This window comes from Orcinus orca, chromosome 11, assembly GCF_937001465.1.
Source record: "Orcinus orca chromosome 11, mOrcOrc1.1, whole genome shotgun sequence".
NCBI lineage: Eukaryota > Metazoa > Chordata > Mammalia > Artiodactyla > Delphinidae > Orcinus > Orcinus orca.
In genome coordinates, this window is record NC_064569.1 from 84,650,842 (window position 1) to 84,765,964 (window position 115,123).

Sequence of the window (115,123 nt, forward strand, 5' to 3'; positions counted from 1 at the left end):
TGTAAAAAGAAACTTAAGTTTTGAGTTTGTTTGCAGGCTAGAGAGGAGGTGCTGGCTAGCATCTTCTGTACTTTAGAATGAACTGACATCAAACAGCACAAAGTTCATTTTTCAAACACCTAAGCAGAGGATGTTAGTTATCACTGAATATTTTTTTTTTTTTGCGGTACGCGGGCCTCTCACCGCTGCGGCCTCTCCCGCCGCGGGGCACAGGCTCCGGACGCGCAGGCTCAGCGGCCCTGGCTCACGGTACCAGCCGCTCCGCGGCACGCGGGATCCTCCCGGACCGGGGCACGAACCCGCGTCCCCTGCATCGGCAGGCGGACTCTCAACCACTGCACCACCAGGGAAGCCCTATCACTGAATTTTTTGTCAAGATAATTGTATTGCTCACCTTGTTTCTATGACTAAATAGCAGGGGTCTAATTTATATAATAGAAAAAAAGAACAAAACCTGAAAGAGGAAACTGATACTTTACTGGACCCCCAACTCTGCTGGATGTTTCCGCATTCATACTCTTAGTCAATAGCCACGAACCTTAACCACCACTTCATAAGCCTCACATTCGCTCCACTCTGCAGATACGGGAAACCAACAAACTCTGGAGTTTAGGTATTTTTCCCAAAACAATCCTGCTGGTGGTGCAGAGTTGGGATTAAAACAGTAAGGACTGCAGTAAATGAAAGAGCACAGGCTCCGTTGAATCCTTAACCATGCCAGAAATCTGGATTTCTAAGTGAAATCTCCTGATTTTTTTTTAATTGGCAATAATTCAAAAACTTTCAAAACCCTATGCGGGTAAAACAAAACACACCTGTAATCAAATGCTGATGTCCATTTGAAACCTCTGCTCTGCAATGTTTTGCTCAGCTGAATTACCCAACTGAATTAGGGAGACAGGTACCATAAAGACTACTAAGGCAGCATAAGAAGTCATGTTGACTCCTAGAGGAAAACATAGGCAGAACACTCTTTGACATAAATTGTACCAATATTTTTTTGGATCTGTCTCATAAAGCAAAGGAAATAAAAGTAAAAATAAACAAATGGAACCTAATTCAACTTAAAATTTTTTGCACAGCAAAGGAAACCATCAACAAAATAAAAAGAAAACCTACTGTATGGGAGAAAATATTTGCAAATGATATGACTGATAAGGGGTTAATATCCAAAATATATAAACAGTTCATACAACTCAACATCAAAAAAAACAAACAACCCAATTAAAAAATGGGCAGAAGACTTTAATAGACATTTTTCCAAAGAGGATATGCCGATGGCCAACAGGCACATGAAAAGATGCTCAACATCGCTGATCATCAGGGGAATGCAAATCAAAAGCACAATGAGATATTACCACACACCGGTCAGAATGGCTATCAACAAAAAGAACACAAATACAATTGTTGGCAAGGATGTGGAGAAAAGGGAACACTCATAAACTGTTGGTGGGAATGTAAATTGGTGCAACCACAGTGGAAAACAAAAAACTAAATAAAAAACTAAAAATAGAACTGCTGTATGATCCAGTAATTCCATTCCTGGGTATATAGCCAAAGAAAAAAACCCAAAAACACTAATTTGAAAAGATACATGTACCCCAATATTCATAGCAGCACTATTCACAATTGCAAAGACATGGAAGCAACCTAAGTGTCCATCAACAGACGAATGGATAAAGAAGATGTGGTATGTATGTATGTGTGTGTGTATATATATATATATATATATATATATATACACACACACACACACATATACATACACACACACACACACACACACACACAATGGAATACTACTCAGCCATAAAAAAGAATGAAATAATGGCATTTGCAGCAATATGGATGGACCTGCAGTTTATCATACTAAGTAAACCAGACCGAGAAAGACAAATATCACATGACATCGCTTATATGTGGTTTCTAAAAAAAGGTACAAATGAACTTATTTACAAAACAGAAATACACTCACAGACATAGAAGGCAAACTTATAGTTACCAAAGGGGAAATGGGGTGGGGGAGGGGGGAGGGATAAATTAGGAGTTTGGGATGAACATATACACACTATTATATATAAAATCAATAACCAACAAGGTCCTACAAATTTAGCACTCAATATTTTGTAATAACCTATGAGGGAAAAGAATCTGAAAAAGAATATATATATATAAATATATATATGTATTTTATATATATATTTGTGTGTGTGTGTGTGTGTGTGTATGTATAACTGAATCACTGTACTGTACACCTCAAACAAAAAGAAATTTTTTTAAGACCTACCTTTCGTGCTCTCCTAGGAGTCTTTGGTTCTTTTCCTTCTCATCGGCACCACCCTGGTCTGCCCTTTCCTCTGCTCCTACCAACACTGTCTGAGAAGTTTCATCTCTCTCCCACTCGTCCCCTTAAGGTGTGAGATTCCTCTTCTACTTTCATTGATTTTCCTCTTAATAACAGACCCTGTTTTGTCCTCTTTTATCCTTTTCTCTCCTTAGAGAGAAGAAGAAGAAAGATGTGAACCTACACGTTAATTTTTATCCTGTCAAGCTCAGAATAAGTATCTATGAGTTAAACTGGAGACACTTAAAGCATCTGCTTGTACAATATTCCTTTTTACTTTATCCACGCTAACTTCACTTACTAAAAATCCAAGACCTACAGATTCTTCTTTGTCTACTTGATGTTGGTGTCAGTGATGTTTCTAGTACAGACCCCCTTTGAATATGAAGGCTTTTGACATTTATAGGACATTTGCTGGCAACAAAAGGGGTTTTTCAAACCTTGTCAAAGGTCAGTCAAAGACCTTTCATCCCTGCCTTAGTTCACTAATGTTTGGACTCAAAACTCCACAGTTTTAGAACTGTCATGTTCACTGGACCAGGAAAAGTAGACTTTTAACTCAATAACCACCATTCTTGTTATGCAAATAACAGAAACATAGCACACATGAGAAAAGAACAAAGAGCAAAACATAAAGTAAGCGTTTGGAAATTGAACATTAATATGTCCTCTGATGTCCGCTTGGGTACACGGTACTGCATGCATTTCCATAAAAATCAGTTCTTGCTTAAAGGTGGAGGTTTATCAGTAGACCTTTGAAATTTGGTTGTAGTCTCCCTCTTCAACCTGAACCCACCCGCATTCCTTCTTTTAGAAATTCCTCACAGATTCAAGGCTGTTTCTTATGTATTACTTTATCAAATAAATTAACAATCCAGGAAAATCCTTTATGCAGTCATTTGTTATTTATGTTTTCTTTAATTTCTAAAGTAATTAATCTGCTATGAAAAGTTCATCAGGATGATGAAAAGACTTCTCAGAGGAAGAGATTATCTGGTCCGAGTGCTGTCCTGAAAACGCGATTTCTAAGAAGCCTAAATAGTCCACACATAACACAGAGAGAAAGAACACCTGAGCCTGATGTTTCCTCTCCCTTTGGTGGTCTTTCCTCAGTTAACTTGGTCACCAATATGTACTGAAGGAACTACGATGCTCACAGAATTTCAACCTGGTGGCTTTAAGTCACTGGAAACTTTTATTTATTGATTGATATTTTCTACTTTGAACCTACTGCCTCTGATGAGAAGGGGATGATTCTGGGAGTTTGCAGTTCTAAACGAATTGTGTGGATGAGACCAAATCTCTGGATCATTTTCCCTCCAAAAAAGTCACTTTTAATATAGTTAAGAAAAGAAGCCACTGGCAGGGGGCATCCTGTCTTTCTCTGAGGAAACTCACTTTTCTCTTTTCTGTGTTTGTGCCCTGGAAATGGTTAGTCTGCTCCTCCCTCTGTGGTTTAAAGTGCAGAAAAGAGGAAGCTAACGGTACCATTGTACTTGTTTAGCAGGGGGGCTGTAAGCCTCATGCAGCTGACCATCTCCCTGAAGGCAGTGAGAAAACAACAGTCATGGTGCCGAGGCTGCTCTCCCCGCTGAAGCTGTCGCTCCTTAACTACGTTCTTTTGTGTAATCGCTCCAGTTGTCACAGCAATGTCTTACTTCGGTGTCAGCCAGGTCAGCTGAATGGGGATCTACATGTGTCTGTTTTTAAAATATTTTTAGTTCCCATACTTACAAAACATCTAGTTAAGTTGCCTAAATAGCTTGGTCTTTCAGGCTTTTAAATCGGTTGCCATGGTAACAGATGTTCCAGACAGGGACCTACAATTTTATATTAAACTACGTTTTCCTCGACTTGCCACAAGATTCACATTGACATGCTCTGTCTTGGAGAGGGGCAGTGGTATGGGGTGGTAAATGTACGAATAAAATTCAATCTTTGTTCCCCCTTTGTAGTACATTTTTTTAAATAAAAACATATTGCACTCATAAATTTGGCTATCACATAATGCTATCTCATACCACTCTTGGTGTTTAACAAGACCTGAAAATATTGAAATAATAGTCATAGTAACTGAGAAGGAGAAAGAGAAAAAAAGCCTTAGGCTCCGTGGCCAGTTCTCCAAGTACACTTCAGATAAAATTAAAACTACACAACTCCATTGACTGGTCATCTTGAAACAAAGAACAAAAGCTTAATCGCATATCTAGACAGGGCAATTAAAGTCAAGACCACAGAAATCTAATTCTCCAAGCATATCCATGCATAATAACCACTTTGGGAAACGGGGTCCATACTGAAAAGCCTCTGTGTCTGCAGAGAATCCGTAGTTTTTAATTATGAGACATTTCACAAAAAGAAGACATGTGGGTGGAGATGACGAATCCAAGAAACCATGGAGGGAGGCCTTTCCTTCTCCACAGACTCTGAAACTGGTAGATTTCTAGCATCAGCTTGTAAGAAAAAACCAGGCAGTACTTTTCCAAAAATTCCCTGCAAAAACACTCTCTGAAAAGGCATGCGGCCAAGTAGAAAGAATATGACGGGTTATGGAACAGAGAAGATCTGGGTTCAAATACCAGCTCTGCCTCTTTACCAGAACCTCACCCCACCTTTGGGATAAAAATATCTATTTGAAGTGGATTTGTACTTAATAATCTAATGAGATCCCATATGGAAAACATTCAGCCTAGCATTGTCTTAGTGAATCCTTTAGTTCATCCTTTCTTATTTTCCCATCTCCATCAGGAATCCCTGAGTTTAAAATCCCTGAGTTTAAATTATCTTTCTTAGTGGCTTTTGCAACTTGATTGTCTCATTTCTTGGGTGGGCCACAGGGGTCTCTGTAACCATACCTTACCCAAGATTCCATGTGCAGCTCAAGGGCAAAGCTCATGGTCTATAATGGAATCTCACCTAGTCAAGGAACTAAAGAGGTAATCACAGATCCCTTGCATTTTAAGAGAATCAGTCTTTCCACTCCCAACAGAAAGATTAGAATGATTTCTGGATTAAGTTCAGATGCTCTGAGTAGGGAACACCACAACAGATTAAACATGTAAGAAATTTATCAAAGGAAATACCTGTGGAAAAAATGGGGAGGGACGAGTCTGACCCTGAGGGAAGGTGAGAGGAAAGGAAGGAAGGAAGTTTGGGTGGAAGCTTCCTAGACTGCTATCCAATCAAGGAAAGTGCATCTAGAACTTCAGGGAGTCCTCAAGCCAAAGTCACCATCAGAGGAGTCTCTTGTCCCCCAGGATGGGCCTCGGTATCCCTGCCATGCTTGGGCTTATGACATATCTGAGAGGGGAAATCTAACGGCTTCCACAGCTTCCTAATTAGGTTTCACATTTTCTCCAGCTGTAGACACAGCCTTAAATTAAAACCTGGATGTTTCAAAAAGGATCACTTAGATATATAAAGCCAACCTCCCAATTAATAAGGTTTTTACATGAAGCAAGCTACGCACAGCAGAGCTGCTGATGACATTGTCTTTGTATTGCATGGAGCACTTGTGACAACTAGAAGACATTCTTTCATAGCTGAGCCAACACCCACTATTGAGGTCCCTCACCCCCCTGCCCTTCTCCATAACTCTGCTGTAAGAAGCCTTCCTCCTCAGCTACCTTGAGAGCTCCCTATACCCTGAGCCTCCTCCCTGGCTGCCTTCCCCTCTTCCTGAAAAGTTTAGACCAAAGTGGCTTAACTCCAAGGACACAAGACACAAGGAGTATAAGTTAATACTTGCTGCTACGACAGATAAATACCCTAAGCTCAGTGGTTTCACACAGTTGAAATATATTTTTTGTATATCCAACAGTCCATGCAGGTACGTGGCAGGCAGCCTTCAACACAATGAGTCAGGGACCTCTGCTTGGTCCACCCCCTAGGGATTGGGGATATTCTCTTCCAACCAGTGGACAGAAAATAATAGAATGTAGGAATCTCTGGGGGAGATTTTCATGGACAAAGCCCGGACACAGAATCTATCACTTCCTTAAATACTTGTTGACAAGAAAAAATTCCATGGCCACATCCAACTGCAAGGGAGGCTGGGAATTGTGGTCCAGCTGTAGCCTCCAGAGCAAGAATAACAAGATTTGGTTAGCATCTAGCCATCTCTGCTAAGAAAGGTCTAGAGTTGGGGCCTGAGAACTGAGCTCTCAGCCAACTGAGTTACTATCTATCTGTGCAATGGGACCGTTTTGAAAGGTTTTGCTTTAAAAGGTTTCTGAGGTTCGTTTCAGAACCTAACCACAAGACCGTAAGCTGCTTGAGGGCTCAGCCTTGAACACTCAGTAAATGTTTTCAGGTGGAAAATTCCTATGAGAAGATGGATTTGGGGTCATAAACAACCTATCTGTAAACAGACTTCAATAAGAAAGTGTATCTGTAAATTAGGAGCTAAATGTATATGTGTCAGGCTAAGTATCTATTGAATGGGAATGGGAATGTCAGGCACTTGGTTCCCATCCTCTAACAAGCATGAATTCTTATCATAAGATAAGTGGATCAGAGACACGTTAGGAATTGACTATCCATGGTCATTTGGCGATTTTCTCATGCAACATACAAGCTGTTGAAAACACCATGACATTGATCTTCACCTCTGTGGTCTTTGTGACAGCAGATTAACTAAAAAATGCTGTCTTCCATTAATCTCCAATGAAGCAGCTTGTTTTATGAGAATAAAATTTTTGGACCCCATTTATGGCATTATGGTGAAATTTTATTTTATATTCTTACACATATGAAAATATGCCATTTCGAACATATGTTTGGAGAGAAAGCAAAAGACTGCTGGCAATCTAGCCACTTAGCACAGACAACAAACAAAAGTATCTGTTTTTAAAGGTGCATCAGAGCTTCCTTTTACTTTGAAGATGAAAAACAGCTCTTCCTAATCCCCTAACAACATAATCCTGCATTGCATTGTCCATTTTAGAGGACAGACAATATCGTGTGCTTACAAATTAAAGTCAGGAAATTTTAGGTCTGCTAAGAAGTTGAACAATACATTCCTGATTAGAGAAATATGCAAAGACTGCTTTTCAGATGCACTTTGCATTTACAAAATATTTCCGTAACACTTATAGACACATGGAATAAATGATATCATATTTGGCATGTCTGGATTTATTCTCATGAAATTGGATCAGTGATTATCAGAGTGTGGTAGAAAGAGCTCTGATGTAGGAGTCCAGACACTTGAATTCATGACTCAGCTCTGCATTTACTAGCTGAGTAACTCTGAATAAGTCACCTAACTTCTCTGGGCTTTGGTTCTCTCCTTTGTAAAACTTATATTTTGGTTAAATGACTTCCCCTGCATCCATTATTCTATATATATGGTATCTTCAACCTTTCTGAGTCTCCATTTCCACATATAGAAAACTGTTTATAAAACTATATACCCTTTTTCCATCCTAGGGTTCTCTCAAGCACAAAAGAAAAAATATACGGAAAAGAGCTTTGGAAATTGCAAAGTGATAGGCAAATACAGGATGATTTAAAGAAAATAATCATATTCATAATGTCCAAATCTCTTGCGTATTTATTTAGTCTGGACCCAGGGGTAGATACAGTGGAATTTAAGATTCAGCTATGCTGATCCATCTAAACATCATTTAGAAAATTGAGAGTTATTTCCATTTTTGACAAGCTGTGAAAGATAGCCTGAAGTCCAGACAAAGAAATCAAAGAGGAAATTTAAAAATGCCTTAAGACAAATTAAAATGGAAACACCCTGATCCAAAAATCTATGAGATGCAGCAAAAGCAGTTCTAAGAGGGAAATTTATAATGAAATAGGCCTACCTCGGGAAACAAGAAAAATATTAATTAAATAATCTAACCTTACACCTAAAGAAACTAGAAGAAGAAAAACAAAACCCAAAGTTAGTACAAGAAAGGAAATAATAAAGATCAGAGCAGAAATTAATAAAATGGAGACTAAAAAAATATGAAAGATCAATGAAGCTAAAAGCTGATTCTTTGAAAAGACAAACAAAATTGACAAACCTCTAGCCAGACCTCATTAAGAAAAAAAGAGAGAGGGCCCAAATAAATAAAACCAGATGTGCAACAGGAGAAGTTACAACCTACACCACAGAAATACAAAGGATCCTAAAAGATTATTATAAGCAAGTATATGCCACAAATTGGACAATGCCAAAGAAAGGGATAAATTCCTAGAAATGTACAGTCTTCTAAGATTGAAACTGAAAATATGTAAAAACAAATACTCATAATGAAATTGAATAAGTAATCAAAAACTCCCAACAAACAAAAGTCCAGGACCAGAAGGCTTCACAAGTTAATTCTATCAAACATTTAAGGAAGAGTTAATACCTATCTTCTTGAATTATTCCAAAAACACTGAAGAGGAAGGAATACTTGAAAACTCATTCTATGAAGCCAGCATCACTCTGATTCCAAAACCAGATAATGACACCACAAAAAAGGAAAATTACAGGCCAATATCACTGATGAACATACACATAAAAATCCTCAACAAATTATTAACAAAAGAAATTCAACAATATATTAAAAGGATCATTTATCATGATCAAGAGGGATGTACCCCAGGGATGCAAGGATGGTTCAATGTCTGCAAATCAGTCAATGTGATACATCTCCTTAACAAAATGAAGAATAAAAGTCATATAATCATCTCAATAGATGCAGGAAACACTTTTGACAAAATTCAACATCTATTTATGATAAAAATTCTCAACAAAGTGGGTATAGAAGGAACATACCTCAACATAATAAAGGCCATATATGACAAACCCACAGCCAGCATCATACTCCATGGTGAAAAGGTAAAAGCATTTCCTCTAAGATCAGAAACAAGACAAGGATGCCCACTCTCATCACTTTTACTCAACAAAGTATTGGAAGTCGTAGCCAGAGCAATCAGACAAGCAAAAGAATAAAAGGAACCCAAATCGGAAAGGAAGAAGTAAACTGTCACTGTTTGCAGATGACATGACACTATATACAGAAAACCCTAAAGACTCCACCAAAAAACTGTTAGAACTAGTAAATGAATTCAGTAAAGTTGCAGGATACAAAATTAATATACAGAAATCAGTTGCATTTCTATACACTAATAACAAACTATCAAAAAGAAAAATTAAGGAAATAATCCCATTTACAATTGCATCAAAAAGAATTAAATACCTAGGAATAAACCTAACCAAGGAGGTGAAAGACTTGTACTCTGAAAACTATAAGGTGTTGATGAAAGAAACTGAAGATGACACAAACAGGTGGAAAGATATACTGTGCTCATGAATTGGAAGACTTGACGTTGTTAAAATGGCCATACTACTCAAGTCAATCTACAGATTCAATGCAATCCTTATCAAAATACCAATGGTATTTTTCACAGAACTAGAACAGAGAATCCTAAAGTTGGTAGTGAATCACAAAAGACCCCAAATATCCAAAATAATCTTAAGAAAAAAGAACAAACCTGGAGGTAACACACTCTCTGATTTCAAACTATACTACAAAGCTACAGTAATCAAAAAAGTATGTTACCAGCACAAAAACAGACACATAGATCAATGGATTAGAATGGAGAGCCCAGAAAGAAACCCATGCTTATATGGTCAATTAAGTTACAACAATGGAGGCAAGAATATACAGTGGGGAAAAGACAGCCTTTTCAATAAATGGTAGTGGGAAAACTGTAGAGCTACGTGCAAAAAAAAAAAAAAAAGAAAGAAAGAAACTGGACTACTGTCTCACACTGTACACAAAACAAACTCAAAATGGATTAAAGACTTAAATGGAAGACCTTTTTTATGATTTTTAAAATCATAAAACTTATAGAAGAAAACATAGGCAGTAGGCTCTTTGACATCAGCCTTAGCAATATATTTTTGGATCTACCTCATTAGGCAAGGGAAACAAAAGCAGAAGTAAACAAATGGAACTACATCAAACTAAAAAACTTTTGCACAGTGAAGAAAGCTATCAACAAAACAAAAAGGCAGCCTATTGAATGACAGAAGATATTTGCAAGCAACGTATCCTATAAAGGATTAATATCCATAGGGAGGGGGAAGGGTAAGCTGTGACAAAGTGAGAGAGTGGCATGGACATATATACACTACCAGATGTAAAATAGATAGCTAGTGGGAAACAGCCACATAGCACAGGGAGATCAGCTCCGTGCTTTGTGACCACCTAGATGGGTGGGATACGGAGGGTGGGAGGGAGGGAGACGCAAGAGGGAAGAGATATGGGAACATATGTATATGTATAACTGATTCACTTTGTTATAAAGCAGAAACTAACACACCATTGTAAAGCAATTATACTCCAATAAAGATGTTAAAAATAAATAAATAAATAAAATAAAGATGCTATGATGGGGCTTCCCTGGTGGCACAGTGGTTGAGAGTCTGCCTGCCGATGCAGGGGACATGGGTTCGTGCCCCGGTCCGGGAAGATCCGACATGCCACGGAGCGGCTGGGCCCATGAGCCATGGCCGCTGGACCTGCGCATCTGGAGCATGTGCTCCGCAACAGGAGAGGCCACAACAGTGAAAGGCCCGTGTACCGCAAAAAAAAAAAAAAAAAAAAAAAAAAAGATGCTATGATGATCCATGTACAAAAAATATATATATATTTCTCTGCATCATACTTTGAACAGCTGCATACTATTTCCTTGAATAAAGTATTTTACTTTAAAAAAAAGGATTAATATCCAAAATATACAAAGAACTCATATAACTCAATGTCAAAAAAACAAACAATCCGATTAAAAAATGGGTAGAGGACCTGACCAGATATTTTTCCAAAGAAGACATACAGATGGCCAACAGACACATGTAAAGGTGCTCAACATCACTAATAATCAGGGAGATGAAATCAAAACCACAGTGAGATATCATCTCACACCTGTCAGAATGGCTATAACAAATAACCAGTGCTTTTGAGGATGTAGAGAAAGGGGAACCCTCAATGCGCTGTTGGTGAGATTGTAAATGGGTGCAATCACTATGGAAAACAGTACGGAGTTTCCTCAAATAAATTAAAAATAGACCTACCATATAATCCAGCAATTCTACTTCTGGGTATTTACCTGAAGAAAATAAAAACACTAATTCAGAAAGATATATGTACCACAACGTTTATTGCATTATTTACAATAGTCAAGATATGGAAGCAGCCTAAGTGTCCATCGATAGATGAATGGATAAAGTCGATGCAATATATACAGGTACACACAATGGAATATTACTCAGTGATTAAAAAAAAATGAAATCTTGCCATTTGCCACATGAATGGACCTAGAGGGTATTATGCTAAGTGAAATATGTCAAAGAAAGATAAATACAGTATGGTCTCACTTATATGTGGAATCTAAAAAGTAAAACAAACAAACAAAACAAAACAAAATCAGACTCATAGATACAGAGAACAAATAGGTGGTTGCCAGACAGTAGATGGGTGGGGGAATGGGAAAAATGGGTAAAGGGAATTAAGAGGTACAAACTTCCAGCTAAAAAGGAAATATATGTCATGAGGAAGTATTATACAGCATAAGGAATATCATCAATAATATTATAACAACTTTGGATGGGGACATATGGTTACTAGACTTACTGTGGTAATCATTTGTAATGTTTTTATATGTAAGATCACTATATAGTATATCTGAAACTAACATATTATTGTATGTCAATTATACTTCAATACAAACTAAACTAAGTTAAATTAACTTAATAAAATTCTAACTCGGGACTTCCCTGGCGGTCCATCGTTAAGCCTCCACGCTTCCAAAGCAGGGGGCACGGGTTCGATCCCTGGTAAGGGAACTAAGATCCTACATGTCACATGGCGCGGCCAAGAAAAAAAAAAATTCTAAGTCAGTCTCAAGGGGTAGAATATGTAGAAAAGCAAAAATTCTCAAAAATGCAAAATAAATCATATGATATTGCAAAATGTTATCATATGTGGTATATTGCATTAACGACCCCAGTTATTCATTCACCTGTCCCTAAATTCATTCACCTTTGCCATGTAATTTTGTAGCACTTCCCACTCTGAATCTGGGCTCAGCCATGGGATTTGCTTTAGCTAACGGGATGCTAGCAACTACAAACACAAGCACAGCCTTTAACGGGCTGCACTGTTGGACTTGCCCACCTTTGCCCTCTGTCGTTAACGTAAGGATATATTCAGGCTATCCTGCTGGAGGTCAAAAGCTACATGGGCCAGACCCAAGTCACCCTGTCTTCCCAGTCAAGGCCATTCTAGATCAGCCAACAGCCAACCCTCAGGCAAAATCAGCAGGGCTGCCTACCAGACTCACAGCTGACCACAGACATGTGAGGGAGCCACGCTGAGATCAGCCAGAACAAAACCACATCAGCTGAACCCTTCAAACCCCCAAGCAAAATAATTATTTACGATTGCCAATCATCTGTTATGTATTAGATAAAATGATATGAGGAAATATTTTCCCTTTAAATGTATATCACTGATGAGATCCTATATATTTACTAGAATATTATTTTTAAAATTTAGTAGAATTTATTATTTACTAAGATTATAAAATATGCACATATAAACCTACTCATTATGTACCATTGTATTCTACAACTTGGAATAGCCATCATTGTATTAATGGGGAGGGTGGGGGTGAACAGGGAGGTATTTACTCCCTGAAAGGGGATTTCTGCTAAATAATTGGATGGATATGAATTTCTGTGCACAGGAATATAATTAGAGGAGGGTACTAACCTCATCCCAAGTCAAGCAGCTGGGATCAACGTGGAGGATTTCTCCCTACCTCTCCAAAGACACTGGCTTGTCCTGGCTGAGAAGTAAATGTGCTCTGCCCTGCTTCCCTCAGAAGGAGTAACTGTGGGGTCCCCCATGATCAGGGAGCAAAGACTGGATTGAGAAAGCATCTTTCATCACAGCTGCTCTTTTCTGCAACTAAGGGACCATGAGCCTGCAGAGTTCCAATTGTAGGAGACCTACTGCATTTCCTTTGGGCCGCTGCACCTCAATAAATGGCTTCTGTTTTAAGAGTCTAGATGTCAAAAGGGCTTAAACGCACCTGCTGTATTTGGGCAGGATTGGACAAAGATATTTTGATACTCTAAGCATTAACGAGATCGTGGTGCCCACTGCCATATGTGATTCAAAATAATATATGCTTTTTAATGACAGAAAATGTCTTCTATGCTGGGATCCAGCTATTCTGATTGTAAACTTCCTGACATAATACAAAAAGCCAAACTTCTCTCTATTTTAGTGGATTTTTGTTTATTTTTTATTTCGGGGAAACGGAGGAGATTGTTTTTCTGTCCACTTTGCTGGTTCCCAAATAACCCTCGTGTTAGGTAATCTATCTATAAGTAGATTAGGAAAAAAAAACAGGAAAACTAGATTTTTTTTTTTTTACCTGGGCCTCTCGGACTGCCCTAGCCAGGTGTATCCATTTTAAAATGGAAACAATCTATACCAACAGCCATCCTTAATTAATAAATACAAAATTAGTAAAGTTTCACACAATATGCCTTGGAAAAATAACTTATTTCTGAATGTGATTGCATTGTGAGAACAAAACTCTAATTAGTAATACAAGTTCAGCCTATAAATATTTATGTTGAATACTCTTATTATTTAATAAACTTGCTAACCACCCTTGTGATTTTATTTAGCCTGCTTTTAAATTTTAATTAGATGTAATGTTCAGACAAATATAAAATGCTAGCATTTAAAGAGGAGTCGATGGATAAAGTATAGCTTTCATCCTCATAAAGGGGGCCTGCCCTTATGCATCCCAAACTTAGCCTGTACGCAGTTTCTCAGGACTCTCTGGGTTAAGAAAGGTCCTTCTTATCCAAGGAACTGCAAACATAATGCATGTGATAGTCATATTCATAGTTTGGATATGTCATTTTATTAACCAGAAGCTTCAACTTCAAAATGCAAAGTGTATACAAATTGTAACCCACAGATACTTCCTGGATCAGACTTTTAAAGGTAAAATCCCCATTGTTCCTAATTCAGACTCTTTTACTCTTGACTAAGAGGTAATCTCCTCGGAGGCAACGACTTTGGAATTCTCTCCCATTTCAAGTGCCCACAGAACTGCTACTGCCATTTACAAATTTGTACATAAGCCTGGATACAAAACAAACCCTATGGGAAAAAACAAGTCCAATGAATTCACTCAAAGTGCAAATGACCTCAAGATCCAGTCTTTCCTTTTCTGTGGAACTAATAAGTGAATCTTATGAGTCTGGACCAAAAAAAAAAGCGACTGAAGTGAGCCTCTGAGAGACATTTGTGCTGATGATGACAGCATTTTCATGGTAATTTGTCAATGTTCTTGCAAAGCAATGGTAATTTACTTCAGGAAAACCAGCTAATAGCCTTGTAGATTTGAGGCCTTCTTCCAGAAAGGCCACATGCACGCCATGTCTAGTGCCTGCAGGTCCCCATAGCCACGCAAAGATCCCCAGCTAAACTTTGCTCTGCCTGGACCCCTGGAACCTCCAGACCTGCTTTCCCCATGGTCACAATCTCAAAGTCAGTGCCCAGTATGGGAAGCCCAACTGGGGTGAGAGGGAGTAGGGATTTGAGGGAGGAACAGGGCACAAGGCACAGTATTAATGAACATCAGACTTTTGAGAGGTCTTAACGGGACCGCTTTCTTTCTGAGCAGAAACAAGATCAAAACAAACAAACAAAAAATGTGTAAAAAGACATCTATCAATACCATTCATTTCCTTTTCTGATTATAAAGAAAACACTCATTCATTACAGATTTTTGAAAAACAGGAAGATCCAAAAAGGGACAAAATCATCAGTAATTTTATCCAGATATCTTGATTCAGTTCCTTCCAGTTTTTCTCAATGCAGACTTTAATTACTCTACGCACATTCATCGTGTATGAACACTTTTTTTGAACATACAGTTCTTGTAGCCACATAGTATCACTGTCTCTATGCACCTGTAAATTACAGAATGCTCCTATTACTGGACAACATAGGTGGCTTCAATTACTGCATAACTAAACATAACATCATCATGACCATCCTTGTACAGAAATCTTGGTCTCACACTCTAATTATTTTCTTAAGAAAGATTCTCAGAAGGGATGAGTGGTATCAATGAATATGGACATTTCAACACACTTGATACATAAAATTGAGCCAGTGGTTAGGACTCCATGCTTTCACTGCCGAGGGCGCGGGTTCAATCCCCGGTCAGGGAACTAAGATTCCGCAAGCCTCGTGGCACGGCCAAAGATAAAATAGATAAATTTTTAAAAACTTTTTCTTAAAAATTGAGCCAAATTGCTTTCCAGAAAAGCTGCAGCAATTAGACACTATGTTCAAAAGCAAATAAGAGAGTCTCATATTAATGCACTTTCACCAACACTGAGTGCTAATCACAGATCAAAGTCATTTTTGTAGTTTATGTATAAAAAATACATTATGTAAGGCTTGGTCTGCTATAAAATTAACATATTTGGCCCATTTGGAAAACCACAGGAAACAGAGTAACCTCAAAGAGCACATGATATGCCGAAATTGAAGCGGTTTGCCCTGGGGTCACCTGACCTTTTAACAATGAATTTGGGACTAAAAACCAAGATTTCTAATTCCCAACCTTGTTCCTAAGTAGTAGAGGTTGTCAGTAAAAATGAAAGCTATTTTAAAATGTGGAGAGAATGGAAAGATAGGAGAGACTTTTGACTGTTTTTTGGTAAGTAAACTTTTTCCCCACTGATGTTTCATGTCTTTACAGAACTGCCCCAAGCTAGCACTCCTTCCACCCAGCAGTTCACCAATTATCACCTCCACCTCTCAAGGGGGGTCCTTTGGGAGGAGAGGAGTCACAAAATGCAAATACTATGTTTCAGAATTAACCAGAGCAGTGTCATTAGGAAGCTCAGTCTATCCTGAAGATCTCTCAAGTGACAATCTAAAATCAACTACAAATGGGTCCTCCCTACCTCTCTGTATACTCCCAAGTTGTCTGTGGCTCATTTATACTGAGAACATTAAAGTGAAGGCCATCACTAAAGACTTTCCTTCACATCTCAAACCTCCCTTTAATTTTTGCATTCCAGTCTCTTCTCCATCAGACCCTACTGTGGCTTTAGAACACAGCCACAGATTCTTCCTGATGAAAGGAGGCATCTATGTCCCCTTCTCTTGAATCTGGATGGCTTGTAACTGCTTAGACCAACAGAGTACAGGAGAAGTGATGCTAGGTGACTCATGAGGCTTCGTGATAAAAGGCTATGCAGCTTCCTCCTGGTCTGCTGGGGACTCTTGTTCTTGGGGCCATTGTGTAAGGACCCGGACTACACTGAGCCCACCATACAACGAGGAAGTCCACATCACATTGAGAGAAGCGGGGAGACGCACCAATGACAGTTCCAGATAAACTCGGCCTTCAAGTCAGCCCAGGCTCCGGACATGTGAGTGAGGAAACCCAGACCATTCCAGTCCCCAGCCATTCAAGTCAACCACAGCCTTCATGATTTCCCACTAATGCCCCAGGCATCATGGAGCAGAAGCAAGCCATCCCCCACTGTGCTCTGGCTCAATTCCTGACTCACACAATGAACACAATCAAACGACTGCTCTTTTAGTCACTGTGTTCAGGGCATTTGTTATGCAGCAGTAAGCACTGGAATACCTCCCCTCGGGCCACACCCTCACACCCTGCCCCACTGCATTACTGCTATGGTCTAAGCATTTGTGTCCCACTCCCCCATCCCCAATTCACATGTTAAAATCCTAATGTCCACTATGATGGTTTTAGGAAGTGAGGCCTTTGGGATGATTAGGTCATGAGGGTGGAGCCTCATGAACAGCATTAACGCCCTTATAAAAGAGGCCCCAGAGAGGTCCCTTCCACCATGTGGGGACACAGGAAGAAGTCCGTAGTCTACAACCTGGAAGAGGGCTTTCACCAGAACCTGACCGTGCTGGCACCCTGATCTCGGACTTCCAGCCTCTAAAACTGTGAGGAGTAAATCTCTGCTGTTTATACGCCACCCAGACTGTGTTATTTTGTTTACAGCCTAAACGGACCAAGACAATTATTCTCCCTCTTTTCCTTTTCCTTCTATAGTCCATGAGCTACCAGGTCTCCTACCTTTCTTTCTGGCTGCTCCTAAATGGTACAGCCAGAATTTGAATCCAGGGTCATAGGACCTCAAACCCAGTTCTTAAACACTACAACAGTAGCTTTCAAGATTTTGGGCCACGTCCCATGGTAAGAAATGCATCTTACATCATGGCCGATGAACACCCACACACATGAACTAAAAGTGTCAGGAAACAATAAATACCTTACCAGGTACATAGCACATTGATCTTCTCTAATTTTTTTTTTTTTTTTGGTCTAGTTCTCCTTTTTAAAATGTAGTTAGTGTTCATCAAATTGTGTAACTTGTTGCTAACTTATCATAACACAGAGGCTAAAAAAATCACTGCATACCTTCTCCAACTTGACTTAAAATCTGGGAGATTACTCCAAGGCCCTTTTCTACTTTTAAACTAAAGATTACTCCCCAAAGAGCTAAAAACAAAAAGTTTTAATACAACCTTTTTTTTTAATTAGAAACAAACTTTAAAATTTCTATCAACATCTTCTCTTTTTAGTGTGAGACTGTTTAATAAAAAGCTGTATTTGATAAATTTAATGAACAAAACTGAAACCTCAATTACATACTAGATCTACTTGCTGGACGGGAACAGAAGATACAGGAAAGATATTCACCCCGAGCTTGCCTCTGCTCCAACCCCTTCCCAGGAGAGCTGATGGCCACAGCCCCTGCGAGACACCACAGTGCAGGACACCACTTGCACCTCGTCACTCCAGCTGTTTGGACCATCAGCCACGTAGAGAATGGTGATGTGTCATGGAACGAGAAGAGGAGCTGGACCAATATCAGGAATGAGAGTGAGAATGATGGGGAAATAACCCAAAGAATCAGGAAAGTAGACACTGAAAGGTCATGAGGCAGCATTGGGCCTGGAGAGGCCATGGTGACCACGGACATACCACAGTGATGATGAAACCGGAGAGGGCACGTGAAGGGCAAGGAGGACGGAGTGCATGTGAAGAGAAGGGCAGAGAGGCCCTGTGCCCCTAGATGGTCAAAGAGAAGCTAGTCCCTCTCCTGGCGGTAGGTCCCACTGGCTTTCTGGTTCCACTCCAGTGGTGGGTACACTCCACATAAAGACACATCTTTCTTCCTGGAGATTTGAAAAGCTTTTACTTCTTTACAATCCTAAGTTTCTTAATTAAATGGACTCCCCATATATCCTCACAGCAAGAATCCGAGAGAAAGGCAGGGTGGGACAGCCAGAGAGTCACAGACAAGAGATAGGACTTCATAGAGGACTATTCCCATGCTTCTGCCTCCTGGAATATTAAAAATATTAATTATAATGCCTTTTATTTGAATAATACAGTACTTCATAGTACATACACAAAAGAATGATTACACACAATCATCTGTAAAGTGGGGATAATAATTGTACTTGTTTCATATTTTTGTTGTGGAGGGTAAATGAGTAAACACATGTAAAATGTTTAAACTACTAGATTCTCAGTAAATAGGACTTGATCCTATGACAATACTGTGACATGGGTGGGTATTACATTTGATAGGTGAAGACATGGGCACTCAGAGAAACCCCAGGCCATGCTAAAGGGTACAGAGCTAATACGTGGTAACAAAGGTCTTTGGGCTTTGTGACATCCATAAATATTCCATAGATATTTATGGAGTCCAGGATCAGTGCCAGTTTCACACCATACACAGTGAATGAGACAGATGCAATTCCTGTCTCCACAAAAATTACAGCAAAATATTCCTTCCCCAAGTCTTATCATATTTCTATAATATAGGCATCAACTAAAGACTTGTTCTTTTTTTTTTCACACCCTACAACTAAGACTCAATTAAGCCCTAATAAAAAGCCACAAGACCAGAAAGGCACGCATCTTCTGCTGTCGTGAGAAATTAGAGTTGGTGGCTCCTCTGTGCCTGTCCACAGTCTCCCAGGGTCACCGCACTGTGGCACTGGGCACACTGTATTGTAATTCTTTGCATAATTTTCTGTCCCCATCCTTCAACCCAAGATTATCAGCTCCCTAAGGACAGGAACTATCCTCAGAGTAGCACAGAGTAGGTGCTAATATTGGTTGATTTTAGTTGAATAAAAGGGTTCTTCTCATATCAGTGCAGATACATTGATTTTTCTTAATACTCCAGTTGGCCCTAGTTTTTAGAGTCACTGAGAAGCTTTTATTCCTTGGGTTTTCTAAAGTGTGCTTGTTTGTGGGCTTTCCCCCCATGGTGGTTTTCAGTTTAAGAAGTGCATAAGGGGGCTTCCCTGGTGGCGCAGTGGCTGGGAGTCCGCCTGCCGATGCAGGGGACACGGGTTCGTGCCCCGGTCTGGGAAGATCCCACATGCCGCGGAGCGGCTGGGCCCGTGAGCCATGGCCGCTGAGCCTGCGCATCCGGAGCCTGTGCTCCGCACCGGGAGAGGCCACAATAGTGAGAGGCCCGCGTACCGCAAAAAAAAAAAAAAAAATGCATAAGGCTCAAGGAGACCAGGAACTAAAATGGTTTCCACCACAACCACCAATGACACTTCAACACCTTTCTTAATAATTTATGTATATATTTATTAATATATTGTTATTTATTATATATATTAGAGAGAGAGAGAAAAACAGAGAGAGATCAAGAAAGATCAGTGAAAAATTGGTGTAGAACCCTTTGAAGTCTTTTATTAGAAGTAAACCGTATTCTAAAGAACTACAATAACTGCAAACGTAAAATCCACGGTGTTCAAAGAAATCTATCCACCAAAGACATAGTTCTCACTATGAAATAAAACCACCACTTTGAGTGGATTAAATCTTGCCCAAAGTGGGTTTTTCTTCATTATTAACATATTTCATTCCTATCAATTCAGAGTAGAACAATTTTGAGATCAAAATGGCTTTCCACCAAAGCCAAAGTTTACAAAGTCAACAGTTCTAAATGTTAATGGATTCAGCCCTCACGAACCGGGGGTATGGGAAGGTGGCTGGATCATTTTGAAACTTCATAAAAACTTCATAAACACCAAAGATTGGGAGTTAGCAGTGAAGAGATGAAGGTTTAGAGACTCTCAAGATAAATTTTCCAGGGTTTCCAGAGTTAGGCTTCTCTCCTGGTTAACCTAAGTCAATGGAGTCTCTGGGGAATATAGTAAGTTTGAACTTTTGTGTGGCCTTTTTATTTGCATGTATGTGTTTCAGCAAGCACCCTGGAATGGCAGAGGCTTCCTCGTCCGTGGAACCATGTAGATTCAGAAAAAGCCATCTTCCATTGAGAAGACAATTGTTTTCTATAGAGACAAGAAACAAATGCCCGTGACCCAGGTCACCTCGTCCCAGCAGGCTTTTGCTGCGGCTTCCTCTGAGCAAACACAACAAAGTCCGGAGCAGTCAATCCTGCCGCCCCACACTGGGCCCCTGCAGTTGTGCTCTGCTATTTACCCTTCCTATTAATCTGTCAATGTTCTAGTCAAACATGCAAAACAATATGGTGGGCGCATAGTTTGATTGGCCATTGCTAAGTAACTTGGGCCAAAGATGAAGAAATGGAACTTCCAAACCACAAAATGTGAGGCCCAATCTGATTGTTAGAAAATGTTCAACAATACTGGCGCATGACGATTTTGCAGCGTGGCTGTGACTTAGCTTCCCTCTCACCAGAAAAGAGTGGTCCCATTAGTGACATTCCGTTCTAGAATCTGAATTCAGCCCGTGTTGCTGTTCCTATCATTGTGGGATAGGACTGTCTGGGCATTTTGTAGAGGAAGGTGTTCCGTGTAAGATGCCATCATCCTGTTAATGATGGGACTATTGGATTTGGTTTGGCAGACGGGTAAGGCCCTGGCTCACAACTGAAACATTCTTTGAACTGAAAAATCATTGTTGTTGATTCAACACTCCCTGAATACTAAAACCTTATAGCTCCACAGTTCCAAAATGTAATTCAAATTATCAAATATTTTGAGCAAATTTAGCAGCTCATTTCTGCACTCCACTTTCCTCCTTTTCTGCTAGCCCAGAGTAAGCCTCGGAATCCTTCTCAACACAAAGCTCTAGGTAGCCGTTTCTAATCCACTGGAATTAGCACAAAAGATGGAGCCTATTAGTCATTCCAGCGCTGGAGTATCAAGTAAACAAATTCATCAGAACATAAGATGAATAGATGATCAACAACTGTCTTAAGACATTCCCTGCTAGTAATACAAGGCATGCATTTCCCTGCTGTGTGTTTTCAGAAATCACACAGAATGGGAAGAATAGGTAGAGTTATTTATGAATCTGAGAGGCCAGGACACAATACACCAAAGTGAAAGAAAATATGGCTATTGAAGTCAGGCTGACTCAGGGCTCAAATTCCCCCTTTTATTATTTACTGGCTACCCAACCTCTGGCAAGTATAGAAGTCTGCTCTATGTTTGCTCATTTGCCAAATGGAGGAAACAAGGCTGTATACTGTATAAGTCAGGACTTTTCAACTCCTGTCCCTGATTCATTTTTTCCAACTATTTACTTCACAGACCATAGGCAGCTTTGGGTTCATATCCTTGTAGTTTTGGGTCCAAGAGGAAAAGGAGCCCTCTCTTCCCAGCTTGAGTTTAAAAATTGAGAAAAATTTCTGATTGGCTTGACTGAGGTTATGACACTCACTGGACTCCCACTATGGGGACTCTGATTGGTCCAGACTGGGTCACATGCCCATGTACTGCCAAGGTCCTGTGCTCAGGCTATCCTCAGAACCACCTGGTCGGAGTGGTAGGAGCAGTTTCCCAAAAGAAGTCTTGAGTGGAGGGAATACTTTCCTGGGGTAGACAAAATAGTAAATTCATGCTCTAAAACCACATGGGGTGAAAAAAGTAAATAAAATAATACAGGTGAAGGGCTCAGTAACTGGCACATAGTAAGTATTCCATAGACGGTAGCAAAGGTGATGGTAATTATTATTATCAATCTCTAGTCTCGAAAGGTGCAATCAATAGGAGGGGTATTCACAGAAGGATACTTAATGTTTCAAATTGAGTTCCTCACTTCCTGATATCAGCTTTAAAGCTGGCTACTCAGATTATATACTCAAATAGCACCCTCAGTGAAATAACTAAGTGCAATGGTCATACTTTGCATACTTCAATTTAAATTCAGCTCATAATTCCACTTACAGAGATTTCACTTCAGTCCAGGCTCACTGAAGAAAAGGTTATGTTAAAGGATGCAATTAACAATTTGATTCACTTATGCATTTACTTGAGCTCCTATGTGCCAGGCACTGGGCTAGATGCTGGGTGACACAGGGGGAGCAAAAGTGACCAAGTCCCTGCCCTCAGGGGAGGCAGAGAGGAGTGAGAGGAGCTACGGGGGAAAATGAAGCACAATAAAATGTTAAAAGGCACAGAGTGGATTTTAGATAGAGGTGGGCCCTCTGAGGGGTGGCATCTGGACAGAGATATGAACAAAGTAAAGGAGCTATGAGAATCCCTGGGAGGCAGCATTCCACATCGAGAGAATGGTGAGTACTGAGTCTGGAGTGGGGCAATGTGGTCAGAGCAGGAGTGAGCAGGGTGACGGGGACAGGAAGTGATGGTAGACAGCCTGGCCACCCTCTAAGATGTCCATGTCCTAATGCCTAGATATGTTACCTTACATGGCAAAAGGGACTTTGCAGATGTGATTAATTTAAGGACCTTGAGATGAGGGTATTAGCCTAGATTATCCAGGTGGGCCCAGTGCAATTCCAAGGGTCCTTAAAAGCTGAAGAGGGAGGGAGAAGAGGAGGTCAGAGGGATGCACTATGAAAAAGAGTCAACCTGGTATTGTTGGCTTTGAAGACAGAGTAGAGGTGACAGGAGCCATGGAATGTAGACAGCCTCCAGAAGCTGGAAAAGGTAAGGAAATAGAACCTCCCCTAAAGTCTCCGGAAAGGAATGTAACCTTGCCAACACCTTGATCTTCCAGTGAGACCCATGTCAGACTTACAACCTGCAGAACTGCAAAATAATAGATTTGTGTTGTTTTAAGCCGCTAAATGGATGGTAATTTGTTACAGCAGCAATGGAAAACTAATACAGTATCATCCTTAACCTTACCAGACGTTACGTGTCAGTGAAAAGTCTCTTTCAGTGAAAAGTCTCTTTCTGTCTTCTCTCGAAAGCCTTGACTTACGCAACTTCTCAGAAGTAACACCAGTTGCTTTAAAGTGAGTACATAAGCCTCACGCTAACAGTCTAGAGCCACCTTATAGATACACTAAAGAAAGAATGGCAAAGGAAACAGGGGCTGTGTCTCCAGGTTTTCCTAGCAGAGATGTAATGTATCCCTAGGGTGGTGAAATTTTGTATGAAAGGATATAAAAATATGCTGTAATTTACAATGATGTGGATAAATATGGAAACTAAGGGGATGTTCCAAACTGTAAGACCAACAGCACTGAATCAAGAATCAAAATTATTGGCTGAGGGGCTTCCCTGGTGGCGCAGTGGTTGAGAGTCCGCCTGCCGATGCAGGGGATGCGGGTTCGTGCCCCGGTCCGGGAAGATCCCACATGCCGCGGAGCGGCTGGGCCCGTGAGCCACGGCCGCTGAGCCTGAGCATCCGGAGCCTGTTGGTCCGCAACGGGAGAGGCCACAACAGTGAGAGGCCCGTGTACCGCAAAAAAAAGAAAAAAAAAAAACTACTGGCTGAAATGGAGCAAACCTACTGACCTAAAAAATATGTAAGAAGATGCATTATCTCTCATACACTACCTTCATGCTAATTTGAAAGAGTTTGATTTGTAGTCAGTGAAAATGCCTCTTCTCCCATTGCTCTATATTATATCTCTTTAGACATCCATTAGCTGAGTTCATCTCCCTAAAAACAGTGTGTGCAGAAAGAACAGGCTTACAATGATGCTACAATGAGGCAAAAAATGACATTTTTAAGATACAGAATCATCCTAACTATGAACATATTTCTTCCCAGGGACTGTCAATAAAATTTTATACTTTTCTACATAAGGTTCTTGACCATCTTTTGTAAGATGTAATCCTAGGTACTGTTGGGGTTTTTTGTTTGGTTAGTTTTGGTTATTTTGCATTATAGATGGTATCCTTTATGGGATTTCCCCAGTGGTCCAGTAGTTAAGAATCCACCTTTCGATACAAGGGACGTGGGTTTGATCCCTGGTCGGGGAACGAAGATCTCACATGCTGCGGGGCAACTAAATCCGCACGTTCTAGAGCTCACACGCCACAACTAGAGAGGCCGCGCGCCACAACTAAGACCCAAAGCAGCCAAATAAATAAATATTTTAAAAAAGATGGTATCCTTTAAATTACGTGTCTTTCTAATTATGTCCGGCGTATAAAAATGTGATTTAATTTTATATATTGTTTTAAAACAGCAAGTTCGCTAAACTCTCATATTAATTCTGAAATATATGTCTATAGATTATTTGGGGGTTTGATGTGAACAACTGTTATCACCTGCTAATAGTGACAGCTTTGTTTCTTCCTTTCAATTTTTTTATTGTCTAATACTGCACTAGCTTACATCTCTAAAACAGTGTTGAACAGCGGGCATGGTGGTAGTGGGCGATTCGTGTTTTACCCCCAAACAGATTTACTGTTGATATACTGAAGCAAATAAAGCTTGCTTGCACAGGCCCCTGTGAGTTCTAGAAATTATTAGGATTTGCACAGTAGAGAGGTAGAAGAGGGGAAGCCTAGTGAAATTCTAGGTAGAGAGGGGAAGCCTAGTGAAATTGGGAAGCACTTCCGATAAACTGCTTTAAAAGGTCTCAAAATGACAAAACTAAACACACTCTCACAATATGATCCAGCAACCATGCTCTTTAGTATTTACCCAAAGGACATGAAAACTTATGTCCATACAGAAAACCCTGCATATGAATGGAATTGCCAAAACTTGGAAGCAAGCATCAAGTACAAAGTTTGCTGTCTATTTACTTATATGCTCTTTGTAGATTGCTTTATGAAATTAAACAAGTTTTCTTCCTTGTTTGCAAAGGTTTGGGGTTTTTGGTAAGGGGATGTTGTTTGTTTTTAATTAGGAAGAGATGGTGAATTCTATTGAATGTTTTCTCTGCATCTATTAATATGATCATATTTTTCCTTATAATCTGTTAAAGTGCTGTTACATTAATCAAATTTCCAATATTAAACAAACCAAGCATTCACAGGATGAAAACAACTTGGTCATAATGTATTTTCTTTGTAGTATATTGCTGGATTTCATTTGTTGATATTTCATTTAGCTTTATTGCTTCAATGATCATGATTGAAATTGACCTTTTCTCCCTTATAATGTCCTTGCCTTGCTTTGGTATCAAATTATGCAAGCTTCATAAAATGACTTGGAGAATATTCTCCTTCTCTAATTGCTGATAAAGTCTGTATAGGATGGAAATTACCTATACCTTAAATATCTAAATGACTGTATTGGTAAAACTACTTTATTCTGATGCTTTCTTTAGGGAAAAATTTTAACTACTGATTCAATTTATCTAATGGCTATAGGGCTACTTATGTTTTCTACTTCTTTTGAGTCATTTTTTAAATTGTGTTTTTCTGGGGAATTATTCTTTGATTTTCCAGTTTTCCAAAATTGACATTAAAGTATAAACATTATCCACTTATGCGTTTAATCTATTCATTAAGAGTACATGTTCCTGTTTTAATTTTTAATGTTACTTATATTGCATTTCTCTCTTCTTTCTTGACAAATCTTGCCAAAGCCTTGTCAATTTTATTAGTCTTTTCAAAGAACCAACTCTTACCTTTGTTAATCCTTTTATATGTTTATTTTCTGATTTATTAGTTTTTATTCTGTGCTTTTTTAATTATTGTCTTTCTTATGCATTTTGGAAGCTTATCTATTTTCAACTCATTGATATTTAGTTTTTTAAATAGTTTACCCAGCATTTTTGATTTGTCAATTTAGAGAGTCATATTAGTCTGCAATTCCCTTAGAAATAGAAAACCCCCACTGTATTTTCTAACTTATGTTTATTAATATTTTTAAATTATTAAATGTACTTTGGTATCAATTAGTTTATTCAACATGATCATTTTTCCACTGATTTTTCTCAGATTTTATTGGTGAGCAATACATTATCTGTAATTAGTAATCTTTTTCTTCTTTTCAACTGGCTATCTTACTTACTACTGCTTCATGTCTTTTTTAATTTCCTAGAATTTTCAGAATAATCTAAAATAATAGTGACACTTAGGTATCCTTGTCTTACTTATAATTTAAAAGTCCTCCAGGATTTTTTTAATTAAGTATGATAATGACTCCTATATTAAGATAGATTCTTTATATATTAAATTAGTATCTGCCTGTTCCTAATTTATAAAAAATTTTATAAAGAATAGTTGTATGTTATCAAAATGCCTAGTATTTAGTAACATTCGCCTATGATTTTTCTTGTTCAATCAACTATTGTGATATATTTGGTTCCTATAATTCCTAACATTAAAACAATCCTGAAATAATATCTACTGGGTACATAAAATATGAGATAATACATTGATATTATTTATATATTCATATAAAATAATATATTTTATGTACAGTGATGAATTTAATGTGTTCATGGGGATTTTAGGACATGGGCATCTATATTCACAAGTAAAAAATTTTATTGACTTATTTTTATTATACTAGTTTTGTCCAGTTTGGCTATCAAATGAATTAAGAAAATTTCACCAGTTTTTATGTCCTATAACAATTTCTATAATGTAGAACTTCTATTTCTTTAAAATATTGAAAGAACTCACTTGTAAAACTGTCTAGGCTCAGAGCCTTTTTTAGAGTTAATTATTTGAAAGAATTTTTCATCTTTGTCATGACTACTGTTCTAGTTAGGTCTTCCATCTCTCCTTAAGTTAATTTTAATTGTTTTGCACATTAATATGATAATTTTATTGAGGGTTTTAAATGTATCACCACAAAATTTTACATAGTAGTTCTTATATTTTAAATCTCTAAATTAAGGGAAAACTCTGGTTCACGCATTTTATTTCCTTGGAATTGTAGATATAGTAGTTTCTGTTCTACTCCTCAAGAGAAAATATAGAAACAAACAGTCCTCCCCTCAAGAGATAATCGGCGAGATTAGAAAAAGGCTTATATCTACAGGGCTAAATTTACCAGGAGTTACACCATTTAAAAGGTAATAAGGGGGACTTCCCTGGTGGTCCAGTGGTAAAGAATCTGCCTTCCAAAGCAGGGGATGTAGGTTCAATCCCTGGTCAGGGAACTAAGATCCCACACGCCGTGGGGCAACTAAGCTCACGTATCACAACTCCTGAGCTCATGTGCCTCAACTACAGAGCCTGCATGCCACAAACTACAGAGCCCATGTGCTCTGGAACCTGCACACCACAACTACAGAGCCCACACACCCTGGAGTCTGCACGCCACAACTAGAAAAGAGAAAACCCACATGCCACAACTATAGAGAAGGCTGAGCGCCTTAACAAAGAGACTGCGCACCACGATGAAAGATCCCTCATGCCTCAACGAAGATCCCGTGTGCTGCAACTAAGACACAACGCAGCCAAAAAATAAATAAAATAAAATAAAAAGGTAATAAGGGTGTATATCTCATTCTGTGTTTTTATCATGCTTCCTCTTCTGCCTTCCTGTGCCCAGACATAGCAGGTATGGTTTCTACATGGCAAGCAGACCTCACAGACCTTGGCAATAGGCCTGCCAATCACTGTTTTATGTACTCAGCTTCTCCACTGTGACCTGTGAGTTATCCTCAGTCATTTCAGACTGGAGAGAGTGGGAAATCCATTCTGGCTTAAAACTCAAGCCTCAATCACCAATTCATCTTTATCAGGAGCCCCTTACTTGGAGAGTAATTTGGCCTACGTTAATACAGCTGATAAGCTGATGGAAAACAGGCCTTTATTCTATGAAGCAGAACTGAAGGGGGATGAAGGAATTACTGACTTCCCAAACACAACCCCTAACCTTTTAGACACACTTCTTGTCATTCTCAATTTTACGTGTTTGTGGTTTGTCTTTTTTCTTAAATCAACTTCCCAGCAATTTGCATGTCATTATTATTTCATAGTCTAAAATAAGAGACTCAGTCTGGGTCAAAAGTGACTGTAAAGACCTCAACGGCATGACTTTATACATCTTCATTCTAATGTCACTCTAGTCACATGGCACAGTTTCCTTACGTAAACTTGCTTCTCTTTGCCACCTTCTCTTCTCTCTAACAAATAATTTCCTCCCCCTCAACTGTATTTCCTTCCACTTAAAGTCATCCATTTGATTATGATCTTTAATGATTCTTTCTCCAGCTCATGACTTTTCACATCCTCTGATGCTCAGTATTTCCAGTTAAGATTCAGGAGGTAGGGAAGCTTCCTAGCCCAGCTCATGCCTTCATGTCAAGCCACATGACAGATCCTGAAGAGCATAGGGAATGGTAGAGGGCCTAGCGCCTGTCAAGCGTCTGTCCATCTTGATTTGGCCTCCTCAATAACGGCTCAAAATCAATATAGAGAAGCAGAATTCTTGATTCACACCCTTTTCCGAGCCTGTCTCCCATCTTTGTTCTCTTCCGCATCTCCATAACGTGACCACTGTCTCCAAGTTATTCAGCCCTATATCCTCTCCTTGGTTCCTCCCTTTCTCTCATCACCTCACTCATACAATCCCATGCATCAGGTCCCATTGTTCTTTCTCTAAAGTAGATCCCAAATTCATCCATTCTCTTCATTTTCATGAACATCACCTTAATCCAGACACCAGTATTTCTTATCTGGATTATTATAACAGCCTCCTAATGGGTCCCTAACCAGTCACTAGACTCCTGATTCTTTCCATCATTCTCGCCATACTCCACACAGTAATGACCTTGTTAAAATATAAATTCAATCAAATAGCTCCCTCAGTTAAAATCCTCCAGTAGCTCCCTACTTTTCTTAGAATAAAATAGTCTTTTCTCCTGTGCCTGACACAGCTTTCCATGATCTCATCCTGGCTAATCTCTCCACCTCATCTCACGTGTTCTCCCCCTACTTACAGTGTTCCAGCCACACCGCCTTCTTTCAGAGACCCAAGACCCTTAAAACTGTTTTCTGCCTTAGGGCCTCTGCACACATCGCTCTGCTTGTTTGATCGTCCTTCTGCTCCTTCACTTGCTTTAGATATTTGATCTTCTCCAAGTGTCTTTACTTGGCCACCCTATCCAAAGGAAATTTCTCCCAACTTGTAATTCTTTATTTTATTGCCTTATGCTTTCACATTTTTGCCTGTCTCCCTAAATTATTGGGAAAGAAACTACAAAGAGCAGAGCAAAAGAAAATGCCAAAAAGAGAAGCAACAACAACAAAAACTTCAAAAGATAAGAAAGATGGGGAAGCAAGAAATTGAAAGGAAATAAGCATAAAATTATTAACCTTCCTGGAGAAAAGTTCATAAAATTTTTAAATAAATGCAAAGCTTGTATGAACCACTAGTGAACATTCTAACCATTATTTTTTCTAAGTCTTATGTACTGATTTCTAACTTTCCTGCCTTCAAGATTTATGTAAATCGATTTTCCTTGAATTCTGGTGACGACAATATTCTGTAGTTTGAGAACTTATCATAATGAAGGCTCAGAAGGAGTTAGAAGCATTTGAAAACGTCATTATGAGCCACTAGAAGAGTCTAATGCTTCTTTTCTCATTGTAAGTCTGCATAGCAAGCACCCAAGACAAGTTTTAACATAAAACAACTCTTAGGGCCACGGGTACATGGGGCATCATTTCCCCACAATAGCCTAGCTCTCTCGCCTCCTTTTCTCTTCTGCAATGCCTCTTTGTAAATCACAGGTGTTTGTGGGCACAAAGCCCATCAGAAGGGAGTTGATTGTGAAGAGTTCTTTCTTTTCCACTTGTTCTAAACCTGTTCAGAGAGTGCTGCATGCCTTAGACCAAATCTCCATAAAAATCAAGACACAAGAAGTTTTCTGTACTCCTGCCCAACAGTCACACTATGACATCGGTTCGACAGCTCTGTGACCCTGTATTGTCCCAACTTTATTCACTAGCTTCTTTTCTCTTTCTCCCTCCCTTCCTTTTTTTAAGCCTTCATTGGCATTTTTTTATCTACTGTAAAATGAAAAGGAGGAGGATGGTTTTTTGTTAGGTTTTTTTTAAGCGCCCTATGTTGCAGCTAGAAAAAGCTATCTGCAGTTACTGTAGTAATGGTTTCAAGAAACACCTGCAAATCAAAGAAAGACACCATAACAGTGTCTTCAGTTTTTTGTTTTTTTTTCTTCCCTCAGAGTTCCTTCTTGACCATTATAGAGTAGGTCGGGAATGAATTTATGTGACAGCTATGAAGTTAGTATTAAAATTGTGAATAGTGCCTAGCAGTTTTCATGCACTTACTATAAGATCGCCTCAATTTGCCACACAGCAGTGAAAAGGGTAAGGGGGGTGGGGGGGAAAGGGGGGTGTCCAATGAATGGGAGGAGGAAGGTCTGTGAATGGGAAGGTTTCCCTGGAGCGAGCAGCACGGGACTCACAGGAGAAATGTGATTTATTTTTGAGATTCCAGAAAGAAAGCCCAGGAGAAGCTGCCTAAAAGTCCTGAAGCATGAGGGTGAAGGATGTGAGATATACGATATGTCTGTACACATTTAGCAAGTGTCAAAGCCAACTCTAGAATCATGGACTGGGCGGGGGCGGGGAATGGGGGTGGAAATGGAGGTGCGATGGTAAATCCATTCCTCTGGTCTTCCAAGATTGAATATTAAATGCCAGCAGGGAGCAGATGAGGGTAGGGGCTACAGAATGGGGGTAAGGGGCATGGAAGCAGGGCGTTAAGCGTTTATCTCAATGGAAATGAACCACTCGAGGAGAATCAGAAGAGAGCTGGAGCGGGCTGGGCAGGGGAGACTGTCTCTTCTGGTGCGGGGATTTGAGGAGCGCCTTCAGAAAAATGAGGTGAACCGGCCTGCAAAGAGCAAGGCGGGGCGTGCCCTCCGCAGCCCCCGGGGCCCCGCCCCCGCAGCACCCCCACCCCCGCATTAGCATGCGGGCCGCAGCGGGCCGGCCGGGCGGGGGAGGGCGGCAGTGGGATCGCCGCGCTGGGCTCATTGTGGGCCGCGCTCGCCTCCGCGGGGGACCATCTGCTCGCTGTCAATGCATCACCTGCTCGTCTGGGCCGTCGCCGGGGCAACGGGGGGCGGGGGATTAAGGAGCGTGTGCGTCTGGGTCCCGGCCGCGGCGGGGGCGAGGGCGGGGCGCTCCTCAGCCGCCCCAGCCCCGGGACAGGTCCGCCCCGCGGAGGGGCCAGGCGACCACCATGGCGGGCGCCGCCGCCGCTCGCTGCTGCCCCTTGGGCTTGGCAAAGGCACCCGAGACACCTCTACTCGCGGAGGCGGCAGTCTCGAGGCGGAGCAGACAGCCGACGGCCCCGCCCTTCAAACTCACCGGGAGGGCTAAAACTGCGACCCTCGCGTCTACCTGGAGCTGCGTGGGCCAGGTCCCGGCGGTGCCGCCTGCTGCCTCATCCGGGGAGCTGGCCCGCTCAGCCGGTCCCTGGGGGCGCAGTGCAGCGCGGTTCTGAGCGTCGCGCAGTCGCTGAGCCACCGCAATGGGGTCAGCATCGCGGGTAGAACCTCCCGGCTCCAGACTGCCATCCAAGTCACAGATAACTTCCACACGTCTCCCCTGACATTCTCGTCGGCCGCCCATCGCCAAGCCTGGGGAAGCCTTGGAAATCAGAATATGAGTGGCACCTGCTCTTTAGATTTCTCTAAACGGGCTGATTTTCCACAGAGGGAGTAGTTCTGGAGATAAAACCCCCCAGAAATCCTGAAATCCCCCTTCCACCCACTCCTATTCCTGCACTCGACATAATTTTGAATACAGGAGAAGTGTAGTGAGTGATTTCAGCCAACAGCAGGGGGCAGAGCTAGGCTGCAGATGGGACCACGTCCACTCTGGGATTATATTGGATCCAAAGCTATGCTCTCTGGTTTAGAAACTTCCAGGAAAATCTATCCTCTGCCCTTGCCCATCTCCACCCCACCCCGCAACTGGTCAAGGACGCCAGCTGCACCAACATAAGTCAATCATATCTGCCAGAGGATTCCATGCCCCTTAACTAAGAGCAGCTAACTCCCCGACGTAAACTTAACATGGCCTACACAGAACCAAGGAGTTCAGCTTTAATCACAACTCATATTTTTTTTTCTTTATGGGCTGGCCAACTGCTTTTATTCCTTTGCAGAATAACAGAAGCTGCAGAAAGCAGAGATTCACTGAGTCCCAGGCCCGACACCCCTACCTCCTCCCCAAACCCACATCTAAAACACTTCCAGCCGGGTAAAATTCTAGCTTTTTTTCTAAAGCTTTCCGAGTCAAGAAAGCCCGAAATCTTTCGGGAATAGATCTCATTCCAGAAGCTGGCAACCCTTGAGGAACCAAGAGTCTTTGACTAACTTAGTAACTCAAACCCACTTCCTGCAGTTCTGCTCTCTGAAGGAAGAGAAATTGGCCTCTTTTCAAATGAACCCTTCTTGCTGAAGAAATTATTAAATTGTCTATTAACCTTCTCAAATTTTCTCCAGTCTTTACTATTTTTCTTTTCTTTAACAAAATCCATATTTCAAGTTACACCAAATCAAGTTTGTGATATTGACCCTACATAACTTCAACTAAAATCTCATAATCATCAAATAAAATTTCTCCCATATTTTATGATTTCTAGATATGAACACCATGAATTAGACTAATTTTGTGATTAAAATCAAAATTTTAAAATTTACTGTTACCATCATTTATTTGTTGTTCCTATCATTTAATGCAAGAGAAAAAAGTCAACCATAAAAATATACATGCACTTTGACATGAAAGGAAGGAAAACAAAAAACCAGTGTGTAATGTATAAACTTGCCCAAAAGATTAAAAAGAAAATTTCACCCATCCAATACTGCTTTTAATTGTGACTTTTAAGAATTAAAGGTGAGAGTTCTTAGAAGGCATGCTCTTTGATTCAAAAGGTACTTCCAGATAGACAGAATCATGGCATCATTCCCACTTTAAAAAGGATGAGTTTGAGTCTAACCATCCTATCTATAGAAAAGATAACTGAAACCAAAAGATAAGCAACTAGCCCAAGACTGTTATAGACAGTGGCTGGGGGTGCTCAGAGCACCTCCAGCCCCACTAACCTCCCAGAGGAGCAGGCTTCCACACCAAGAACACCTCAAAATGCCCTTAATCCACTCTATTCCCACTGCTACAGCTGCTGGCCACACAGCAGAGATGAGAACTCTTCACCAGTTCAACAAATAATCATTGAACACCTGCCATGTGTAAGGCAAACTAGACAGACACCACCCTCATGGCGCTCACCGTTCAGTAGGGGTAAATAGATTTTTTTTTAACTTTTTATTCATTTACCCAACAAACATTTCTTGAGCACCTAATCAACTACTAGGATAGGGGAAAATACATCCACAAGTAAGATGTGGGTATCTGTCTCAAAAAGAGAAAAACACACACAAGAAAAACCAGAGCATAATGTAATTAATTAGAAGATAATATCAGTATGCCGAAGTATCATGGAAGTATAGAGGAGGCATCAGATGATTTTGTCTAGATACTGCCACAGAGATGTCATAAACTGGGCCATCAAGAATTAGTAGGCATCCCCAGCACCTAAAACAGGGCCTGGCACATAGCAGATGCTCAATAAATAGTCATTAAATGAATTATGTATTTTCCAAGTAAGGAAGAAATTCCAGGTGAAGAAGTTACAGTATGAGCAAAGGTTCCAAGCATATTGTTTAAGGAATGAATAAGCAATTCATTATGAGCAAAACAATACAAGGGAGGAGAAAGAGGATGATGGAATGCTGGTGTGGAGGCATGTGGAGAAGGGATGTGGGTACCGTGCCAGGAATCTGGACTTCGTCTTGGAGACCAATAGTTTTTCAAGAGCAGAACACTCTTGAGTTTCTTGCAAGAAACTCAAATACAATAAAACTGATCAAAATACAGCTGCCCTAGTTGAAACAGGAATAGGATCTGACATCCTGCTCCCTGGCCACAACCTCACCCTTTAGGCACTGCTGGGGAACCCTTCTATTGCCCCTGGAACACTTTAAAAAACAGTGCCATGGGAGCTTCCCTGGTGGCGCAGCGGTTGAGAGTCTGCCTGCCGATGCAGGGGACACGGGTTCGTGCCCCAGTCTGGGAAGATCCCACATGCCGTGGAGCGGCTGGGCCCGTGAGCCATGGCCGCTGAGCCTGCGCATCCGGAGCCTGTGCTCCGCAACAGGAGAGGCCACGGCAGTGAGAGGCCTGCGTACCGCAAAAAACAAACAAACAAAAAAAAAAACAGTGCCATGGGCAACGGGCTATCACTGAACATCACTAAGCATGAGAGTGTGAGTTTGGATGGGAAGGAGTCTAGGAAAGCATTCAGGTTGCTACTGAAATTGTCCAAGCACAAAATAATGAGGACTTAGTGAAATGGATGATAAAGAGATTTTGAAGATGGAATCCTTAATACATATGGTCTTTCTGCTTCAGGGAAAATAATTTCACCTCTGGTACATTCTGAATTTGGATATTTTTAAATAGTAATATGTAATAAACTGTGCTGTGCATGATAACTGTTACTATGTCCAACACATTCCCACACTTGCAAAAGTTTTGAAAAAAATACAAATTCCTTTGCACTAGCTGCTTAAGATGTGGCCCATATGTCAGAATATAGATTTTTGGATCTTAAGATGAGTAAGTGGAAGATTTATAAATCTAACCAAAAGGAAGGCAGAGATGAGAGATATCTAATGCTCCTTTAACTTACTAATCAGGGGAACCAATTTTTGAGCAATGATCAAAGTTATGGTGTACGGTGACCCTTCCCTGCACCCGCTCAAATGTAAGCATTCAAGTGCTTTCCTTAAAAGTCACATGAAATTCATCACCGATCACTTACAGTTAGCTATAATTGCCCATTAAAAGCCCCTCGTGGGTAGAAAACTTGTGATTTAAGGAATCCATGGCACTTCTGAACTGGGTAAAACAAAGATATATGCTCATGCAGGTGAGCTGAAGGAAGAGAGGCAGCAAAGGGGAGCTGGGAAGCCAAGGAAATTCACATGATGAAGATAGCTGGCATTTAGCCAGAAGTGAAAACTATAAATATTAATCAGATGAGAATCAGTGTCACTCTACTTCAAGAATGTTCTGTAATTAAAAGGGTGGGTATTGTGTTGTGCATGTTAGCACAATTGTCACCGATAATATTGGATGCCAGCAGCTCCTGAGTGCCGGAGAGAACACAGGTTCCTGAGGATGTCACCTAGCAGAAAGTTTACTACATAAACATCAGTCATTTGTGTCCAATCCAAATAACACTCTAAAATAAAGGGAGAAAAAAATACCTGGGTTTCAAAATTGTGTTTCTGTTTTTAAAAGAAAAGGCAAGGAAAGAAATATTTGTTGGATACCTATTATATGTCAGGCATTTTCTAGATGCTTTCCCTATGTCGTGTCACTTAAACCTTACTTCAAGCTTGCAGAAAAACTGTCATCGTGACCACATTTCAAAGATGTGGTAGGAACGGCAGTTCCTACGTTGGCTTGAACGTCCAGGGTGTAGCTGTTGGTGAGTGTGTCTGAAGTGGAGGAGAGAAGTGGTGTCCCTGACATTGGTGAAGTTACAAAGTCATGAGATTAGGATGCTCGGTGGGCCATCCACATGAGCACTGAGTCTCCCAGGAAGCTGACGACTTGGAGTAGATGAGAAGGGTAGGAGGGAGGCACCAAAGCTCTCATTTGGGGACATCAGCAGTCACTCTACTCAGTGGTCAGGCAAAGGACGTGTGAGCAATATACCAAGTGTGTCAAAGGAGAGGGGGTTGTTAGAGATCAGAGGAGGAATGGTTGAAAGAGCCAATGGGGGACAAAAGTATGTTGTTCTCTTCTTCTGCGTCTGGTCAAAGATGAGCAAGGATGAAGAGCTTACGCTCCGGGGGGTACAGAGGAAGTCACCTCGTCAAAGGAAAACAAAGTTTTAGTTGGGTCAGAAGTGGAGGGGCCTTTGAATGAAGAGGCGAGGAATGCAGAGGAATTCTGATGAGGTCACTCTCTTGTCTCTCCCTTGCCTACAGTTGAAATCCAAATCCTTAAAGGTAATCCCAGCCCTCAAGGATATGATCTTGTCTAGTGGTGCCCTGGTCAACGTTTAACAACCAGCTCTCAGGGAGGATAAAGCCCTGATTTGTAGCATTTGCCAATTTCCATGGTGTAAATACTCCTACTGTGACTGATTTCAAGCTTCCAATGTGACATTAGTGCGTGCAGATTTGGGAAAAGATGTGTACAATCAGCTTTGATGAGTCAGTGCAAGTTGGCTCAAACACACTACTGCCCTTGACTATATTTCATGTTTCCTGTCACTTCTTCCCACCGTGTATACTTGTTCAAAGATGGGGCTGCTAACTTGTGCAAACTCTACACTGCACAACTCTAGGAGTGCCACGTTCATCACAGTCCTCACTGGTATGTCTAAGTAATATGACAATTTCCCTTCAGATGGTGGGAAGTATAAAGAAGGATACCTTCCTTAATTTTCACAAAGGCATCATTTGGTTGTCGTGCTGCTCAAAGACCACATACCACGAGTCACAAGCCAAATCCAGTCCACAGACATGCTGGGTTTTAAAATGTTTGTTTTTTTAAACTACCTTGCTGACGTTTAAAAATAAGGAAGCAATGGGCTTCCCTGGTGGCGCAGTGGTTGAGAGTCCGCCTGCTGATGCAGGGGACACGGGTTCGTGCCCCGGTCCGGGAAGATCCCACGTGCCGCGGAGCGGCTGGGCCCGTGAGCCATGGCCGCTGAGCCTGCGCGTCCGGAGCCTGTGCTCCGCAACGGGAGAGGCCACAACAGTGAGAGGCCCGCGTACCGCAAAAAAAAATAAATAAATAAAAAATAAAAATAAGGAAACAAGAACTCAAATTTCTAGGTTCTCTTGGAAAAATCAGAGCAGGCTGTATTATTAACACATGGAAAGTGTCAATGCCTACAACGAGGTCATCATTCAAAAGACGTCAGTATTCTTCAGCCCACCCTGGCTGATACTTTATACTCACCATTTTTACCTCCATAATCCATGCAATCCACATCATCTGGACTCTATCTCCCCTGCAGCTCCTCTCTTACCGTCTCTCAGTTTCTAGAATAGTCTTTCCACCTCAGCACCTTGTACCTGCCATTCTTCCTGAAACACTCCTCTCTCCACCCCCTTCACTTGGCCAAGTCCTTCTCCTCCTTCCATTCCAACTTAGACATAATCTCCACCATCAGCTCTCACCAAGACTCCCTAATAGCCTCCAACCTGCTGGTACCCACGTCATGTGCCACAGAGCACTCGGAGTGACCTTTTTAAAATGTAAATCATAGCGCAGTGCAATTATAATGAAACACAAACTCCTTAAAACGACCTTTAAAGACCGAAGTGATTTGGACCCTCTCTCCATTTTTCAGTCCCACTGTGTCCCTTTCTCCTTCACAAACACACCATGCCTGTACTCTGGCTGCCCCTTCTGCCTGGAATTCTCTTTCCCAGGTCTTTATAGAGGCCACAGCTGCATATCATTCAGGTCTCAGCGCGAATCACCTGCACGTGCTCAGAGAGGCTTCCCGGCCATCCACGTAGAATAGCAGCCCTCCCCCCTACCAGCCTCCCTGCAATGACTCTCTCTCACACCCTTTGTTACATATCTCAGATACATCCCCACACCTCCAAATCGCAGTTCCTGCTGGTGGGCCTGTCAACCTGTGCTTCTTCTGAGCTACCTTTGATGATTCTGACGTGCACCAACTTGGGACGCGCAGGCTATGGAAAAATGGGTGATAGAAAATAGTGGGCATGGTAAAGAATGCTGTGGTTCATTGTTAGTGATTTGTTCCTTCTGAGTTTTTGTAGTTCAGTATTGCAGTGATAGTATAATACCACATGCCCAGCATAATTTTATGACCATCAGTTCTCTGCCTGTTTATTAGTGATTTCTAAAGCCCCGATCATCAAAATTCCTCTAATCCCCATGAAGAACAATTATGATCATACTAGTGAAGGGATGGAATGAAGGATGGACACCTAGAGGGGAACTCGACAAACTAATAGGATGAAATAAACACAGACATGTGTTAAAAAAAAAAAAAGCTGGAGAACCTGGGGGTGCTGAAGAATCACTGGCAAAGTATCTAATGTCATGAAGAATTGTAAGATTAAAATCTTACTTAATGGTTATGAAAATACAAAGACTAAAGGAAAAGAAATGGAAAATGCCCATATGATCAGCAAAGGTTAATAAATCGTGTGAGTGGAGGGACTGTTTTCCTGACAGGGTGAACATGAGAATCACAGAGAAATTATTTCCCAGCAGCTTTGTAAGCTATTGAATTTGTCTTAGCAAAATTGAAGCCATTTGGGATGTCATTTCCATGGCATGCTTCCAAATTTAACACTTAAACAGGAAAAAATATCCCAAGTCAAATTTGAAAGCCCACACCAATAAATGGAAATGCAATTCAGTCAATATAAGACTGAAAGTATTGCAACTGTCCAGACCCCTGCTAAGAAGAAATATCACCCTTCTCTGAAACATTCCTCATCTCCCCATTTGATAGAATCTCTCCTAGGACCTTTCTCTTTTTTCCCTGGAAATTACAGTTTTATATCTATATATCTATATAGATATATATAGATATCTTCCCTTCTGCACTATAAGTTCCTTTAAGGCAACATAATACAGAAGGTCAAAAAGCGTAAGCATTGGAGGCAGAGACACTTGATAGCAAGTCCTGGCTTGGCCACTTGCCAACTGCATGACCTTGTACAAATTATTTGACCTCTCTGTCAATTCCCCATCTATAAAAAGGTTGTTATCATTTAAGAAATAATAATAATTACTAAATAAATAAATGCTTATGGGCCAGGTAAGTACTAAGTGTTCTAAACGTTTTACATGCAATATTTTAGTCAATCCTCACAAGAACCCTTTGAGGTAGCTACAGTATTTTCCCCATTTTATAGATGAGGCCAACTGAGGCTTAAGGCTGTTACGTAACTTGCTCAAGGTCACACAGCCAACAGGTAATTAAGATGTTATTTAAATCCAGCCTATCTGATGCCAGAATGAGATAACTTGTAAAGCACAGCAGTTGTAGGCCTAGGGTGATCTTTTCACACCGGGGTCTCCTCATGCCATCTGTGCCGTTTGGTACGTATTAACTTTAAACTACCTTATGCTTCAATCATGCAGTGTTTGTTGCTGAAGAATCGGGGTGGGGGGTGGAAATATAAGAGTAAGTCTGTAAAGTATCTCACTCCTTCTGAAGTTAATCACCCAACTACGAGGCTCAAGGAAGAACTATTTTGCCGAAACATTTCCAAATCTGCCATTTTCAAAGGGAAAAAAAATAAATCTCAGCCCCTGAGCCGAGACTGAACACCTCTAGATAGCCTTGAAAGTGCAATTTAAAAACAACCGAAAAAGCATCTTTGTATAAAATACAGATGGTACTGCCGAAGAAAAGAAAATGGTAAATCGAAGTTAATTTCCAAGCCTGAACCAACTTAGCATCACTTCTGAGCAGAGCAGGTACTGGATGTTATACATGGGGATACTGACCCGAATCAACTCACATTTTTATTCTGAATTCCTGTTTTGAGCAGTACAACCCAGCTAGCTTTCAGAGGTCACACCTATACATGGTATAAAATAAATCCTAACAGGGAGGCTTTCTCTTTTCTTCCCTAAACACATAATAACAATTTCCACATCCTGTTTCATCTTAGCCCTTTAGACTTCTGAACCCAGGGAGTCCTAACGTGGAGATATAATTTTCTTTAAATCCCCCTGAAGCACTCTTTTCATTTGTGATGAAATTACTGTATCACACTCCCACCCTGGGCTCCCTTGCTTTGTGCTGTAGGCTCGAGAGAAGCTGGGTCATAAGCGTTCGAGAACAGAAAACTTTGAAGCGAAATCAATAATCTTCTATTTTGCCTCTTCTCTAATGGCTGCAATTTGGTTTTCAGCCCATCCTTAATCCCAGTTGCACTTCAGCACAGTGCAGTTCTCTTCTGTATCCTGTCCATGCACATCAGGTCCAGCCCCCTCTTCTACCAAGAGACTACACGTCGTTGGGTGTTCCCAAGCTAGTAAGTGAAAGACATTACCCGACCACATTGGAGAGCTGTCAAGGTTCCCTTCCTTGAGGCCAGGGCACAGGATTTTCCATCCTAACTCTCAAGAGGCTCCCAGACGAAACCCTAATTTTTAAAGCCCCCAGAGAAGAAATGGTGAGGAGGATAGAAATACCTTTGAGAAGAGAATTTCATTCACTTAGGATGCTAGCCTCATCATGACCTTCAGTTGGATCCCAGTGATGTTTAGAAAGTCTAAGAAGTAAAAGAGAACCAAAATAAATATTATATTTTTTAATATATGTTTAGTAGAATTATATTTTATATAATTTATAATTATATACATTTATATAAGTATATTATAAAATGTATGTAATAAAATTATATAATATGTGTGTGTATATAAGGTATACGTGTATATACATTCATATATATATTGGATGTAACAAAGATTATCACTATAAAAACACCCTTTAGCCCTCACTTGGGGGTGTAAGGTATTCCAAGCTGGTTCATTCCATTGCTCAACTCTCCTTTTTCTTCTCTCTCCTGACTTTACTCTCACACTCTCTAGAGACATATATAAACACATTCACTTACTCAAAAGAGCCACTGACATGTTTCTGCATCGTCAAAAAGTACAACTAAAAGCAGGGCCAAACAGACACGTGTTCCATGGTCTCCAAGTTGGCCAACAATGTAACATCCTTGGTGAGGTCGGTAATGCTTTGACGCCTTTCCAATTGGTATTCCTTAAATTTTTACACATCTTTACATTACAGTAAGTCTTTAAACATATAAATATACTTTTTAAACTTTTGTTTAAAGGACTAGCTTCACTCACAGGAACTGGAAAGCTACGCTTTTGCCTCAACTGTGCTTTAATCCACTCTGCAAAACAGAAGCCCGGGAAGCACCCTGACCAGTCTCCTTAGAGAGTAGTTTGGGAAATGAGTGCTCAGATTCGAGCCTGCTCCTTGGGAGTCCTGATCCCTTCCCAAGAGAATCAGCCATATTTTTATTCCTATCACTATGGTTCTCTCCTGAGAAGTACTGGTATATTTTATTTTCTCCCTCTCATTACATTTTCAGCGAGATTTTGCTTCCTTTCATGGAATTTATAGCCAACAGCCCAGGTGGCCTGCCCTCCAGTGAAACTTTGGGAACCTTTCAGGACAGTCGTCTTGACTGTGCAGCAGACACCTAAGACACCTATTGCTGTCTGCCCAGCATCCATTCCTGTTTCTTCAGGTAAGAGTTTGCTAATAGTCCTTTGGGGAAATGCTCACCCTCCACTCTCAGTTCATGTGTCCAATGGGGCATGTGTCCCAGAAATGGCACAGTAACCAATTCAGAGAAGGACATGTGACCTCATCCAGGCCAAGGAGAGTCAGGATGCTTGCATGAACTCTCAGGAAGGGGGAACTCTTTCCATGGAGTTTGGTAAGCCAGCAGGACAGAAACCTGTAGCTCCATTTGGCTGTTTGCTGCCATCATGTGAAAAGGAGAATGAAGCCACAGGGAGGGAGGACAGATCCAGGAAAGAGAAACATTCCTGAGGACACGAATTCACAGCCGATCTAGCCACGCCTAAGGCCAGTTATGACCCTGAATATCAATTACATAAGCAAATACCTTCCCCTCTTTGCTTAAGCCCATCTGGGTTAGGTCTTTTTTTTGTCCCTTGCAACTGAAAAAGTCCTGATTAATAAAAGCAGTTTCGCTATAGAAAATGGGTAGGAGGTAGCAGGGGGCAAGGACAGAGTCTGAGAGATGATGTCCCTCGGCAATTCCACTCAAGCTTTTTTCAGAAGCAGTTTTATATAAAAGCCTCCAAATCCAAGTCGTCTGTCGGAAGTCTACTATAGGCTCTAAAATGAAGGACTGAGGACCTCTGAAAACAATTCTCAATTATACCTGCAGAGAGAGAGTTCGAAACCATAGTGCATAGATAATTATCATTTTAGTCCCTCATAGTTCTAGACCAGTGGTTCTCAATCAGGGGACATTTGGCAATATCTGGAGACCTTTGGCGTTGTCACGACTGGCAGCGGGCAAGGAAGGGAGAGAGCGTTCCTGGCGTCTTGTGGATAGAGGCCAGGGAGGGTGCTAAACAGCTACAACGCACAAGACGGGCCCTCCACAACAAAGAACTATCCAGCCCCAAAGAGCAATAGAGCCGAGGCTGAAAAACCCGAGTCTAGAGAATGCAAAGAGTCATTGTCCTTAGTTTTTGCGTTAGTGACTCTTAAACTTGCGATAAATATGAAATCAGAGAAGCGCAAAATGAGTTTGATTATTTTCCTCCTTGGCTAATCATCTGAAAGGCAAAGACTACAGTTGCTGTTTTACATTTAAGACCACTTACTGGAAAAAAAAAAATGAATAGTGGCCTATGTTCTCAAACAGACCATTAGAGGGGAAAAAAAGTAACATAAGAATATTCCTAAGTTTGCAGTGGAAGAAAACTTAATTTTTTTTAATATGAAAATGTCATTCCAGGGAAACAAAAGTACCTGGCACAGATTTTGCTGTGGGGAGGAAAATGCCTTTGAAACCCAACTAGTTGTATAATTAAGTGATAATGAATGCAGAGCTGTACTTTGTATTCCATTCCAGCACATTGGAGTTGAATCTGAGCTTGAAAAGCTAAATCCCTCAGTGTTCTGGCCCCTCATCAGTGAAGTGCAAATCGAGGCCTTTAACTGCTACAGAAGGGGTGGCTCCAAAAAAAAGTGTGAACTACAAATATGATGTTTTCCAACTGCCTGCTTTCTAATGATATGCTGTGTGTAATAAAAAGACATATTTCATTGGAACAAGAGAGCAAACCATCATATGTGATGTTTTATGTACAATGGAGCAATAATCTACTTAAAATAAAAGAAAGAAAGGCTCCTAATTTCCATTTTATATGGAGAATAGAAAGGCTTTCTGGATTTTTAACTCACTGATGATTTCACCTAGAGAAAGACTAAATAATAGTTCATGTTTGTGCTCTAGCTAACGTCACGTATCAGAAAGATGTGTGAGAGTACATATGCACGTTGGAATGAGTTTTTGCTTGGTTACAGAAATATTGGGTTGGCCGAAACGTTCCTTTGGTTTTTCTCTGTAAGACGGCTCTAGCAGCCCTTAGTTGTCTTTAACTTCATTTGAAACAAGTTTGTTAGATTGTATGTGACAGCTGTCATATCAGCGTGCATTTAAAAAAAGACTTATCAAAATTGGTGAATTTTTGTGTAGCCATTTTAATACTGAAGATGGAAGAAAAAAGCAACATTTCCAGCACATCATGCTTTATTATTTCAAGAAAGGTAAAAACACAACTGAAACCCAAAAAAGATTTGTGCAGTGTTTCGAGAAGGTGCTGTGACTGATCGAACGTGTCAGAAGTGGTTTGCGAAGTTTTGTGCTGGAGATTTCTCACTGGACGATGCTCCACGGTCCAGTAGACCAGCTGAAGTTGATAGCGATCAAATCAAGACATCAGTTGAGAACAATCAACATTGTACCACGCAGGAGATAGCCGACATACTCAAAATACCCAAATCAAGCACTGAAAATCATTTGCACCAGCTTGGTTATGTTCATCACTTTGATGTTTGGGTTCCACATAAGTTAAGTGGAGAAAAACCTTCTTGACTGTATTTCCACATGCGATTCTCTACTTAAACGTAATGAAAACGTTCCATCTTTAAAACCAATTGTAATGGGCAATGAAAAGTGGATACTGTACAATAATGTGGAACAGAAGAGATCGTGGGGCAAGCTACATGAACCACCACCAACCACGCCAAAGCCCGGTCTTCATCCAAAGAAAGTGATGTTGTGTATATGGTGGGATTGGAAGGGAGTCCTCTATCATGAGCTCCTTCCGGAAAACCAAACGATTAATTCCAACAAGTACCGCTCCCAGTTAGACCAACTGAAAGCAGCACTCGACGAAAGGTGTCCAGAATTAGTCAAGAGAAAATGCATAATCTTCCATCAGGATAACGCAAGACCGCCTGTTTCTTTGATGACTAGGCAAAAACTGTTACAGCTCTGCTGGGTAGTTCTGATTCATCTACTGTATTCACCAGACATTGCACCTTCAGATTTCCATTGATTTCAGTCTTTACAAAATTCTCTTAATGGAAAAAATTTCAACTTCCTGGAAGACTGTAAAAGGCACCTGGAACTGTTCTTTGCTCAAAAAGATAAAAAGTTTTGGGAAGATGCAATTATGAAGTTGCCTGAAAAATGGCAGAAGGTAATGGAACAAAAGGGCGAATACATTGTTCAATAAAGTTCTTGGTGAAAATGAAAAATGTATATTTTATTTTTACTTAAAAACCAAAGGAACTTTTTGGCCAACCCAATACAACATAGTACAGTTAATTAGTTAATCCTTGGAAACTTGTTTAAAGAAAAGTTGGAGAAACATTAACCTTAACAGAGGACCTGCAAACGTAAGAAATTCGTAACTTGATGGACTACTTAATATTTCCTCATCGTAATTAACGGACATAGTATACTGACCTGAGGCTAAGCAATCATTCAAAGGAGCCACTATCATCTGATGTTTTTATCTTGAGGTTTAAAAACAAACAAGAATAAAGTTGGAAGAGATGGAAATTTGTTTTTGTTTCTCTACAAATTGGTATTTTCTAAAAGAAGGACTAAAACAAAAATTCCACATACAAAGAATTTAGGAGGTAAGCCTGATGGGGAGCGAAACAGACAATCTAATACATGTTCAAGTTCAAGTAGCATTTCTATAAATAGGTAGAGTTAAACATTTGAAGAAAAACAGGGCTCTACAATAGAGGGGCGGTAAACAAATGACAGAAGCTGTGAGAAAATACTTATCCATTTAACACAACTGGTGTCTGCCAGCTTTGGTAGAGAGCACAGATTCTTGCCTAGCTTTGACCCCAGGCACATGCCGTGGTGCAACAGCCCTGGGAAAAGAACCAACCAGTCACAGGTCTGCTAAGGGGACCACCAGGGAAGACCAGGACAGCACTGAGACAAGGCTGTCCAGACCAGGCTGTCCAGTCATTCTATTCCCTGCACAGTGGTGACATGATAATGGAAGGAACAAGTTTGGGCAAACCAGTTTGATAACACAGTAAGACAGCCCCAATATATATGTCCCTTCTGTAAATACACATCCATCCAAGTCTGTCTGCTTAAGAACTTTCTGGGTGAGGCAGGCAAGTAGCTGCTTCGTCTGGCTCTGGTCAAACCAGTATAATTAATTAATCATGGAGTTGCATATCTACATCGCCCTGCCTTTACTGCAAGTCGCCACTCCTTCACCAAAAAAATTGTGGACTGGGAAGCTTGCAGTCTGCAGCAAGAGAGTTTCGTAGAAGTAGTCAAAGCCATAGCACCGAGAGCAGGATGTGAAGGAAGTCGTTGGGATGCCTTTGCTGACGCCAGACATGAAATGGAGTCAGCCTGCTTGAAGTTCGAGAGTGGCGTGATCCACCTGATGGATGACCCACAAATTAAATAGACCATTTCAGGGGAGTGGTTAGAGTTAGAGGAACTAAAACTTCTTTTCTGATATTTTCTGATTAGGAGATACCCACAAGACAGCCCAGTGTCAGAAGAGAGGCTGGTCTCTGGGAAATGTATTACTTGAGCTGTGCTTTGAATTATTAAATTTTTAATTCAAAAAATTGGGTATGGGGCTTCCCTGGTGGCGCAGTGGTAGAGAATCCGCCTGCCGATGCAGGGGACACGGGTTCGTGCCCCGGTCCGGGAGGATCCCACATGCCGCGGAGCGGCTGGGCCCATGAGCCATGGCCACTGAGCCTGCGCATCCGGAGCCTGTGCTCCACAGCGGGAGAGGCCACAACAGTGAAAGGCCCGCATACCGCAAAAAAAAAAAAAAAAATTGGGTATGTCTTTTCTCTCCAACTGGATCTCTGTTATCCCTAGCATTTAGCTTTTAAAGACAGCCTTTAGCAAGGCCCTGCTCAGAGGAAAGAACGAAGAGCCACAGAGGACATTTTTAAGATTTGAAAGAAAATTCATTGAAAATAATTTTAAATAGCTTCTTCTGAAAGAGGATGTAAAATAACGGTATGCTTGTGGATTATACCTCCATACTTTTTCCTTTTTTATCATCATAAATCAGAAAATTAAAAAATTTTGAGCAATATTCAAAAGGCAACAGAAATACTTTAATGCCTTTGAAGGCCCAGCAGAAATTAAAACACTTCTGTCAGGGGCTTCCCTGGTGGCGCAGTGGTTGAGAGTCCGCATGCCGATGCAGGGGACACGGGTTCGTGCCCCGGTCCGGGAGGATCCCACATGCCGCGGAGCGGCTGGGCCCGTGAGCCATGGCCGCCGAGCCTGCGCGTCCGGAGCCTGTGCTCCGCAACGGGAGAGACCACAGCAGTGAGAGGCCCGCGTACCGCACAAAAAAAGACAAAACAAAACACTTCTGTCAGGATATAAGGATTAAAGAAATTGTGACTTTTGAGAAAGATGCACAGATGTTCTTTGAACTCCAGGCCATAAACTGGCTCACAGGCTTGCTGCAGTCTGACGCTGTATCTGTCAGAGCTCCTAGTAACAAATAACAGAATCTACTTTGGCTGGTTTAAGCAGAGAAGGATTTATTAAAAGTTATGTGAAGTAGCTCATAGAATCTTTGAAAGGGACAAGACGACCTGAAGCCATCTGACCAGGAATCCCAGCCATCCTATGGGATTCTCTAGAGAAACAGCACTGCTAACTCTACTCAGCATCCTCTCTTGGGACCAAATACCAGAAGCTTCCACCGTTGCCCCAGATGAAGTGGACATCATTGCCCCACCACACCCAGAAAACTGACTCTCCCCCACGTGCGGCCATCTCCTCCCACTGCTGTCTTCTGAATCAAGTCTCTTAAGGGTGGACCCAACTAACAGAACCTGTCACACACGGGCATCCCAGGTGCAAGAGTCCAGGGACAGGGACTGACAACAATGTGGAACAGAAGAGATCGTGGGGCAAGCTACATGAGCCACCACCAGCCACGCCAAAGCCCCGGTCTTCATCCAAAGAAGGTGATGTTGTGTATATGGTGGGATTGGAAGGGAGTCCTCTATTAGGACCTCCTTCCGGAAAATCAAACGATTAATTCCAACAAGTACCGCTCCCAGTTAGACCAACCAAAAGCAGCACTCGACGAAAGGTGTCCAAAATTAGTCAAGAGAAAATGCATAATCTTCCATCAGGATAACGCAAGGTGAGAAGCTATCAGAATGTAGAGAGAATGTTCAAAGGTGACGGGCAGCCACAAATGACTAAAGTCCAATATGAATCCCAATCTACCTCTTTCATCCACATTTCTTCTTTCAACCCTCCATTCTAGGCAGCCCGATCTCTTTATTATTCCCCATGCATCCTACTGCCCGGCCTTACAATATGAGGCTTATTTAAGTAGCCTACTCAAGATCACACAATGACTAAGAAGTAAAAACTCTGCATTTGAATCAAGTCTATTCTGACATCCTGGGTTTGCATCTCAGTCATGTGTTGAGAGTAAACTTAAAGTCTACCCTTCACGCTGTCCCCAAGCACCAAGTTCTCTATACTAGCTACTTAGTACCAGGTACGAAGCAGATAGTAATTTAATTCACTTCAACTGTTATGTTTTTAATGCTTGGAATGGAGTCTTAGATCAGCCACCTAGAAATTATGTAATGTTGGACAAATTACTTAACCCTCTGAGTCTGTTTCCTCATCCACAAAGTGAAATGATGAGTTTCTCACAGAGTTGATGTGATGACACTTTTTGGAAACAGGGCACAAGCTTGGACTGGAATAGACACACAATGAATATCAGGTCCACACATCAAGGAGACGAGAACAAGCCTTATGTTACTGGAGTAAGCAGGTGCCTAGCTGTATGATTACCAAGGTCCCAGGAAGCCCTTCCAGCCCTCAACCAGTCCCCTTACACACACACACACACACACACACACACACACACACACACACACACAGAGCTCACTGATGACTGAAGTCAGGGAGATGCCAGGATCCAGCCATGAGAAATGAGGTTGACAAGATCATGGATTTGAATAACCCACTTTGAGACAGAAGTAAGGGTTATGAGGTCCCATTCTGAGAGCAGTGGTACAGGAAGAGGAGGGAAGAAGGTAAAGGATGCTGGATGGGCTAGTGGTGGCAGGAGATGGGCACCACAGAGGGCCGTCGAGAAGTGAAAAGGGATGTGGCGGCCACTGACGTGGCCCAGACATCCCTCAAAGGGACAAACGACAAACTCTGCTTGACCAGTGTGAAGAGTGAGCGGTGAGTATAAATGACCCACAAGACCCAGGACAGGAATCACAGAAGACTGGAAAACCCTGATGGCCGACATGCCTATTTCACCTTATAAAGGGAACAAACCACCCACAACTCCTTGGCACAGGCAGTCCCAGGTAGGGGATGGGGGGAGCAGGAGAGATTTCACTCTATTTGGACCTCAGGGCAAAGGGTTGAGTCTATCATTCCTGGCCTATCAAAGACCCAATCTACATGTACTCCCTCATCTCCTATGTATCACCTTACAATAAACAACCCTCCACAGGAACCCTCTATTTCTTATGACCAAAAGCAAAACAAACAACAAGAACACTAACTAAAATAGTGGCCTGAGCCAGGAACCCTTGAGAGAAAGAATGGCCATGTGAAGACTTCATGGCATGCCCAAAACACACATGCTCTGCCATCTCTCTCTGTCCTTGTGTGAATGCCCTTCATCCCTGTCACCACCTAGCAGACTCCTACTCATCCGTCAAGACCCAGCTTAATTATTTACTGCCTTCTGTGCAAAGCCTTCCTCCAGGACTACAGGAGGATTCAGTCATTCCCTTCCCAGCTGCAAGAGGTTTTCATGTTTCCATCCACTACAGTGTTTGCCTGTCTCCCCAACTAGGAAGTAAACTCTTCCTTTATTTTGTCATGTCATACTCCTCTGTGTACTATGGACTGTAGGCTATGACACGCACTGTGGTCCATTAAACCTTCTAGCTCCAGCAGCAAACGCAATACATGGTACAGAGATGATGCCCAACAGGTACTGACAGTGACCAGCCCTGATCTCAGCTCTACTTTCCCCTTTGTTGCGCTTGTTTTTCCCAAGAAGTCCTGGGCTGGGGGTCTGCTCACATGGAGGTCTCTATGGCTTCAGAAATCTTGATTCTCCTTGCTGCCTTGATTTGGCCTTGCGCTGAGAACATCAATGTCTACCTGTTTCTTTTAAGCTAATAAAGGTGTGTCTGCAGAATTCAAACCCCATCCGGCCAGCGGCAAGAACTCTGTCTTCCTAAAGTGAAAGGTCGGGCACCTCTTGTGTCCCACCTCCCGTGTTCCTAGTTCACTTTTTGACCCAGCCCTTGCTGCGGCACCAACCGTGTCCAGGAATTATCTGGCAATCTCGTGTCTCATCCACACCCACATCTCTCACGTTTTCCATCACAGCCTCATCCAGCCATCTTGACACAGGTGCAAACCTAGGAGGAAAAGGGAATTAACACCCCATGGGACAACCCTGACCATCAGAAGACAGGAGCCAGTGAAAACAATGCCCCACCCTTTCATGTCTCAGTGGATTTTAAGGTGCCTTCCACACAGCTCTTAAAGGTCCCCAATGGGATTGCATTCCAGTTGCCCTCATCAGTAACCGGGTAACAATACACCCTCCAACTAGCTTTCTAATCTTCCCAATTTCCCTGTCTTACCCCCCCCCCCCAACACACTCCTTGAAATTACTTCCCTAAATAAGCTACCTGCAAACAAGCCCTCATCCCAGGGCTCTGCTAAGATACGAGTTCACAATGGTTTGGATTGGAAAGTGCACGGGGAGTCAAACCGTCCACCGCAACAACTACTCTCCTCAACAGGTCAGCTTGGAAACAAGTCCCATTGTTATGAGGATTATGGAAGGAGCTGGTATCTAGCAGGCTCTCGTGGCTGGAAAAGCCCACACCTCTCGCTCCCAGAGAGGAAAATAACCCCAACTTTGAAATATGTTAGTCTGAAGAACTATCTTTGTATAGCAAGGCCATCTCCTACATCTAACTTGGCTCAGTATCAATAGCTAAGATACATTAATCCTCTCTTCTAAAGATGGCCCCCCATCGTCCAGTCCTTTCAGATGGTGGCTCCCAGTCACCTGGAGGCTTGTACGGCTTTTGCAAGGGCCCACGATAACTTATATGAGCATTGTGCTTTGTCTTCAGAGAGAATAAATGTCGCCTCATTTTCATCTGACCAACTATGTATGTAGATGTGCTGTGATTAATCAAATAGAAATTCATTCCAAAATGTTACTGTATTATTTTCTCCATCAATAATACATATCCTAGCATGAGGGGTATCTGCAAATTACTTTAACATTATAATGGGATGCCCATATTCCAAAAGCTTGACAACTCCTGCTTTAAGTGATATTAATATAAAACAATAATTGCTTAATAATATCTTCTGTGCATTGAATGCCTACATATATTATCTTAAACCTCTCAACAACCCTGCAAGACAGTATTATTAGTCTCGTTTTAGAGGTAAGAACACAGATTCAGAATGTGTAAGGGACTTGCCTAAGGCCACAGAGATAGTAAGTGATGAATGAAAGATCAAAAATCCAGGCTTCTGAAACCTTGTTGTCATTATCACTCATTCATTCATCTACTCACTGAACAGGCATGTTTGGGGACGTGGCATGTGCTACAGACTTTGGGTAAACATAGTGATTACCCAACCTCTGCTCCTCAAAAAATGTTCCCTCTGCCAATTTAATTCAATTATTCTGTCTTTCTACTCAGTTTAAGCAGGTTGAAAGGGTAACAGAATCTGACCTTCTCTTTTGGCTTATTTTCACAGCCCCCAAGACCTATTCTGCCTATCCTTTTTCAAGGATTTCTTGTTTTTTTATTATCTGTTTGTTCTCTGGCCTTTATCTCACCTACAAAGGAAGATGAAAGAGGAAGTAGGCCCAGTGATTTGAGTCTCTCCAGCCACCCCGACCCCTTCCTTTTGTCTGGGAGGAGAGCTTGGGTCTATAGAGAGGAATCAAAAAGTTGGCTACAACAGGGCCCTGTCACACCCAGCCAGGCTTCCTCGAGGCACGGAGTGGGAGCAAGAGAGAAATGCATGGTCACATTTCCCAAGTGTGCCCTTCTCGTTCCAAAACCAGGGAGACATGCTTCCCTGGCCCCCTCCCCCATGCCTGCTCCCCTATTCACACCAAGTGACAGCCAACCGTGGGCGAGTCCTCCCTTTAAAATGCTACCAGTGAACAAACCCAGCAAACCCAGGCAGCCATCAACCTTGCCACTCACCAGAATGACCGTCAGCCCAGTGACACAGTAAGGCTGGACCGAATCGACTCTGTGTCACTTGAACTGTACGATTCACTAAGTACATTTATTTGTCACAATGGCTCTGGGTATTCCCTGACAGGGTGTCTCGTGATGAATGGCTGCTCGGGGGCAGAACGAACAGAAGTACTGTTCCCAGATCCATCAACAGATAGGACGTGGGTGAGCTAAGTGCCAAGAGAATCACAAGACATCTCCAGGAAATATTCTCGGGGACACCTTTGCTGTCACAGTGGCAAGAGAAGCTCAGCATTACAGCACCTGAATCTGGTTTTGATCAGCGCTGCCTCCTCTCGAGTCCAAGAAAGGCTAAAGACAAAACACACCTGGCCCGGCTGCTAAGTTAACTACCGGCTCCATTAGATGGGGTTCTTGAGTCTTAAAGGAGCTGTGTGGCAAATGCTCTTTGCCTCAGCAATTCAGCTCTTCTGGGGATATATCTTAAGGCATGCAGACATTTCACTACAAAGCTGTTCATCGCAGCGTGACGATGATGGTGATGACGACGACAGCAGGTCAAGCTTGGCACTGGTCGATGCACTTCATGTCTATTAACTCAGTCTATCTTCATAACAACCCCATCACGTAAATGCTGTTATTGTTACCACTTTACAAATGAGGAAACTGAAACACCAGTTAATAAATTTCTCACTATTACACAGCCAGTAAGAGGCAGAACTGGGCACGTGGCCCTGGCGGTCTGATTTCAGAGACTGCTCTCTTAACCAACTATGCTATTTGCAAGAAGCCAATCATCCTGGTGTGTTTCGTTTTTCAACTATGCAGAACTTTCCAATTTACACCTTTTAGTCCTCAAGAAAGAATAACAGAGAATCAGTAATGATATTTCTATAACAGAATTACCAAGCTATCTTTGAGGAGAAATAATATAATCCTCAGGCAGAGTAAGACATAGTTTGCTTTTCTGAAGTATATTTAAGCTACTCTGGCTTCCTGGCTTGCAACAGCCTGCTGTATTCTCACATGGTGAAGGGAGAGGTCATCTCTGTCATGTCTCTTCTTCTAAGGGCACTAATTCCAGTCTTAAGGGCTCCACCCTCATGACCTTATTACCTCCCAAAGGCCCCACCTCCAATTCCTATCACACAGAGGGTTAGGTCTTCAATTACATGAATGTTAGGGGGACACAACATTCAGTCCATAGCACCAAGACTCAGAGAAGTTAAGAAATGTGTTCAAAGTCACACAGCCAGTGAGTGGTAGAGCCAAAGTTCAAATGTTGTGAACCCAAAACTCAACATTCTTTCTACAATTTTATGTTTCTAAAGGACCACGAGAGTTTGTACCTAAAAAAAAGCACCAATGCAAACTAGCTTTAATATTTAATCCCATGGTCTTACGAAAACCAATAAACGCCTACCCTCCAAGTACCTGAGAGCTTCCATGAACGACATGACCTAAAAATGGAGATGATTCGCATCCCTTACCTATATTTCGTCTCAGACGATCCCAATAAAAAGTAGCTCAAGATCCCAACCTTTGCACCCAGTTACTTCACTCTTCTCTTTACCACTATTGATGGTCACAAATATTAAGTTTTAGTGAATCCTCTATGATTTCTTTTGATAAACAAGGATATAACTCTAAGGTGGATTTCCTCAGAATGCGATGCCTGTAATGCTAGATTTTGTTGATCTATTCATGGAAATGCTGTGATGGCTTTCTTGGTTAATGAACTATTTCAACTGCGCCTTAGCACACCCTCTGTTCTAAGGATATTCACTGCCAGGTAAACACCCCATTCTGAACGATACCACCACATAAACAAACTGCACTGAGCACAAAAACCCACCGGTCTGGGCTGGCAGCAGGAGATAGCCAGGGATGCGCGATTTGAGAATATGAGCTCTACAGGCTACTCTCTGGAGTGTACTGCAGGGTCCGAGTCCTGCTCTTCAGAAGCCTGGCAGCTGGAATAAATGCATTTCCACAGATTATTTCAACCTGCAATTTGCAGAAATCTGATTCCTTCTACAATGTTTGGCTATTTCAGTGGTGCGGCAGTACCAGCCCTCCACTTGAGCACTGAACTCCCAGCGCTTTTTAACTTCTGCTTCCCTCACCTCCCCCTGCCCTGAAAAGCTACTTCCCAAAATTTCCTTTACGGTCACCTTCTGTCCTCGTTCTCCCTTGGATAGCATTACCCCTCTGACACTGTCAGAATTCTCCCCAGAGACCCAGGGAATGGGTCTTAGAAATGTACTTGTGCAATCCCCCCGTTTTGGTTTTGCTTCAGTCAATACGCTTGGGGCACAAGTTATTAAAAAGTGTATTACCGACTTGACCTTAGGCTTGGAAAGTACAAAGGAGGCTGCTCTTGACACAGCCAGCGGAGACGCTGAAAATAATCAAGCCCGGGATGGGAACGTTTCCATTTCATCCTTTTCAGAGCTTCCGAAGGTAAACCGTGCCAGGCAATCAGAATTACCAGGAAGTGTCTGCAGAATTGTCCTGGAGGCCCTTCTCTTCTGGAATCCAAACTGTCACCAGCACATGGAGCCGGCTGACGTATGAAGAGTGGGATGGGGGCCTCTGGTATTCTGCGAAGGCGGCGGCGCACGCTGGGGGCCCCCCGGGCGGGCGTGCTGGCGACTCTGGGCTCTGCCAGGCTTGCTCTCCCTGCAGCTTGCCCCTGCCTCCCAGCAGGAGCGACCCGGGCTTGGAAAAGGTTAACTAGCACAAACAGCCATCATTTGTGCCGAGTGGGAAAGCCCCATGTGTTGCCCCAGCTTCTCTTTATGCGGCGTGCGGGGTGGCTTTTCTCTGTCGTTCAGCCCGTTGGCACGAGGTAGGTGCCCAGCAGGCTTCTGCTTTAGGGACGGGAAGGGCCGGACTCCAGGCGAGTGTGCAGGAGGCAGAGAAAGGAAGCCATCCATCGGCAACCCTCCCGTTTCCAACCCGGGGGAGGTGAGGGGTGGAGGGGGTCGGCAGAGAAGTTGGGGTGGGTGTCGCAGCAGAATAGCTCTTCAGTGTGCGCTGAATAAAGGCGTTCACCTCGACCTAATCGGTTCAAATGCTCTGTTTTCAGACCCCATCTGCTTATCTCGAGCGAAGTTTGGGGAACAGCTCCGTCCTATTGTGAGCCCATCATTTTGCAAATCTATTCCCGTCAGAGCTCTCATTATAGCAGATGTCAGCGGAGGAATCCGAGCTGTCGGGGACCGCCAACCATGAAAAGGAGGGGCCCGGGGGCGGCGAGGCAAACAAAACAGCCGCCCCCAAAAACGTAAACAGGCCTGTGTGTCACAATATTTTCCCACATCGCCCGGCCATTCCAGGGGACTTATTTCCAAAAGAAAGGGGGGGCGGGGGGGAATGACTGTAACAATACAGAGGCAGAAGCCGTCAAGTTCATTTCCTCCAAGTGGAAGGATTCGTAACCTCTTCCTAAAATCATCTTTCTCTGCAACAAAAGTTGATCATATGTTTATTCCCTATCAGAGACGTTCTTGCTAACATTAAAAATGGTGCACTAACTTTTAGTCTGGGCAGCAATCAATGTAAAGAAGTTGAATTCTTTTAGTTTCTTTTTTTTTTTTTTTTTTAAATAAATCCTGCCTCCCCCCGGATTGTGATCAACACAAGACCTAACGTTTTGCACCTTGTAGAACGGAGAGCACAATTCCTTGCCAGCCCTGTCCTCTCGTCAGAACATTAGGATAACCCACGTAGGATAACCCAGGAGGGCCATCTGTAGCAGCAGGACGTGGTCAAGCGCTGCTTACTTTGGGAGTAGTTTGTCTAAACAGAGTTTCCCGTTGTCAAAGGAAAGCAGAGTAGGGTTTGGGAACCGGAAATATTGAAGGATCTGGATTTTGCCCCTGCTCATTTCAGAGGTTTGAGTGGCAAGTTCTTCTCACTATATTTTAGGTAAAAGAATATTAACCTGGGAACTATTAAAAATTAGCATTCATCGAAACATATTAATTCCTGGACCCTGAGAGGCTTCCCTGAACTCCCACCCAACATCAAAGCCCCCCAGTGATTCTGTTTGAAGACTAAAGCCCTCCCCATATGTGCAAACAGGAGCTTGAGTCAGTCACACCAGCTCTTTGTTGAAAAGAAGACAAATCCGTAAAAGTATGTGCTGGTTCTTTAAGTTTTATTTTACTCAAAACTTTAAAAGCCGCATTAGGAGGAATTGTGGGATTAAAGTTTTGACATAACTTGGGTTGTGATGTTTGGTGGGCTTGTTTTTCTATTTTTAAGACCAAATGATTAGGCAGACTCCAGTGTTATGGCCCATCTGTGAAGTGTTACCCACACGTCCCATAAACACACCTATAAACAAGAATCCTTTACAAGCATAGCCTGTTCTAGGCGTCACAGAAATTCACTTAACTGTCATGACAACACTCCAAGGAGGCCAGTGAAATGTTAGTACTCCTATATAGTTGAGGAAGAATGAGGCCCTGGAAGAGCTGTGGTTTAAACTTGTGTCTTATTTTTTTTTAACATCATTATTGGAGTATAATTGCTTTACAATGGTGTGTTAGTTTCTGCTTTATAACAAAGTGAATCAGTTATACCTATACATATGTTCCCATATCTCTTCCCTCTTGCATCTCCCTCCCTCCCACCCTCCCTATCCCATCCCTCTAGGTGGTCACAAACCACCGAGCTGATCTCCCTGTGCTATGCAGCTGCTTCCCACTAGCTGTCTATTTTACGTTTGGTAGTGTATGTATGTCCATGCCACTCTCCCGCTTTGTCACAGCTTACCCTTCCCCCTCCCCATGTCCTCAAGTCCATTCTCTAGTAGGTCTGTGTCTTTATTCCCGTCTTGCCCCTAGGTTCTTCATGACCATTTTTTTTTCCAATTCCATATATATGTGTTAGCATACGGTATTTGTTTTTCTCTTTCTGACTTACTTCACTCTGTATGACAGACTCTAGGTCCAGCCACCTCACTACAAATAACTCAATTTCGTTTCTTTTTATGGCTGAGTAACATTCCATTGTATATATGTGCCACATCTTCTTTATCCATTCGTCTATTGATGGACACTTAGGTTGCTTCCATCTCCTGGCTATTGTAAACAGAGCTGCAATGAACATTGTGGTACATGACTCTTTTTGAATTATTAAACCTGTGTCTTTCCTCTACATCCTATGTATGAAAAGCCCCAGAAATTTTCACACCCATTTGCATCACGGAGTACCAAACAGCCACAAAAAATTAAACAAACAGGTAAGAGATGACTATTTATCAAGACAATAAAATGTTTACAGCATACAAAATGGAAAAAAGCCTGATACCAAAAGTATGTATAGTGCGATGCCAATTTGTTTTATAAATGGATTTATACCTAGGTTAGAAATATGTACCAAAATATTCACTGTGGTTGTCACTGAATGGTTAGAATTTTACTTTCTTTTCTATAGTTACTTTGAATTTAAAACATTTTATACCTTAAACTTGTAAAACAGTTATTTTGTCTATCAGGGGGAAAAAGTATTTATTTGTTCTCAAGGAGAGCAAATTTGATAAGAAAGGAAAAAAGCTCTATTTTATTTTGTTTAATTTTCCACAAACTCCAGAAATTTCTTGGCTTTCAGATCTACGACCTCCACAGCAAAATCAAACATTGTCATCTGCCATTTGACTGATATGCTTATTAAATTATCATTAGTACTTGTGACCTACTATGTGACCGAATGCAGGCAAATGAGGATGACCGCTGTGTCCCTGTCCCGGGGTCTCCCGGCTTGCCAGCCTTCTCTTAACAACGGGGTGAGGCACAGGGAATTGTGTGTCTGCTGACAGGACTGGAACCAATGCCAATCACACTAAAGCTCGGCCTTCAGTTCAGTCCTTCACAGGATGCGATTCCTTTCAGGCCGACTCTGCCAACAGAGTGAGCTCCTGAATATACCCCTGCTGCATTTCATAACACTAATGATGTAAATGAATATTGAGCCTCGGATATTCACTTGGAGCAACAATGCCGGTTATGTCCTCTAACTCAGTAATCACTGCGCTTGTTAAATGCTATGGTGATTTGTCATGGCTAAAAACGGCAAATTCGTTTTGGGGAGCTTGAATTTTCTCAAATTGTCCCTTCAGATTTCCAGCCAGGAATTCACTCTGGCAGTATAAACTTTAGTATTTGTAAGAGCCCAGAAGATGGTTTGGCTCATCTGCTGTTCACTAGCTCAGTGATTTCAGCAGCTGCTGTCTTTATTATTGTTCTTTTCCACTGTGCTTTTTTGGCCCTCATGGGTCTTAGTTGAGAAACATCCTCTCCCTGGTCCCTATTTTCTATGAAAAAGTCCCCTGGATGACCTCAGGGTCTAGGTAAATAGTAAAACTACGGTGCCAGGCATGTGTGGGGAACAAAAGCACATCCTGTACTCAGAATATTGATGTTTTTGAAGCTACTTTTTTGAAAACCACATTTTCTGAGATGTTTACAGCACACAGTTGAAGTGGAAATATGTGAAAGGGACATTTTTTAGGGACAAAAGGTTCAAAGGTCAGCAACTTGATCTTGTTCAAGTGCACAATACTTGTCAAGCTACAAATTTTCAAATCATAGGATCAGATACTGATTCACTGAAAACACATAGTATAGGCTGACATTCTACCACCCTCCTTCTCAATAAATGATAACCCTCCAACACTGGCATTTTATGGGCAGAGGGATGCTTTGTGTGGAGTCATGCCTAGGTCTGAACACCAGCCCAGCACTTGCTAATGGCGTTGTCATGGTGAGTCAATTTCTCTAAGTCTCAGTTTCCTTGTCAGCTAAATAGGGCTAATATAATACCTACTTCATAGGGTTACTGTGCAAATTAAATGAAGTATGTTAAATGCTTAGCCCCACAGCTAGTCCCATGCCTGGGCATATAGTGAGCACACAATAAATTCTTTACTTCAATCAACAAAATGTATTAAGGCCTTATTATCTCCAAAAATACCCTCGTAGAGTTTACATTCTGATGGATGTTAACAGTTTTATCAAAATTCTTTGAGGATTATTTAAAGATTCTTCTTGTACCAGAAATACCCACCAGTCCCCAGCCTAGAGATAGAGTTAGATTTCAAATAAATATCACAGCAATTATCCTGAGGCTCTATACACCCAACTTACATGCTCTGGAAGAGGGGAAAGGAGAAGGAGGATATTGGGATACCTCATAATCACATCATCCTCCTATTCCTGCAATTACACTCCCAAATACTTGCCCAAGCATGACCCAGAGGATCTATGACCCATTAGAACCCCAGCACTGCTTCCCAGATACTGCACTAGCCTTGGATAAGAAGAGCTAGATATGCAGCATCAATCCCAACCCTGTGTCACAAGTAGAACTGAGGGCATTCATTCATTCATTCATTCATTCCACAAACATTTACTTCACATTTACTATGCACTAGTCACTGTCCCAGAGATAAAGCAATGGAAACAGATTGTACCCTGCCCTCAAGAAACTTACAGTACAGTTAGAGAATATGTCAAATGAACAATCAGTTAAAATAACCTGTAATAAGTGGTATGAGACAAATTCTCCGTGGGTCTCTCAAATTTCTGCATGCCTTGTGAGCAGAAACATTCACTGCCCTTTCGCTCAGACTATCTTTTCAAGAATGCTTGCAGAGCAAACAGCCTTGGGAGATAGAAAGAGTATTTCCCTCCAGAGAAAGGACAAGTTTTTTTACTGTCCAGTAAAATAAATATAAAGGCTCTCCCCGAATAAATTTTGGGCAGGTTTACTTGCAACCCATTATAAAAGATTCAGCTTCTCTAAGTCCAGGGTTCTGCCCCTGTAATACAACGCCCTGCATGTGCAAGTGTCACCTGACCCTCATTACCTCACCCTGTAGAAACTGAACTCAGAGAACCAGTAAGTACAAGAAAATGACACTCTGTCAGCTGCTATTTCTGGGAGCGATAAGCCTTCCTTTGTCTTTGACCCAGGAGTCTGTGTCCTCTAGGAGACTGGGGCAGACTAACATTTTCGAGTGGTCTTCCCAGAAGCAGGGATTGAGAGGCCAAATCCTGAAGGCTGTGTAGAGGTCACTTATCAAAGGAGAAGGGAAGTTGCCTCAGATGGAAAGAACGGTGTGGATATTGTTTTCCTGAAAGCTCGAAATGGCTTTCCTGACCTTCACCCACCCCCACACCCTGTAATAGATCCCTCACTGCTTGAAATACCTAAAATGGTTTCTGTTTTCCTGGCCCAAAACTTACTGATACAAAGAGACTGGCGAAGCAAGAGAGGACAGGATCGTTTATGGAATGAAGCATGGAGGCAACGGAGATGGGGATGGGATTCAGAGTTTGAGTGAAGGAGGGGCCTTAAAGAGGTGCAGGAATCCTTCCTTAATTATCTCAGAAGAGAAAGAAACCAGGATGAGTATGAACAAATCCAGGGGAAAAGGAGGGCATGGTGTCCAAAAAGTCTTTTCTCTCTCAGAAACAATAATCATAATTGCTAACATTTACTGATCCCCTAATCCATGCCAAACAATGATTTAAGGACTTTAAATGTATTAGCTCATTTAATGTTCACCAAGATGTAATAAGTATAATGATTATACCTCCATATTACAAAGAAGGGAACTAAGATACAGAGAGATTGAGTGCAGAGCCAGAATTTTAACTTGGGCAATCCATCTCCAGATATACATATATAGATAGAAATAGAGATAGAGACAGAGATAGACATATACTCAGTAGCACAGAATTTGATTTAAATGATCCTCAGTTCTTGTTTATTTATTACTTTAATAAGGAAAAATCACCTATCTACCCACCATCCAATACATGAGCTAGAATACTAAGTTACATTTACTTATGTGCTTCTCCAGTTCTGTTCACATACCTCTCCCCATCTGAAATGACTGTTATACTGGATCTTGTCTTCATCAAACCTTTACTTTTTAAATATAGTCTGAAGACATACATCTGGGAGACCTTGAAGATGGCAGAGGAGTAAGACATGGAGATCACCTTCCTTCCCACAAATACATCAGAAATACATTTACATGTGTAACAACTCCTGCAGAACACCTACTGAACGCTGGTAGAAGACCTCAGACCCCCCAAAAGGCAAGAAACTGCCCACGTACCTGGATAGGGCAAAAGAAAAAAGAAAAAACAGAAACAAAGGAATAGGAATGGGACCTGCACCTCTGGGAGGGTGCTGTGAAGGAGGAAAAGTTTCCACACACTGGGAAGGCCCTTCACTGGTGGAGATGGGGGTGTCGGTGGGGGGGAAGCTTCAGAGCCACAGAGGAGAGCACAGCAACAGGGGTGCGGAGGGCAAAGCGGAGAGATTCCCGCATGGAGGATCGGTGCCAACCGGCACTCACCAGCCCGAGAGGCTTGTCTGCTCCCCCACCAGGATGGGCAGGGCCTGGGAGCTGAGGCTTGGGCTTCGGAGGTCAGATCCCAGGGAGAGGACTGGGGTTGGCTGCGTGAACACAGCCTGAAGGGGGCTAGTGCGCCACGGCTAGCCGGGAGGGAGTCCGGGAAAAAGTCTGGAGCTGCCTAAGAGGCAAGAGACCATTGTTCTGGGGTGTGCAGGAGAGGGGATTCAGAGCACTGCCTAAACGAGCTCCAGAGATGGGCGCAAGCCGCGGCTATCAGCACAGACACCAGAGATGGGCATGAGATGCTAAGGCTGCTTCTGCGGCCACCAAGAAGCCTGTGTGCGAGCACAGGTCACTGTCAACACCTCCCCTCCCAGGAGCCTGTGCAGCCCGCCACTGCCAGGGTCCCGTGATCCAGGGACAACTTCTCCGGTAGAACACACGGCGCGCCTCAGGCTATTGCAACGTCACACCAGCCTCTGCCGCCGCAGACTCACCCCACATTCCACACCACTCCATCCCCCTGGCCTGAGTGATCCAGAGCCCCCTAATCAGCTGCTCCTTTAACCCCGTCCTGTCTGGGCGAAGAACAGACACCCTCAGGTGACCTACACACAGAGGCAGGGTCAATCCAAAGCTGAACCCCAAGAGCTGTGCGAACAAAGAAGAGAAAGGGGAATCTCTCCCAGCAGCCTCAGGAGCAGCTGATTAAATCTCCACAATCAACTTGATGTACCCTGCATCTGTGGAATACCTGAAGAGACAATGAATCATCCCAAAATTGAGGCAGTGGACTTTGGGAGCAAATGTAGACTTCGGGTTTGCTTTCTGCATCTAATTTGTTTCTGGTTTTATGTTTACCTTAGTTTAGTATTTAGAGTTTATTATCATTGATAGACTTGTTTATTTGTTGTGCTTTTTTTTAATATATAGATTTTTTTTCCTTTTTCTCTTTCTGTGAGTGTGTATGTATATGCTTCTTTGTGTGATTTTCTCTGTATAGCTTTACTTTTACCATTTGTCCTAGGGTTCTGTCTCTCTGTTTTTTTTGGGGGGGGTTGTTTGTTTGTTTGTTTTAGTATAGTTGTTAGTGCTTATTATCATTGGTGGATTTGTTTTTTGATTTTGTTCCTCTCTTCTTTCTTTCTCTCTTTTTTATTATTACTTTTTTATTTTTAATAACTGTATTATATTTTATTTTTCCTCCCTTCCTTCATTACTTCCTTCCTTTCCCTCCCTTCCTTCCTTCCTTTCTTTCTTTCTTTCATTCTTCCGTTCTTTCATTCTTTATTTCTTTTTCTCCCTTTTCTTCTGAGCCAGGTGGCTGACAGGGCCTTGGTGCTCCGGCCAGGTGTCAGGCCTGTTCCTATGAGGTGGGAGAGCTGAGTTCAAGACATTTGTCCACCAGAGACCTCCCAGCTCCACGTAATATCAAATGGTGAAAGCTCTCCCAGAGATCTCCATCTCAGTGCTAAGACCCAGCTCCACTCAATGACCAGCAAGCTACAGTGCTGGATACCCTATGCCAAACAACTAGCACGACAGGAACACAACCCTATCCATTAGCAGAGAGGCTGCCTAAAATCACAATAAGGTCACAAACACCCCAAAACACACCAACGGACGTGGTTCTGCCCACCAGAAAGACAAGATCCAGCCTCATCCACCAGAACATAGGCACTAGTACCCTCCACCAGGAAGCCTACACAACCCACTGAACCAACCTTAGCCAGTAGGGTCAGACACCAAAAACAACAGGAACAACGAACCTGCAGCCTGTGAAAAGGAGACCCCAAACACAGTAAGATAAGCAAAATGAGAAGACAGAAAAACACACAGCAGATGAAGGAGCAAGGTAAAAACTCAACAGACCAAACAAATGAAGAGGAAATAGGCAGTCTACCTGAAAGAGAATTGAGTAATGATAGTAAAGATGATCCAAAATCTAGGAAACAGAATGGAGAAAATACAAGAAACGTTTAACAAGGACCTAGAAGAACTAAAGAGCAAACAAACAATGATGACCAACACAATAAATGAAATTAAAAATTCTCTAGAAGGGATCAATAGCAGAATAACTGAGGCAGAAGAACAGATACGTAACCTGGAAGATAAAATAGTGGAAATAACTACCACAGAGCAGAATAAAGAAAAAAGAATGAAAAGAATTGAGGACAGTCTCAGAGATCTCTGGGACAACATTAAATGCACCAACATTCTAATAATAGGGGTCCCAGAAGAAGAAGAGAAAAAGAAAGGGACTGAGAAAATATGTGAAGAGATTACAGTTGAAAACTTCCCTAATATGGGAAAGGAAATAATCAAGTCCAGGAAGCGCAAAGAGTCCCATACAGGATAAATCCAAGGAGAAACACACCAAGACATATATTAATCAAACTATCAAAAATTAAATACAAAAAAAGTATTAAAAGCAGCAAGGGAAAAAAAAAACACGTACAAGGGAATCCCCATAAGGTTAAAAGCTGATCTTTCAGCAGAAACTCTGCAAGCAAGTAGGGAATGGCAGGACATACTTCAAGTGATGAAAGAGAAAAATCTACAACCAAGATTACTCTAACCAGCAAGGATCTCATTCAGATTTGACATAGAAATTAAAACCTTTACAGACAAGCAAAAGCTAAAAGAATCCAGCACCACCAAACCAGCTTTACAACAAATGCTAAAGGAACTTTTCTAGGCAGCAAACACAAGAGAAGGAAAAGACCTACAATAACAAACCCAAAACAATTAAGAAAATGCTAATAGGAACATACATATCGATAACTACCTTAAATATAAATGGATTGAATGCTCCAACCAAAAGACACAAACTGGCTGAATGGATACAAAAACAAGACCTATATGCTGTCTAAAAGAGACCCACTTTAGACCTAGGGACACATACAGACTGAAAGTGAGGGGATGGAAAAAGATATTCCATGCAAATGGAAATCAAAAGGAAGCTGGAGTAGTAATTCTCATATTAGACAAAATAGACTTTAAAATAAAAACTATTACAAGAAACAAAGAAGGACACTACATAATGATCAAGGGATCAATCCAAGAAGAAGATATAACAATTGTAAATATTTATGCACCCAACATAGGAGCACCTCAATACATAAGGCAAATGCTAACAGCCATAAAAAGAGAAATCGACAGTAACACAATCATAGTAGGGGACTTTAACACCCCACTTTCACCAATGGACAGATCACCCAAAATGAAAATAAAAAAGGAAACACAAGCTTTAAATGATACATTAAACAAGATGGACTTAATTGATATTTATAGGACATTCCATCCAAAAACAACAGAATACACTTTCTTCTCAAGTGCTCGTGGAACATTCTCCAGGATAGATCATATCTTGGGTCACAAATCAAGCCTTGGTAAATTTAAGAAAATTGAAATCGTATCAAGTATATTTTCTGACCACAATGCTATGAGACTAGATATCAATTACAGGGGAAAATATGTAAAAAACACAAACACATGGAGGCTAAACAATACACTACTAAATAACCAAGAGATCACTGAAGAAATCAAAGAGGAAATCAAAAAATACCTAGAAACAAAGGAAAATGGAAACATGATGACCCAAGACCTATGGGGTGCAGCAAAAGCAGTTCTAAGTGGGAAATTTATAGCAATACAATCCTACCTCAAGAAACAAGAAACATCTCAAATAAACAACCTAACCTTACACATAAAGCAATTAGAGAACGAAGAACAAAAAAACCCTAAAGTTAGCAGAAGGAAAAAAATCATAAAGAACAGATCAGAAATAAATGAAAAAGAAATGAAGGAAATGATAGCAAATATCAATAAAACTAAAAGCTCATTCTTTGAGAAGATAAACAAAATTGACAAACCATTAGCCAGACTCGAGAAAAAAAGGGAGAAGACTCAAATCAACAGAATTAGAAATGAAAAAGGACAAGTAACAACTGACACTGCAGAAATACAAAGGACCATGAGAGATTACTACAAGCAACTCTATGCCAATAAAATGGACAATCTGGAAGAAATGGACAAATTCTTGGAAAGCATAACCTTCTGAGCCTGAACCAGGAAGAAATAGAAAATATAAACAAGCCAATCACAAGCACTGACATTGACACTGTGATTAAAAATCTTCCAACAAACAAAAGCCCAGGACCAGATGGCTTCACAGCCGAATTCTATCAAACATTTAGAGAAGAGCTACAACCTACCCTTCTCAGACTCTTCCAAAATATAGCAGAGGAAGGAACACTCCCAAACTCATTCTACAAGGCCACCATCACCCTGATACCAAAATCAGACAAAGATGTCACAAAGACAGAAGACTACAGATCAATATCACTGATGAACATAGATGCAAAAATTCTCAACAAAATACTAGCAAACAGAATCCAACACATTAAAAGGATCATACACCATGATCAAGTGGGGTTTATCCCTGGAATGCAAGGATTCTTCAATATATGCAAATCAATCAATGTGATAAACCATATTAACATATTGAAGGAGAAAAACCATATGATCATCTCAATAGATGCAGAAAAAGCTTTCAAAAAAATTAAACATCCATTTATGATAAAAACCCTCCAAAATGTAGGCACAGGAGGAACTTGCCTCAACATAATAAAGGCCATATATGGGAAACGCACAGGCAACATCATTCTGAATGGTGAAAAACTGAAACCATTTCCTCTAAGATCAGAAACAAGACAAGTTTGTCCACTCTCACCACTATTATTCAACATAGCTTTGGAAGTTTTAGCCACAGCAATCAGCGAAGGAAAAGAAATAAAAGAAATCCAAATCAGAAAAGAAGAAGTAAAGCTGTCACTGTTTGCAGATGACATGATACTATACATAGAGAATCCGAAAGATGCTACCAGAAAACTACTAGAGCTAATCAATGAATTTGGGAAAGTAGCAGGATACAAAATTAATGCACAGAAATCTCTTGCATTCCTATACACTAATGATGAAAAATCTGAAAGAGAAATTAAGGAAACACTCCCATTTACCATTGCAGCAAAAAGAATAAAATACCTAGGAATAAACCTATCTAGGAGATGAAAGACCTATATGCAGGAAACTATAAGACTCTGATGAAAGAAATTAAAGATGATACAAACAGATGGAGAGATATACCATGTTCTTGGATTGGAAGAATCAACATTGTGAAAATGACTATACTACCCAAAGCGATCTACAGATTCCATGCAATCCCTATCAAACTCCCAATGGCATTTTTCACAAAAATGGAACAAAAAATTGCACAATTTGTATGGAAGCACAATTTGTATGGAAACACAAACTCCCAATGGCATTTTTCACAAAAATGGAACAAAAAATTGCACAATTTGTATGGAAACAAAAAATTGCACAATTTGTATGGAAACACACGAATAGCCAAAGCAATCTTGAGAAAGAAAACTGGAGCTGGTGAAATCAGGCTCCTGGACTTCAGACTATACTACAAAGCTACAGTGATCAAGAGAGTATCATACTGGCACAAAAACAGAAATATAGATCAATGGAACAGGATAGAAAGCCCAGAGTTAAACCCACACACATATGGTCACCTTATTTTTGATAAAGGAGGCAATAATATACAATGGAGAAAAGACAGCCTCTTCAATAAGTGGTGCTGGGAAAACTGGACAGCTACATGTAAAAGAATGAAATTAGAACACTCTCTAACACCATACACAAAAATAATCTCAAAATGGATTAAAGACCTAAATGTAAGGCCAGACACTATAAAACTCTTTGAGGAAAACATAGGCAGAACACTCTATGACATAAATCACAGCAAGATCCTTCTTGATCCACCTCCTAGAGTAATGGAAATAAAAACAAAAATCAACAAATGGGACCTAATGTAACTTAAAAGCTTTTGCACAGCAATGGAAACCATAAACAAGATGAAAAGACAACCCTCAGAATGGGAGAAAATATTTGCAAATGAAGCAACTGACAAAGGATTAATCTCCAAAATTTATAAGCAGCTCATGCAGCTCAGTATCAAAAAAACAAACAACCCAATCCAAAACTGGGCAGAAGACCTAAATAGACATTTCGCCAAAGAAGATATACAGATTGCCAACAAACACATGAAAGGATATTCAACATCACTAAGTATTAGAGAAATGCAAATCAAAACTACAATGAGGTATCACCTCACACCAGTCAGAATGGCCATCATCAAAAAATCTACAAACAATAAATGCTGGAGAAAGTGTGGAGAAAAGGGAACCCTCTTGCACTGTTGGTGGGAATGTGAACTGATACAGCCACTATGGAGAACAGTATGGAGGTTCCTTAAAAAACTAAAACTAGAGCTACCATATGACCCAACAATCCCACTACTGGGCATATACCCTGAGAAAACCATAATTCACTAAGAGTCATGGACCACAATATTCATTGCAGCTCTATTTACAACAGCCAGGACATGGATGCAACCTAAGTGTCCATCGACAGATGAATAGATAAAGAAGATGTGACACATATATACAATGGAGTATTACTCAGCCATAAAAAGAAACAAAATTGAGCTATTTGTAGTGAGGTGGATGGACCTAGAGACTGTCATACAGAGTGTAGTAAGTCAGAAAGAGAAAAACAAAAACAAATACCGTATGCTAACACATATATATGGAATCTAAAAAAAAAAAAAATGGTTCTGAAGAACCTAGGAGCAGTACAGGAATAAAGACACAGATGTAGAGAACGGACTTGAGGACACAGGTAAGCTGGGACGAAGTGAGAGAGTGGCATGGACATATATATACACTACCAAATGTAAAATAGATAGCCAGTGGGAAGCAGCCACATAGCACAGGGAGATCAGCTTGGTGCTTTGTGACCACCTAGAGGGGTGGGATAGGGAGGGTGGGAGGGAGATGCAAGAGGGAGGAGATATGGGGATATATGTATATATATAGCTGATTCACTTTGTTATAAAGCAGAAACTAACACCATTGTTAGCAATTATACTCTAATAAAGATGTTAAAAAAAAAGACATACCTGTGTATTCCTAAAAATTACGATTAATTTTTCTTAACTTTAATAAAAAGTTGACATGCTAAACAGAATCTGAAATGATTTTTCACTTTACATTTTATAGAACATGAGATCATATTTATTCTTTTCACTTTTCAGTTCTTTATTTTTTTTAATTTTATTTATTTATTTTGGCTGCGTTGGGTCTTCATTGCTGCGCACAGGCTTCCTCTCTAGCTGTCGTGAGCAGGGGCTGCTCTTCATTGTGGTGCGTGGGCTTCTCATTGCAGTGCCTTCTCGTTATGGAGCACAGGCCCTAGGTGTGCGGGCTTCAGTAGTTGCAGCATGAGGGCTCAGTAGTTGTGGCGCATGGGCTTCATTGCTCTGCGGCATGTGGGATCTTCCCAGACCAGGGCTCGAAGCCATGTCCCCTGCATTGGCAGGCAGATTCCTAACCACTGCGCCACCAGGGAAGTCTTCATATTATTATTGATAGTTTTGTCCACTTGATTTACCAATTACTGAGAAAAGTGTATTAAAATCTCTCTAGTATGCTGTTAGATTTGTCAGTTTTTCCTTGTAGTTAATTTCGGTTTTATTCATTTTGTGTGTATGCTGCTAGGCAAATTATCTTTAGAATTTTTATATTCTTCTCAGAAATTGAACCTCTTCTCATTACATGGTAACTTTCATTATTTATCATGGTGTTCTTTGTCATAAAGTCTAAAGTTATTAACATTGCTACACCAGCTTTCTTATGACTAGCATTTGCCAGTTATATCATTTTCTATGCTTTTAATTTTTCTGTATCTAAGGTTTTATATTTCTCATTTTTTAAAGAGCATATGGCCTTATTTTCTTGAAACCTAGTCTGACAGTCTTTGTCTTTCAATTGGAATATTTACAATTTAATTTTTTGCAATGACAAGTACATTTGGTTTTACTTCTCCCAATTTATTTTGTACTTTCTACTTGTCTCATCTTTTGTGTTTAATTCTTTTTCTTTCTTACCTTCTTTTGGATTGATTTTTTATTTCCACTGCCTCTTCTGACGATTTAGAATTTATAATCGCTACTTCTATTGTTCTAGATTCCCATATAAATTACAGCATGTATATTTAAGTTATTAAAGTCTAAAATTAATTATACATTTATGTTCTTCCCATGAAATTCAAAGCCTTAAAACACTTTAATCCAATCAGTCACTTCCAATTTGCACACTATCCTTGTTCTGTGTATTTCATTCTCTTCGCTTATCACCATCAATGTTTTATACAATTGATCTTCGTTTTAGACTTATATTGGGTTGGCCAAAAGGTTTGTTTGCTTTTTCCATAAGATGGCTCTAGTAGCACTTAGTTTTTAACTTCATTTGAAACAATTTGTTAGATCGTATGTGACAGCTGACATATCAGCGTTCATTTAAAAAAAGACTTACCAAAATTGGTGAATTTTTGTGTAACCATTTTAATATTGAAGACGGAAGTAAAAAAGCAATATTTTCGGTATATTATGCTTTATTATTTCAAGAAAGGTAAAAACAAAAACAAAACGTAAAAAAAGATTTGTGCAGTTTATGGAGAAGGTGCTGTGACTTACTGAACATGTCAAAAGTGGTTTCTGAAGTTTTATGCTGGAGATTTCTCACTGGACGATGCTCCACGGTCCAGTAGACCAGTTGAAGTTGATAGTGATCAAATTGAGACATTAATTAAGAACAATCAACGTTATACCACATAGGAGATAGCCAACATACTCAAAAATATCCAAATCAAGTGTTGAAAATCATTTGCACCAACTTGGTTATGTTCATCACTTTGATGTTTGGGTTCCACATAAGTTAAGTGGAAAAAAACCTTCTTGACTGTATTTCCACATGCAATTCTCTACTTAAGCATAATGAAAACATTTCGTTTCTAAAACAAATTGTGATGGGCGATGAAAAGTGGATATGTACAATAATGTGGAACAGAAGAGATCGTGGGGCAAGCTACATGAACCACCAACAACCACGCCAAAGCCCCGTCTTCATGCAAAGAAGGTGATGTTGTGTATAGGGTGGGATTGGAAGGGAGTCCTCGATCATGAGCTCCTTCCGGAAAACCAAACGATTAATTCCAACAAGTACCGCTCCCAGTTAGACCAACTGAAAGCAGCTCTCAATGAAAAGCGTCCAAAATTAGTCAACAGAAAACTCATAATCTTCCATCAGGATAACGCAAGACCGCCTGTTTCTTTGATGACTAGGCAAAAACTGTTACAGCTTGTCTGGGGAGTTCTGATTCATCCACTGTATTCACCAGACATTGCATCTTCAGATTTCCATTGATTTCAGTCTTTACAAAATTCTCTTAATGGAAAAATTCCAATTTCCTGGAAGACTGTAAAAGGCACCTGGAACTGTTCTTTGCTCAGGAAGATAACAAGTTTTGGGAAGATGGAATTATGAAGTTGCCTGAAAAACGGCAGAAGGTAGTGGAACAAAAGGGCAAATACATTATTCAATAAAGTTCTTGGTGAAAATGGAAAATGTGTCTTTTATTTTTACTTAAAAACCAAAGGCACTTTTTGGCCAACCCAAATACATAGATTTACAACCTTTTCACTAATCATTCCTTCTTGTATCTAAGAACCTTCCATCTGGAGATACCTTTACTATTCTTCAAGCACATCCTTTTAGAATTCTCTGTAGTAAGTGTCTGTTGGTATCAATCTTTCCCAGTTTCTATTCTTCTTGAAAATGTCTTTATTTCGCCTTGACTATTAGATATTTTGCTGGGTAATACTAGGTTGACAGTTATTTTCTCCGTACATTCACAAAATTCTACTTTTTTCTGGCTTTCATTGTTGCTGTTCAGAAATCAGTTCAATTCAATTGCCATTCTTTTGTAGATAGTCTAGTTTTCTCACAGATGATAGCTTTGAAGATACTATCTTTTTGGAGGGATTCTAAAGTTCGACTGTGAAGTTTCCAGGTGTGTATTTTTTATTATTTGTCCCAACTGGGATGGATTAGTTTCGTAAATATGAAGATTGATGCTTTTCGCTGGTTCTGAAAAATACTTAGCCATTATCTCTTCAAACATCCTCTCTCCTTCATATATCTCTTCTCTTTTTCTGAGACCCCGAATATTAGGCCGTCTCACTCTAGCCTTGTGTCTCCACTTTTAACTATTTTTCATCTCTTTGTTTCTTGGTGCTTGATGCTGGATACTTTCTTCAGATCTAGCTTTGAATTTATTAATCCTCTTTCTCACCATGTCTAATCTACTATTAAAATCCATCCATTGATTATCTTTCTTCCTAGTACCAAGTTTCAAGGCAGACCATTTTCCTTGCTGTTCCCTACTTGGGGGGCTGGCAGCTTTATTTTTAGTTTACCCTTGCATACTCAGCCTATTTGGGCTTGTGGGTTTCCAGCTATATGTGGGATTTCCCTTATGCTTCCTACATTGCGTGGAATCTAGTTTTTTCTCCTTTCTCCCATCCATAAGAGGCCATTACAATCAAAATCCAGCTTCATTGGGGTTTCGTCAGATGTCCTCAGAATGAAAGTATCTTTAGTAATCTGTTTACCTCTCTGGATTCATTGCTTCCTAACAGCTCATTAATGCATTTTAGGATTTTTAAAAATTTTATTCTGCATTTGAGGATTTCACTGGGAGGGTAAGTCAGAGTCTCTTATCTACTATTCTTCCAGAAATAGAAAATTGGTTTGTTTTCAATTGGGAATAAGAACAGACACCAAATCTAGCACACATTCCAGGTTTTTTATGAGCAATTCAAACAGATGTTGGATATGTGTAATGTAGGAAGAGCAAGTTGTAAATAAGCATGTATAGTATAACACAATTTTTGTAAAAATAAACATTAAAAAACCTTTAAATATATATTTGTTTACATATGTGTATGAGCATAGAGAAAGATGTAAAGAGCTACATATAAACTGTTTTGATCACTTCAGAATGGCTAAGACAGGGTGTGAGACAATAAGGGCAAAATACTATAAAAAGAGGGAAAATATACAAGTTATTAAAATGTACATATTCTTTCAAATATGTAAAAGTTTAATAAGACTACAGACAAGGACTGCAAGGTAACATGGACAAATATCTCAATGGTTTGGGTGTTATCTTCCCCAATTATAAATGAGTTAACCAGATGATCTTGCCTCTATAAAAATAGGGACAACTAGTATTTCTTGAGCACTTACTGTGTGTCAGGCACTAAATAGGTGCTTGTTCTGCATTATTTTATTTGTCTTTACAACAACCCGGTGAGGAGAGGTGCAAATGCTGAGAGAACGCATCCTAGGGAAATCTGATTAGTGATGGAGATCAGAAAGTCATCCTGAAGAAGGGATGATGAAGCCAAGTCCTGAAGAATGGGTAGGAGTTAAACTGGTGATTCAATCCAAGAAACTGAATCTAGGAAACTCAGCATATAATGACTCAATATTAACATTTTAATTGATTGGCAAAGGAAACTATATAGATTTTTTTAAGACCAAATTACAATTTTGCCCCTAAAGGGGAGCCAGCGTTCGACGTCCCAATGAGCTTGAGGCTTTGACCAAAGGGTCCTGTCACGGCTCTCTCTGGAAGGACCCAGGACACGTCTTCTCTAATGGAATGATAAGATCAATTCTATTTTTTAATTATCGCTATTTTCCTTGTTGCTTTTAGGTTTTTTGTGACTTTGTTGTTTAGATGATGGGTTAAACAAAATAAACACTTAGGAGAAAGAGTACTGCCTGGGGATCTTAAGGGATGTGAGAGAATAGGAGAAAGTAGAACCTGATGGTGATGTGGTACAAAATGTGAGGTGTTCGAAAGGATGTCATTATAAGATAAATGATGAATGCTGAAGCTTGAAGCTACTACACTTAATAATTTATCATCTAGGTTTTCTGTGCTGTCCAGTATGAGGCTGCTAGCCACATCCAGCTATTTAAATTATTTAAGCTAAATAAAATGAAAGATTAAATTCCTCAGCCTCACTAGCCATATTTCAAGTGCTCAACAGATATTTGTGGCTAGCAGGTAATGCCCTGGAGAGCTCAGATATAGAACATTTCCACTGTTGTAGAAAGTTCTATTTGAACTGAGAACAATAGCTCAGAAGGGAACAGCCCTCTCTAGTGTCCAATTTTCAGTGCAGCTTGTAATTGTCTAAAGTTTGATGTCTTACGTAGAAATTCTATCAACCTCAGTCAACATTTATTAACCACCTTCTAGATGCAAGCCATTGAACCAGCCACTTGAGGGGGGATTTAAAAAAAGAAAAAAAAATTAGACATGACCACTGCCTTTAAGAAGTTCATTACCTGGAGAGGAAGAAAGATATATTACCTGCTTCACCGGCTGGAAGAACTCAGGAAACTTCTCCTTAGGCACAATGTCTCCCAAGACTGAAACTGTCAAAGACACCACATTCCAAATACCCCAATTATAGTGTTCAAGTGAAGGTTTCTGCAACTTTGGGGACAATGGAATGAGATTTGCACAGTGACAACAAAGGTCTTTAACAGAGAATCCAAGACCAGGATTCTTTCAAAGCTTTCTCCCTTGCCCATTTTGAAGGCAGAATGGAGCATGGCCACACAGCATCACGTGGCCCAATGTGGTTCGCTGTTGTCCTTTACTAAATTTTCACGTTCCTCCAAAGAGGGAATGTAAATCGGCTTGTCTTGGCCTATTTTCTCATTTGTAAAATGAGCAAGTTGGACTACAAGACAATTCACTGCTGCTGCAAAAAGATCATGCTCAAATGATTTATATTAATTTTTATCTGAAAATACGAGAAAGTGGGTTTCACTCATCTGGATTGACACGAGGCCCTCACCTAGGGGCTGTGTCAGAGGGTCTGTGGTCACATAAGGTTTGTGAGGAATCCTGAGGGAATAGCAAGAACTCCACAGCGTGGAGGCTCTGCAGCTCTTTGCCTTATGGCGACGCATTACAGTTGGGGACCCAGTTAGTAGATGTGTATGTTATACCAATTAGATAATCAGTTTTTCTAAGATGGACAAATGGTTTAAAATATTCTGCCAAGGGCTTCCCTGGTGGCGCAGTGGTTGGGAGTCCGCCTGCCGATGCAGGGGACACGGGTTCATGCCCCGGTCCAGGAAGATCCCACATGCCACGGAGCGGCTGGTCCCGTAAGCCATGGCCGCTGAGCCTGCGCTTCCGGAGCCTGTGCTCCTCAATGGGAGAGGCCACAACAGTGAGAGGCCCGCCTACCACAAAAAAAAAAAGAAAAAAGGAATGAAAAAATTCTGCCAAAAAAAAATGTAGACTGAAGATAACGCAAATAACGCACCTACAGGTTAAACCACATGAAATTGCCAATATTTGCTCAGTTTTTACATAAGAAAAATAGCAATTTAATATGGTTCAAACTAATGCTTGCAAACAACAAGGAAATGGCACTATTCCTGGTGCCAGCCAATCAGCCACATTATCAGGCAAAATAATGCCCACCCTAATGAGACTTTACAGAAAGCGAGTTCGAAGAAGGTGAAATTATCAAGATAATCAGAAATACGGACAATATACCCACTCACCTTAACTATGAACCTGCCTGTAAATATATACTCTGCCTTAAGATATTAGCTAACAACAGAATGAAGATACCAACGTGGCTTATTTGCTTCATCCTTACATCATTTTTAATCCTCTTTAGTGGTTTATTTTATAATGTACGTAATATGTCAGTATAACAGTGCTGATTGGACTGTACAATCAGAACCTGTGTGGATGACTTCTTGATCGCCAACCACAGGGCCTCCGCAGGAACTCTGATGAGGATGGTTTATGTTCTGCTGCCATCTCGTGGCGAGCAAACTGGGAACATGCTTTTGGGAACAGTGGGGAGGATTGGTTTGGACGAGTGAACTCCAAATTTCTGGGGATTCTAGAGCCCAAAGAATCTGAGTTATCAAGCGTGTCACTGCCACAACACCTGGAAAGTTTCACAACCCAAACCAGTCTCAGGTCAGAGTCTTATGACCTCAGCAGGTAATCTCACTTCTTTGGACCCCTCTTTCCTTACCTGTAAAATGTTGACAATTTTCTAACTCTAGATGAACTGCAAAAACACTTGCAGTTCTAAAATGGCTATGATATTAATCGTGTCATTTTTTATTTTACTAGTTTCCACACTCTTATTTACTTTCATTTCTTATTCCATAAAAAGCTCTAACATCTCAGAGTTAGTGCCCCTTTCTCTGTTTCTATCACATTGTGTAAACATCTGACTCTTACAGTGCTTACTAGGTTAGTGTTTTGGTTTTTGTTGTTGTTGGTTGAGTTTGGTTCAATTTTACTTCTTATTTTGATATAACTATGGATTCACAGGAAGAGGGGGGAAGTGTACAGGGAGATCCAGTGCATCCTTCTCAACCTCCATCAATGGAAACATCTTACACAACCACGGTACATGAGCAAAACCAGGAAACTGACTTTAGTGCAACCCACAGAGTTTATTCAGATTTCACCAGTTTCATACGCACTTAACGTTTGTGTGTGTGTGCGTGTGTGTATAAGTTGTTCTTATGCAGTCTGTTATTTTAGATTCTCCGGCTCCTAGCATAGTGCCTGGCAGATAAATAACTTCCCTCAAATGTTGGTGAAGGGAGACAGAGGAAGAAAGGAAAGAAGGATGAGGGGAGGGAAGGGCAGAAGGGACTCCTGTAATAAAGTAAATCAAACAATCCACAAAGTAATAGTAATGCTTAAGTAATTTTTTCTGAGATAACATGGTAGACCAATGTTAAAACCCAGCTTTTCTAGAATTAGTCATTTTTTTTAAATATTACCCAACAGATTTTTATAATCCAATCTTCAAGACATCCATGCAAATTATAGACTTGGAGTTTTCGGAGGCCATTCCAGTGGCTGATGAGGCCCTAACGTGCATGTTTTCTTGTTCTTTTCTTTTTTTAACACCATTTCTAAACGTGCTGCTGAAGGCTTGTTTTACTGCAGATAGTGACTTTACTCTCTGAGCCTCAGTTTTTCCATCTGAAAAATGGCAAGTGTCCCTCTCAGAAATGATATTCTAGTGATTCTGTGGTTCCACAATATCAGACTTCCTTTATAGAACTACTCTTTTTATTACAAATAGAATATCAAATATGAATGTATTTGAATGTATAAATATTTGCTTGTAACAAAAATATAAAAAAAGCATTGAAAAAGTAAATTCAAATCACCTATAATCTCATACACTGATGATGTGGTATTAATATTTTTACAAGTTATCTGATTTCAGTCCTTTTTAAACCTGTTCATTTCACTTTATGTATGTGTGTGTGTGTGTCTATACACACATACAAATACCTATAGAAAAATAATATATTTAATTAGGAATCAAACTGTACTTGAAGTTTTGGGGCTCTAAGATCCCCAGAAGTTCTGAGCTGTGTGTCTTTTTCTATTTAAGTTATCTCAAGGGTACTGCCTCAGATCATGAAAGTCTTCCAGTATTTGTAGGCTATTCCATAATTCGGACATATTGTTAATATGTTTAAGCATTTCCATATTGTCAGACATTTACTCTCCCTCGCTCTTTTTCCTACTATGAATAAACCTGATATGAACACGCTTGTATGATCGCATAGTCAAAGCATATTTATTTCTTTAAGACTCTTGATACAAGCCTATACTGATGAATAATATTCCAAAAAGGTAGTTACAACTTACATCTCTGCTAAGTGCAGATGCATACTTTCATTACACCTTTGCCAAAATAATTATTATTTTTAAAACGTTGCCTAGGGCTTCCCTGGTGGCGCAGTGGTTGAGAGTCCGCCTGCCGATGCAGGGGATACAGGTTTGTGACCCGGTCTGGGAAGATCCCACATGCCGCGGAGCGGCTGGGCCCGTGAGCCATGGCCGCTGAGCCTGCGCGTTCGGAGCCTGTGCTCCACAACGGGAGAGGCCACAACAGTGAGAGGCCCGCGTACCGCATTAAAAAAAAAAAAAAAAAGTTGCCTAAAATCTTATAGTTAGAAAATTATATCTCCTTGTTTTTATTTATATTTAAAAGCTAATAAAGCTGAACTTCTGTGTGCTTATCAAATAACATCATATTTATCAAACAGCATGGCATTACATTTGCAAATTCTCTGTACTTTGCCCCTTATTTCCATTAGGGTGTTAGTGTTTTGTTAGTAATGTCATATTAATTTATATATTATGGATTTGAAGCCTTGTCATATTTGTTGTTCAATTTTTGCCCCTAATATTTATGAAAACTATCTACAATTTTCTTAACATCTCTTTCACGTTCTTATTCTCAAAAATCCATTCTCTAGAATCACTTAAATATTTAGGTACTTTTTTCCTTTCACTTATGATTTCAGTTTTTATATTTAAATTTTAATACCTAAGAAGTGACTATGGTATGAGGTGAGCTACTGTAGCATCATTTTTTCCTGACTAGTTCTTCTTCTCAAGAACTTAGGAATCTACCTCTTGCTTGTTTCCGCCATATTTAGACTGGAACTAGGCCATTGGCTTTCCTGGGTCTCCAGCTTGCAGGCGGCAGATCGTGGGACTTCTCAGCCTCCCCAACTGCATGAGCCAATCCCTCACGGTCAATCTCTTCCTACATAGGTATGTAGATCCTCTTAGCTCTGTGTCTCTGGAGAACACCGACTAATACAGTAGAGGAGAAGGACAAATAAATAACTGGCATAGAGTGTGATCAGTGACACAGAAGAGCACCTGTTACAAGAGAAGGCTAAGAAGATGTCTCTACGGGGATCTAAAGAGATCTGGGAAGGTTTCACAGAAGACACAATGCTTGAGGTAGGAATACTGGGCCTTCAGTACAAATACCGGGACCACTCACACCCTCCAAAACGTTGCTGGTGAGCACCCGGTCTAATCCAGGGTTTCTCAACCTCAGCCCTATTGATACTGGGGACTGGATGATTCTCTGTGATAGTGCTGTCCTATGCATTCCAAGATGTTTAGCAGCGTCCCTGGCCTCCGCCTACTAGATGCTAGGAGCACCTGCTCTCACACACAGCTGTGACCACCAAAAGTGTGGTGGTCACAGACATTGCCAAATGTCCCCAGGGGGCCACAAAGAACCCGGGTTGAGAACCACTGGTCTAACTCTGTCTCTTCTCTTTCTGAGAGCAAAAATGAAAGTCTGGATAATGTAAGAGAGCACAGGACTCTCAGGCTTCAGTTGGTTACCCATCCTCCCCAGAGACAGTGTAAATAGTCCTGCAGTCCTTAAAGAAAAAGCTTCTTTAGTCAACACAGCCTACAAGGAAGAACTGCATGAAGAGAAGGTTGCCCCATACTCCTTTTGAAAGATTCAGACTCTCATAATATCAGCTCCTTCACTGGCAGCACAGCATGAACAAAAAATGTTTATGCACAAAATGTATATATCCATAGAAGCAGCCCATTTTACCGAGTTATTTACAGCACCATGGTATTCTAGTACCACAAGTTCATTGGAAATTGTTTAGGTCAGTAGTTACTAAACTCCCGTGCTGCTTGGCAAATGTGCAGATTCCCAGGCCCTGCTCTACCCTCTTGCTCCCTGCAGTAAGGAGGAGAGCCTGGGAATCTGTTTTTGGTAAGTGCCCCAGATGGTTCCTCTGATCAGGGAAATTTAAACAACACTGTTCTAGGGCGGCCTTTCATTTCCCCAGAGGAGACAGCTGAGCACCAAGGAAGTGATTTTCCCAGGATCCCCCAAGTGGAAAGTGACAGATCCTGGACTCTGGCCCCAGAGCTCTTTCCCTTTCACCAACCTGAGGCCAGCAGGGTCAGTGAATCCCTCAGGAAGAAGGCATGGGAAGGGGCTCTCCCAGGTGGGGTGGCAGGAGGGTTCAGAAGTGGTTAAGCAAATCATCTGATTTTATATAGGTCAGGGGTCAGCAAAGTTTCTCTGTAAACGACCTGGGAGGAAAGTCTCGACTTTGCAAGCCCTGTGATCTGTCTTAAGTGGATGTGGGTCCGAAACAGTATAGACAATACCTAGACAAATGGGCATGTCTGGGTTCCAAAAAACACTGTGTTTACAAAAAACAGGGTACTGTGGTTTTCTCACCCTTGATGTAAATGACATTTGGCAAAAGAAAAAAAAAAATCAAAAGTAGCCTTGAAAGGGGTTGAGGGGGAACAACTGGTAAAGAAGGAGGGCTGAAGTCTGGTCAGTAGTCCAAGAACTGCAAATAAAAATTTTATGCTACTCAGTAAAGTGTGTCTTAAATGACCTTCGACAGGATAAAAAGTCAATAAGTAAGTGAACTAGATAAACTGCTGTCCTTGTTTGAGTTCTCTAGAAGGCAACCCTGAAGTCAGGAGTCAAGTAAAAATACTCTTAGGGAATTAGGGATGTGAGACAGAGAAGGGCAATCAGGTAATGCTAGATTCTTTTCAAGTTCACTACCACTGTGGGCTTAACCCTGTAGCAAAGCAGAAAAGTAGGAGTTTTATGTCTTATGTCAAAGATTTAAGTCTTTAAGCCGTTTTGAGTTTATTTTTGTGTATGGTGTGAGGGAGTGTTCTAACTTCATTGATTTATATGTGGCTGTCCAACTTTCCCAACATCACTTGCTGAAGAGACTATCCTTTCTCCATTGTACATTCTTGCCTCTTTTGTCATAGCTTAATTGACCCTATATTTGTGGGTTTATTTCTGGGCTCTCTATCCTGTTCCATTGACCTATGTGTCTGTTTTTGTGCCAGTACCATGCTGTTTTGATTACCATAACTTTGTAGTATAGTTTGAGATCAGGGAACTTGATAACTTCAGCTTTGATCTTTCTCAGGATTGTTTTGGCTATTTGGGGTCTTTTGTGATTCCCTACAAATTTTAGGATTATTTGTTCTAGTTCTATAAAAAACGCAATTGGTAGTGTGATAGGGCTTGCAATGAAGATTGTATGGTAGGATGAATATGTTAACAATATTAATTCTTCCAGTTTATGAGTATGATATATTCCATTTATTTGTGTCTTCTTCAATTTCTTTATCAGTGTCTTATAGTTTTCATTTTAACACCTCCTTTGTTAAATTTATTCCTAGGTATTTTATTCTTTTCAATTATAGGTGTATAAAAATGCAACCAATTTTTGCATATTAATTTTGTATCCTGCAACTTTACTGAAAATATCCCACTTAATTATAGCCTATGATCCTTTTAATGTATTGTTGAATTTGGTTTGCTAATATTTTCTTGGGGATTTTTGCATCTGTATTTATGAGTGATATTGGCCTATAATTTTCTTTTTTTCTTTTATCTTTGTCTGGTTTTGGTATCACGGTGACACTGGCTTTGTAGAATGAGTTTGGAAGCATTCCTTCCTCTTTAATTTTTTGAATAATTTGAGAAGGATAAGTATTAACTCCTCTTTCAATGTTTGGTAGAATTCACCTGTGAAGCTGTCTGGTCCTGGACTTTTAGTTACTGGGAGTTTTGAATTACTGATTCAATTTCATTACTAGTAATCAATCTATTCTGATTTTCTATTCCCTCATGACTCAGACTTGGAAGATTGTATACTAGACATTTATCCATTTCTTCTAAGTTGTCCAACTTGGTATATAATTTTTCATAGTAGTCTCTAATGATCCTTTGTATTTCTGTGGTATGAGTTGTAACTTCTCTTTCATTTCTCATTTTATTTATTTGGGGCCTCTTTTTTTCTTGATGAGTGTGGCTAAAGGTTTGTCAATTTTGTTTATCCTTTCAAAGAACCAGATTTTAGTTTCATTGATCTGTTCTATTGCTTTTTTAATCTCCATTTATTTCCACTCTGATTTTTATTATTTCCTTCATTTTACTAACTTTGGGTTTTGATAGTTCTTCTTTTTCTAGTTCTTTTAGGTATAAAGCTAGATTGTTTGAGATTTTTCTTGTTTCTTGAGCTAGGCCTGTATCGCTATAAAGATCCCTCTTAGAACTGTTTTTGCTGTGTCCCATAGATTTTGGAAAGCTGTGTTTCCATTTTTTTTGTCTCAAGATATTTTCTTATTTCCTCTTTGATGTCTTCATTGACTGATTGATTGTTTAGTAGCATATTGTTCAGTGTCCACATGTTTGTGTTTTTTCCAGTTTTCTCCTTGTAATTGATATCTAGTTTCATACCATTGTGTTGGAAAAGATGCTTGATATGATTTAAATCTTCTTAAATTTATTGATACTTGTTTTGTGGCCTAACATGTGATCTATACTGAAGACTGTTTATGTACATGTGAAAAGAATGTGTATGCTGCAGTTTTGGGATGGAACATTATATATCTATTTAGGCTATTAGTCTAATGTGTCATTTAAGACCAATGTTTCCTTATTGATTTTCTGTCCAGATCTATTTATTGATTTAAGTCAGATATTAAAGTCCCCTATTATTATTGTATTATTATCAGTATCTCCCTAATGTCTATTAATATTTGCTTTACATATGTAGGTGCTCCTAAGTTGGGTGCATACTTACAAATGTTATATCCTCTTGTTGGATTGACTCCTTTACTATTATGTAATATTCTTCTTTGTCTTTTGTTACAGTCCTTGTTTTAAAGTCTATTTTATCTGATATAAGTATTGCTACCCCAGCTTTCTTTTTGTGTCCATTTGCTTGGAATATCTTTTCCATTCCTTCACTTTGAGCTTGTCTGTGTCTTTAGATCTGAAGTGAGTCTCTTATAGGCAGCATATAGATAGGTCTTCTTTTTTTATACATTCAGTCACCCTATGTCTTTTAATTGGAGAATTTAATCCACTTACAGTTAAAGTGAATATTAATAGGTATGTACATATAGCCATTTTGCTGACTATTTTCTGGTTGTTTTTGTAGTTCTTCTCTGTTCTTTTCTTCTTCTCTTGTTCTCTTTCCTTGTGGTTTAGTGATTTTCGCCTTTAGTATTATGTTTGGATTCCTTTCTCTTTATTTTTGGTGTACTTATTATAGGTTTTTGGTTTGTATTTACCATGAGGTTCATATATAACAATCTATATATAAAGTAGTCTATTTTAAGTTGATAGTCTCTTAAGTTTGAGTACATTCTAAAAGCACTATATTTTTACTTCTCTCTTCCACATTTTGTTTTTAATGTCATATTTTACATCTTTTTATTTTGTATATCCCTTAACTACTTATTGTAGTTATAGTTGATTTTACTACTTTTGTCTTTTAACCTTTCTACCAACTTTATAGTTGACCCACTGCCCTTACTATATATTTGCCTTTACCAGTAAGATTGTTTTCTTTCATACATTTTCCTATTTCTAGGTATGGCCTTTTCTTTTCTACTTAAAGAAGTCCCTTTAACATTTCTTTTAAGGTTGGTTTAGTAGTGATGAACTCTTTTAGTTTTGCTTGTCTTGGAAACTTTACCTCTCCTTCGATTCTGAATGAAGCTTGCCAGATAGAGGATTGTTGGTTGTAAGGTATTTTTCCTTTCAGTATCTTAAATATATCTTGCCACTCCCTTCTGACCTAGAAAGTTTCTGCTGCAAAATCCACTGATAGTCTTATGAGGGTTCCCTTATACTTAACTAGATTTTCCTCTTGCTTTTTAAATTCTCTCTTTATCTTTAACCTTCGACATATTAATTATATGTGTCTCAGTATGGATCTCTTTGAGTTCACTTTGTTTGGGATTCTCTGTACTTCCTGGACCTGGATGTCTTCTTCCTTCCCCACATTAGGGAAGTTTTCAGCCATTATTTCTTCAAATAAGTTTTCTACCCCTTTCTTTCTTCTCCTTCTGGAACCCCTATAATATAAATGTTAGTATGTTTGATGTTATACCAGAAATCCCTTAAATTATCCCCATTTTTTTCAATTATTTTGTCTTTTGGCTATTCTGGTTGGGTGATTTCCATTACCCCGTCTTCTAGATCACTGATCCATTCTTCTCTATTATCTAATCTGCTTTTGATTCCCTCTAGTGTATTTTGTTTATTTCTGTTGTATTCTTTAGCTCTGATTGGTTCTTTCTTATATTTTCTAACTCTTTGTTGAAGTTCTTCTCCTGGATTTAGTGAGCATCTTTATGACAATTACTTGGAATTATTCATCTGGTAGATTACTTATTTCCATATCAATGAAGCGTTTTTCTGAGGTTATGTCTTGCTCTTCTGTTTGGCACATGTTTCTGTTTTCTTATTTTGCTTGGCTCTCTGTGTTTTCTTCTAAGTATTAGGCAGTCTTGAAGGAGTGGCCTTGTGTAGGTGAGGATCCTTCTCATTCAAGCCTGCCCTAGCTCTTGATTGTCTCTCAAATCTTTGTGGCTCTCTATACGACCTGATTTTTTTTTTGGCCATATCCCACAGCATGCAGAATCTCCCTGACCCAGGATGGAATCCGCACCCCCTGCAGTGGAAGCACAGAGTCTTAACCACTGGACCACTAGGGAAGTCCCCAACCTGATTTATTCTTGATATGCCCCTGTCAAGGGTGTGCCGAGACCTGCCAGTGTTCCAAGGCAAAGACTCTCATTTAGCACCCAGTTTCAAGCTGACTGGAAGCCAGACCCTCAGGTAGCAGCTGTTAAAGTACACAGATATATACAGTCCTGTGGGGTCACAATTGTAATCTCTGCTGGCCTCTGGACCAGGAGATCTGGAGGTGTCCCCTGGATGACAGTTGCAAAAATCAAAGCTCCTGATGAGGGTATAAGCTCCTTTCTGGGGAGTCTCACTGAGTTGTAGCAAGGCTGAAGGGGTACACAATGATGGTGTTTCCCTGCTTACATTCCCTGGGAGTGCCTCCTTAGCCTCTAGGTGTGCGGAAAACATGAAGCCTGTCCCTCAGGGTGATACTCCAGGCTAAGTAAACAGGCCTTTTTCATAAAAAGACTGGGATGTGTTCCAGTCTGCTGTCAGTGTGGTGCCCTGGGGGTGGTGACCTGCCAAGAACTGTATTCCTGATTATTACAGTCCTATGGAGCTCAGGAACATCAGCCTCCTTGACCACCAAGTGCAGACAATCAAGGGGTGTGTCCCCTGTGTGGACTGCATGTAACTCAGCAGCTGAAGAGTGTAGGGGTTAGGACTTGCTCTCTTGCTTCAGAAAGGCATCAGGAAATGACTTGACTGCATGCACCCACAGGTTTCAGCAATGCAGCAGGAGAGAGCCTTGTATGTACAGGTATCAGTTTTAACTCCAGCCCCAGCCAGGGAGTGGGGAAGTGCTACAACCAACAGGGCTTTTGGTTTCAGCAAGGCTGTTAATGCTGTGACTGCTCACCCATATCAGAGCTCTCCCACCTGTGCTAGCAATGTTAGGTGGGAAGCACAACAATGGTGTCCACCAGTGCCTACATCTCCAGGGACAATTTCTACCATCCCCTGCCCATCCAGCCAATGCTTTTAGCTTCGTAAATGACTCTCCTTCACATAGAGTCGCTGCACTTTTCAAACTGCTGCTGTTTTACTGGGTCTCAGGGTGAACGAGGCCACAGGCAAGCCTTTTAAGAGGGCACTTCGGGATCTTTGGTTATCAACTCCATTGGTTTTCTAAGCCAGACAGTTTGCAGGCTCATCTCTCTGGTGTATATTCCAGGGGACAGGGTGCCTGATGTGGGATGTCAGCCCCTCAGTCATGCAGGAGAAGCAGCCATCTGGTGAGATCCCTCCCTATGTGTGCCATCACACCAAGGTGAGGTTTTGGCAAGAGTGTTTCTCTGCCTCTCCTACCCCTCTCAGTGTGGTCCTTTTTATCCACTGTTGTGGAGCAGGTGTTCAGCCAGTTCTCAGGTTCTTTTCAGAGGGAACTGATCCGCATGTAGCTGTATATTTGTTGTGTCTGTCAGAGGAGGTAAGTTCAGACTCTTCCTATGCCACCATCTTGATTCAACTGCCCTCCCTCTAAGTTTTAGTCTCTATCTGCAAGTGGGGATATTTAAACTTTCCCTGATTGCTTATTGTCATGAACATTATAAGCAGTCAAAAATAATACCTATTATTACCGTTTGGGTATTTCTGCCAAGCTATGAACATTTCAACACTGAAATCACTCAGCCTCACTCAACACTGAAATCACTCAGTATCACTCAACACTGAAATCACATGGACTAAAAGTCAGGGCTTAGTCATAATGAATATCAGGGTAAGAACTCAGAAAACCATGTGTACTAGTCAGGGATCTCCAGAGAAGCGGAACTAATTAGATAATAGAGAGATATACAGAAAGAGATTTATAGTGAGGTATTGGTTCATATGATGATAAAGGCTAAGAAGTCCCACAGTCTGTAAGTTGGAGTCCCAAGAAAGCCAGTGGTATAGTTCTAGCTCAAACCTGAAGGCCTAAGAACCAGGAGAGCTGACAGTGTGAGTCCCAGCCAGAGTTCAAAGGGCCCAAGAACAAGCACCGCTGATGTCCAAGGGCAGGAGATGGATGTCCCAGCTCAATCAGAAAGCAAATTTGCCCTTCCTCCACCTTTTTGTTCTATTCAGGCCCTTAACACATTGGATGACGCCCAGCCACATTGGTGAGGGTGATCTTTACTCAGCCTATCAATTCAAATGCTAGTATCTTCCAGAAACATCCTCAAAGAGATACCCAGAATTAATGTTTCATCAGCTATCTGGACATCCCTTCGCCCAGTCAAGTTGACACATAAAATTACCCATCACACCATCCTCCAAGAGGTTAGTGTTGAGCGTTACTTTATCAGAAGCTTCTTCTGTTTGGAAAGCACCCACCTATATTTTAGAACAAGAGTTCTGAAGAAGAGCAAAGTAGCAGCAGCCTAATGGAACTCAGCTGGTTACGGAGAGGTCACGTGAACAAATCTTCAAAAACATACATTACCTACTTTTAGATGAGAACTTTTGGCCCACGTGAATATCAGAGCGTTTCAACTAACAAACCTCATAGGGTCTATAGTAGGTTATACGGCAAAAAGAAGCATCCATGTCTTAACCCCCAGAACCTGTGAATGTGACCTTGTTTGGACAAAGAGTCTTGGCAGACATTAAAGGTCTCAAGATGAAATTATCCTTGATTATACAACAGATGGCCCCTCAATCCAATGCCAAGTGTTGTTCTAAGAGGCACACAGAGGGGAGACAGAGGGGTAAGAGGAGACAACCAGGTGAAGATGGGGCAGAGATTGGAGTTATGCAGCCACAAGCAGGGGAATACCTGGAGGAAATAAGGCAGGACTCTCCCCTATAGCCTTCTTAGGGAATGTGGCCTCCAGAACTACAAGATGATAAATTTGTTGGTTTTACGCCACTCGGTGGTAATCTGTTATGACAGCCCTAGGAAACTAATATAGTATCTAAGAGCAAAAGAAACCACATTCAATTCCAAGAAACGATTTGAGCTCATCCAGAGCCATGTAAGGAAAACTATAAAATGACAGGAAGAAAGGTTGAGCACAGTAAAGAAGACAAAGTTTTGAAATCACAAAAAGTATGTCAAAAAATTTTAAACTCAAAAAAATTAAGTTTTAACTCAAAACAAAAATGAAGTGCCTGTGCTTGTACGTGCAATTCTCCAGTCCTTTGAAGGAAAGCCGTGGTACGTTTTGTTTACAGAGCGTTTCAGTAACTGCTGACGCTGTTTTCACTGTGTGGTAAAAGCTGTCCAGCCCTCACCATGAAGGCCTTATCGTTACAGTGCAATCTGGCCCAACTGCCAACATCTGCGCCTCTTTACCTGGGGTTTCCTCTGGCCACCAGAGCCTGCTCTGCCTGGGACACATGGCAAGGTGGAGAGCTGGGAAATATAAGGCCCCAGGAGTATCCGTCAAGCAGGGTTTAACTGGAGTTGAGATATACACTCCCCCATGCCCCAAAACTTGGCTGGGATTCTCTGACCACTGAGTCACCAGCAGGACTAAGCCCCAAATGCCTAGAGCACTGACCTGCTCCACGATGGTTGCTTCCCTTCCCATCTCCTCTCCCGACTCCCCTACCAATGTCTCCTGGGATCACCTCCCAAATAAACCACTTCCCCTTAAATCCTTGTCTGCTTCTTGAGGAGCCCAAACTAAGACAGATTGCAAAAGCACTGAGCTGGAAGCAGTTCAGAACCAAAAAGCATAACATGAAGCCTCTGTCTTCTTTAAGAATTCATTTTGAACCACCTGCCCATTTCACGTTAACATTAGAAAAGGATCTAAATGTTAAACTGCCCTTGCTTGACATACACATCTGCCACATTTATTCCAAGGAGATACACGCTGAGCTGCAGAACTCCTCTCTTTTTCTCAGCCTCAAACCCACCTTCCATCAAGAGGTGAGTTCTAAACCCAAAATGTATCTCACATCAGTCCGCTACTCTCCTTTGCCACTGCCACTTCTCTGCCCTGATTCATCCCATCGCCACCTCCTGATAGATTGGCCATCACCTGCTAGGCTGTCACAACAGCCTCCTGACTGGACCGTCCCCTCTTCCACTCTGGACTCTTGCAATCTACTCTCTGCAGAGCAGCTAAAGAAATCACCTAAAAACAGAAATCAGTTAGTGTCACGCCCTTCAGAAAAATCCTCAGCAGCTTCCCACTGCACATAGAATAAAATCCCAACTCCTCCTCTTGGCCTCCAAGATTTCCCCAGCTTCCATCTTAAGCCACTGTCCTCTCACAATGCTCCAGGAGCCTCAATTTCCTCGCAGTTCCTAGAATGGACCCAGCCTCTCCCAGCCTCCAGAACTCTGTGCTTGTCCTTCCCTCTTCCTCAGATACTCTGCCCAGACTCCGTATATAGAACTCCTCCATATCTTTCAGCTCTCCTTCTCTGAAGGTCTTCTCCAATGACCTTCTCTAAAATCATCCATCCATGTACCCCACTATATCATCCTCTAGCATTTTACCTTGTTTACTTCCTTCACAGAACCAATAACAAGTGCTATTTGTTTCATTTCTTTGTTATTCATTCATTCAAAGAAATATACACTCAGCCCTTATTATGTGGCAGATCCGGTCCCCCTGCCAGGTGTGGGAGGTTTACAGTGATAAAAAAAAACAGCCACAGCCCCACCATCACTGGGGAAAGAGTCTATTGAGAGAGATAGTTTTTTAAAAAATAATAACACATGCAATTTAAAAACTGGCAAAGTGAGAAGTGTTATGTACAGGGTACCATGAGACCTCAAACTAGAAAAATTTGGCCTAGTTAGGGAAAGCATCCCCAAGAAAATAAAAAATGATCTGAGGGTCTCTGCAGGAAAGGGTTAACTCAGCAGACCTGGGTTGTTCAAACCCTGCACATTCCCAAGAAAGGTTAGGATGGGCCCTGGAAGATGAGCTCTGAGCCCTTTGGAATGTTCTGCCTGTCAAGAGTGTTTCTGTATGCCTGAGGCCCTGGGCCACGTGGTACCAGTGTGATCAGCTAGTTTATGTTAACAGTATGATTATGGAGAATGCCGAGTTTTTGTTCTGGGAGGTTGGAGTCTGAGTAGCTGAGGTCGGTCACAAGGTACTGCCGGCTTACGTACAATCTTCAGTTAAAAACCCTGAACACCCACTTGGGCGAACTTCCCTGGCTGCCACCACTTTACTCGTGTTGTCATCATTGGTGGGAGGATGAAGGGGGTCTGTGCAACTCCACTGGGAGAGGACACCTGGAACCTTGCGCCCGGTTTCTCCTGGACTCTGTCCCATGAGCCTTTTCCATTTTCTGATTTTAATCTGTTTCTTTTCACTATAATAAGCCGTAACCATGAATACAATAGCTTTTCTGAGTCCTGTGAATTCTTCTAGCAAATCATCCAGCCTAAGGTTGGTCTTGAGGTCCGCAGACACAGGGCTAAAGAGAGCATTCAAGACAGAGGGGACAGCAGGCCCCAAAGCCCTGTGATAGCCCTGAGCACAACAATGTAAGAAGCCTGACCGATGCTAGTTAGGTGGGAGTGGAAAGGCAAGTAGGAATGTGATACAAGATCCCTGCATTCTCTCTTCACCACGAATGGCAGCCCCATAACGGTGGACACGGACCACGCTTGTTTCCCAAGGCATCCCTAGCACCTACCATGATGCCTGACACATCGTAGATGCTCAAAAAATATTTGTTAAATAAATGGATAACAAAGGAACAAATAAATAAATGAGTGAGTGAATGAATGAATGAATCTGGGCTTTATGTTACATCCTATAGCAAAGGTAATTATTTTTTTTAATTGAAATATAGCTGATTTACAATGTTCCATTAGTTTCTCGTGTGCAAAGGTAATAATCATTGATAATTGTTACCCATAATCATTTCTCAATAACTCAAGCTTGCTCAGTCAGATGTAATTACTTGGATAATACAATTGCAGCAAGACAGTCAAAACACTAGAAAAAAAAACTTATCCTAAAATATTTCAAACTTCATCTGAAGTTTGCAGATGATTTCCTGAATGTGCTGCAGTAACACATGGAAAATGTAGAATTTACCTGCAGGATAGACTTTGAACTTGCACAGTAATAAAAGTTCCTTATAACTTCCCAACTTTTATAACTTTCCCCTGAGTTAAGTAGGGGAAAGTTAAATGGGGTCATTATTGTCCCCATTTTATAGACAAGAAACTACAAAATTACTGCTTTGTCCAAAGTCGCAAGCATATTAGCAGCAGAGCAAAGATTATACTTCTGGACTTCCAAATGTTCCTGGAACGGAGCTCATTACCTTCAGGGAAAAGCAGACTGGAGGAGAGGAAGGGAGATGCGGCCTTGGGTAAGGTCAGGCTCTGACGCTCACTAGCTGAGTGACATGGACACATCCAAAGAAAATTCCCGTTGAAGCCTGTGCATATAATTACTGGTGCAAGGATGCATACTTAGCTTTCATCAGATTCTCAGAGCGTTCAGTGACCCCAAAATGGTGAAGAACAGCCAGTATCTATTTGCGTGGTCAGTTACCAACAGGACAAGAAATGGCTGTGTTCAGGTTCTGGAGTGTGACTGGTTTGGAATCCAGTGCAGCTATTCCTAGCTCTTTCCTGAAGTCTGTGGCTCAGTTTTCTCATATATAAAATGGGGGTGAAAGAACACAGACCTCATGGAGTCACTGTGAGGACTAAACAAGATAATGCCTGTAAAGTGGACAATATAAGGCGCATCTCAATAAATGTCAGCCACTGCCACTACTGCCCCAAGTCATCCAACATGGAAATCTGTGGGGTCCTTGTGGGTCATCCTCTCCCTCACCCACAGCGTTCAATCAACAACAACTATGACTGATTTTCAACCTGAAACTCCTCAATTCATTCACCTCGTTTTCACCCAAATTTCATTTCTCTAATCAAGGTCCTAGCCTGTCTTCCAGAAGACCTCCATGCTTTGCCACCCTTGAATCCTCCCTCCACTGGGGTGACCAGTAGGCACTAAAATCCTAACATGACTTAAGACTCTAAGACCTTGGCCTAAACAGGGCTCTTCACACCACGCTCCAAGGGGCCTCTTGAGTGGCTGTGGGGAGGTGAAGCCCCTGCCATTCTTACTTGAACCAAAGCAAGGCAGGCGTGTGGATTCTGTACACTGGGCTTCCTCCTCCCAGTGTGAAGACAGGGCTGCACGGCTTCAAACAAACAAAACAAACAATCAGACTAAAAAAAAAAAAAAAAAAAAAAAAAAACAGACAAGCAATCACACCCACCACTCTCTTTTGAAAAATGGCGTAAAAGGTCCTAAACACCATTGCAACATGGTCCCCGGCTGCATCTTTGCCCTTTTCTCTATTTCCACATCACTCCCCTCTGCCAATATCACTGATCTAGATGATCCAGGACAGCGCTTTTCAATTTTTCTGGTCTCAGGATCCCTTTACAGTTTTTTAAAGTATTGAGCCTCAGTATTGCTTTTTCTATTACTACTGAAACAAATTACCACAAACTCAGTGCCTTAAAAACAACCCAAATGTATTATGGTACAGTTCCGGCAGTCAGAAGTCCATAATGGGCCAGCGGGGCTGCATTCCTTCCAGAGGCTCTAAGGCAAGTCATTATGATCCGTTCTGATGCAGGACATCCCTGAGTCAGGCTTTGCAAAAACAATTTCTTATACCAAAAACCCCATTCCCTGGAGCTAGAAGTACTTAATTTCAGTTTTCACCTTTGCCATTAATACCCAACTGCTGATGCCAGAGTACCTGTTCCAAGTAGGGCTGCTGTCTTTTCTCCCCTTTCTCCCTCTTACTGTCGGAGTCATCTCAGAACTGCCGCTAACGTCATTTGGAATCTGGAAATGGCCCCCATTTGTCAAGCACTTCCTGTGTACCTGGCATTTGTTACCTCATCCTGTGCTTTCTCCCCTTCAGTCTTCTCCACAACGCCTTGCCAGAGGAATGGTCATTATCCTCGTTGGACCCGTGAAAGGGGACATTCAGAGAAGCCACGTGACTTCCCAGCTCACGCGATGAGAACACAGGGTTCACTGATCTAGAGAACAGACACCGTCCCCCACCACACAGCTGACGGTCTCCGCCAGGGTGACAACCCCTCCACACAGGGCTCCAACACAACTGTGCTGTTTCAGACAGTTCTTGTCCAGGAAGATGAAGCTCCAAATAACTCTGTTCCGGGAACTTTCTGAAAATCCACGCATCCAAACTACAGACTATTCAGCTAGCCCACATCGGGGTGAATGGGCCCTTTCTCAGAACTCTCAGCTGAGGTCATCAAACCACTGCTTACTCTGCAAGGCTCACTTCCAAACCACACCTCACCACGCGCAGTAGTCCCCCACCACCGTACCTCAAAGTGTGTCCCCTTACTGTCAGGCCCCTGCTTTGAAAGACCCACATTAACCAGACCCCTAGAACACTATCGATTTCCTGCCTTTGAAACATCACTTCCCCTTCTGTGATGTTCCTAAGACTGGTAATGTAGTGGTCCCCCTGCTGCAATAAGCAATGTGTTTGGACTTGCTTGATCAACAGGTTATTTTGACTGACAGTCAGAATGAGAGCCGACAGTCAGTCACTGGTTTCACTAGCAGCTTGTGTGCATTCCCAATGTGTATCTACATTCTCTTCAGGTGCCTTGAGCAAGTAAACCTTCACAGGTACCTTGTCCAACAAAGCAGTGAATCACCGATGGTACATCTATGGGAACCCTGCCTCATAGTCAACCTGGTTCTGCTCCAGCCTCCAGAGTATATATCCTAGACTTATCCCAGATATTCTCTGGTCCCCTTGTCAGTTTCCATTGTATGCTACAGCCAGTTAGAGTCTATCCAAGAAAAGATCTAGAATTGCCTTGAAGATCCCAGTTGCACTAAAAATACACCTGGCATTTAAGGGCTGGGACAGAAATGAAATTCCCCAGGCCCATATACCAGTAAGCTTTCACTGCATAACAAATAACCACAAAACCTCATTGTCATACAACAATAGGCATTTACATTTCACACTTTTGAGCTCAGCTGAGGTTTGGCCTGGGGGTTCTGCTATCTTAGCTCAGCTCAGTCACATGTCTGAGAGTTGGCTGACTCTCAGCTGATCTAGAGTGGCTTCGACTGAGGCTACTGGGGGTGACTCAGCTCGGCTCCTTTTGTCTCTCACCCTCCAGTAGGCTACCCCTGGCATGTTCTCATGGCGATGCCAGAGGATCAGGAGATCAAGTCCCACTGCTCAAGGCAGTTACAGGCCTCTGCTTACGTCACATCTGCTAACATCCCACTGGCCAAAGCCTGAGCTCAGGTCAAGCAGGGAGGGTACTACAGAGTTCTATGGCAAAAGGCACAGATGTAAGGAGAGGCAAAGAGCAGGGGCCAGACGATGGCTTCTCCTCCAAACCTCTACCTCACAACACATGCTTCTGTACAGCTCCCCATAAAAAATAAGTTCGTCCCATAAGGTTCAATCCCTGGGTTTCGAGTTTATAAACAATTTGCTTATTAACAAATCAAGACAAGAAAGCAGACGCTCTTGCATTTTTCATGATTTCTTATTCCTATAAGATGTCATCCCTGTCAACCCCATTAACAGATAAAGGCACTGGGACCCAAACAGCTGAAAAGACCAATTGAAGTTTACATAGTTCTTTGGAACAGAACTGAGTCTAAAGTTCAGATTTTCTAAAACCTAGTCATTGTAGCTTCCACTATTTCTCCAATTACCTTTGCCATAGCATTTGCATTTGGGGCTGACATTGTAGCACTTTAAATTGAGTTGAGAGAGAAATCCTTCTCATCCCACATAAACACTAACTGTGTGCTCTACCAGAAAGAGGCAATGCATCCCCAAAGCAATTTGCTCCCATAGAGTACAGGGATCTCCTCCAAACATGCACATGACCTAGCGCAACCCTAACTTGCAAAATCCAGGAGAAGGTGAGCTCTCAAATGCACACTCAGCATCCAACTCAAATCTAGCCCACTTGGTTCAGCACGCTCCCCAGGGCCGGCCTGTCCAGCTCCTGTTCAAATACAGCTTCGTTTTGCTGACAGCAACTGCGCCAGCTGAGCAACTCTTTTGAACCACACAACAAAAAGACACCAAAAGAGGCAGCTTTCAAGATCTAATCTATGGGTAAGACCACACCTCCCCAGGCAAGCGGGGTGGCTGTCAGCTGTCGACGCAGGGCCACGTTCCAGGGTGAAGCAGCCCAGAGCCTCTGCCCAGAGCCACCCCCTCGGCCTGATAAAGGCCTGGCTCCATCCCACAGGCAACATTCCTCCACAGAGCAGCTGCACTTAGGTTTTCATACATCCCATTGTCCTGTTGGTTTAATGAGGCCTCTTGGGCACTGTGTTTGTAAATGACAGTCATCGTAATGCCAAGGCCACAGAGACACAAACCATCTTGTGTGCTGTCATCTCAGAAGCTTGCACCATAAAAGGAAAATGTTTTTCACTTAAAAATAAAATACGATCGTAATAAAATCTACATGACTGTCTGGAATTTATTAATTTATTAATTCTCCTCTAGTCCGACAAGTCATTATAGCAAAGTGGTGAAAAGCATAAGCTTTGGAGACACAAACAAGTCCCACTCCACACTTGCTGAATGGCACTTGTTGTTGTCCAAGTTGTTAAACCACTTGGACCTCCAATTTCCTTGGCTAGGAATGGATATCAAAATTCCACCTTCCTCAAAGGGCTGCTGGGAGACTGAGCGAGGTCATGCGTGGACAACACTTAGCTTGACATCTGGTATTTTGTAAGATCTCAACAAATATCTATATAATTTAAATAAAATAAATGTGTGTGTATATATATATATTATATATGCAGTTTATCTTACCAAAATATATGTGATACTGGAAAATAGCCAAAATTAAGTGTGTGTGTGTGTGTGTGTGTGTGTGTGTGTGTGTGTATCACTATTAAATAAACCTCTTTACCAGGTCTTAATCCCTTCTCTACCAAATCAGAGAAAACAAGTTACTATTTGGAAAGTGATTACAGAATGATTACAGGCAATGATAAGTGCTACATAATTGTCGGCTATTACCTTTATTCTTTTTGATCACGTTGTTGTTATCATTATTGAAAAAGAAACAAACTCTAGAACCTCTGAAACTGGAATTTAGTTAACTTGACCAATTGATTAACTAATGGGCTTCTCTGCTCTCCAATTTTGGGAGAAAAAGGAAGGTGAAATCTTATAAGGGATGGAGATGAACTATGGTTAGAATTAGGTTAGCGTAGGGGTAGAAAAAACTAGGACCACAAGGCAAATCTCGGCCACTGCCTACTTTGGTAAGTAAAGTTTTATTGAAATACAACCCCACCTGTTTATACATTGCCTATGGCTGCTTTTGCAGTACAATGGCAGAGGTGAGTAGTTGCAAAAGAGATCTTATGGCCAACAAACCTAAAATATTTACTCTCTGGCCTTTTACAGAGAAAAATTTGCTGACCCCTGGGCTAGAAAGAAAGCAACGGGCCTAGAACAGCCTTTGGTACATAGTAGGTCATCAGTAAATATTTGTTGGAAAAAATGAATGAACTGAATAAATAAAAAGGCAGGAAGCAGCTGATTTACTGCTGGTCCTGACCTATCAAGGACTTCATGAAGTCACAACCACTTCCTACTGATGTGTCAGCTCTATTCTTGTCCCAGGGAATTGTTTGAGCCATTGTTGGGAATGAATAGGGCATAAATATCACCTGTAAATCAGACACAACAGTACTGGGTCCCTGCCAGTGGGTTCCAAGGGTCCCATCCTCTATTCAAGCAGAAGGAGAGAGGAAGCTGGGAATAGAGGAAAATACCCTGAACTTTACATTGAGATAATATAGGGAATAGAGAGAGGAAAGGGGGCAGACTCTAAAATGTGCATTTTGTCTCTAGTTGCAGCAAAGGAAAAGGATGTGGCCTGTTCCGAATCCTGCAAAACTCTACAGAGAGCAATAAGTAAAGCAGACCTCCACATCAGAGAGGTCAGTGAGTACAGGCATTCTGAAAACAAAAACAAGATAAAACCTTCAGTTTAGACTTGGCTAAGGCTTGGGTTGGACGAAATTATTTGGACACAATTGTCTGCTAAAACTTGTATCAAAATCCCTAGCTGAGGGGCCTAATCAAACTTACAAGCTTTTGCACAGCAAAGGAAACTATAAACAAAACAGAAAGACAACCTACGGAATGGGAGAAAATATTTGCAAATGATGTGACTGACAAGGGCTTAATTTCCAAAATATACAAATAGCACATGCAATTCAACAAAAAAAAAAAACCAAAAAACCCAATCGAAAAATGGGCAGAACTAAATAGACATTTCTCCAGAGAAGACATACAGATGGGCAACAGGCACATGAAAAGATGCTCAATATCACTAATTATTAGAGAAATGCAAATCAAAACTACCATGAGGTACCACCTCACACTTGTCAGAATGGCCATCATTAAAAAGACTACAAATAACAAATGCTAGAGAGGATGTGGAGAAAAGGGAATCTCCTACATTGTTGGTGGGAAGGTAAGTTGATACAGCCACTATGGAAAACAGTATGGAGGTTCCTCAAAAAACTAAAAATAAAGCTGCCACATGACCCAGCAATCCCACTCCTGGGCATATATCCAGACAAAACTCTAATTCGAAAAGGTACATGCACCTCTATGTTCATAGCAGCACTACTCATAATAGCCAAGACATGGAAAGAACCGAAATGTCCATCGACAGATGAATGGATAAGGAAGATGCGATACATACACACAATGGAATACTACTCAGCCATAAGAAAGAATGAAATAATGCCATTTGCAGCAACACGGATGGACCTAGAGATGATCATACTAAGTGAAGTAAGTCAGAAAGAGAAAGACAAATACCATATGATATCACTTACACGTGGAATCTAAAATATGGCACAAATGAACCTACCTATGAAACAGAAACAGACTAACATAGAGAACAGACTGGTGGTTGCCAAGGGGGACGGGGTTGGGGGAGGGATGGAGTGGGAATTTGGGGTTAGCAGATGCAAACTATTATATAGAGAATGGATACACAACAAGGTCCTACTGTATAGCACAGGGAACTGTATTCAATATCCTATGATAAACCATAATGGAAAAGAACATAAAAAAGGAATATATATATACAGATATCTGAATCACTTTGCTGTACAGCAGAAATTAACACAACATTGTAAATCAACTATATTTCAATTAAAAGTTTTTAAAAATTCCTAGCTGAAATGTGAATGCCAGGTCTTCCCTCCTCAGAATAAGGGCTCTGTGCAGGCCCAGGCTCATCTTTGATCTCTGTTTCCACCCACAGAGCTTAGCACATTGCCCTGTGCTAAGGGGCCTCACATACGGGGCCTGAGCAAGACCAGATGAAGAACTGAAGCAGGTCTCAAAGAAATTGTGAACCAGCTGTCCCAGAAGGCTACTGGATAATAAGATCGACACCTGAGGATATCCCTGGCAAAGAGATCTGGAGCTGGATTCCTGGATCCACAGTTTGCCCTGAGAATTTGGCCCAGTATCTCCCTCACCTCCTAGTACCAGTAACCTGAATTTCCTCCAAGAAACTACCCTTTCCCTATTCCCAGCCATGTGCTTTAGCTGATGACCCCTTTCCTAGTCCCAGGGATGGATCCTAATTGATTTACATGTATCACATCCCTCTAGCCATGCTGGCAAGCTATTGTATAAGAAAAACACTAAAATCTCCATGTCTTCAGTATAATAGGGTTTATTCCTTGCTCACATAACTGATGGGTGACTTTCCTCCATGCAGTGATTTAGGGACCCGGCTCTTTCTGTTTGGTTGATCTGCCCACCTTATACACATGGCTCCAAGGTCACCCTGGGGGTCATCTCCATTCCAGTCATCCAGAAAGGAAAGAAAGTATCAGGATCATGTCACTTCTACCCATATTTATCAGCTAGAATTCTGTCACAGGGCCACATCGAACTACAAGGGAGGTTGGGAAATGCCGAGCTGTTTACACAGAAGAAAGAGATGCTTGATTTGGTAAACCCTGAGTTGGTCTCTGCCACAGATGCATTTAACTTAATCAGAGCCAATGATGTGTGAAGATAGGTTTATGAGAATTCTGGAGAAAAGATATTCTCTTTTCCCATTGATTGGGTGGGAGTGGGGGGAGGGTGCCTGAAATCCTGGGACCATTAAGCAATCTGGGAATAGGGCTAGTCTGGAAAAGCAGAGCTGAGACAAGAGTGGTAAGTCATCATTCGAATCCTGAATCAAGCGATGCCTGAGCCAAGCCTATCTCGGGAGTTTTCACTATTGAGAACCAATACATTCTTTTTTTTTTTTAATTTTATATTGGAGCATAGTTGATTAACAATGTCGTGTTAGTTTCAGGTGTACAGCGAAGTGATTCAGTTATACATATACATGCAACTATTCTTTTCCTTTCTTTTCTTTTCTTTTTTTTAAATTTTTGGCCACACCACGAGGCATGTGGGATCTTAGTTCCCTGACCAGGGATCAAACTCGTGCCCCCTGCATTGGAAGAGCAGAGTCTTAACCACTGGACTGCCAGGGAAGTCCCCATGCATCCGTTCTTTTTCAAATTCTTTTCCCATTTAGGTTATTACAGAATACTGAGCAGGGTTCCCTGTGCTATACAGTAGATATACATTCCTTTTTGGTTTAAGCCAGTTTGACTTGGGTTTTCTTTCACCGGCTACTAAAATTATCTAAGTTATACCATTACTGTTGGCTATCAAACTCCACCCTCCTCTCCTCTCAGTTCTATTGATGGCAAAGAGGCAGCAGAAAGAGGTTAAGAGTTCAGAATCTGTAGCTAAACTGCCTGGATTTGAACCCCAAGCTTGCCCTTGGGCACATGACATCTTTGTCCCTCAGTTTCCTCACTGCTAAATGAGGAATAATAATAGTACCTGTGGCACAGGATTGTTGAAGATTCGTGAGATCACAGGTAAATGCTGAGAATAGAGCATAACACTGAGTAAGACTATAGAAATATTTGTCATTATTATGCAGTGCTGTGCCAGACCTCTGTTGCTCCCACTGACGACACTTCCAAGACTCCATCACCTTTTCAGCTACTTGATGCTTCCCCAGTCTCTCCTCTCTTTCCCTCCACAGCCCTCTCTTCTCCACCCCTGCCTCTCCTACTATCTTAATGGGCATGGATTGTGGGGGAAAAATTCTTTTACTACCCGAAACAGATCCACGAGCTCACCCTGCAAGAAATGGACTTTTGGGACCTTCCAGGTGTCATATACTAGCAACTAGTGATACCCACAAGCCAAAACTGTCCAAGACGCAAAACTGTATTTTCCATCTATTGGGACTGAAAATCCTCCCTTGGAAGGTGGCAGGAGGGGACCCAAGTACACAGTCCAAAATGCCACTTTCACTCTATTAAAATGTAAGGGACATAAATATAAGGAAGATAGGTATTAACAACATTAGCAAATGTTAATAATTGTTGGAACTGGTTTAAGGGTACGTGAGGGTTCATCATACTCTTTAATCTCATATGTCTGAAAATTTATATTTTATGATAAAATGTTTTAAAAAAAAAAAAAAGTAAGGGACATGAGGTGCTCCATGAACCAGAGGCAACTGTTTATTTTCTCAAATCACCTGTCAAGGACCCATGAAACTTACTTGACATGAAATTTAGCATGTCTTTCTAGAAGATTCCTCCCCACCCCATCTCCCCATAATCCACGAACCCCAAGGAACTGTACAGTCCAAAAGCGGGGCTCACGTGGCTCCCACGCCCAGGCTGGGAGAAAATTGGAGCCTCGGGACCTGTCATGGCCCCTTTTCGCCACACGGGGCCACTGTTAAAAACAGATGCTGTAGGTCCTCGCTGCCATAGCTTGCGAGGGTCCTGGTACCTGCGCAGGCTGTCCTGAACTGACTCCCCAAGGAAGTCCACCCTGATCCCCGTGCCAAGCGCAGCAAGTGGGCCTGTGGCACTCCCAGGGCGACCACTTTTAGGGATCGGCTCTTTCAGTCCACATGCTGAGCCGCCTTCTAGAACATCAGCCAACCCCAGACTCCCAGAATCAGGATTCCTTCTAGCATCCCCCTGAAGGCTTCATTTTTTCAAATTGGTTGCATTACGCCTCCTTTCTGAGGAGACCATCCTCCATGGCTCCGAGGTGTCGTGCATTTGGAAGGGAAATTGCCCTCAGTGATTCCAAGCGGCACCTCTCTCTCGACAGAAAAGGGCACACGACACACTTAGAATCAGGCACCCCATCCTGCGAAAGGACCAAGTCGGTCTCTTGCTAATTCCTCGTGTGCGGGAAGGGAAGCGAGAAGGAAAGGAGCTTGAGGTCTGTGCAGTTCACCTCTGCCTGCCACCCTGTCCAGGTTTTTGCGGGCTCTTACTTCAAGAGATTGCTTGCCCTGCGTAGGCTGATACAACTCCTTCCATTATTTTTATTAAATCTACAGGACACGGAGGAAAATATAAATTTTGTGTTTCTTTTTGCTAAAATCCCATTGACTGTCCTTTTTGGACTGTTTCAGATAGTCTGTGGACTATCAGGGGGTGGCTCATATGCCTTTAGAGCAGGACCACAAAGGACCAAAAAATGAGCCATGACTAAAGGACATGAGATTTTTTTTTAACTTGTTTTTTACCTAATCTGCATCCCAAAGCATGCGGTAAGTGATTTTTTTCATTATAATTTTTTAATAACCTCAATGCATACAAAATTTAGGTAATCATTATACAAATATACACTGTATTATAACAAATGCTGGCAGTAGGTGTATTTTTTTAAGAATAGGATTAAAAAATCAGATCTTTGCTTTTTCGACTGCCTGAGGTTTCTTCTCCCTGTTTTTCCTTCTGCACATTCTTCTCCTGCTGTCTTCCTCCCTCACTGTCTCCCACTTTTTACCCTCTTGAGGTTTCATTGTTTTGCTCCCTTGATTGTTGGCCATATCCAACTGCAATGTTTTAATCAATTATTTATTGAAGAAAATATAATATTCCTGTTCTTTAAGAAACAGCTTTAGTGAAACTTTTTTTTACATCAAAGACACAAGCATACACCGGATTATGAGAATGTAAGGGCTAAAATTATAAAAAGCTTCTAAAAATGTCATAGGGGAAACGTTTCATGACATTGATTTGGCAATGATTTGTTGGACATGACACAAAAGCAGAATCAACAAAAGAAAAAAATAGACAAATTGGACTTCATCAAAACTAAAAGCGATTTGTACATTAAGGGACCCTACCAACAGAGTGAAAAGCCAACCTGTGGAATTGGGAGAAAATATTTATAAGTTATATACATGATAAGGGATTAATATCCAGAATATATAAAAAACTACAACTCAACAACAAAAAACAAACAACCTAATTTCAAAGTAAAGGACTCAAATAGACATTTCTCTAAAGAAGACACACACATGTTCCATAAGCACATAAAGAGATGTTCAACTTCATGGATCTTTAAGGAAATGCAAATCAAAATCACAGTGAGATACCACTTCACATCCATTAGGATGTTTTCTAGGAAAAAATTTTAAATAACAAGTGTTGGCAAGGACACGGAGAAACTGAAACACTTGGTCACTCTTCCTGGGAATATAAAATGCTACTGGCGCTGTGGAAAACATATAGTAGCTCCTCGAAAACTTAAACAGAACTACCAGATGAGCCAGCTGCTCGAGGAGGTCACGGAGAGGACACTGACCACCGATTGACCCTGGCATCGGAAGCTCTTCACCCCTCCCCTGTCCTTGGAATGTGCATTCCGCTTGCCTTCCCTGAACTAGTAGCTGCCCCAAGGACACAGCCTTGAGATAGCAAGGGGTTGTCGAGACCATCTGGACAGTATAAGTGACTGAACCCTGTTAAAGCCTCTATGTAAACTTTTATGATTCTGGCAGGCGGGTGCGGAGATCTGCTCATCTTGCAGCCCCCGTGACAAGCCTCGTAAGTAAGTCCCTTTGCTTGTTAAAACTGCACTTACCAATCTGGAACCATCTGCCTCTTTCTTGGGTCTCTCCTAGCCTTCAGCTCACAGGGGCCGGTTTCAGATTTTACCTGGGAAGCTCCCAAGTTTATGAACTGACACCGGCAACTCCACTCTCGGGAACGTGAGAGGATTTCAATCTAAAATGGACCCGGAGGACAGGAAATGGAGGCTCTCAGGCATGCGCCCTGGGAAGAATGAAACTTACCACCTGAGACTGATTTTCCATAAACGCCTGATTCACAGAAGACGGAGACTTATCTCCTGACCAATAAACGTCCGCCATGAAGCTCTCCCCATCCTCAAGCCAGTGAACTCGCTGATTGGACTCTGGCTGGACTCCCCGCTCTTTGCACTACTTGCTCGTAAATATTGATACAACCCACCCCAAACCCTCAATGACTCACCTGTGGCTTATACGGCATGCGTTTCCCAAACTGCAATTCCTCTGCTATTCCTGAAAAAAACTCAATCTCTGCTCATTTGAGCTTGCCCCAGTTTACCTCTTTATTTGGGTTGAAAGGTCTAGACCCAAAAGAATTGAAAGCAGAGACTCAAAGGGGTATTTGTACAACCATTTCCACAGTAGCATTATTCACAATAGCCCACAGGTGGACTCAACCCACGTGCCCATCAAAGGATGAATGGGTCAACAAAACGTGGATACATATACAGCGGAATACTATTCAGCTTTAAAAAGGAAGGAAACTCTGACACACGATTCAGTATGGATGAACCTTGAAGACATTCTGCTAAGTGAAATAAGCCAGACACGAAAGGACAAATATCATGGTTCCACTTATATTCGGCACCTGGAATAGTAGTCAAATTCACAGGGACAGGTAGTAGAATGGTGGTTGCCAGGGGCTGAGGGGAGGCGGGAAATGGGGAGTTAGTAGTTAATGGGTGTGGAGTTTTGTTTTGGGATGATGAAAAAGTTCTGGAGATGAATAACGGTTATGTCTACACAACAGTGGGAACATACTTAACGCCACTGAACTGTACACTTAAGAATGGCTAACATGGTAAAGTACGTGTTATGTATATTTACCACAATAAGAAAAAGAAAAGAAAATGAATTCCCTTTTAACTTATGTACCCTCGAATTGTATTTTTCTTAGGTCACTGGTCCTCAACTAGAGAGAGGCAAAAGAAAAATGAAAGAAGAAAAACTTTCTGGTGCAGATGTCCAGGAAGACTCAGAGAAGCTAGAACAATAAGTCAAAACCAGAAGGGACTCAAGTTTTGAGCTCTTGAGGAGCTCAAGAATCCTAACAGTTACATGGCTTGTCCAAGATTACACAGCTCATAAATGGGAGAGCTAACATTTAAACCCTGGAGAATGTAGGACAGTTTGGTGATTTCCTCATCTTGGAGTAAGAAGTTGGGAAAGATCTATTTCAAATGGTTTTGGGGTCTTGTCTAAGAGTCTATGACAGCTCCACATCCCCCCCTATTCCCAACAAAGGTATTCGCTCCAGCAAAGTGCAAAGGGGCAAGATGTCCTGGAGAACTGCACAGACCACCCCAGCCACTGAAGACTACACATCTCGAGGACCAACCCTAGGCTGGGGCTCCAGTGAGGAATGTGGGGGGGTGGGAACGTTAAAGTGAGAGATGGGTGGAGTTAGGGCATAAACCACTGGTTTATGGGTGTCACATTGTTACTTAGGACAGACAATGTGTGTGGGGGGGGTGTGTGTGTGTGTATACTAGACTCTTTTCACAGAGCCTTTTTAAAACTTATCTCCCTTTCATCTGGAATACAAACACAAGGAATAGTTGGTTAACATTTGAAAGCTTCCATCAGAAGCCTAGAGGCCAGAAGTAACCACCAGTTCAGTATCTATGCATCACAGTAACACCAGGTAGTGAATTTAGTATGATACAGATAGGGATGGTTTTTCAATATTGAAATTAATCATGATCATCATCCCATTTTCCTTCCCTGCTGGAACATTCCCACGAGCATACAAAAATGCGGTTATTTCTCACATCTTCCAAAAATCTTTCCTTGACTCATTTCCACCCTCACCAGTTACTGCTTTATTCCTTTGCTCCCCATTTGCTGCAGAACCCAATTTTAAAAAAATCCATTTGCTGCAGAACCCAATTTTAAAAAAATCCTATTTCTCTCCTCTCACTCTTTCTTAAACCTATTCCATCCAAGTCTTCTTCCCTACCTCTTCACTGAAATTGCTCTTGACAAGTTCACTCAAAGCCTCCATGTGGCTAAGTCCAGAGACAGCATCAGTCCTCTCCACCTCTCATCGTTATTGGACACAGGTGAGCACTCCCTCTTGCCTGACCCATTCTCTTGCACCTCTTCATATCAGTGTCCCTGGAGCTGGGATCTACTCTCTACCTACTCCCACTCCTTTGGTGATGTACCCTGTCCCAAGGCCTTAAATAAAATTTACAGGGCTGGTGACTCTCAAATGTCTACGTAACTCCAGACTCATTTCTTCAACTACTGCTTGGCGTCTCCATTTGGGTATCTAACAGCCATCTCAAACGTATCATAAAACTGAATTCCTCAATATCCCCTACAAAATCCTGCTTTACTCACACCCTCCTATCCCAGAGGATAGCAACTTTATTCTTTGAATTAGTCAGGCCAAAAGCGTTGGAATCATCTTTGACTCCTCTCTTTCTTACTTGCCCCCCATGCAAACTATTGACAAATCTTCTTGGTCCTCCTTGTGAAATATATCAAGAGTCTGACCCCTTCTCATCACCTCCATGCTCCTCCATGGTTCAAGCCACCATCATCTCTTGCTTGGTTTATTGCAATGCCTCTTGAGAAGCCTTCTCACTTGCTCCTCCAAGGTCCATTCTCAGTACAGCAGGTGGAATGATGGTTTCCTAACAGAAGCCAGATCATGTCTTTCCTCTACTCAGAACCCTCCAATATTTCCCAGAACCCTCACAGAGGCCCTCTACCTTCCACCTCCCACCACCATGTCCACCTAAGGGCCTTTGCTCCTGCTGTACCCCAACTGGAATATTTCTCTTGATTATTCACTCAGCAAATTCCCTCACCAACTTTCAGTTCTCTCTCACCTTTCACCTTTTCAGTGAGGATTACCCTGACTGCCCTACTCAATATGCCTTTTCTAGCTCTCCAAAAATTCTCTACCCAGCCCGGCTGTCTCTGCCTTAAAATTCTTGATAATTTTTTAGCAAAGGGCCCTGCCTTTTCATTTTGCACTAGACCCTACAAGTTATGTAGCCGGCCTTCCTTAAAGATCTCTACTTGTCTCTGTCTTTTTGATTTGTAAAAGAAAGAAAACAATAGTACCCTTTCCATAGGAATTTTGAGAGGATTAGGTAATATATGTTAAGAACCAGGCATATTAATATACATAAATTCATTCAACAATAATTTACTATTTGTCTGCTGTGCATCAGCCCCTGTTCTAGGAACTGGGGAAATGCCTAGAGAAAAAGGCTTTCGTGGAGCTTGTATTCCAGCGAGGGAAAGAAAGCCAGTAACAAACAAGATACTGTCACATGGGGTGAGTACTACGCGGAGAGCTGAAGTGGAGTGGTGTGATGCAGTGGCTAGATGGCCACTCTTGCTTAGGTGACCAGGGGCAGCTTCCCTGTGAAGTGACATTTAAATGAGAACCGATGACAGGAAAAAGTCAACCGTGCAAAACTCAGAGGGCAGAGCATTCCAGGCAGAGGGAGCAGCAGGTGAAATGCCGCAGGCGGGAACGGACTGGAGGTGTGGGGGACACAGAACAGAGGCAGGATGGGGGCAGCAGAGTGCATTAGAGAGGGCTTCAGGGCAAGGCCGGAGAGAAGAGCGGAGCCTAGACCAGGTAGGACCCAAAGCCACAGCGACCGGTTGCTGCTTGGTTAAAAGTGTGATGGCAAGTCATTCGAGAGTTTTAAGCTGGGAACATTTGGTCTTACTTATATGTTTAAAAGGTAATTCTGACTGCTATTTGCAAAATGGACTGGGGGGACAAAGGTGGAAGGAGGGAGGTCAAGCAGAACGCTACAATGCTACTGTGATAATGTCAGCCAGAGATGATGGCAGCTTGAACCAGGGTGAGAGTGGTGGGGATGAAGAGAAGTGGTCAGATTCATGCTAGGATTCTAACCACTGAAGGTAGAATCAATAGGAATTGCTGGTACTCTTGATGGAGAGGAAGAGAAACAAAAATAACTCGAGTAATTGGGAGGATAAATGTTCACTAGGATCAAGTAAATATGAAAAATTATTATGTAAATACCAAATAAAAACAGCTACTAATAGTTGATTAGTAATGAATCCTAATTAAGAATTATGATGCTATCTTTTTTTTTTAAGTCTTTATTGAATTTGTTACAATATTGCTTCTGTTTTTTATGTTTTGGTTTTTTGGCCATGAGGCATGTGGGATCTTAGCTCCCCAACCAGGGATCGAACCCACACCCCCTGCATTGGAAGGCAGTCTTAACCACTGGACCACCAGGGAAGTCCCTAGGATGTTATCTTGAAATAACATCCTAATTAGAAAGGTGCCCTGAGGATGGTGAATGCCCAGTAAACATTAGTTGATGGAATGAACTGAGGGGAGGGAGACCGCTGACAGGGAGGGAGAGGGGGGAAGCCGGAGAGAAACACTGCCTACTTCACAATTTTGCCTAAAGCAGGACCTGCTGACTGGTCTTCACAAAAAGGAAAAACAAAAATCACAGAAAAAAGAAAGTTTGCTGCCTGGAAAGATTTGCCCTAACAAAGGAAAAGGAAAGGGCCAAGGGGACAGGGAGACACGTGTTTGGACACATCCCCTGCCTGGGAAAGCTGACTCCTGCAAGGGCCAGGATCTGATGAGTGTGCAGGAAACCCTTTTGCCCTGTCAGTTCCTAGTAACAACCGGGCGCATTTATTTACTCTCTCAAAGCACGATGCAGAGGAACCAGGAGGGGTGTTCAGGGCCAGGTGAAGGCATGGACATTTATTTATCCATCTGTGCATTCAGCACTTTCCATCGGTTGGGAAGCATAAAGGAGAAGCGATGCCATGACCCCAATGTACTGCTACCTGGAGACATAGCACTTCAACCCAAACCAATAGTCTCTTGAGCCCTGGTTTTTTTTTTTGTTTTTTTTTTTTTTTTTATTTAGGGCTGTGTTGGGTCTTCATTTCTGTGCGAGGGCTTTCTCTAGTCGTGGCAAGCGGGGGCCACTCTTCATCGCGGTGCGCGGGCCTCTCACTATCGTGGCCTCTCTCGTTGCGGAGCACAGGCTCCAGACGCACAGGCTCAGTAGTTGTGGCTCACGGGCCTAGTTGCTCCACGGCATGTGGGATCTTCCCAGACCGGGGCTCGAACCCGTGTCCCCTGCATTAGCAGGCAGATTCTCAACCACTGCGCCACCAGGGAAGCCCAAGCCCTGGTATCTTATACTCGCAATAATAACCTTCCTATAAATTCAGCCCCTGAGAAATGGCAGGGTACTAAGAGGATGCCTCTCCTTGAAGATTAAAAGTTTAAACTATTTCCAAATCATGAACAGTGCTACACAGGTACATGTGGGGTGCACCATGTGAAGTTTAGTCCATTTTTGACTTAAAAGAGTGATATTTCGTATGGTTCGGCCTGATATTTACCTCTGCAGGCTGATGAAATAGTTTAGGCAAAACACCGCCATGACAATAAATCCTAGCTTAAGTATAGCCCCACTACACTCTCCTCAAAATCTTAGAATGTTGGTTTCCTTTGAGAAAGTCATTTTGAGGGATTTAAGCCAATTCAGCTGACTTGGGGGAGAAAATAATTTACCTATAGTCCTCTAGGATGTACCCAGATTTCAAGCCAACCACCAAAGGTGTTCAAGGCTTAACGAAATTTGGAGGGAGAGAAATCTTAGGGTGAGAAACGTGAAAAGAAATGGTTTATAATATCCTGTAAATGTGGAGAAGCAGAGTGGATATCATGTCACTCAACCCCCTTATTTTATCATAGAGGTTGAAGGGCTTGCTCGAGGTCAGGGTCAGTGGTTTGGGGCACAACTGGAGCCTGACCCTTGTATGTATTGAACCAACTCTCTTTTCTGAACCAATATTCATCACAGATGGAAAGAGTCTGGGACTTGTGGATTAAAACCATTTTGTAAGAAATAGAAAAATATTTAACACAAGTTACAAGAATTTGATTTCCCAGGTATCAAAATAATAATCCAAAAGAAAACGATGTGGAAAAAACTCACCAAGAAACAAGGACATTTTAGAATGAGTCATTTAGAGGAGATTGCTATGTCAGAGCTGAGTGGCATCAAGAACAGAAAGAACTGATCTTGGGCTCAGGGAATTTAAAGAAAAAATAAGAGTATGTTTCAATAATGTTTGGGGGGGGTGATGGTGGTATTTTACTTGAATTATCCAACCTGTTTATCTATATAGCTGAGAAATTTTCACTTCTGTGAGTTATTCTGTCAGTCATCTGTATTGAGCCCCTGCTGTATATCAAGCACTCTTCCAGATATTTGAGATCTATCAGTTAAGTAAACAGACAAAAATCCCTGCCCTAAATGAGCATGTATTCTAATTAGGGAGAGAGGCAGCAAACAATAAATATAATAAACTTGTGGACTGTATGGTGACTTAGAAAGTGATACATGCCAGGGAGATAGAAAAAGATAAGCATAAGGGCTTCCCTGGTGGCGCAGTGGTTGAGAGCCCGCCTGCCGATGCAGGGGACGCGCGTTCGTGCCCCGGTCCGGGAAGATCCCGCATTCCGCAGAGCGGCTGGGCCCATGAGCCATGGCCGCTGAGCCTGCGCGTCCGGAGCCTGTGCTCCGCAACGGGAGAGGCCACAACAGTGAGAGGCCCGCGTACCGCAAAAAAAATTAAAAAAAGAAAAAGATAAGGATAAGAAGAAGCAGGAGTAGCGGGGTGGGAGCTTTCGGTACAGTAGTCTGCATAGGTCTCATGGAGAGGGTGGATTTGAACAAAGGCTTGAAGGAAATGAAGGAGTTAATCAAGTGGCTCTTTAGGAGAAGATTTTTCCCGGACTAGACAAGTCATGAAGGGAGAGGCATGCGTGGCAGGTGTGTGCTCCACCACGTGCTCTGTAGAGCTGGTGTGGTACCTAGTCCTGGAGCATGACTAAGTCCTTTTACATAGAATAGGAAGCCTCAATCCATCCAATTTGCCCATGTCATGCTATGCCATGGACAACAAGACCAGTAGATCACGGAATGGACCATCTGGAATCGGTGACACTTCAGTTCTGGCCCAAGTATGCCTGTAGTTGTATGAATCACAACCGTATGCCTTTATATTTGCTCTTCAGGACTTCTGGTGGCCATGACCTTGTCTCATGTGACAACAAGTAGACAGGACTAAATTCAGTTTAGCATTTTAATGACTGAATTAGATGAACCACAGATAATCCATTCATCAGCTTAGGCATCAGCTATCAGAATGGTGGTCTATCATAACAGGCAAAGCACACGATTAGAGTAAGATTACCGGGCATCTGTTACTAGCTCATGCTAACTTACTGACACTGAATAAATCACTCAATTCCTTTAGGCCTCCATTTTCATATCTACCAAATCAAGATATCACCTTTTACCCAGTCTATTTCCCAAGGTTGTAATAAAATTTAAGATAATATGTGCAAAAGTATGGTGGAAGTTATAATGCACGAAGCAATGTTACTTACCCACTTCTGTGTCCTCAGAGCCCAGTATAGTGTTTGGCATTCCATAAATGTCTGCTGAATGAATGAAAGAATGAGTGAAATTTACAGTGTGATGGCAACTAAAGAAAAAAAAAATCATCCTACTAACACGACATATGTCTATACAATCAAAGGTATTAGGGAGTATTCAGGACAACTACCTATATAAATCAAGCCAAATAAAATATTACTTAGACTTTTACTTGAAGACTTTTTAAAGAGATTATTTCAAACCATGATATTAAACTACAGGCTACTCTCAGTTTAGCTTGTTAAGTCCTTTGATTCAGAAAAGTGGAAGCTATTCTTACCCAAAGCAGAGAAAGGAGAAGGGCAAAGAAAAAAAAAGAATTCAACATTGCTCCGCAGACGGGTACAAGAAACAGCTTTAAAAAAAAAAAAAAACAGAAGAATGTGGATTTCTTTTTAGTAATTTCTATATCTGGAATATAAACAACTATCGAATTGTTTCAATGTTGACATAAGATATGAAGGAGAGAAGAAACTATATTGTGCTCTGGCCAAGATGTTTCAGGTGCCAAGAATTCTACCCAATTAGTACACAAAAAGAATATCGAGGAGAATCAACAGCAAGCTATTCCTATAATAAAACTGGATTCCACTGAAAATGCCTACTCAGCATAAAATCCACAAGCTAGGATAGAAAAATACATCTCTTCTCCTGGGAGACTACCTTTAATGCTACTTGAAATTATAAATTGAGATTCTGAAAGTCTGTTTTGTTAGTTCTGTTTGTTCCACCTTGGCCTGAATTTAAATTTTATCAAGGACCACATTTCCAGCTAGTTCTCTCTGATTTTGAAACCGTGGGTAATCATTAGTTAAATCCATTTCACCTGTTATCTGCCTTCACTAATCAAGGTCGTTTTAATTGTTGCTGCAAAATACTCACAAGTCCTCCAAGCTGCATATAGTGTAAACGATAAGATGTTTGCCTGAGTCGTCGTCAGGAGCTTGAAGTCAGCTGCGTCTAGTTCGAGCTGAGCTGGTAAAGACCTGTTAAGACCACCGACCCTCCAACTGGGCATGCGCGAGTGTCCGCCCAGTGACCTTTCGAACTTGCGGAGGCGTGTAGCCTAGTTACACCTGCGCAGAATGTCAATTACCACCCCTTTTCCAATCACTTTCCCCACGCTCGCCACGCCTCAGACAGTCCTGCTTCTTTATTAGTCGTTCCGTAGATACCCCGGAGCCGCTTGCCTTCGCGGAGGTGGATTTGAAGTATGTTCTCCAGTTTCTTCGTTTGGTTGCCTTGCGAGTAAGCCCTCTCTTCGCTGCAAACCTCGCGTTAGCGTTTTTTGGCTTGCTGTGCAGCGAGCAAGACGAACCTGGTTCGGTAACGATTTCTCATGCTGAAAGTTTTCAGGGATGTAGTATTGTTTTCCCTTTTCTAAGTTTTTACTTCCCAAGGCACCATCTTCATTTGGAAAAATTCTACGAGTTCTTGGATTTGTTGAACCTACGTGAAGCAACTTTTTCAATTTTCTAGACAGCTGCTCAAGAGAGACCAACAGGTAGCTGCTGTTCCGAGCTCTCTTTCTTAGTCTAGCAAAAATTGCAGGGAGAATGAAAAATAAATCTTGACCAGAAAACTCACCTTAGATATCAATTTCTGGCCTTTTTTATTCCCCTGCAAAGCAAAAGATACAATTGATTCCCCAGTAAACAGTTAGGTTTGTTCTACTTCAGAAGCATAAGCTTTGACCCGTTGGCCGTCTCACAAGGTCCAGAAATATCTTGTTCAAGATTCAAGATCCAAAGCAGTTCCTGGAGATGATGCTTCAGCATCAACCAGTGGCTTCACACTGCCTGGGTTCAAGTCCCCGCTCCACCACTTACTAGCCTTGTGACCTTGGACAAGTGAGTAAACCTCTGTCTGCCTCTGTCTCATACTGCAAAATGGGGATAGTATATGATACTAATACCTCTGTCCTAGGCTTGCGGTGAAGATTGAGTTAAAAGTTTAGAATGTCTGGCATGTGTGAAAGGTATGTGTGTGTTTGTGATGGTGATGATGAGGACGCTAATGTTGGTGATGGCGAGGATGGTGGTTCTCCCTCCTTGGAATGATGGTCAGGGCACACGTGAAATGCTTTGTTAGTCCAAGTGACCAAGGACTAGAGTCTCGGTATCTGGCATGACGTAGAGAAAGGACCACTGACAACTCAGAATGCTATAGCCGTAGGGGATGCACAACGGTATTACCCAGGAAGTGTCCCAGCCCCTCTTTTGCCTTTTCCAATATGGGAAAAGTCTCCACATTCCAATCAGGAAATTAATCCTCTCACCCTAGAGGAAACTCTCACCTCTCATGTTGTCACCGCTGAGGACAGATCGCGGGGGCAAAGGAGGTGAGTACTAGTCAAGGGGGACATAAGGAGGAAGCAATGAGAGAGCAGGAGGGCAGCCCTGGGCAGGAGAAAGCCATTCCCAGGTCTTAAGTGCAGCGTAATAGGGGATACTGGAGAGAACAAACTGCCTGTGTAGTATTGTTGATTTAAAATCCTCGTCTGGCTTCAGCGGTGCCCTGGCGGAGCGGACAGGCCATCCCGTCAGAGATACGTGTAACACGCCGTCTTACTGTGACCTAGGAAAGTCTGCCGAGGATGTCTTCAGCAAAGGATATGGGTTTAGCATGGTCAAAATAGATCTATGTAGTGGAGTGGAATTTTCTACTTCTGGTCATGCTTACACTGTTACAGGGAAAGCATTAGGCAACCTAGAAACCAAATACGAGATTTGTAACTATGGGCTGACCTTCACCCCAAAGTAGAACACAGACAGTACTTTTGGGACAGAAATCTCTTTGGAGAATAAATTGAAACTCAACTCAAGTTCATTCAACTCAAGGCATAAGTTCAACTCAAGGGTTGAAACTGACTCTCGATACCATATTTGTCCCGAACACAGGAAAGAAGAGTGGGAAATTGAAGGCCTCCTATAAACAGGATTGTCTCAGTCCTGGCAATAATGTTGATATAGATTTTTCTGGACAAACCATCTATGGCTGGGCTGTGTTGGCCTTTGAAGGTTGGCTTGCTGGCTATCAGATGAGTTTAGACACAGCCAAATCGAAACTGTCACAGAATAATTTCACCCTGGGTTACAGGGCCGCAGACTACCAGCTGCATACTCACATGAACGATGGCATTGAATTTGGAGGGTGGATATACCAGAAGGTGAACAAGAAGATTGAAACATCAATAAACCTCGCGTGGATGGCAGGCAGGAACAACACACGTTTCGGCATCACTGCCAAGTACAAGCTGGATTGTAGAACTTCTCTATCTGCTAAAGTAAATAATGCCAGCCTGATTGGACTGGGTTGTACTTAGGCCCTTCAACCAGGAGTGAAACTGACCCTGTCAGCTCTCATCCATGGAAAGAACTTCAGTGCAGGAGGACACAAGGTCGGGCTGGGATTTGAACTAGAAGCTTAATGTGGTTTTGAATAAAGCATCAGCTTTGTCCCTGGAGGTGGAAGGAAATGAACCCACTATGTTTTGGCCTTAAAATTCTTCTGTGAAGTGTCAAAAGTGTGAACTTTTTATTCTTCCAAAGAACTGTAATCCTCCCCACACTGAAGCCCAGATATCGAGTCCATCCTAAGGGAGGTGCTTGAAGGCATGCCCGGAAGTTGTCATGTTCGTGCCACATTTCAGTTCAGTCCCACAGTGTTATTTTCAGTGTGTTGCTCGGCGACGGTGTAGTGTCATGTTACAAAGGAGATGACCTGACCCTCCAGTTGTCCACATGTCCTGCACCACTTTTTCATGACCTTGTAATATATTGGTCTCTGTGCGATAGTGGAATCTTTGGTTTTGCATCAGAGTAAAATAAACCCAACACATTTGGGAAAAAAAAAAATCCTTGTCTGAAAACAACTTTGAATGGTTAAGAGACAAACTATAACAATCAGCAAAAAGGAATATGGACCACAGTAGAGAAAATGACATCCCACCCCGTGAGGGACACACAGATCAGCAGAACTGTGTCAACCCGGGACAGAGGAAATCCAGAACTACCTCACAGCTACACTGGGCTAAGGGTGTAGATTTGTGTAGCTGTTGTCTATGACATTAGCATATTCTAATAATATTAAGAATGGTTGAGCACCCACTATGTGCTAGGCACCATTTTAAGCACTTGTTCATTGCAGGGAGGCGGTGGTAGGGATTTGAAATAACTTGAAGAACCTCTGTTCATAGCAATCGAATGAGCCTCACAGAAATAAAACTATTCAATTCCTAAACAAATCCACGTATTTAGAAATGTTTCTAATGCAACTAGTAGATAAAGTCTATGAACAGGTCCTGAACTGCGGAATCCCCACGGCCCCTGGCAAGCAAACTTCTACATCCTTGTAATTTAAAAATGCAACATTCAACCTGCTAAAATCTAGGATAGTATTTCCCTAGTATTGCAAGAGCAATAGAACATAGATCTGGAGGTGCTAAGGTTAGTTTGCAAAGAGAAAACATCTCTTGGTCTAAAAGTTCTGGAAAATACTGCCTTAAGCAAAGTTGAACTGTTTTTGTTTGGTTTTGTTACCTTATGTTTTACTGAGGGATGTCTCAGAACCTTTAATGAGCTAATCAGCATGGTCAATCCCTAAGAAAGGGACGGCAGAGGCAGGGTTTTCCAAATTATGATAGAATTCTTCCCCAGCACCCCCTGCAGCATCTTCCACAACTATTTAGGAAATGCAAGTATGGTTCATTCTCCCCCCTCCAGGAATCTAACCCATTCCAAGACCCAGACACTTATCCATGTTCTTCAGAGAGAAAACAATCAGAAAAAAGCTTCCAATTTCTCTCCTTCACGTATTAGTTAAGGTAACACAGCTGCTATAACAGATTAACCTCAATCTCATTGACTTCACACAATAAAATGTTTTCCTTAAGCAGCAGTCATCCATGCAAGTGGAATCACCTAGGAAGCTTTGAAAAATACGATTTCTGTGCCGCACCCCCAGACGTACTGATCTGATTGTTCTGGAGTAGGGTAGACACTGGAAAAAAAAAAATAATAAGCTTCTCCAAAATTCTAAATGAGGTTGAAATCCACCGAACCAAGGGTTTGTAAGGACTTCCTCATCTGGCGTCTTCTCATTCAGACCTCTGGGTTAGCCTCTGAAGGGCTTATCTGTACCAGAATTTTCTTGGATTATTGATCAATATAATGTAATGTTATTTCAAAAATCCAGAGAGAAAGATTTTGCAGAGTAAGGATTATTTAACCAAAGCTAGTCTCTAACTGCCAGTCCCCCAATCGACTCAGTGTCATGAGATGTACCCTCATAAGCCTGTCTTGTTGATTAGCACAGACGTTATCCTTTGTGTTACTCGGCCTGACAGTCTTCTATCATGTCAATGAGACCGGAGCACCACCTGCTATTTATTCATTAGCTATTGTTTTAAGCAGTAGAGGGTAGTGGTTAACAGTACTGGATCTAGAGTCACCCGGTTTGAAAACTGGATCCTCACCTACTAGCTGTGTGACCTTGGAAAAGTTGTTGCCTAACCTCTCCGCCTCAGTTGCCACATCTATAAAATGGGGAGAACAATCCTATTTCACCAAGAATTATGAGGATTAAATAGGTTAATCCACGGAGAAGTCTAACATAGTGAGAAGCACATAGTAAGTTTTCAACAAATGTTGGCTATTGTTATTTTTCTTACTTTCAAATGCAGGTCTCTGCTCTAAGCTGCTGGGGACACAGAAGATGAAGGCTAGCC

The 115,123-nt window shown here is 41.5% G+C and overlaps 1 pseudogene; it reads left to right on the forward strand.

The window, feature by feature from the left end:
- Positions 1–48,831: 48,831 nt before the first annotated feature.
- LOC101272004 (voltage-dependent anion-selective channel protein 3-like) lies at positions 48,832–112,877 on the forward strand (annotated as a pseudogene).
- The last annotated feature ends 2,246 nt before the right edge of the window (positions 112,878–115,123 follow it).